This window comes from Heterodontus francisci, chromosome 48 (assembly GCF_036365525.1).
Source record: "Heterodontus francisci isolate sHetFra1 chromosome 48, sHetFra1.hap1, whole genome shotgun sequence".
NCBI lineage: Eukaryota > Metazoa > Chordata > Chondrichthyes > Heterodontiformes > Heterodontidae > Heterodontus > Heterodontus francisci.
In genome coordinates this window covers 3,760,121-3,899,351 of record NC_090418.1, presented here as the reverse complement: position 1 = coordinate 3,899,351, position 139,231 = coordinate 3,760,121, and the positions used below count along the sequence as shown (strand labels likewise).

Here is a 139,231-nt window from a genome sequence, read left to right as displayed (position 1 = left end):
TGCAATGAGTGAGTGAGTGAGCATCTCCCTGCCTGCAGTGAGTGAGTGAGTGAGCATCTCCCTGCCTGCAGTGAGTGAGTGAGTGAGTGAACATCTCCCTGCCTGCAGTGAGTGAGTGAGTGAGCATCTCCCTGCCTGCAGTGAGTGAGTGAGTGAGCATCTCCCTGCCTGCAATGAGTGAGTGAGTGAGTATCTCCCTGCCTGCAATGAGTGAGTGAGGATCTCCCTGCCTGCAGTGAGTGAGTGAGTGAGTGAGCATCTCCCTGCCTGCAATGAGTGAGTGAGTGAGTGAGCATCTCCCTGCCTGCAATGAGTGAGTGAGCATCTCCCTGCCTGCAGTGAGTGAGTGAGTGAGCATCTCCCTGCCTGCAGTGAGTGAGTGAGTGAGTGAGCATCTCCCTGCCTGCAATGATTGAGTGAGTGAGTGAGCATCTCCCTGCCTGCAATGAGTGAGTGAGTGAATGAGCATCTCCCTGCCTGCAGTGAGTGAGTGAGCATCTCCCTGCCTGCTATGAGTGAGTGAGTGAGCATCTCCCTGCCTGCAGTGAGTGAGTGAGTGAGCTCCTCCCTGCCTGCAATGAGTGAGTGAGTGAGTGAGCATCACCCTGCCTGCAGTGAGTGAGTGAGTGAGCATCTCCCTGCCTGCAAAGAGTGAGTGAGTGAGTGAGCATCTCCCTGCCTGCAATGAGTGAGTGAGCATCTCCCTGCCTGCTATGAGTGAGTGAGTGAGCATCTCCCTGCCTGCAGTGAGTAGGTGAGTGAGCATCTCCCTGCCTGCAATGAGTGAGTGAGTGAATGAGTGAGCATCTCCCTGCCTGCGATGAGTGAGTGAGTGAGCATCTCCCTGCCTGCAATGGGTGAGTGAGTGAGTGAGCATCTCCCTGCCTGCAATGAGTGAGTGAGTGAGCATCTCCCTGCCTGCAGTGAGTGAGTGAGTGAGTGAGCATCTCCCTGCCTGCAATGAGTGAGTGAGTGAGTGAGCATCTCCCTGCCTGCAATGAGTGAGTGAGTGAGCATCTCCCTGCCTGCAGTGAGTGAGTGAGTGAGTGAGTGAGCATTTCCCTGCCTGCAATGAGTGAGTGAGTGAGTGAGTGAGTGAGTGAGTATCTCCCTACCTGCAGTGAGTGAGTGAGTATCTCCCTGCCTGCAGTGAGTGAGTGAGTGAGTATCTCCCTGCCTGTAGTGAGTGAGTGAGTGAGCATCTCCCTGCCTGCAGTGAGTGAGTGAGTGAGTGAGTGAGTATCTCCCTGCCTGCAATGAGTGAGTGAGTGAGTATCTCCCTGCCTGCAATGAGTGAGTGAGTGAGCACCTCCCTGCCTGCAATGAGTGAGTGAGTGAGTGAGCATCTCCCTGCCTGCAGTGAGTGAGTGAGTGACAATCTCCCTGCCTGCAGTGAGTGAGTGAGTGAGCATCTCCCTGCCTGCAGTGAGTGAGTGAGTGAGTGAGCATCTCCCTGCCTGCAGTGAGTGAGTGAGTGAGCATCTCCCTGCCTGCAGTGAGTGCGTGAGTGAGCATCTCCCTGCCTGCAATGAGTGAGTGAGTGAGCATCTCCCTGCCTGCAGTGAGTGAGTGAGTGAGTGAGCATCTCCAAGCCTGCAGTGAGTGAGTGAGTGAGCATCTCCCTGCCTGCAATGAGTGAGTGAGTGAGCATCTCCCTGCCTGCAATGAGTGAGTGAGTGAGCATCTCCCTGCCTGAAATGAGTGAGTGAGTGAGCATCTCCCTGCCTGCAGTGAGTGAGTGAGTGAGCATCTCCCTGCCTGCAGCGAGTGAGTGAGTGAGTGAGCATCTCCCTGCCTGCAGTGAGTGAGTGAGTGAGCATCTCCCTGCCTGCAATGAGTGAGTGAGTGAGCATCTCCCTGCCTGCAATGAGTGAGTGAGTGAGCATCTCCCTGCCTGAAATGAGTGAGTGAGTGAGCATCTCCCTGCCTGCAATGAGTGAGTGAGCATCTCCCTGCCTGCAATGAGTGAGTGAGTGAGTGAGCATCTCCCTGCCTGCAATGAGTGAGTGAGTGAGCATCTCCCTGCCTGCATTGAGTGAGTGAGTGAGCATCTCCCTGCCTGCAGTGAGTGAGTGAGTGAGTGAACATCTCCCTGCCTGCAGTGAGTGAGTGAGTGAGCATCTCCCTGCCTGCAATGAGTGAGTGAGTGAGTGAGCATCTCCCTGCCTGCAATGAGTGAGTGAGTATCTCCCTGCCTGCAATGAGTGAGTGAGGATCTCCCTGCCTGCAGTGAGTGAGTGAGTGAGTGAGCATCTCCCTGCCTGCAATGAGTGAGTGAGTGAGTGAGCATCTCCCTGCCTGCAATGAGTGAGTGAGCATCTCCCTGCCTGCAGTGAGTGAGTGAGTGAGCATCTCCCTGCCTGCAGTGAGTGAGTGAGTGAGTGAGCATCTCCCTGCCTGCAATGAGTGAGTGAGTGAATGAGCATCTCCCTGCCTGCAGTGAGTGAGTGAGTGAGTGAGCATCACCCTGCCTGCAATGAGTGAGCATCTCCCTGCCTGCAGTGAGTGAGTGAGTGAGTGAGTATCTCCCTGCCTGCAATGAGTGAGTGAGTGAGTATCTCCCTGCCTGCAATGAGTGAGTGAGTGAGCATCTCCCTGTCTCCAGTGAGTGAGTGAGTATCTCCCTGCCTGCAATGAGTGAGTGAGTGAGTAACTCCCTGCCTGCAATGAGTGAGTGAGTGAGCATGTCCCTGCCTGCAGTGAGTGAGTCAGTATCTCCCTGCCTGCAGTGAGTGAGTGAGTGAGTATCTCCCTGCCTGCAGTGAGTGAGTGAGCATTTCCCTGCCTGCAATGAGTGAATGAGTGAGCATGTCCCTGCCTGCAATGAGTGAGTGAGTGAGTGAGTATCTCCCTGCCTGCAGTGAGTGAGTGAGTATCTCCCTGCCTGCAGTGAGTGAGTGAGTATCTCCCTGCCTGCAGTGAGTGAGTGAGTGAGCATCTCCCTGCCTGCAGTGAGTGAGTGAGTGAGTGAGTGAGTATCTCCCTGCCTGCAATGAGTGAGTGAGTGAGTATCTCCCTGCCTGCAATGAGTGAGTGAGTGAGCACCTCCCTGCCTGCAATGAGTGAGTGAGTGAGTGAGCATCTCCCTGCCTGCAGTGAGTGAGTGAGTGAGTGAGCATCTCCCTGCCTGCAGTGAGTGAGTGAGTGAGTGAGCATCTCCCTGCCTGCAGTGAGTGAGTGAGTGAGCATCTCCCTGCCTGTAGTGAGTGAGTGAGTGAGCATCTCCCTGCCTGCAGTGAGTGAGTGAGTGAGCATCTCCCTGCCTGCAGTGAGTGCGTGAGCGAGCATCTCCCTGCCTGCAGTGAGTGAGTGAGTGAGTGAGCATCTCCCTGCCTGCAGTGAGTGAGTGAGTGAGCATCTCCCTGCCTGCAATGAGTGAGTGAGTGAGCATCTCCCTGCCTGCAGTGAGTGAGTGAGTGAGCATCTCCCTGCCTGCAATGAGTGAGTGAGTGAGCATCTCCCTGCCTGCAATGAGTGAGCATCTCCCTGCCTGCAATGAGTGAGTGAGTGAGCATCTCCCTGCCTGCAGTGAGTGAGTGAGTGAGTATCTCCCTGCCTGCAGCGAGTGAGTGAGTGCGTGAGCATCTCCCTGCCTGCAGTGAGTGAGTGAGTGAGTGAGCATCTCCCTGCCTGCAGTGAGTGAGTGAGTGAGTGAGCATCTCCCTGCCTGCAGTGAGTGAGTGAGTGAGCATCTCCCTGCCTGCAGTAGGTGAGTCAGTGAGTGAGCATCTCCCTGCCTGCAGTGAGTGAGTGAGTGAGCATCTCCCTGCCTGCAATGAGTGAGTGAGCATCTCCCTGCCTGCAATGAGTGAGTGAGTGAGTATCTCCCTGCCTGCAATGAGTGAGTGAGCATCTCCCTGCCTGCAATGATTGAGTGAGTGAGTGAGCATCTACCTGCCTGCAGTGAGTGAGTGAGTATCTCCCTGCCTGCAATGAGTGAGTGAGTGAGTATCTCCCTGCCTGCAATGAGTGAGTGAGCATCTCCCTGCCTGCAATGATTGAGTGAGTGAGTGAGCATCTACCTGCCTGCAATGAGTGAGTGAGTGAGTATCTCCCTGCCTGCAATGAGTGAGTGAGCATCTCCCTGCCTGCAGTGAGTGAGTGAGTGAGCATCTCCCTGCCTGCAATGAGTGAGTGAGTTAGTGAGCATCTCCCTGCCTGCAATGAGTGAGTGAGCATCTCCCTGCCTGCAGTGAGTGAGTGAGTGAGTGAGCATCTCCCTGCCTGCAGTGAGTGAGTGAGTGAGTGAGCATCTCCATGCCTGCAATGAGTGAGTGAGTGAGTGAGCATCTCCCTGCCTGCAATGAGTGAGTGAGTGAGTGAGCATCTCCCTGCCTGCAGTGAGTGAGTGAGTGAGTGAGCATCTCCCTGCCTGCAGTGAGTGAGTGAGTGAGCATCTCCCTGCCTGCAATGAGTGAGTGAGTGAGCATCTCCCTGCCTGCAGTGAGTGAGTGAGTGAGCATCTCCCTGCCTGCATCGAGTGAGTGAGTGAGCATCTCCCTGCCTGCAATGAGTGAGTGAGTGAGCATCTCCCTGCCTGCAATGAGTGAGTGAGTGAGCATCTCCCTGCCTGCAGTGAGTGAGTGAGTGAGCATCTCCCTGCCTGCAATGAGTGAGTGAGTGAGCATCTCCCTGCCTGCAGTGAGTGAGTGAGTGAGTATCTCCCTGCCTGCAGCGAGTGAGTGAGTGCGTGAGCGTCTCCCTGCCAGCAGTGAGTGAGTGAGTGAGTGAGCATCTCCCTGCCTGCAATGAGTGAGTGAGTGAGCATCTCCCTGCCTGCAATGAGTGAGTGAGTGAGCATCTCCCTGCCTGCAGCGAGTGAGTGAGCATCTCCCTGCCTGCAGTGAGTGAGTGAGTGAGTGAGCATCTCCCTGCCTGCAGTGAGTGAGTGAGTGAGCATCTCCCTGCCTGCAATGAGTGAGTGAGTGAGCATCTCCCTGCCTGCAGTGAGTGAGTGAGTGAGCATCTCCCTGCCTGCAGCGAGTGAGTGAGCATCTCCCTGCCTGCAGTGAGTGAGTGAGTGTGCATCTCCCTGCCTGCAGTGAGTGAGTGAGTGAGTATCTCCCTGCCTGAAATGAGTGAGTGAGTGAGCATCTCCCTGCCTGCAATGAGTGAATGAGTGAGCATCTCCCTGCCTGCAGTGAGTGAGTGAGCGAGCATCTCCCTGCCTGCAATGAGTGAGTGAGTGAGCATCTCCCTGCCTGAAATGAGTGAGTGAGTGAGCATCTCCCTGCCTGCAGTGAGTGAGTGAGTGAGCATCTCCCTGCCTGCAGTGAGTGAGTGAGTGAGTGAGCATCTCCCTGCCTGCAGTGAGTTAGTGAGTGAGCATCTCCCTGCCTGCAATGAGTGAGTGAGTGAGCATCTCCCTGCCTGCAATGAGTGAGTGAGTGAGCATCTCCCTGCCTGAAATGAGTGAGTGAGTGAGCATCTCCCTGCCTGCAATGAGTGAGTGAGCATCTCCCTGCCTGCAATGAGTGAGTGAGTGAGTGAGCATCTCCCTGCCTGCAATGAGTGAGTGAGTGAGCATCTCCCTGCCTGCAATGAGTGAGTGAGCATCTCCCTGCCTGCAATGAGTGAGTGAGTGAGCATCTCCCTGCCTGCAATGAGTGAGTGAGCATCTCCCTGCCTGCAATGAGTGAGTGAGTGAGCATCTCCCTGCCTGCAGTGAGTGAGTGAGTGAGCATCTCCCTGCCTGCAATGAGTGAGTGAGTGAGCATCTCCCTGCCTGCAGTGAGTGAGTGAGTGAGCATCTCCCTGCCTGCATCGAGTGAGTGAGTGAGCATCTCCCTGCCTGCAATGAGTGAGTGAGTGAGCATCTCCCTGCCTGCAATGAGTGAGTGAGTGAGCATCTCCCTGCCTGCAGTGAGTGAGTGAGTGAGCATCTCCCTGCCTGCAATGAGTGAGTGAGTGAGCATCTCCCTGCCTGCAGTGAGTGAGTGAGTGAGTATCTCCCTGCCTGCAGCGAGTGAGTGAGTGCGTGAGCGTCTCCCTGCCAGCAGTGAGTGAGTGAGTGAGTGAGCATCTCCCTGCCTGCAATGAGTGAGTGAGTGAGCATCTCCCTGCCTGCAATGAGTGAGTGAGTGAGCATCTCCCTGCCTGCAGCGAGTGAGTGAGCATCTCCCTGCCTGCAGTGAGTGAGTGAGTGAGTGAGCATCTCCCTGCCTGCAGTGAGTGAGTGAGTGAGCATCTCCCTGCCTGCAATGAGTGAGTGAGTGAGCATCTCCCTGCCTGCAGTGAGTGAGTGAGTGAGCATCTCCCTGCCTGCAGCGAGTGAGTGAGCATCTCCCTGCCTGCAGTGAGTGAGTGAGTGTGCATCTCCCTGCCTGCAGTGAGTGAGTGAGTGAGCATCTCCCTGCCTGAAATGAGTGAGTGAGTGAGCATCTCCCTGCCTGCAATGAGTGAATGAGTGAGCATCTCCCTGCCTGCAGTGAGTGAGTGAGTGAGCATCTCCCTGCCTGCAATGAGTGAGTGAGTTAGCATCTCCCTGCCTGAAATGAGTGAGTGAGTGAGCATCTCCCTGCCTGCAGTGAGTGAGTGAGTGAGCATCTCCCTGCCTGCAGTGAGTGAGTGAGTGAGTGAGCATCTCCCTGCCTGCAGTGAGTGAGTGAGTGAGCATCTCCCTGCCTGCAATGAGTGAGTGAGTGAGCATCTCCCTGCCTGCAATGAGTGAGTGAGTGAGCATCTCCCTGCCTGAAATGAGTGAGTGAGTGAGCATCTCCCTGCCTGCAATGAGTGAGTGAGCATCTCCCTGCCTGCAATGAGTGAGTGAGTGAGTGAGCATCTCCCTGCCTGCAATGAGTGAGTGAGTGAGCATCTCCCTGCCTGCAATGAGTGAGTGAGCATCTCCCTGCCTGCAATGAGTGAGTGAGTGAGCATCTCCCTGCCTGCAATGAGTGAGTGAGCATCTCCCTGCCTGCAGTGAGTGAGTGAGTGAGCATCTCCCTGCCTGCAATGAGTGAGTGAGTGAGTGAGCATCTCCCTGCCTGCAATGAGTGAGTGAGTGAGTATCTCCCTGCCTGCAATGAGTGAGTGAGCATCTCCCTGCCTGCAGTGAGTGAGTGAGTGAATGAGCATCTCCCTGCCTGCAATGAGTGAGTGAGTGAGTGAGCATCTCCCTGCCTGCAATGAATGAGTGAGCATCTCCCTGCCTGCAGTGAGTGAGTGAGTGAGCATCTCCCTGCCTGCAGTGAGTGAGTGAGTGAGTGAGCATCTCCCTGCCTGCAATGATTGAGTGAGTGAGTGAGCATCTCCCTGCCTGCAATGAGTGAGTGAGTGAGTGAGCATCTCCCTGCCTGCAATGAGTGAGTGAGCATCTCCCTGCCTGCTATGAGTGAGTGAGTGAGCATCTCCCTGCCTGCAGTGAGTGAGTGAGTGAGTGAGCATATCCCTGCCTGCAATGAGTGAGTGAGTGAGTGAGCATCTCCCTGCCTGCAATGAGTGAGTGAGCATCTCCCTGCCGGCTATGAGTGAGTGAGTGAGCATCTCCCTGCCTGCAGTGATTAGGTGAGTGAGCATCTCTCTGCATGCAATGAGTGAGTGAGTGAATGAGTGAGCATCTCCCTGCCTGCGATGAGTGAGTGAGTGAGCATCTCCCTGCCTGCAATGGGTGAGTGAGTGAGTGAGCATCTCCCTGCCTGCAATGAGTGAGTGAGTGAGCATCTCCCTGCCTGCAGTGAGTGAGTGAGTGAGCATCTCCCTGCCTGCAGTGAGTGAGTGAGTGAGCATCTCCCTGCCAGCAGTGAGTGAGTGAGTGAGTGAGCATCTCCCTGCCTGCAATGAGTGAGTGAGTGAACATCTCCCTTCCTGCAGTGAGTGAGTGAGTGAGCATCTCCCTGCCTGCAGCGAGTGAGTGAGCATCTCCCTGCCTGCAGTGAGTGAGTGAGTGAGTGAGCATCTCCCTGCCTGCAGTGAGTGAGTGAGTGAGCATCTCCCTGCCTGCAATGAGTGAGTGAGTGAGCATCTCCCTGCCTGCAGTGAGTGAGTGAGTGAGCATCTCCCTGCCTGCAATGAGTGAGTGAGTGAGCATCTCCCTGCCTGAAATGAGTGAGTGAGTGAGCATCTCCCTGCCTGCAGTGAGTGAGTGAGTGAGCATCTCCCTGCCTGCAGTGAGTGAGTGAGTGAGCATCTCCCTGCCTGCAATGAGTGAGTGAGTGAGCATCTCCCTGCCTGCAATGAGTGAGTGAGTGAGCATCTCCCTGCCTGCAATGAGTGAGTGAGTGAGCATCTCCCTGCCTGCAATGAGTGAGTGAGCATCTCCCTGCCTGCAATGAGTGAGTGAGTGAGTGAGCATCTCCCTGCCTGCAATGAGTGAGTGAGTGAGCATCTCCCTGCCTGCAATGAGTGAGTGAGCATCTCCCTGCCTGCAATGAGTGAGTGAGTGAGCATCTCCCTGCCTGCAATGAGTGAGTGAGCATCTCCCTGCCTGCAGTGAGTGAGTGAGTGAGCATCTCCCTGCCTGCAATGAGTGAGTGAGTGAGTGAGCATCTCCCTGCCTGCAATGAGTGAGTGAGTGAGTATCTCCCTGCCTGCAATGAGTGAGTGAGCATCTCCCTGCCTGCAGTGAGTGAGTGAGTGAATGAGCATCTCCCTGCCTGCAATGAGTGAGTGAGTGAGTGAGCATCTCCCTGCCTGCAATGAATGAGTGAGCATCTCCCTGCCTGCAGTGAGTGAGTGAGTGAGCATCTCCCTGCCTGCAGTGAGTGAGTGAGTGAGTGAGCATCTCCCTGCCTGCAATGATTGAGTGAGTGAGTGAGCATCTCCCTGCCTGCAATGAGTGAGTGAGTGAGTGAGCATCTCCCTGCCTGCAATGAGTGAGTGAGCATCTCCCTGCCTGCTATGAGTGAGTGAGTGAGCATCTCCCTGCCTGCAGTGAGTGAGTGAGTGAGTGAGCATCTCCCTGCCTGCAATGAGTGAGTGAGTGAGTGAGCATCTCCCTGCCTGCAATGAGTGAGTGAGTGAGCATCTCCCTGCCTGCAGTGATTAGGTGAGTGAGCATCTCCCTGCATGCAATGAGTGAGTGAGTGAATGAGTGAGCATCTCCCTGCCTGCGATGAGTGAGTGAGTGAGCATCTCCCTGCCTGCAATGGGTGAGTGAGTGAGTGAGCATCTCCCTGCCTGCAATGAGTGAGTGAGTGAGCATCTCCCTGCCTGCAGTGAGTGAGTGAGTGAGTGAGCATCTCCCTGCCTGCAGTGAGTGAGTGAGTGAGCATCTCCCTGCCTGCAGTGAGTGAGTGAGTGAGCATCTCCCTGCCAGCAGTGAGTGAGTGAGTGAGTGAGCATCTCCCTGCCTGCAATGAGTGAGTGAGTGAGCATCTCCCTGCCTGCAGTGAGTGAGTGAGTGAGCATCTCCCTGCCTGCAGCGAGTGAGTGAGCATCTCCCTGCCTGCAGTGAGTGAGTGAGTGAGTGAGCATCTCCCTGCCTGCAGTGAGTGAGTGAGTGAGCATCTCCCTGCCTGCAATGAGTGAGTGAGTGAGCATCTCCCTGCCTGCAGCGAGTGAGTGAGCATCTCCCTGCCTGCAGTGAGTGAGTGAGTGTGCATCTCCCTGCCTGCAGTGAGTGAGTGAGTGAGCATCTCCCTGCCTGAAATGAATGAGTGAGTGAGCATCTCCCTGCCTGCAATGAGTGAATGAGTGAGCATCTCCCTGCCTGCAGTGAGTGAGTGAGTGAGCATCTCCCTGCCTGCAATGAGTGAGTGAGTGAGCATCTCCCTGCCTGAAATGAGTGAGTGAGTGAGCATCTCCCTGCCTGCAGTGAGTGAGTGAGTGAGCATCTCCCTGTCTGCAGTGAGTGAGTGAGTGAGTGAGCATCTCCCTGCCTGCAGTGAGTGAGTGAGTGAGCATCTCCCTGCCTGCAATGAGTGAGTGAGTGAGCATCTCCCTGCCTGCAATGAGTGAGTGAGTGAGCATCTCCCTGCCTGAAATGAGTGAGTGAGTGAGCATCTCCCTGCCTGCAATGAGTGAGTGAGCATCTCCCTGCCTGCAATGAGTGAGTGAGTGAGTGAGCATCTCCCTGCCTGCAATGAGTGAGTGAGTGAGCATCTCCCTGCCTGCAGTGAGTGAGTGAGTGAGCATCTCCCTGCCTGCAGTGAGTGAGTGAGTGAGTGAACATCTCCCTGCCTGCAGTGAGTGAGTGAGTGAGCATCTCCCTGCCTGCAGTGAGTGAGTGAGTGAGCATCTCCCTGCCTGCAATGAGTGAGTGAGCATCTCCCTGCCTGCAGTGAGTGAGTGAGTGAGCATCTCCCTGCCTGCAATGAGTGAGTGAGTGAGTGAGCATCTCCCTGCCTGCAATGAGTGAGTGAGTGAGTGAGCATCTCCCTGCCTGCAATGAGTGAGTGAGTGAGTATCTCCCTGCCTGCAATGAGTGAGTGAGCATCTCCCTGCCTGCAGTGAGTGAGTGAGTGAGTGAGCATCTCCCTGCCTGCAATGAGTGAGTGAGTGAGTGAGCATCTCCCTGCCTGCAATGAGTGAGTGAGCATCTCCCTGCCTGCAGTGAGTGAGCATCTCCCTGCCTGCAGTGAGTGAGTGAGTGAGCATCTCCCTGCCTGCAATGATTGAGTGATTGAGTGAGTGAGTGAGCATCTCCCTGCCTGCAATGAGTGAGTGAGTGAGTGAGTGAGCATCTCCCTGCCTGCAATGAGTGAGTGAGCATCTCCCTGCCTGCTATGAGTGAGTGAGTGAGCATCTCCCTGCCTGCAGTGAGTGAGTGAGTGAGTGAGCATCTCCCTGCCTGCAATGAGTGAGTGAGTGAGTGAGCATCTCCCTGCCTGCAATGAGTGAGTGAGCATCTCCCTGCCTGCTATGAGTGAGAGAGTGAGCATCTGCCTGCCTGCAGTGAGTAGGTGAGTGAGCATCTCCCTGCCTGCAATGAGTGAGTGAGTGAATGAGTGAGCATCTCCCTGCCTGCGATGAGTGAGTGAGTGAGCATCTCCCTGCCTGCAGTGGGTGAGTGAGTGAGTGAGCATCTCCCTGCCTGCAATGAGTGAGTGAGTGAGCATCTCCCTGCCTGCAGTGAGTGAGTGAGTGAGCATCTCCCTGCCTGCAGTGAGTGAGTGAGTGAGTGAGCATCTCCCTGCCTGCAATGAGTGAGTGAGTGAGCATCTCCCTGCCTGCAGTGAGTGAGTGAGTGAGCATCTCCCTGCCTGCAGTGAGTGAGTGAGTGAGTGAGCATATCCCTGCCTGCAATGAGTGAGTGAGTGAGTGAGCATCTCCCTGCCTGCAATGAGTGAGTGAGCATCTCCCTGCCGGCTATGAGTGAGTGAGTGAGCATCTCCCTGCCTGCAGTGATTAGGTGAGTGAGCATCTCCCTGCATGCAATGAGTGAGTGAGTGAATGAGTGAGCATCTCCCTGCCTGCGATGAGTGAGTGAGTGAGCATCTCCCTGCCTGCAATGGGTGAGTGAGTGAGTGAGCATCTCCCTGCCTGCAATGAGTGAGTGAGTGAGCATCTCCCTGCCTGCAGTGAGTGAGTGAGTGAGCATCTCCCTGCCTGCAGTGAGTGAGTGAGTGAGCATCTCCCTGCCAGCAGTGAGTGAGTGAGTGAGTGAGCATCTCCCTGCCTGCAATGAGTGAGTGAGTGAACATCTCCCTTCCTGCAGTGAGTGAGTGAGTGAGCATCTCCCTGCCTGCAGCGAGTGAGTGAGCATCTCCCTGCCTGCAGTGAGTGAGTGAGTGAGTGAGCATCTCCCTGCCTGCAGTGAGTGAGTGAGTGAGCATCTCCCTGCCTGCAATGAGTGAGTGAGTGAGCATCTCCCTGCCTGCAGTGAGTGAGTGAGTGAGCATCTCCCTGCCTGCAATGAGTGAGTGAGTGAGCATCTCCCTGCCTGAAATGAGTGAGTGAGTGAGCATCTCCCTGCCTGCAGTGAGTGAGTGAGTGAGCATCTCCCTGCCTGCAGTGAGTGAGTGAGTGAGCATCTCCCTGCCTGCAATGAGTGAGTGAGTGAGCATCTCCCTGCCTGCAATGAGTGAGTGAGTGAGCATCTCCCTGCCTGCAATGAGTGAGTGAGTGAGCATCTCCCTGCCTGCAATGAGTGAGTGAGCATCTCCCTGCCTGCAATGAGTGAGTGAGTGAGTGAGCATCTCCCTGCCTGCAATGAGTGAGTGAGTGAGCATCTCCCTGCCTGCAATGAGTGAGTGAGCATCTCCCTGCCTGCAATGAGTGAGTGAGTGAGCATCTCCCTGCCTGCAATGAGTGAGTGAGCATCTCCCTGCCTGCAGTGAGTGAGTGAGTGAGCATCTCCCTGCCTGCAATGAGTGAGTGAGTGAGTGAGCATCTCCCTGCCTGCAATGAGTGAGTGAGTGAGTATCTCCCTGCCTGCAATGAGTGAGTGAGCATCTCCCTGCCTGCAGTGAGTGAGTGAGTGAATGAGCATCTCCCTGCCTGCAATGAGTGAGTGAGTGAGTGAGCATCTCCCTGCCTGCAATGAATGAGTGAGCATCTCCCTGCCTGCAGTGAGTGAGTGAGTGAGCATCTCCCTGCCTGCAGTGAGTGAGTGAGTGAGTGAGCATCTCCCTGCCTGCAATGATTGAGTGAGTGAGTGAGCATCTCCCTGCCTGCAATGAGTGAGTGAGTGAGTGAGCATCTCCCTGCCTGCAATGAGTGAGTGAGCATCTCCCTGCCTGCTATGAGTGAGTGAGTGAGCATCTCCCTGCCTGCAGTGAGTGAGTGAGTGAGTGAGCATCTCCCTGCCTGCAATGAGTGAGTGAGTGAGTGAGCATCTCCCTGCCTGCAATGAGTGAGTGAGTGAGCATCTCCCTGCCTGCAGTGATTAGGTGAGTGAGCATCTCCCTGCATGCAATGAGTGAGTGAGTGAATGAGTGAGCATCTCCCTGCCTGCGATGAGTGAGTGAGTGAGCATCTCCCTGCCTGCAATGGGTGAGTGAGTGAGTGAGCATCTCCCTGCCTGCAATGAGTGAGTGAGTGAGCATCTCCCTGCCTGCAGTGAGTGAGTGAGTGAGTGAGCATCTCCCTGCCTGCAGTGAGTGAGTGAGTGAGCATCTCCCTGCCTGCAGTGAGTGAGTGAGTGAGCATCTCCCTGCCAGCAGTGAGTGAGTGAGTGAGTGAGCATCTCCCTGCCTGCAATGAGTGAGTGAGTGAGCATCTCCCTGCCTGCAGTGAGTGAGTGAGTGAGCATCTCCCTGCCTGCAGCGAGTGAGTGAGCATCTCCCTGCCTGCAGTGAGTGAGTGAGTGAGTGAGCATCTCCCTGCCTGCAGTGAGTGAGTGAGTGAGCATCTCCCTGCCTGCAATGAGTGAGTGAGTGAGCATCTCCCTGCCTGCAGCGAGTGAGTGAGCATCTCCCTGCCTGCAGTGAGTGAGTGAGTGTGCATCTCCCTGCCTGCAGTGAGTGAGTGAGTGAGCATCTCCCTGCCTGAAATGAATGAGTGAGTGAGCATCTCCCTGCCTGCAATGAGTGAATGAGTGAGCATCTCCCTGCCTGCAGTGAGTGAGTGAGTGAGCATCTCCCTGCCTGCAATGAGTGAGTGAGTGAGCATCTCCCTGCCTGAAATGAGTGAGTGAGTGAGCATCTCCCTGCCTGCAGTGAGTGAGTGAGTGAGCATCTCCCTGTCTGCAGTGAGTGAGTGAGTGAGTGAGCATCTCCCTGCCTGCAGTGAGTGAGTGAGTGAGCATCTCCCTGCCTGCAATGAGTGAGTGAGTGAGCATCTCCCTGCCTGCAATGAGTGAGTGAGTGAGCATCTCCCTGCCTGAAATGAGTGAGTGAGTGAGCATCTCCCTGCCTGCAATGAGTGAGTGAGCATCTCCCTGCCTGCAATGAGTGAGTGAGTGAGTGAGCATCTCCCTGCCTGCAATGAGTGAGTGAGTGAGCATCTCCCTGCCTGCAGTGAGTGAGTGAGTGAGCATCTCCCTGCCTGCAGTGAGTGAGTGAGTGAGTGAACATCTCCCTGCCTGCAGTGAGTGAGTGAGTGACCATCTCCCTGCCTGCAGTGAGTGAGTGAGTGAGCATCTCCCTGCCTGCAATGAGTGAGTGAGCATCTCCCTGCCTGCAGTGAGTGAGTGAGTGAGCATCTCCCTGCCTGCAATGAGTGAGTGAGTGAGTGAGCATCTCCCTGCCTGCAATGAGTGAGTGAGTGAGTGAGCATCTCCCTGCCTGCAATGAGTGAGTGAGTGAGTATCTCCCTGCCTGCAATGAGTGAGTGAGCATCTCCCTGCCTGCAGTGAGTGAGTGAGTGAGTGAGCATCTCCCTGCCTGCAATGAGTGAGTGAGTGAGTGAGCATCTCCCTGCCTGCAATGAGTGAGTGAGCATCTCCCTGCCTGCAGTGAGTGAGCATCTCCCTGCCTGCAGTGAGTGAGTGAGTGAGCATCTCCCTGCCTGCAATGATTGAGTGATTGAGTGAGTGAGTGAGCATCTCCCTGCCTGCAATGAGTGAGTGAGTGAGTGAGTGAGCATCTCCCTGCCTGCAATGAGTGAGTGAGCATCTCCCTGCCTGCTATGAGTGAGTGAGTGAGCATCTCCCTGCCTGCAGTGAGTGAGTGAGTGAGTGAGCATCTCCCTGCCTGCAATGAGTGAGTGAGTGAGTGAGCATCTCCCTGCCTGCAATGAGTGAGTGAGCATCTCCCTGCCTGCTATGAGTGAGAGAGTGAGCATCTGCCTGCCTGCAGTGAGTAGGTGAGTGAGCATCTCCCTGCCTGCAATGAGTGAGTGAGTGAATGAGTGAGCATCTCCCTGCCTGCGATGAGTGAGTGAGTGAGCATCTCCCTGCCTGCAGTGGGTGAGTGAGTGAGTGAGCATCTCCCTGCCTGCAATGAGTGAGTGAGTGAGCATCTCCCTGCCTGCAGTGAGTGAGTGAGTGAGCATCTCCCTGCCTGCAGTGAGTGAGTGAGTGAGTGAGCATCTCCCTGCCTGCAATGAGTGAGTGAGTGAGCATCTCCCTGCCTGCAGTGAGTGAGTGAGTGAGTGAGCATCACCCTGCCTGCAATGAGTGAGTGAACATCTCCCTGCCTGCAATGAGTGAGTGAGTGAGCATCTCCCTGCCTGCAATGAGTGAGTGAGCATCTCCCTGCCTGCAGTGAGTGAGTGAGCATCACCCTGCCTGCAATGAGTGAGCATCTCCCTGCCTGCAGTGAGTGAGTGAGTGAGTGAGCATCTCCCTGTCTGCAGTGAGTGAGTGAGTGAGTGAGCATCTCCCTGCCTGCAGTGAGTGAGTGAGTGAGCATCTCCCTGCCTGCAATGAGTGAGTGAGTGAGCATCTCCCTGCCTGCAATGAGTGAGTGAGTGAGCATCTCCCTGCCTGAAATGAGTGAGTGAGTGAGCATCTCCCTGCCTGCAATGAGTGAGTGAGCATCTCCCTGCCTGCAATGAGTGAGTGAGTGAGTGAGCATCTCCCTGCCTGCAATGAGTGAGTGAGTGAGCATCTCCCTGCCTGCAGTGAGTGAGTGAGTGAGCATCTCCCTGCCTGCAGTGAGTGAGTGAGTGAGTGAACATCTCCCTGCCTGCAGTGAGTGAGTGAGTGAGCATCTCCCTGCCTGCAGTGAGTGAGTGAGTGAGCATCTCCCTGCCTGCAATGAGTGAGTGAGCATCTCCCTGCCTGCAGTGAGTGAGTGAGTGAGCATCTCCCTGCCTGCAATGAGTGAGTGAGTGAGTGAGCATCTCCCTGCCTGCAATGAGTGAGTGAGTGAGTGAGCATCTCCCTGCCTGCAATGAGTGAGTGAGTGAGTATCTCCCTGCCTGCAATGAGTGAGTGAGCATCTCCCTGCCTGCAGTGAGTGAGTGAGTGAGTGAGCATCTCCCTGCCTGCAATGAGTGAGTGAGTGAGTGAGCATCTCCCTGCCTGCAATGAGTGAGTGAGCATCTCCCTGCCTGCAGTGAGTGAGCATCTCCCTGCCTGCAGTGAGTGAGTGAGTGAGCATCTCCCTGCCTGCAATGATTGAGTGATTGAGTGAGTGAGTGAGCATCTCCCTGCCTGCAATGAGTGAGTGAGTGAGTGAGTGAGCATCTCCCTGCCTGCAATGAGTGAGTGAGCATCTCCCTGCCTGCTATGAGTGAGTGAGTGAGCTTCTCCCTGCCTGCAGTGAGTGAGTGAGTGAGTGAGCATCTCCCTGCCTGCAATGAGTGAGTGAGTGAGTGAGCATCTCCCTGCCTGCAATGAGTGAGTGAGCATCTCCCTGCCTGCTATGAGTGAGTGAGTGAGCATCTGCCTGCCTGCAGTGAGTAGGTGAGTGAGCATCTCCCTGCCTGCAATGAGTGAGTGAGTGAATGAGTGAGCATCTCCCTGCCTGCGATGAGTGAGTGAGTGAGCATCTCCCTGCCTGCAATGGGTGAGTGAGTGAGTGAGCATCTCCCTGCCTGCAATGAGTGAGTGAGTGAGCATCTCCCTGCCTGCAGTGAGTGAGTGAGTGAGTGAGCATCTCCCTGCCTGCAATGAGTGAGTGAGTGAGCATCTCCCTGCCTGCAGTGAGTGAGTGAGTGAGTGAGCATCACCCTGCCTGCAATGAGTGAGTGAACATCTCCCTGCCTGCAATGAGTGAGTGAGTGAGCATCTCCCTGCCTGCAATGAGTGAGTGAGCATCTCCCTGCCTGCAGTGAGTGAGTGAGCATCACCCTGCCTGCAATGAGTGAGCATCTCCCTGCCTGCAGTGAGTGAGTGAGTGAGTGAGTATCTCCCTGCCTGCAATGAGTGAGTGAGTGAGTATCTCCCTGCCTGCAATGAGTGAGTGAGTGAGCATCTCCCTGCCTCCAGTGAGTGAGTGAGCATCTCCCTGCCTGCAGTGAGTGAGTGAGTGAGTGAGCATCACCCTGACTGCAATGAGTGAGTGAGCATCTCCCTGCCTGCAGTGAGTGAGTGAGTGAGTGAGCATCACCCTGCCTGCAATGAGTGAGCATCTCCCTGCCTGCAGTGAGTGAGTGAGTGAGTGAGTATCTCCCTGCCTGCAATGAGTGAGTGAGTGAGTATCTCCCTGCCTGCAATGAGTGAGTGAGTGAGTGAGCATCTCCCTGCCTCCAGTGAGTGAGTGAGTATCTCCCTTCCTGCAATGAGTGAGTGAGTGAGTAACTCCCTGCCTGCAATGAGTGAGTGAGTGAGCATGTCCCTGCCTGCAGTGAGTGAGTGAGTGAGTATCTCCCTGCCTGCAGTGAGTGAGTGAGTGAGCATTTCCCTGCCTGCAATGAGTGAAAGAGTGAGCATGTCCCTGCCTGCAATGAGTGAGTGAGTGAGTGAGTATCTCCCTACCTGCAGTGAGTGAGTGAGCATCTCCCTGCCAGCAGTGAGTGAGTGAGTGAGCATCTCCCTGCCTGCAATGAGTGAGTGAGTGAGTGAGCATCTCCCTGCCTGCAATGAGTGAGTGAGTGAGTATCTCCCTGCCTGCAATGAGTGAGTGAGTGAGTGAGCATCTCCCTGCCTGCAATGAGTGAGTGAGTGAGCATCTCCCTGCCTGCAGTGAGTGAGTGAGTGAGCATCTCCCTGCCTGCAGTGAGTGAGTGAGTGAGTGAGCATCTCCCTGCCTGCAATGAGTGAGTGAGTGAGCATCTCCCTGCCTGCAGTGAGTGAGTGAGTGAGTGAGCATCACCCTGCCTGCAATGAGTGAGTGAACATCTCCCTGCCTGCAATGAGTGAGTGAGTGAGCATCTCCCTGCCTGCAATGAGTGAGTGAGTGAGTGAGCATCACCCTGCCTGCAATGAGTGAGCATCTCCCTGCCTGCAATGAGTGAGTGAGTGAGCATCTCCCTGCCTGCAATGAGTGAGTGAGTGAGTGAGCATCACCCTGCCTGCAATGAGTGAGTGAACATCTCCCTGCCTGCAATGAGTGAGTGAGTGAGCATCTCCCTGCCTGCAATGAGTGAGTGAGTGAGTGAGCATCACCCTGCCTGCAATGAGTGAGTGAACATCTCCCTGCCTGCAATGAGTGAGTGAGTGAGCATCTCCCTGCCTGCAATGAGTGAGTGAGTGAGTGAACATCTCCCTGCCTGCAATGAGTGAGTGAGTGAGCATCTCCCTGCCTGCAGTGAGTGAGTGAGTGAGTGAGTATCTCCCTGCCTGCAATGAGTGAGTGAGTGAGTATCTCCCTGCCTGCAATGAGTGAGTGAGTGAGCATCTCCCTGCCTGCAGTGAGTGAGTGAGTGAGTGAGCATCACCCTGCCTGCAATGAGTGAGTGAGCATCTCCCTGCCTGCAGTGAGTGAGTGAGTGAGTGAGCATCACCCTGCCTGCAATGAGTGAGCATCTCCCTGCCTGCAGTGAGTGAGTGAGTGAGTGAGTATCTCCCTGCCTGCAATGAGTGAGTGAGTGAGTGAGTATCTCCCTGCCTGCAATGAGTGAGTGAGTGAGTGAGCATCTCCCTGCCTCCAGTGAGTGAGTGAGTATCTCCCTTCCTGCAATGAGTGAGTGAGTGAGTAACTCCCTGCCTGCAATGAGTGAGTGAGTGAGCATGTCCCTGCCTGCAGTGAGTGAGTGAGTGAGTATCCCCCTGCCTGCAGTGAGTGAGTGAGTGAGCATTTCCCTGCCTGCAATGAGTGAAAGAGTGAGCATGTCCCTGCCTGCAATGAGTGAGTGAGTGAGTGAGTATCTCCCTACCTGCAGTGAGTGAGTGAGTATCTCCCTGCCTGCAGTGAGTGAGTGAGTGAGTATCTCCCTGCCTGTAGTGAGTGAGTGAGTATTCCCTGCCTGCAGTGAGTGAGTGAGTGCTTATCTCCCTGCCTGTAGTGAGTGAGTGAGCATCTCCCTGCCTGCAGTGAGTGAGTGAGTGAGCATCTCCCTGCCTGCAGTGAGTGAGTGAGTGAGCATCTCCCTGCCTGCAATGATTGAGTGATTGAGTGATTGAGTGAGTGAGTGAGCATCTCCCTGCCTGCAATGAGTGAGTGAGTGAGTGAGCATCTCCCTGCCTGCAATGAGTGAGTGAGCATCTCCCTGCCTGCTATGAGTGAGTGAGTGAGCATCTCCCTGCCTGCAGTGAGTGAGTGAGTGAGTGAGCATCTCCCTGCCTGCAATGAGTGAGTGAGTGAGTGAGCATCTCCCTGCCTGCAATGAGTGAGTGAGCATCTCCCTGCCTGCTATGAGTGAGTGAGTGAGCATCTCCCTGCCTGCAGTGAGTAGGTGAGTGAGCATCTCCCTGCCTGCAATGAGTGAGTGAGTGAATGAGTGAGCATCTCCCTGCCTGCGATGAGTGAGTGAGTGAGCATCTCCCTGCCTGCAATGGGTGAGTGAGTGAGTGAGTGAGCATCTCCCTGCCTGCAATGAGTGAGTGAGTGAGCATCTCCCTGCCTGCAGTGAGTGAGTGAGTGAGCATCTCCCTGCCTGCAATGAGTGAGTGAGTGAGCATCTCCCTGCCTGCAGTGAGTGAGTGAGTGAGCATCTCCCTGCCAGCAGTGAGTGAGTGAGTGAGCATCTCCCTGCCTGCAGTGAGTGAGTGAGTGAGCATCTCCCTGCCAGCAGTGAGTGAGTGAGTGAGTGAGCATCTCTCTGCCAGCAGTGAGTGAGTGAGTGAGTGAGCATCTCCCTGCCTGCAATGAGTGAGTGAGTGAGCATCTCCCTGCCTGCAATCAGTGAGTGAGTGAGCATCTCCCTGCCTGCAATGAGTGAGTGAGTGAGTGAGCATCTCCCTGCCTGCAATGAGTGAGTGAGTGAGCATCTCCCTGCCTGCAGTGAGTGAGTGAGTGAGCATCTCCCTGCCTGCAGTGAGTGAGTGAGTGAGTGAGCATCTCCCTGCCTGCAATGAGTTAGTGAGTGAGCATCTCCCTGCCTGCAGTGAGTGAGTGAGTGAGTGAGCATCACCCTGCCTGCAATGAGTGAGTGAACATCTCCCTGCCTGCAATGAGTGAGTGAGTGAGTGAGCATCACCCTGCCTGCAATGAGTGAGCATCTCCCTGCCTGCAGTGTGAGTGAGTGAGTGAGTATCTCCCTGCCTGCAATGAGTGAGTGAGTGAGTATCTCCCTGCCTGCAATGAGTGAGTGAGTGAGCATCTCCCTGCCTCCAGTGAGTGAGTGAGCATCTCCCTGCCTGCAGTGAGTGAGTGAGTGAGTGAGCATCACCCTGCCTGCAATGAGTGAGTGAGCATCTCCCTGCCTGCAGTGAGTGAGTGAGTGAGTGAGCATCACCCTGCCTGCAATGAGTGAGCATCTCCCTGCCTGCAGTGAGTGAGTGAGTGAGTGAGTATCTCCCTGCCTGCAATGAGTGAGTGAGTGAGTATCTCCCTGCCTGCAATGAGTGAGTGAGTGAGCATCTCCCTGCCTCCAGTGAGTGAGTGAGTATCTCCCTGCCTGCAATGAGTGAGTGAGTGAGTAACTGCCTGCCTGCAATGAGTGAGTGAGTGAGCATGTCCCTGCCTGCAGTGAGTGAGTGAGTATCTCCCTGCCTGCAGTGAGTGAGTGAGTGAGTATCTCCCTGCCTGCAGTGAGTGAGTGAGTGAGCATTTCCCTGCCTGCAATGAGTGAAAGAGTGAGCATGTCCCTGCCTGCAATGAGTGAGTGAGTGAGTGAGTATCTCCCTACCTGCAGTGAGTGAGTGAGTATCTCCCTGCCTGCAGTGAGTGAGTGAGTGAGTATCTCCCTGCCTGTAGTGAGTGAGTGAGTATCTCCCTGCCTGCAGTGAGTGAGTGAGTGAGTATCTCCCTGCTTGTAGTGAGTGAGTGAGTATCTCCCTACCTGCAGTGAGTGAGTGAGTATCTCCCTGCCTGCAGTGAGTGAGTGAGTGAGTGAGCATCTACCTGCCTGCAGTGAGTGAGTGAGTGAGTGAGTGAGCATCTCCCTGCCTGCAGTGAGTGAGTGAGTGAGTGAGCATTTCCCTGCCTGCAATGAGTGAATGAGTGAGCATGTCCCTGCCTGCAATGAGTGAGTGAGTGAGTGAGTATCTCCCTACCTGCAGTGAGTGAGTGAGTATCTCCCTGCCTGCAGTGAGTGAGTGAGTGAGTGAGTGAGTATCTCCCTGCATGCAATGAGTGAGTGAGTGAGTATCTCCCTGCCTGCAATGAGTGAGTGAGTGAGCACCTCCCTGCCTGCAATGAGTGAGTGAGTGAGTGAGCATCTCCCTGCCTGCAGTGAGTGAGTGAGTGACAATCTCCCTGCCTGCAGTGAGTGAGTGAGTGAGCATCTCCCTGCCTGCAGTGAGTGAGTGAGTGAGTGAGCATCTCCCTGCCTGCAGTGAGTGAGTGAGTGAGCATCTCCCTGCCTGCAGTGAGTGAGTGAGTGAGCATCTCCCTGCCTGCAATGAGTGAGTGAGTGAGCATCTCCCTGCCAGCAGTGAGTGAGTGAGTGAGCATCTCCCTGCCTGCAATGAGTGAGTGAGTGAGCATCCCTGCCTGCAGTGAGTGAGTGAGTGAGTGAGCATCTCCCTGCCTGCAGTGAGTGAGTGAGTGAGCATCTCCCTGCCTGCAATGAGTGAGTGAGTGAGCATCTCCCTGCCTGCAATGAGTGAGTGAGTGAGCATCTCCCTGCCTGAAATGAGTGAGTGAGTGAGCATCTCCCTGCCTGCAATGAGTGAGTGAGCATCTCCCTGCCTGCAGTGAGTGAGTGAGTGAGCATCTCCCTGCCTGCAGTGAGTGAGTGAGTGAGCATCTCCCTGCCTGCAATGAGTGAGTGAGTGAGTGAGCATCTCCCTGCCTGCAATGAGTGAGTGAGTGAGTATCTCCCTGCCTGCAATGAGTGAGTGAGGATCTCCCTGCCTGCAGTGAGTGAGTGAGTGAGCATCTCCCTGCCTGCTATGAGTGAGTGAGTGAGCATCTCCCTGCCTGCAGTGAGTGAGTGAGTGAGTGAGCATCTCCCTGCCTGCAATGAGTGAGTGAGTGAGTGAGCATCTCCCTGCCTGCAATGAGTGAGTGAGCATCTCCCTGCCTGCTATGAGTGAGTGAGTGAGCATCTCCCTGCCTGCAGTGAGTAGGTGAGTGAGCATCTCCCTGCCTGCAATGAGTGAGTGAGTGAATGAGTGAGCATCTCCCTGCCTGCGATGAGTGAGTGAGTGAGCATCTCCCTGCCTGCAATGGGTGAGTGAGTGAGTGAGTGAGCATCTCCCTGCCTGCAATGAGTGAGTGAGTGAGCATCTCCCTGCCTGCAGTGAGTGAGTGAGTGAGCATCTCCCTGCCTGCAATGAGTGAGTGAGTGAGCATCTCCCTGCCTGCAGTGAGTGAGTGAGTGAGCATCTCCCTGCCAGCAGTGAGTGAGTGAGCATCTCCCTGCCTGCAGTGAGTGAGTGAGTGAGCATCTCCCTGCCAGCAGTGAGTGAGTGAGTGAGTGAGCATCTCTCTGCCAGCAGTGAGTGAGTGAGTGAGTGAGCATCTCCCTGCCTGCAATGAGTGAGTGAGTGAGCATCTCCCTGCCTGCAATCAGTGAGTGAGTGAGCATCTCCCTGCCTGCAATGAGTGAGTGAGTGAGTGAGCATCTCCCTGCCTGCAATGAGTGAGTGAGTGAGCATCTCCCTGCCTGCAGTGAGTGAGTGAGTGAGCATCTCCCTGCCTGCAGTGAGTGAGTGAGTGAGTGAGCATCTCCCTGCCTGCAATGAGTTAGTGAGTGAGCATCTCCCTGCCTGCAGTGAGTGAGTGAGTGAGTGAGCATCACCCTGCCTGCAATGAGTGAGTGAACATCTCCCTGCCTGCAATGAGTGAGTGAGTGAGTGAGCATCACCCTGCCTGCAATGAGTGAGCATCTCCCTGCCTGCAGTGAGTGAGTGAGTGAGTGAGTATCTCCCTGCCTGCAATGAGTGAGTGAGTGAGTATCTCCCTGCCTGCAATGAGTGAGTGAGTGAGCATCTCCCTGCCTCCAGTGAGTGAGTGAGCATCTCCCTGCCTGCAGTGAGTGAGTGAGTGAGTGAGCATCACCCTGCCTGCAATGAGTGAGTGAGCATCTCCCTGCCTGCAGTGAGTGAGTGAGTGTTTGAGCATCAACCTGCCTGCAATGAGTGAGCATCTCCCTGCCTGCAGTGAGTGAGTGAGTGAGTGAGTATCTCCCTGCCTGCAATGAGTGAGTGAGTGAGTATCTCCCTGCCTGCAATGAGTGAGTGAGTGAGCATCTCCCTGCCTCCAGTGAGTGAGTGAGTATCTCCCTGCCTGCAATGAGTGAGTGAGTGAGTAACTGCCTGCCTGCAATGAGTGAGTGAGTGAGCATGTCCCTGCCTGCAGTGAGTGAGTGAGTATCTCCCTGCCTGCAGTGAGTGAGTGAGTGAGTATCTCCCTGCCTGCAGTGAGTGAGTGAGTGAGCATTTCCCTGCCTGCAATGAGTGAAAGAGTGAGCATGTCCCTGCCTGCAATGAGTGAGTGAGTGAGTGAGTATCTCCCTACCTGCAGTGAGTGAGTGAGTATCTCCCTGCCTGCAGTGAGTGAGTGAGTGAGTATCTCCCTGCCTGTAGTGAGTGAGTGAGTATCTCCCTGCCTGCAGTGAGTGAGTGAGTGAGTATCTCCCTGCCTGTAGTGAGTGAGTGAGTATCTCCCTACCTGCAGTGAGTGAGTGAGTATCTCCCTGCCTGCAGTGAGTGAGTGAGTGAGCATCTACCTGCCTGCAGTGAGTGAGTGAGTGAGTGAGTGAGCATCTCCCTGCCTGCAGTGAGTGAGTGAGTGAGTGAGCATTTCCCTGCCTGCAATGAGTGAATGAGTGAGCATGTCCCTGCCTGCAATGAGTGAGTGAGTGAGTGAGTATCTCCCTACCTGCAGTGAGTGAGTGAGTATCTCCCTGCCTGCAGTGAGTGAGTGAGTGAGTGAGTGAGTATCTCCCTGCATGCAATGAGTGAGTGAGTGAGTATCTCCCTGCCTGCAATGAGTGAGTGAGTGAGCACCTCCCTGCCTGCAATGAGTGAGTGAGTGAGTGAGCATCTCCCTGCCTGCAGTGAGTGAGTGAGTGACAATCTCCCTGCCTGCAGTGAGTGAGTGAGTGAGCATCTCCCTGCCTGCAGTGAGTGAGTGAGTGAGTGAGCATCTCCCTGCCTGCAGTGAGTGAGTGAGTGAGCATCTCCCTGCCTGCAGTGAGTGAGTGAGTGAGCATCTCCCTGCCTGCAATGAGTGAGTGAGTGAGCATCTCCCTGCCAGCAGTGAGTGAGTGAGTGAGTGAGCATCTCCCTGCCTGCAATGAGTGAGTGAGTGAGCATCCCTGCCTGCAGTGAGTGAGTGAGTGAGTGAGCATCTCCCTGCCTGCAGTGAGTGAGTGAGTGAGCATCTCCCTGCCTGCAATGAGTGAGTGAGTGAGCATCTCCCTGCCTGCAATGAGTGAGTGAGTGAGCATCTCCCTGCCTGAAATGAGTGAGTGAGTGAGCATCTCCCTGCCTGCAATGAGTGAGTGAGCATCTCCCTGCCTGCAGTGAGTGAGTGAGTGAGCATCTCCCTGCCTGCAGTGAGTGAGTGAGTGAGCATCTCCCTGCCTGCAATGAGTGAGTGAGTGAGTGAGCATCTCCCTGCCTGCAATGAGTGAGTGAGTGAGTATCTCCCTGCCTGCAATGAGTGAGTGAGGATCTCCCTGCCTGCAGTGAGTGAGTGAGTGAGTGAGCATCTCCCTGCCTGCAATGAGTGAGTGAGTGAGCATCTCCCTGCCTGCAATGAGTGAGTGAGCATCTCCCTGCCTGCAGTGAGTGAGTGAGTGAGCATCTCCCTGCCTGCAGTGAGTGAGTGAGTGAGTGAGCATCTCCCTGCCTGCAATGATTGAGTGAGTGAGTGAGCATCTCCCTGCCTGCAATGAGTGAGTGAGTGAATGAGCATCTCCCTGCCTGCAGTGAGTGAGTGAGCATCTCCCTGCCTGCTATGAGTGAGTGAGTGAGCATCTCCCTGCCTGCAGTGAGTGAGTGAGTGAGCTCCTCCCTGCCTGCAATGAGTGAGTGAGTGAGTGAGCATCACCCTGCCTGCAGTGAGTGAGTGAGCATCTCCCTGCCTGCAATGAGTGAGTGAGTGAGTGAGCATCTCCCTGCCTGCTATGAGTGAGTGAGCATCTCCCTGCCTGCTATGAGTGAGTGAGTGAGCATCTCCCTGCCTGCAGTGAGTAGGTGAGTGAGCATCTCCCTGCCTGCAATGAGTGAGTGAGTGAATGAGTGAGCATCTCCCTGCCTGCGATGAGTGAGTGAGTGAGCATCTCCCTGCCTGCAATGGGTGAGTGAGTGAGTGAGCATCTCCCTGCCTGCAATGAGTGAGTGAGTGAGCATCTCCCTGCCTGCAGTGAGTGAGTGAGTGAGTGAGCACCTCCCTGCCTGCAATGAGTGAGTGAGTGAGTGAGCATCTCCCTGCCTGCAGTGAGTGAGTGAGTGAGCATCTCCCTGCCAGCAGTGAGTGAGTGAGTGAGTGAGCATCTCCCTGCCTGCAATGAGTGAGTGAGTGAGTGAGCATCTCCCTGCCTGCAATGAGTGAGTGAGTGAGCATCTCCCTGCCTGCAGTGAGTGAGTGAGTGAGCATCTCCCTGCCTGCAATGAGTGAGTGAGTGAGCATCTCCCTGCCTGCAGTGAGTGAGTGAGTGAGTGAGCATCACCCTGCCTGCAATGAGTGAGAGAGCATCTCCCTGCCTGCAATGAGTGAGTGAGTGAGCATCTCCCTGCCTGCAGTGAGTGAGTGAGTGAGTGAGCATCACCCTGCCTGCAGTGAGTGAGTGAGTGAGTGAGTGAGCATCACCCTGCCTGCAATGAGTGAGCATCTCCCTGCCTGCAGTGAGTGAGTGAGTGAGTGAGTATCTCCCTGCCTGCAATGAGTGAGTGAGTGAGTATCTCCCTGCCTGCAATGAGTGAGTGAGTGAGTAACTCCCTGCCTGCAATGAGTGAGTGAGTGAGCATGTCCCTGCCTGCAGTGAGTGAGTCAGTATCTCCCTGCCTGCAGTGAGTGAGTGAGTGAGTATCTCCCTGCCTGCAGTGAGTGAGTGAGTGAGCATTTCCCTGCCTGCAATGAGTGAATGAGTGAGCATGTCCCTGCCTGCAATGAGTGAGTGAGTGAGTGAGTATCTCCCTACCTGCAGTGAGTGAGTGAGTATCTCCCTGCCTGCAGTGAGTGAGTGAGTGAGTATCTCCCTGCCTGCAGTGAGTGAGTGAGTGAGCATCTCCCTGCCTGCAGTGAGTGAGTGAGTGAGTGAGTGAGCATCTCCCTGCCTGCAGTGAGTGAGTGAGTGAGTGAGCATTTCCCTGCCTGCAATGTGTGAATGAGTGAGCATGTCCCTGCCTGCAATGAGTGAGTGAGTGAGTGAGTATCTCCCTACCTGCAGTGAGTGAGTGAGTATCTCCCTGCCTGCAGTGAGTGAGTGAGTGAGTATCTCCCTGCCTGCAGTGAGTGAGTGAGTGAGCATCTCCCTGCCTGCAGTGAGTGAGTGAGTGAGTGAGTGAGTATCTCCCTGCCTTCAATGAGTGAGTGAGTGAGTATCTCCCTGCCTGCAATGAGTGAGTGAGTGAGCACCTCCCTGCCTGCAATGAGTGAGTGAGTGAGTGAGCATCTCCCTGCCTGCAGTGAGTGAGTGAGTGACAATCTCCCTGCCTGCAGTGAGTGAGTGAGTGAGCATCTCCCTGCCTGCAGTGAGTGAGTGAGTGAGTGAGCATCTCCCTGCCTGCAGTGAGTGAGTGAGTGAGCATCTCCCTGCCTGTAGTGAGTGAGTGAGTGAGCATCTCCCTGCCTGCAGTGAGTGAGTGAGTGACCATCTCCCTGCCTGCAGTGAGTGCGTGAGCGAGCATCTCCCTGCCTGCAATGAGTGAGTGAGTGAGCATCTCCCTGCCTGCAGTGAGTGAGTGAGTGAGTGAGCATCTCCCTGCCTGCAGTGAGTGAGTGAGTGAGCATCTCCCTGCCTGCAGTGAGTGAGTGAGTGAGTGAGCATCTCCCTGCCTGCAGTGAGTGAGTGAGTGAGCATCTCCCTGCCTGCAATGAGTGAGTGAGTGAGCATCTCCCTGCCTGCAGTGAGTGAGTGAGTGAGTGAGCATCTCCCTGCCTGCAGTGAGTGAGTGAGTGAGCATCTCCCTGCCTGCAATGAGTGAGTGAGTGAGCATCTCCCTGCCTGCAGTGAGTGAGTGAGTGAGCATCTCCCTGCCTGCAATGAGTGAGTGAGTGAGCATCTCCCTGCCTGCAATGAGTGAGTGAGTGAGCATCTCCCTGCCTGCAATGAGTGAGTGAGTGAGCATCTCCCTGCCTGCAGTGAGTGAGTGAGTGAGTATCTCCCTGCCTGCAGCGAGTGAGTGAGTGCGTGAGCATCTCCCTGCCTGCAGTGAGTGAGTGAGTGAGTGAGCATCTCCCTGCCTGCAGTGAGTGAGTGAGTGAGTGAGCATCTCCCTGCCTGCAGTGAGTGAGTGAGTGAGCATCTCCCTGCCTGCATTAGGTGAGTCAGTGAGTGAGCATCTCCCTGCCTGCAGTGAGTGAGTGAGTGAGCATCTCCCTGCCTGCAGTGAGTGAGTGAGTGAGTGAGCATCACCCTGCCTGCAATGAGTGAGTGAGCATCTCCCTGCCTGCAATGAGTGAGTGAGTGAGCATCTCCCTGCCTGCAGTGAGTGAGTGAGTGAGTGAGCATCACCCTGCCTGCAGTGAGTGAGAGAGTGAGTGAGTGAGCATCACCCTGCCTGCAATGAGTGAGCATCTCCCTGCCTGCAGTGAGTGAGTGAGTGAGTGAGTATCTCCCTGCCTGCAATGAGTGAGTGAGTGAGTATCTCCCTGCCTGCAATGAGTGAGTGAGTGAGTAACTCCCTGCCTGCAATGAGTGAGTGAGTGAGCATGTCCCTGCCTGCAGTGAGTGAGTCAGTATCTCCCTGCCTGCAGTGAGTGAGTGAGTGAGTATCTCCCTGCCCGCAGTGAGTGAGTGAGTGAGCATTTCCCTGCCTGCAATGAGTGAATGAGTGAGCATGTCCCTGCCTGCAATGAGTGAGTGAGTGAGTGAGTATCTCCCTACCTGCAGTGAGTGAGTGAGTATCTCCCTGCCTGCAGTGAGTGAGTGAGTGAGTATCTCCCTGCCTGCAGTGAGTGAGTGAGTGAGCATCTCCCTGCCTGCAGTGAGTGAGTGAGTGAGTGAGTGAGCATCTCCCTGCCTGCAGCGAGTGAGTGAGTGAGTGAGTGAGCATTTCCCTGCCTGCAATGAGTGAATGAGTGAGCATGTCCCTGCCTGCAATGAGTGAGTGAGTGAGTGAGTATCTCCCTACCTGCAGTGAGTGAGTGAGTATCTCCCTGCCTGCAGTGAGTGAGTGAGTGAGTATCTCCCTGCCTGCAGTGAGTGAGTGAGTGAGCATCTCCCTGCCTGCAGTGAGTGAGTGAGTGAGTGAGTGAGTATCTCCCTGCCTGCAATGAGTGAGTGAGTGAGTATCTCCCTGCCTGCAATGAGTGAGTGAGTGAGCACCTCCCTGCCTGCAATGAGTGAGTGAGTGAGTGAGCATCTCCCTGCCTGCAGTGAGTGAGTGAGTGACAATCTCCCTGCCTGCAGTGAGTGAGTGAGTGAGCATCTCCCTGCCTGCAGTGAGTGAGTGAGTGAGTGAGCATCTCCCTGCCTGCAGTGAGTGAGTGAGTGAGCATCTCCCTGCCTGTAGTGAGTGAGTGAGTGAGCATCTCCCTGCCTGCAGTGAGTGAGTGAGTGACCATCTCCCTGCCTGCAGTGAGTGCGTGAGCGAGCATCTCCCTGCCTGCAATGAGTGAGTGAGTGAGCATCTCCCTGCCTGCAGTGAGTGAGTGAGTGAGTGAGCATCTCCCTGCCTGCAGTGAGTGAGTGAGTGAGCATCTCCCTGCCTGCAGTGAGTGAGTGAGTGAGTGAGCATCTCCCTGCCTGCAGTGAGTGAGTGAGTGAGCATCTCCCTGCCTGCAATGAGTGAGTGAGTGAGCATCTCCCTGCCTGCAGTGAGTGAGTGAGTGAGTGAGCATCTCCCTGCCTGCAGTGAGTGAGTGAGTGAGCATCTCCCTGCCTGCAGTGAGTGAGTGAGTGAGCATCTCCCTGCCTGCAATGAGTGAGTGAGTGAGCATCTCCCTGCCTGCAATGAGTGAGTGAGTGAGCATCTCCCTGCCTGCAATGAGTGAGTGAGTGAGCATCTCCCTGCCTGCAATGAGTGAGTGAGTGAGCATCTCCCTGCCTGCAGTGAGTGAGTGAGTGAGTATCTCCCTGCCAGCAGCGAGTGAGTGAGTGCGTGAGCATCTCCCTGCCTGCAGTGAGTGAGTGAGTGAGTGAGCATCTCCCTGCCTGCAGTGAGTGAGTGAGTGAGTGAGCATCTCCCTGCCTGCAGTGAGTGAGTGAGTGAGCATCTCCCTGCCTGCATTAGGTGAGTCAGTGAGTGAGCATCTCCCTGCCTGCAGTGAGTGAGTGAGTGAGCATCTCCCTGCCTGCAATGAGTGAGTGAGCATCTCCCTGCCTGCAATGAGTGAGTGAGTGAGTATCTCCCTGCCTGCAATGAGTGAGTGAGCATCTCCCTGCCTGCAATGATTGAGTGAGTGAGTGAGCATCTACCTGCCTGCAATGAGTGAGTGAGTGAGTATCTCCCTGCCTGCAATGAGTGAGTGAGCATCTCCCTGCCTGCAGTGAGTGAGTGAGTGAGCATCTCCCTGCCTGCAATGAGTGAGTGAGTTAGTGAGCATCTCCCTGGCTGCAATGAGTGAGTGAGCATCTCCCTGCCTGCAGTGAGTGAGTGAGTGAGTGAGTGAGCATCTCCCTGCCTGCAGTGAGTGAGTGAGTGAGCATCTCCCTGCCTGCAATGAGTGAGTGAGTTAGTGAGCATCTCCCTGCCTGCAATGAGTGAGTGAGCATCTCCCTGCCTGCAGTGAGTGAGTGAGTGAGTGAGTGAGCATCTCCCTGCCTGCAGTGAGTGAGTGAGTGAGTGAGCATCTCCCTGCCTGCAATGAGTGAGTGAGTGAGTGAGCATCTCCCTGCCTGCAATGAGTGAGTGAGTGAGCATCTCCCTGCCTGCAGTGAGTGAGTGAGTGAGTGAGCATCTCCCTGCCTGCAGTGAGTGAGTGAGTGAGCATCTCCCTGCCTGCAATGAGTGAGTGAGTGAGCATCTCCCTGCCTGCAGCGAGTGAGTGAGTGAGCATCTCCCTGCCTGCATCGAGTGAGTGAGTGAGCATCTCCCTGCCTGCAATGAGTGAGTGAGTGAGCATTTCCCTGCCTGCAATGAGTGAGTGAGTGAGCATCTCCCTGCCTGCAGTGAGTGAGTGAGTGAGCATCTCCCTGCCTGCAATGAGTGAGTGAGTGAGCATCTCCCTGCCTGCAGTGAGTGAGTGAGTGAGTATCTCCCTGCCTGCAGCGAGTGAGTGAGTGCGTGAGCATCTCCCTGCCTGCAGTGAGTGAGTGAGTGAGTGAGCATCTCCCTGCCTGCAGTGAGTGAGTGAGTGAGTGAGTGAGTGAGCATCTCCCTGCCTGCAGTGAGTGAGTGAGTGAGCATCTCCCTGCCTGCAGTGAGTGAGTCAGTGAGTGAGCATCTCCCTGCCTGCAGTGAGTGAGTGAGTGAGCATCTCCCTGCCTGCAATGAGTGAGTGAGCATCTCCCTGCCTGCAGTGAGTGAGTGAGTGAGCATCTCCCTGCCTGCAATGAGTGAGTGAGTTAGTGAGCATCTCCCTGCCTGCAATGAGTGAGTGAGCATCTCCCTGCCTGCAGTGAGTGAGTGAGTGAGTGAGCATCTCCCTGCCTGCAATGAGTGAGTGAGTGAGTGAGCATCTCCCTGCCTGCAATGAGTGAGTGAGTGAGTGAGCATCTCCCTGCCTGCAATGAGTGAGTGAGTGAGTGAGCATCTCCCTGCCTGCAATGAGTGAGTGAGTGCGCATCTCCCTGCCTGCAATGAGTGAGTGAGCATCTCCCTGCCTGCAATGAGTGAGTGAGTGAGCATCTCCCTGCCTGCTATGAGTGAGTGAGTGAGTGAGCATCTCCCTGCCAGCAATGAGTGAGTGAGTGAGCATCTCCCTGCCTGCAATGAGTGAGTGAGTGAGCATCTCCCTGCCTGCAATGAGTGAGTGAGCATCTCCCTGCCTGCAGTGAGTGAGTGAGTGAGCATCTCCCTGCCTGCAGTGAGTGAGTGAGTGAGTGAGCATCTCCCTGCCTGCAATGAGTGAGTGAGTGAGTGAACATCTCCCTGCCTGCAATGAGTGAGTGAGCATCTCCCTGCCTGCTATGAGTGAGTGAGTGAGCATCTCCCTGCCTGCAGTGAGTGAGTGAGTGAGTGAGCATCTCCCTGCCTGCAATGAGTGAGTGAGTGAGTGAGCATCTCCCTGCCTGCGATGAGTGAGTGAGTGAGCATCTCCCTGCCTGCAATGAGTGAGTGAGTGAGTGAGCATCTCCCTGCCTGCAATGAGTGAGTGTGTCAGCATCTCCCTGCCTGCAGTGAGTGAGTGAGTGAGTGAGTGAGCATCTCCCTGCCTGCAGTGAGTGAGTGAGTGAGCATCTCCCTGCCAGCAGTGAGTGAGTGAGTGAGTGAGCATCTCCCTGCCTGCAATGAGTGAGTGAGTGAGTGAGCATCACCCTGCCTGCAATGAGTGAGTGAGTGAGCATCTCCCTGCCTGCAGTGAGTGAGTGAGTGAGCATATCCCTGCCTGCAGTGAGTGAGTGAGCATCTCCCTGCCTGCAATGAGTGAGTGAGTGAGTGAGCATCTCCCTGCCTGCAATGAGTGAGTGAGTGAGTGAGCATCTCCCTGCCTGCAATGAGTGAGTGAGCATCTCCCTGCCTGCAATGAGTGAGTGAGTGAGCAACACCCTGCCTGCAATGAGTGAGTGAGTGAGTGAGCATCTCCCTGCCTGCAGTGAGTGAGTGAGTGAGTGAGCATCTCCCTGCCTGCAATGAGTGAGTGAGTGAGTATCTCCCTGCCTGCAATGAGTGAGTGAGTGAGCATCTCCCTGCCTGCAGTGAGTGAGTGAGTGAGTGAGCATCTACCTGCCTGCAGTGAGTGAGTGAGTGAGCATCTCCCTGCCTGCAATGAGTGAGTGAGTGAGCATCTCCCTGCCTGCAATGAGTGAGTGAGTGAGCATCTCCCTGCCTGCAGTGAGTGAGTGAGTGAGCATCTCCCTGCCTGCATCGAGTGAGTGAGTGAGCATCTCCCTGCCTGCAATGAGTGAGTGAGTGAGCATCTCCCTGCCTGCAGTGAGTGAGTGAGTGAGTATCTCCCTGCCTGCAGCGAGTGAGTGAGTGAGTGAGCATCTCCCTGCCTGCAGTGAGTGAGTGAGTGAGTGAGCATCTCCCTGCCTGCAGTGAGTGAGTCAGTGAGCATCTCCCTGCCTGCAGTGAGTGAGTCAGTGAGTGAGCATCTCCCTGCCTGCAGTGAGTGAGTGAGTGAGCATCTCCCTGCCTGCAATGAGTGAGTGAGTGAGTATCTCCCTGCCTGCAATGAGTGAGTGAGTGAGCATCTCCCTGCCTGCAATGAGTGAGTGAGTGAGTATCTCCCTGCCTGCAGTGAGTGAGTGAGTGAGTGAGCATCTCCCTGCCTGCAATGAGTGAGTGAGTGAGTGAGCATCTCCCTGCCTGCAATGAGTGAGTGAGTGAGCATCTCCCTGCCTGCAATGAGTGAGTGAGTGAGTGAGCATCTCCCTGCCTGCAATGAGTGAGTGAGTGAGTGAGTGAGTGAGTGAGCATCTCCCTGCCTGCAATGAGTGAGTGAGTGAGCATCTCCCTGCCTGCAATGAGTGAGTGAGTCAGCATCTCCCTGCCTGCAGTGAGTGAGTGAGTGAGTGAGCATTTCCCTGCCTGCAGTGAGTGAGTGAGTGAGTGAGCATCTCCCTGCCTGCAATGAGTGAGTGAGTGAGTGAGCATCTCCATGCCTGCAATGAGTGAGTGAATGAGCATCTCCCTGCCTGCAATGAGTGAGTGAGTGAGCATCTCCCTGCCTGCAGTGAGTGAGTGAGTGAGCATCTCCCTGCCTGCAATGAGTGAGTGAGTGAGTGAGCATCTCCCTGCCTGCAATGAGTGAGTGAGTGAGCATCTCCCTGCCTGCATTGAGTGAGTGAGCATCTCCCTGCCTGCAGTGAGTGAGTGAGTGAGCATCTCCCTGCCTGCAATGAGTGAGTGAGTGAGTGAGCATCTCCCTGCCTGCAATGAGTGAGTGAGTGAGCATCTCCCTGCCTGCAATGAGTGAGTGAGTGAGCATCTCCCTGCCTGCAATGAGTGAGTGAGTGAGTATCTCCCTGCCTGCAGTGAGTGAGTGAGTGAGTGAACATCTCCCTGCCTGCAATGAGTGAGTGAGTGAGTGAGCATCTCCCTGCCTGCAATGAGTGAGTGAGTGAGCATCTCCCTGCCTGCAATGAGTGAGTGAGTGAGTGAGCATCTCCCTGCCTGCAATGAGTGAGTGAGTGAGTGAGTGAGCGTCTCCCTGCCTGCAATGAGTGAGTGAGTGAGCATCTCCCTGCCTGCAATGAGTGAGTGAGTGAGCATCTACCTGCCTGCAGTGAGTGAGTGAGTGAGTGAGCATCTCCCTGCCTGCAGTGAGTGAGTGAGTGAGTGAGCATCTCCCTGCCTGCAGTGAGTGAGTGAGTGAGTGAACATCTCCCTGCCTGCAATGAGTGAGTGAATGAGCATCTCCCTGCCTGCAATGAGTGAGTGAATGAGCATCTCCCTGCCTGCAATGAGTGAGTGAGTGAGCATCTCCCTGCCTGCAGTGAGTGAGTGAGTGAGCATCTCCCTGCCTGCAGTGAGTGAGTGAGTGAGTGAGCATCTCCCTGCCTGCAATGAGTGAGTGAGTGAGTGAGCATCTCCCTGCCTGCAATGAGTGAGTGAGTGAGCATCTCCCTGCCTGCATTGAGTGAGTGAGCATCTCCCTGCCTGCAGTGAGTGAGTGAGTGAGCATCTCCCTGCCTGCAGTGAGTGAGTGAGCATTTCCCTGCCTGCAGTGAGTGAGTGAGTGAGTGAGCATCTCCCTGCCAGCAATGAGTGAGTGAGTGAGTGAGCATCTCCCTGCCTGCAATGAGTGAGTGAATGAGCATCTCCCTGCCTGCAATGAGTGAGTGAGTGAGCATCTCCCTGCCTGCAGTGAGTGAGTGAGTGAGTGAGCATCTCCCTGCCTGCAATGAGTGAGTGAGTGAGTGAGCATCTCCCTGCCTGCAATGAGTGAGTGAGTGAGCATCTCCCTGCCTGCAATGAGTGAGTGAGTGAGCATCTCCCTGCCTGCATTGAGTAAGTGAGCATCTCCCTGCCTGCAGTGAGTGAGTGAGTGAGCATCTCCCTGCCTGCAATGAGTGAGTGAGTGAGCATCTCCCTGCCTGCAATGAGTGAGTGAGTGAGTATCTCCCTGCCTGCAATGAGTGAGTGAGTGAGTGAGCATCTCCCTGCCTGCAATGAGTGAGTGAGTGAGTATCTCCCTGCCTGCAGTGAGTGAGTGAGTGAGTGAGCATCTCCCTGCCTGCAATGAGTGAGTGAGTGAGCATCTCCCTGCCTGCAATGAGTGAGTGAGTGAGCATCTCCCTGCCTGCAATGAGTGAGTGAGTGAGTGAGCATCTACCTGCCTGCAATGAGTGAGTGAGTGAGTGAGTGAGCGTCTCCCTGCCTGCAATGAGTGAGTGAGTGAGCATCTCCCTGCCTGCAGTGAGTGAGTGAGTGAGTGAGCATCTCCCTGCCTGCAGTGAGTGAGTGAGTGAGTGAGCATCTCCCTGCCTGCAGTGAGTGAGTGAGTGAGTGAACATCTCCCTGCCTGCAATGAGTGAGTGAGTGAGCATCTCCCTGCCTGCAATGAGTGAGTGAATGAGCATCTCCCTGCCTGCAATGAGTGAGTGAGTGAGCATCTCCCTGCCTGCAGTGAGTGAGTGAGTGAGTGAGCATCTCCCTGCCTGCAGTGAGTGAGTGAGTGAGTGAGCATCTCCCTGCCTGCAATGAGTGAGTGAGTGAGCATCTCCCTGCCTGCAGTGAGTGAGTGAGTGAGCATCTCCCTGCCTGCAATGAGTGAGTGAGTGAGCATCTCCCTACCTGCAATGAGTGAGTGAGTGAGCATCTCCCTGCCTGCAATGAGTGAGTGAATGAGCATCTCCCTGCCTGCAGTGAGTGAGTGAGTGAGTATCTCCCTGCCTGCAGCGAGTGAGTGAGTGCGTGAGCATCTCCCTGCCTGCAGTGAGTGAGTGAGTGAGTGAGCATCTCCCTGCCTGCAGTGAGTGAGTGAGTGAGTGAGAATCTCCCTGCCTGCAGTGAGTGAGTGAGTGAGCATCTCCCTGCCTGCAATGAGTGAGTGAGTGAGTATCTCCCTGCCTGCAGTGAGTGAGTGAGTGAGTGAGCATCTCCCTGCCTGCAATGAGTGAGTGAGTGAGTGAGCATCTCCCTGCCTGCAATGAGTGAGTGAGTGAGCATCTCCCTGCCTGCAATGAGTGAGTGAGTGAGTGAGCATCTCCCTGCCTGCAATGAGTGAGTGAGTGAGTGAGTGAGCGTCTCCCTGCCTGCAATGAGTGAGTGAGTGAGCATCTCCCTGCCTGCAGTGAGTGAGTGAGTGAGTGAGCATCTCCCTGCCTGCAGTGAGTGAGTGAGTGAGTGAGCATCTCCCTGCCTGCAGTGAGTGAGTGAGTGAGTGAACATCTCCCTGCCTGCAATGAGTGAGTGAGTGAGCATCTCCCTGCCTGCAATGAGTGAGTGAATGAGCATCTCCCTGCCTGCAATGAGTGAGTGAGTGAGCATCTCCCTGCCTGCAGTGAGTGAGTGAGTGAGTGAGCATCTCCCTGCCTGCAGTGAGTGAGTGAGTGAGTGAGCATCTCCCTGCCTGCAATGAGTGAGTGAGTGAGCATCTCCCTGCCTGCAGTGAGTGAGTGAGTGAGCATCTCCCTGCCTGCAATGAGTGAGTGAGTGAGCATCTCCCTGCCTGCAATGAGTGAGTGAGTGAGCATCTCCCTGCCTGCAATGAGTGAGTGAGTGAGCATCTCCCTGCCTGCAATGAGTGAGTGAGTGAGCATCTCCCTGCCTGCAGTGAGTGAGTGAGTGAGTATCTCCCTGCCTGCAGCGAGTGAGTGAGTGCGTGAGCATCTCCCTGCCTGCAGTGAGTGAGTGAGTGAGTGAGCATCTCCCTGCCTGCAGTGAGTGAGTGAGTGAGTGAGAATCTCCCTGCCTGCAGTGAGTGAGTGAGTGAGCATCTCCCTGCCTGCATTAGGTGAGTCAGTGAGTGAGCATCTCCCTGCCTGCAGTGAGTGAGTGAGTGAGCATCTCCCTGCCTGCAATGAGTGAGTGAGCATCTCCCTGCCTGCAATGAGTGAGTGAGTGAGTATCTCCCTGCCTGCAATGAGTGAGTGAGCATCTCCCTGCCTGCAATGATTGAGTGAGTGAGTGAGCATCTACCTGCCTGCAATGAGTGAGTGAGTGAGTATCTCCCTGCCTGCAATGAGTGAGTGAGCATCTCCCTGCCTGCAGTGAGTGAGTGAGTGAGCATCTCCCTGCCTGCAATGAGTGAGTGAGTTAGTGAGCTTCTCCCTGCCTGCAATGAGTGAGTGAGCATCTCCCTGCCTGCAGTGAGTGAGTGAGTGAGTGAGTGAGCATCTCCCTGCCTGCAGTGAGTGAGTGAGTGAGTGAGCATCTCCCTGCCTGCAATGAGTGAGTGAGTGAGTGAGCATCTCCCTGCCTGCAATGAGTGAGTGAGTGAGCATCTCCCTGCCTGCAATGAGTGAGTGAGCATCTCCCTGCCTGCAATGAGTGAGTGAGTGAGCATCTCCCTGCCTGCTATGAGTGAGTGAGTGAGTGAGCATCTCCCTGCCAGCAATGAGTGAGTGAGTGAGCATCTCCCTGCCTGCAATGAGTGAGTGAGCATCTCCCTGCCTGCAATGAGTGAGTGAGTGAGCATCTCCCTGCCTGCAATGAGTGAGTGAGCATCTCCCTGCCTGCAGTGAGTGAGTGAGTGAGCATCTCCCTGCCTGCAGTGAGTGAGTGAGTGAGTGAGCATCTCCCTGCCTGCAATGAGTGAGTGAGTGAGTGAACATCTCCCTGCCTGCAATGAGTGAGTGAGCATCTCCCTGCCTGCTATGAGTGAGTGAGTGAGCATCTCCCTGCCTGCAGTGAGTGAGTGAGTGAGCATCTCCCTGCCTGCAATGAGTGAGTGAGTGAGTGAGTGAGCATCTCCCTGCCTGCGATGAGTGAGTGAGTGAGCATCTCCCTGCCTGCAATGAGTGAGTGAGTGAGTGAGCATCTCCCTGCCTGCAATGAGTGAGTGAGTGAGCATCTCCCTGCCTGCAGTGAGTGAGTGAGTGAGTGAGTGAGCATCTCCCTGCCTGCAGTGAGTGAGTGAGTGAGCATCTCCCTGCCAGCAGTGAGTGAGTGAGTGAGTGAGCATCTCCCTGCCTGCAATGAGTGAGTGAGTGAGTGAGTGAGCATCACCCTGCCTGCAATGAGTGAGTGAGTGAGCATCTCCCTGCCTGCAGTGAGTGAGTGAGTGAGCATCTCCCTGCCTGCAGTGAGTGAGTGAGCATCTCCCTGCCTGCAATGAGTGAGTGAGTGAGTGAGCATCTCCCTGCCTGCAATGAGTGAGTGAGTGAGTGAGCATCTCCCTGCCTGCAATGAGTGAGTGAGCATCTCCCTGCCTGCAATGAGTGAGTGAGTGAGCAACACCCTGCCTGCAATGAGTGAGTGAGTGAGCATCTCCCTGCCTGCAGTGAGTGAGTGAGTGAGCATCTCCCTGCCTGCAATGAGTGAGTGAGTGAGTATCTCCCTGCCTGCAATGAGTGAGTGAGTGAGCATCTCCCTGCCTGCAGTGAGTGAGTGAGTGAGTGAGCATCTACCTGCCTGCAGTGAGTGAGTGAGTGAGCATCTCCCTGCCTGCAATGAGTGAGTGAGTGAGCATCTCCCTGCCTGCAATGAGTGAGTGAGTGAGCATCTCCCTGCCTGCAGTGAGTGAGTGAGTGAGCATCTCCCTGCCTGCATCGAGTGAGTGAGTGAGCATCTCCCTGCCTGCAATGAGTGAGTGAGTGAGCATCTCCCTGCCTGCAGTGAGTGAGTGAGTGAGTATCTCCCTGCCTGCAGCGAGTGAGTGAGTGAGTGAGCATCTCCCTGCCTGCAGTGAGTGAGTGAGTGAGCATCTCCCTGCCTGCAGTGAGTGAGTCAGTGAGCATCTCCCTGCCTGCAGTGAGTGAGTCAGTGAGTGAGCATCTCCCTGCATGCAGTGAGTGAGTGAGTGAGCATCTCCCTGCCTGCAATGAGTGAGTGAGTGAGTATCTCCCTGCCTGCAATGAGTGAGTGAGTGAGCATCTCCCTGCCTGCAATGAGTGAGTGAGTGAGTATCTCCCTGCCTGCAGTGAGTGAGTGAGTGAGTGAGCATCTCCCTGCCTGCAATGAGTGAGTGAGTGAGTGAGCATCTCCCTGCCTGCAATGAGTGAGTGAGTGAGCATCTCCCTGCCTGCAATGAGTGAGTGAGTGAGTGAGCATCTCCCTGCCTGCAATGAGTGAGTGAGTGAGTGAGCATCTCCCTGCCTGCAATGAGTGAGTGAGTGAGCATCTCCCTGCCTGCAATGAGTGAGTGAGTCAGCATCTCCCTGCCTGCAGTGAGTGAGTGAGTGAGTGAGCATTTCCCTGCCTGCAGTGAGTGAGTGAGTGAGTGAGCATCTCCCTGCCTGCAATGAGTGAGTGAGTGAGTGAGCATCTCCCTGCCTGCAATGAGTGAGTGAATGAGCATCTCCCTGCCTGCAATGAGTGAGTGAGTGAGCATCTCCCTGCCTGCAGTGAGTGAGTGAGTGAGCATCTCCCTGCCTGCAATGAGTGAGTGAGTGAGTGAGCATCTCCCTGCCTGCAATGAGTGAGTGAGTGAGCATCTCCCTGCCTGCATTGAGTGAGTGAGCATCTCCCTGCCTGCAGTGAGTGAGTGAGTGAGCATCTCCCTGCCTGCAATGACTGAGTGAGTGAGTGAGCATCTCCCTGCCTGCAATGAGTGAGTGAGTGAGTATCTCCCTGCCTGCAATGAGTGAGTGAGTGAGCATCTCCCTGCCTGCAATGAGTGAGTGAGTGAGTATCTCCCTGCCTGCAGTGAGTGAGTGAGTGAGTGAGCATCTCCCTGCCTGCAATGAGTGAGTGAGTGAGTGAGCATCTCCCTGCCTGCAATGAGTGAGTGAGTGAGCATCTCCCTGCCTGCAATGAGTGAGTGAGTGAGTGAGCATCTCCCTGCCTGCAATGAGTGAGTGAGTGAGTGAGTGAGCGTCTCCCTGCCTGCAATGAGTGAGTGAGTGAGCATCTCCCTGCCTGCAGTGAGTGAGTGAGTGAGCATCTCCCTGCCTGCATCGAGTGAGTGAGTGAGCATCTCCCTGCCTGCAATGAGTGAGTGAGTGAGCATCTCCCTGCCTGCAGTGAGTGAGTGAGTGAGTATCTCCCTGCCTGCAGCGAGTGAGTGAGTGAGTGAGCATCTCCCTGCCTGCAGTGAGTGAGTGAGTGAGTGAGCATCTCCCTGCCTGCAGTGAGTGAGTCAGTGAGCATCTCCCTGCCTGCAGTGAGTGAGTCAGTGAGTGAGCATCTCCCTGCCTGCAGTGAGTGAGTGAGTGAGCATCTCCCTGCCTGCAATGAGTGAGTGAGTGAGTATCTCCCTGCCTGCAATGAGTGAGTGAGTGAGCATCTCCCTGCCTGCAATGAGTGAGTGAGTGAGTATCTCCCTGCCTGCAGTGAGTGAGTGAGTGAGTGAGCATCTCCCTGCCTGCAATGAGTGAGTGAGTGAGTGAGCATCTCCCTGCCTGCAATGAGTGAGTGAGTGAGCATCTCCCTGCCTGCAATGAGTGAGTGAGTGAGTGAGCATCTCCCTGCCTGCAATGAGTGAGTGAGTGAGTGAGTGAGTGAGTGAGCATCTCCCTGCCTGCAATGAGTGAGTGAGTGAGCATCTCCCTGCCTGCAATGAGTGAGTGAGTCAGCATCTCCCTGCCTGCAGTGAGTGAGTGAGTGAGTGAGCATTTCCCTGCCTGCAGTGAGTGAGTGAGTGAGTGAGCATCTCCCTGCCTGCAATGAGTGAGTGAGTGAGTGAGCATCTCCATGCCTGCAATGAGTGAGTGAATGAGCATCTCCCTGCCTGCAATGAGTGAGTGAGTGAGCATCTCCCTGCCTGCAGTGAGTGAGTGAGTGAGCATCTCCCTGCCTGCAATGAGTGAGTGAGTGAGTGAGCATCTCCCTGCCTGCAATGAGTGAGTGAGTGAGCATCTCCCTGCCTGCATTGAGTGAGTGAGCATCTCCCTGCCTGCAGTGAGTGAGTGAGTGAGCATCTCCCTGCCTGCAATGAGTGAGTGAGTGAGTGAGCATCTCCCTGCCTGCAATGAGTGAGTGAGTGAGTATCTCCCTGCCTGCAATGAGTGAGTGAGTGAGCATCTCCCTGCCTGCAATGAGTGAGTGAGTGAGTATCTCCCTGCCTGCAGTGAGTGAGTGAGTGAGTGAACATCTCCCTGCCTGCAATGAGTGAGTGAGTGAGTGAGCATCTCCCTGCCTGCAATGAGTGAGTGAGTGAGCATCTCCCTGCCTGCAATGAGTGAGTGAGTGAGTGAGCATCTCCCTGCCTGCAATGAGTGAGTGAGTGAGTGAGTGAGCGTCTCCCTGCCTGCAATGAGTGAGTGAGTGAGCATCTCCCTGCCTGCAATGAGTGAGTGAGTGAGCATCTACCTGCCTGCAGTGAGTGAGTGAGTGAGTGAGCATCTCCCTGCCTGCAGTGAGTGAGTGAGTGAGTGAGCATCTCCCTGCCTGCAGTGAGTGAGTGAGTGAGTGAACATCTCCCTGCCTGCAATGAGTGAGTGAATGAGCATCTCCCTGCCTGCAATGAGTGAGTGAATGAGCATCTCCCTGCCTGCAATGAGTGAGTGAGTGAGCATCTCCCTGCCTGCAGTGAGTGAGTGAGTGAGCATCTCCCTGCCTGCAGCGAGTGAGTGAGTGCGTGAGCATCTCCCTGCCTGCAGTGAGTGAGTGAGTGAGTGAGCATCTCCCTGCCTGCAGTGAGTGAGTGAGTGAGTGAGTGAGTGAGCATCTCCCTGCCTGCAGTGAGTGAGTGAGTGAGCATCTCCCTGCCTGCAGTGAGTGAGTCAGTGAGTGAGCATCTCCCTGCCTGCAGTGAGTGAGTGAGTGAGCATCTCCCTGCCTGCAATGAGTGAGTGAGCATCTCCCTGCCTGCAGTGAGTGAGTGAGTGAGCATCTCCCTGCCTGCAATGAGTGAGTGAGTTAGTGAGCATCTCCCTGCCTGCAATGAGTGAGTGAGCATCTCCCTGCCTGCAGTGAGTGAGTGAGTGAGTGAGCATCTCCCTGCCTGCAATGAGTGAGTGAGTGAGTGAGCATCTCCCTGCCTGCAATGAGTGAGTGAGTGAGTGAGCATCTCCCTGCCTGCAATGAGTGAGTGAGTGAGTGAGCATCTCCCTGCCTGCAATGAGTGAGTGAGTGAGCATCTCCCTGCCTGCAATGAGTGAGTGAGCATCTCCCTGCCTGCAATGAGTGAGTGAGTGAGCATCTCCCTGCCTGCTATGAGTGAGTGAGTGAGTGAGCATCTCCCTGCCAGCAATGAGTGAGTGAGTGAGCATCTCCCTGCCTGCAATGAGTGAGTGAGTGAGCATCTCCCTGCCTGCAATGAGTGAGTGAGCATCTCCCTGCCTGCAGTGAGTGAGTGAGTGAGCATCTCCCTGCCTGCAGTGAGTGAGTGAGTGAGTGAGCATCTCCCTGCCTGCAATGAGTGAGTGAGTGAGTGAACATCTCCCTGCCTGCAATGAGTGAGTGAGCATCTCCCTGCCTGCTATGAGTGAGTGAGTGAGCATCTCCCTGCCTGCAGTGAGTGAGTGAGTGAGTGAGCATCTCCCTGCCTGCAATGAGTGAGTGAGTGAGTGAGCATCTCCCTGCCTGCGATGAGTGAGTGAGTGAGCATCTCCCTGCCTGCAATGAGTGAGTGAGTGAGTGAGCATCTCCCTGCCTGCAATGAGTGAGTGTGTCAGCATCTCCCTGCCTGCAGTGAGTGAGTGAGTGAGTGAGTGAGCATCTCCCTGCCTGCAGTGAGTGAGTGAGTGAGCATCTCCCTGCCAGCAGTGAGTGAGTGAGTGAGTGAGCATCTCCCTGCCTGCAATGAGTGAGTGAGTGAGTGAGCATCACCCTGCCTGCAATGAGTGAGTGAGTGAGCATCTCCCTGCCTGCAGTGAGTGAGTGAGTGAGCATATCCCTGCCTGCAGTGAGTGAGTGAGCATCTCCCTGCCTGCAATGAGTGAGTGAGTGAGTGAGCATCTCCCTGCCTGCAATGAGTGAGTGAGTGAGTGAGCATCTCCCTGCCTGCAATGAGTGAGTGAGCATCTCCCTGCCTGCAATGAGTGAGTGAGTGAGCAACACCCTGCCTGCAATGAGTGAGTGAGTGAGTGAGCATCTCCCTGCCTGCAGTGAGTGAGTGAGTGAGTGAGCATCTCCCTGCCTGCAATGAGTGAGTGAGTGAGTATCTCCCTGCCTGCAATGAGTGAGTGAGTGAGCATCTCCCTGCCTGCAGTGAGTGAGTGAGTGAGTGAGCATCTACCTGCCTGCAGTGAGTGAGTGAGTGAGCATCTCCCTGCCTGCAATGAGTGAGTGAGTGAGCATCTCCCTGCCTGCAATGAGTGAGTGAGTGAGCATCTCCCTGCCTGCAGTGAGTGAGTGAGTGAGCATCTCCCTGCCTGCATCGAGTGAGTGAGTGAGCATCTCCCTGCCTGCAATGAGTGAGTGAGTGAGCATCTCCCTGCCTGCAGTGAGTGAGTGAGTGAGTATCTCCCTGCCTGCAGCGAGTGAGTGAGTGAGTGAGCATCTCCCTGCCTGCAGTGAGTGAGTGAGTGAGTGAGCATCTCCCTGCCTGCAGTGAGTGAGTCAGTGAGCATCTCCCTGCCTGCAGTGAGTGAGTCAGTGAGTGAGCATCTCCCTGCCTGCAGTGAGTGAGTGAGTGAGCATCTCCCTGCCTGCAATGAGTGAGTGAGTGAGTATCTCCCTGCCTGCAATGAGTGAGTGAGTGAGCATCTCCCTGCCTGCAATGAGTGAGTGAGTGAGTATCTCCCTGCCTGCAGTGAGTGAGTGAGTGAGTGAGCATCTCCCTGCCTGCAATGAGTGAGTGAGTGAGTGAGCATCTCCCTGCCTGCAATGAGTGAGTGAGTGAGCATCTCCCTGCCTGCAATGAGTGAGTGAGTGAGTGAGCATCTCCCTGCCTGCAATGAGTGAGTGAGTGAGTGAGTGAGTGAGTGAGCATCTCCCTGCCTGCAATGAGTGAGTGAGTGAGCATCTCCCTGCCTGCAATGAGTGAGTGAGTCAGCATCTCCCTGCCTGCAGTGAGTGAGTGAGTGAGTGAGCATTTCCCTGCCTGCAGTGAGTGAGTGAGTGAGTGAGCATCTCCCTGCCTGCAATGAGTGAGTGAGTGAGTGAGCATCTCCATGCCTGCAATGAGTGAGTGAATGAGCATCTCCCTGCCTGCAATGAGTGAGTGAGTGAGCATCTCCCTGCCTGCAGTGAGTGAGTGAGTGAGCATCTCCCTGCCTGCAATGAGTGAGTGAGTGAGTGAGCATCTCCCTGCCTGCAATGAGTGAGTGAGTGAGCATCTCCCTGCCTGCATTGAGTGAGTGAGCATCTCCCTGCCTGCAGTGAGTGAGTGAGTGAGCATCTCCCTGCCTGCAATGAGTGAGTGAGTGAGTGAGCATCTCCCTGCCTGCAATGAGTGAGTGAGTGAGCATCTCCCTGCCTGCAATGAGTGAGTGAGTGAGCATCTCCCTGCCTGCAATGAGTGAGTGAGTGAGTATCTCCCTGCCTGCAGTGAGTGAGTGAGTGAGTGAACATCTCCCTGCCTGCAATGAGTGAGTGAGTGAGTGAGCATCTCCCTGCCTGCAATGAGTGAGTGAGTGAGCATCTCCCTGCCTGCAATGAGTGAGTGAGTGAGTGAGCATCTCCCTGCCTGCAATGAGTGAGTGAGTGAGTGAGTGAGCGTCTCCCTGCCTGCAATGAGTGAGTGAGTGAGCATCTCCCTGCCTGCAATGAGTGAGTGAGTGAGCATCTACCTGCCTGCAGTGAGTGAGTGAGTGAGTGAGCATCTCCCTGCCTGCAGTGAGTGAGTGAGTGAGTGAGCATCTCCCTGCCTGCAGTGAGTGAGTGAGTGAGTGAACATCTCCCTGCCTGCAATGAGTGAGTGAATGAGCATCTCCCTGCCTGCAATGAGTGAGTGAATGAGCATCTCCCTGCCTGCAATGAGTGAGTGAGTGAGCATCTCCCTGCCTGCAGTGAGTGAGTGAGTGAGCATCTCCCTGCCTGCAGTGAGTGAGTGAGTGAGTGAGCATCTCCCTGCCTGCAATGAGTGAGTGAGTGAGTGAGCATCTCCCTGCCTGCAATGAGTGAGTGAGTGAGCATCTCCCTGCCTGCATTGAGTGAGTGAGCATCTCCCTGCCTGCAGTGAGTGAGTGAGTGAGCATCTCCCTGCCTGCAGTGAGTGAGTGAGCATTTCCCTGCCTGCAGTGAGTGAGTGAGTGAGTGAGCATCTCCCTGCCAGCAATGAGTGAGTGAGTGAGTGAGCATCTCCCTGCCTGCAATGAGTGAGTGAATGAGCATCTCCCTGCCTGCAATGAGTGAGTGAGTGAGCATCTCCCTGCCTGCAGTGAGTGAGTGAGTGAGTGAGCATCTCCCTGCCTGCAATGAGTGAGTGAGTGAGTGAGCATCTCCCTGCCTGCAATGAGTGAGTGAGTGAGCATCTCCCTGCCTGCAATGAGTGAGTGAGTGAGCATCTCCCTGCCTGCATTGAGTAAGTGAGCATCTCCCTGCCTGCAGTGAGTGAGTGAGTGAGCATCTCCCTGCCTGCAATGAGTGAGTGAGTGAGCATCTCCCTGCCTGCAATGAGTGAGTGAGTGAGTATCTCCCTGCCTGCAATGAGTGAGTGAGTGAGTGAGCATCTCCCTGCCTGCAATGAGTGAGTGAGTGAGTATCTCCCTGCCTGCAGTGAGTGAGTGAGTGAGTGAGCATCTCCCTGCCTGCAATGAGTGAGTGAGTGAGCATCTCCCTGCCTGCAATGAGTGAGTGAGTGAGCATCTCCCTGCCTGCAATGAGTGAGTGAGTGAGTGAGCATCTACCTGCCTGCAATGAGTGAGTGAGTGAGTGAGTGAGCGTCTCCCTGCCTGCAATGAGTGAGTGAGTGAGCATCTCCCTGCCTGCAGTGAGTGAGTGAGTGAGTGAGCATCTCCCTGCCTGCAGTGAGTGAGTGAGTGAGTGAGCATCTCCCTGCCTGCAGTGAGTGAGTGAGTGAGTGAACATCTCCCTGCCTGCAATGAGTGAGTGAGTGAGCATCTCCCTGCCTGCAATGAGTGAGTGAATGAGCATCTCCCTGCCTGCAATGAGTGAGTGAGTGAGCATCTCCCTGCCTGCAGTGAGTGAGTGAGTGAGTGAGCATCTCCCTGCCTGCAGTGAGTGAGTGAGTGAGTGAGCATCTCCCTGCCTGCAATGAGTGAGTGAGTGAGCATCTCCCTGCCTGCAGTGAGTGAGTGAGTGAGCATCTCCCTGCCTGCAATGAGTGAGTGAGTGAGCATCTCCCTACCTGCAATGAGTGAGTGAGTGAGCATCTCCCTGCCTGCAATGAGTGAGTGAATGAGCATCTCCCTGCCTGCAGTGAGTGAGTGAGTGAGTATCTCCCTGCCTGCAGCGAGTGAGTGAGTGCGTGAGCATCTCCCTGCCTGCAGTGAGTGAGTGAGTGAGTGAGCATCTCCCTGCCTGCAGTGAGTGAGTGAGTGAGTGAGAATCTCCCTGCCTGCAGTGAGTGAGTGAGTGAGCATCTCCCTGCCTGCAATGAGTGAGTGAGTGAGTATCTCCCTGCCTGCAGTGAGTGAGTGAGTGAGTGAGCATCTCCCTGCCTGCAATGAGTGAGTGAGTGAGTGAGCATCTCCCTGCCTGCAATGAGTGAGTGAGTGAGCATCTCCCTGCCTGCAATGAGTGAGTGAGTGAGTGAGCATCTCCCTGCCTGCAATGAGTGAGTGAGTGAGTGAGTGAGCGTCTCCCTGCCTGCAATGAGTGAGTGAGTGAGCATCTCCCTGCCTGCAGTGAGTGAGTGAGTGAGTGAGCATCTCCCTGCCTGCAGTGAGTGAGTGAGTGAGTGAGCATCTCCCTGCCTGCAGTGAGTGAGTGAGTGAGTGAACATCTCCCTGCCTGCAATGAGTGAGTGAGTGAGCATCTCCCTGCCTGCAATGAGTGAGTGAATGAGCATCTCCCTGCCTGCAATGAGTGAGTGAGTGAGCATCTCCCTGCCTGCAGTGAGTGAGTGAGTGAGTGAGCATCTCCCTGCCTGCAGTGAGTGAGTGAGTGAGTGAGCATCTCCCTGCCTGCAATGAGTGAGTGAGTGAGCATCTCCCTGCCTGCAGTGAGTGAGTGAGTGAGCATCTCCCTGCCTGCAATGAGTGAGTGAGTGAGCATCTCCCTGCCTGCAATGAGTGAGTGAGTGAGCATCTCCCTGCCTGCAATGAGTGAGTGAGTGAGCATCTCCCTGCCTGCAATGAGTGAGTGAGTGAGCATCTCCCTGCCTGCAGTGAGTGAGTGAGTGAGTATCTCCCTGCCTGCAGCGAGTGAGTGAGTGCGTGAGCATCTCCCTGCCTGCAGTGAGTGAGTGAGTGAGTGAGCATCTCCCTGCCTGCAGTGAGTGAGTGAGTGAGTGAGAATCTCCCTGCCTGCAGTGAGTGAGTGAGTGAGCATCTCCCTGCCTGCATTAGGTGAGTCAGTGAGTGAGCATCTCCCTGCCTGCAGTGAGTGAGTGAGTGAGCATCTCCCTGCCTGCAATGAGTGAGTGAGCATCTCCCTGCCTGCAATGAGTGAGTGAGTGAGTATCTCCCTGCCTGCAATGAGTGAGTGAGCATCTCCCTGCCTGCAATGATTGAGTGAGTGAGTGAGCATCTACCTGCCTGCAATGAGTGAGTGAGTGAGTATCTCCCTGCCTGCAATGAGTGAGTGAGCATCTCCCTGCCTGCAGTGAGTGAGTGAGTGAGCATCTCCCTGCCTGCAATGAGTGAGTGAGTTAGTGAGCATCTCCCTGCCTGCAATGAGTGAGTGAGCATCTCCCTGCCTGCAGTGAGTGAGTGAGTGAGTGAGTGAGCATCTCCCTGCCTGCAGTGAGTGAGTGAGTGAGTGAGCATCTCCCTGCCTGCAATGAGTGAGTGAGTGAGTGAGCATCTCCCTGCCTGCAATGAGTGAGTGAGTGAGCATCTCCCTGCCTGCAATGAGTGAGTGAGCATCTCCCTGCCTGCAATGAGTGAGTGAGTGAGCATCTCCCTGCCTGCTATGAGTGAGTGAGTGAGTGAGCATCTCCCTGCCAGCAATGAGTGAGTGAGTGAGCATCTCCCTGCCTGCAATGAGTGAGTGAGCATCTCCCTGCCTGCAATGAGTGAGTGAGTGAGCATCTCCCTGCCTGCAATGAGTGAGTGAGCATCTCCCTGCCTGCAGTGAGTGAGTGAGTGAGCATCTCCCTGCCTGCAGTGAGTGAGTGAGTGAGTGAGCATCTCCCTGCCTGCAATGAGTGAGTGAGTGAGTGAACATCTCCCTGCCTGCAATGAGTGAGTGAGCATCTCCCTGCCTGCTATGAGTGAGTGAGTGAGCATCTCCCTGCCTGCAGTGAGTGAGTGAGTGAGCATCTCCCTGCCTGCAATGAGTGAGTGAGTGAGTGAGTGAGCATCTCCCTGCCTGCGATGAGTGAGTGAGTGAGCATCTCCCTGCCTGCAATGAGTGAGTGAGTGAGTGAGCATCTCCCTGCCTGCAATGAGTGAGTGAGTGAGCATCTCCCTGCCTGCAGTGAGTGAGTGAGTGAGTGAGTGAGCATCTCCCTGCCTGCAGTGAGTGAGTGAGTGAGCATCTCCCTGCCAGCAGTGAGTGAGTGAGTGAGTGAGCATCTCCCTGCCTGCAATGAGTGAGTGAGTGAGTGAGTGAGCATCACCCTGCCTGCAATGAGTGAGTGAGTGAGCATCTCCCTGCCTGCAGTGAGTGAGTGAGTGAGCATCTCCCTGCCTGCAGTGAGTGAGTGAGCATCTCCCTGCCTGCAATGAGTGAGTGAGTGAGTGAGCATCTCCCTGCCTGCAATGAGTGAGTGAGTGAGTGAGCATCTCCCTGCCTGCAATGAGTGAGTGAGCATCTCCCTGCCTGCAATGAGTGAGTGAGTGAGCAACACCCTGCCTGCAATGAGTGAGTGAGTGAGCATCTCCCTGCCTGCAGTGAGTGAGTGAGTGAGCATCTCCCTGCCTGCAATGAGTGAGTGAGTGAGTATCTCCCTGCCTGCAATGAGTGAGTGAGTGAGCATCTCCCTGCCTGCAGTGAGTGAGTGAGTGAGTGAGCATCTACCTGCCTGCAGTGAGTGAGTGAGTGAGCATCTCCCTGCCTGCAATGAGTGAGTGAGTGAGCATCTCCCTGCCTGCAATGAGTGAGTGAGTGAGCATCTCCCTGCCTGCAGTGAGTGAGTGAGTGAGCATCTCCCTGCCTGCATCGAGTGAGTGAGTGAGCATCTCCCTGCCTGCAATGAGTGAGTGAGTGAGCATCTCCCTGCCTGCAGTGAGTGAGTGAGTGAGTATCTCCCTGCCTGCAGCGAGTGAGTGAGTGAGTGAGCATCTCCCTGCCTGCAGTGAGTGAGTGAGTGAGCATCTCCCTGCCTGCAGTGAGTGAGTCAGTGAGCATCTCCCTGCCTGCAGTGAGTGAGTCAGTGAGTGAGCATCTCCCTGCATGCAGTGAGTGAGTGAGTGAGCATCTCCCTGCCTGCAATGAGTGAGTGAGTGAGTATCTCCCTGCCTGCAATGAGTGAGTGAGTGAGCATCTCCCTGCCTGCAATGAGTGAGTGAGTGAGTATCTCCCTGCCTGCAGTGAGTGAGTGAGTGAGTGAGCATCTCCCTGCCTGCAATGAGTGAGTGAGTGAGTGAGCATCTCCCTGCCTGCAATGAGTGAGTGAGTGAGCATCTCCCTGCCTGCAATGAGTGAGTGAGTGAGTGAGCATCTCCCTGCCTGCAATGAGTGAGTGAGTGAGTGAGCATCTCCCTGCCTGCAATGAGTGAGTGAGTGAGCATCTCCCTGCCTGCAATGAGTGAGTGAGTCAGCATCTCCCTGCCTGCAGTGAGTGAGTGAGTGAGTGAGCATTTCCCTGCCTGCAGTGAGTGAGTGAGTGAGTGAGCATCTCCCTGCCTGCAATGAGTGAGTGAGTGAGTGAGCATCTCCCTGCCTGCAATGAGTGAGTGAATGAGCATCTCCCTGCCTGCAATGAGTGAGTGAGTGAGCATCTCCCTGCCTGCAGTGAGTGAGTGAGTGAGCATCTCCCTGCCTGCAATGAGTGAGTGAGTGAGTGAGCATCTCCCTGCCTGCAATGAGTGAGTGAGTGAGCATCTCCCTGCCTGCATTGAGTGAGTGAGCATCTCCCTGCCTGCAGTGAGTGAGTGAGTGAGCATCTCCCTGCCTGCAATGACTGAGTGAGTGAGTGAGCATCTCCCTGCCTGCAATGAGTGAGTGAGTGAGTATCTCCCTGCCTGCAATGAGTGAGTGAGTGAGCATCTCCCTGCCTGCAATGAGTGAGTGAGTGAGTATCTCCCTGCCTGCAGTGAGTGAGTGAGTGAGTGAGCATCTCCCTGCCTGCAATGAGTGAGTGAGTGAGTGAGCATCTCCCTGCCTGCAATGAGTGAGTGAGTGAGCATCTCCCTGCCTGCAATGAGTGAGTGAGTGAGTGAGCATCTCCCTGCCTGCAATGAGTGAGTGAGTGAGTGAGTGAGCGTCTCCCTGCCTGCAATGAGTGAGTGAGTGAGCATCTCCCTGCCTGCAGTGAGTGAGTGAGTGAGCATCTCCCTGCCTGCATCGAGTGAGTGAGTGAGCATCTCCCTGCCTGCAATGAGTGAGTGAGTGAGCATCTCCCTGCCTGCAGTGAGTGAGTGAGTGAGTATCTCCCTGCCTGCAGCGAGTGAGTGAGTGAGTGAGCATCTCCCTGCCTGCAGTGAGTGAGTGAGTGAGTGAGCATCTCCCTGCCTGCAGTGAGTGAGTCAGTGAGCATCTCCCTGCCTGCAGTGAGTGAGTCAGTGAGTGAGCATCTCCCTGCCTGCAGTGAGTGAGTGAGTGAGCATCTCCCTGCCTGCAATGAGTGAGTGAGTGAGTATCTCCCTGCCTGCAATGAGTGAGTGAGTGAGCATCTCCCTGCCTGCAATGAGTGAGTGAGTGAGTATCTCCCTGCCTGCAGTGAGTGAGTGAGTGAGTGAGCATCTCCCTGCCTGCAATGAGTGAGTGAGTGAGTGAGCATCTCCCTGCCTGCAATGAGTGAGTGAGTGAGCATCTCCCTGCCTGCAATGAGTGAGTGAGTGAGTGAGCATCTCCCTGCCTGCAATGAGTGAGTGAGTGAGTGAGTGAGTGAGTGAGCATCTCCCTGCCTGCAATGAGTGAGTGAGTGAGCATCTCCCTGCCTGCAATGAGTGAGTGAGTCAGCATCTCCCTGCCTGCAGTGAGTGAGTGAGTGAGTGAGCATTTCCCTGCCTGCAGTGAGTGAGTGAGTGAGTGAGCATCTCCCTGCCTGCAATGAGTGAGTGAGTGAGTGAGCATCTCCATGCCTGCAATGAGTGAGTGAATGAGCATCTCCCTGCCTGCAATGAGTGAGTGAGTGAGCATCTCCCTGCCTGCAGTGAGTGAGTGAGTGAGCATCTCCCTGCCTGCAATGAGTGAGTGAGTGAGCATCTCCCTGCCTGCATTGAGTGAGTGAGCATCTCCCTGCCTGCAGTGAGTGAGTGAGTGAGCATCTCCCTGCCTGCAATGAGTGAGTGAGTGAGTGAGCATCTCCCTGCCTGCAATGAGTGAGTGAGTGAGTATCTCCCTGCCTGCAATGAGTGAGTGAGTGAGCATCTCCCTGCCTGCAATGAGTGAGTGAGTGAGTATCTCCCTGCCTGCAGTGAGTGAGTGAGTGAGTGAACATCTCCCTGCCTGCAATGAGTGAGTGAGTGAGTGAGCATCTCCCTGCCTGCAATGAGTGAGTGAGTGAGCATCTCCCTGCCTGCAATGAGTGAGTGAGTGAGTGAGCATCTCCCTGCCTGCAATGAGTGAGTGAGTGAGTGAGTGAGCGTCTCCCTGCCTGCAATGAGTGAGTGAGTGAGCATCTCCCTGCCTGCAATGAGTGAGTGAGTGAGCATCTACCTGCCTGCAGTGAGTGAGTGAGTGAGTGAGCATCTCCCTGCCTGCAGTGAGTGAGTGAGTGAGTGAGCATCTCCCTGCCTGCAGTGAGTGAGTGAGTGAGTGAACATCTCCCTGCCTGCAATGAGTGAGTGAATGAGCATCTCCCTGCCTGCAATGAGTGAGTGAATGAGCATCTCCCTGCCTGCAATGAGTGAGTGAGTGAGCATCTCCCTGCCTGCAGTGAGTGAGTGAGTGAGCATCTCCCTGCCTGCAGCGAGTGAGTGAGTGAGTGAGCATCTCCCTGCCTGCAATGAGTGAGTGAGTGAGTGAGCATCTCCCTGCCTGCAGTGAGTGAGTGAGTGAGCATCTCCCTGCCTGCATTGAGTGAGTGAGCATCTCCCTGCCTGCAGTGAGTGAGTGAGTGAGCATCTCCCTGCCTGCAGTGAGTGAGTGAGCATTTCCCTGCCTGCAGTGAGTGAGTGAGTGAGTGAGCATCTCCCTGCCAGCAATGAGTGAGTGAGTGAGTGAGCATCTCCCTGCCTGCAATGAGTGAGTGAATGAGCATCTCCCTGCCTGCAATGAGTGAGTGAGTGAGCATCTCCCTGCCTGCAGTGAGTGAGTGAGTGAGTGAGCATCTCCCTGCCTGCAATGAGTGAGTGAGTGAGTGAGCATCTCCCTGCCTGCAATGAGTGAGTGAGTGAGCATCTCCCTGCCTGCAATGAGTGAGTGAGTGAGCATCTCCCTGCCTGCATTGAGTAAGTGAGCATCTCCCTGCCTGCAGTGAGTGAGTGAGTGAGCATCTCCCTGCCTGCAATGAGTGAGTGAGTGAGCATCTCCCTGCCTGCAATGAGTGAGTGAGTGAGTATCTCCCTGCCTGCAATGAGTGAGTGAGTGAGTGAGCATCTCCCTGCCTGCAATGAGTGAGTGAGTGAGTATCTCCCTGCCTGCAGTGAGTGAGTGAGTGAGTGAGCATCTCCCTGCCTGCAATGAGTGAGTGAGTGAGCATCTCCCTGCCTGCAATGAGTGAGTGAGTGAGCATCTCCCTGCCTGCAATGAGTGAGTGAGTGAGTGAGCATCTACCTGCCTGCAATGAGTGAGTGAGTGAGTGAGTGAGCGTCTCCCTGCCTGCAATGAGTGAGTGAGTGAGCATCTCCCTGCCTGCAGTGAGTGAGTGAGTGAGTGAGCATCTCCCTGCCTGCAGTGAGTGAGTGAGTGAGTGAGCATCTCCCTGCCTGCAGTGAGTGAGTGAGTGAGTGAACATCTCCCTGCCTGCAATGAGTGAGTGAGTGAGCATCTCCCTGCCTGCAATGAGTGAGTGAATGAGCATCTCCCTGCCTGCAATGAGTGAGTGAGTGAGCATCTCCCTGCCTGCAGTGAGTGAGTGAGTGAGTGAGCATCTCCCTGCCTGCAGTGAGTGAGTGAGTGAGTGAGCATCTCCCTGCCTGCAATGAGTGAGTGAGTGAGCATCTCCCTGCCTGCAGTGAGTGAGTGAGTGAGCATCTCCCTGCCTGCAATGAGTGAGTGAGTGAGCATCTCCCTACCTGCAATGAGTGAGTGAGTGAGCATCTCCCTGCCTGCAATGAGTGAGTGAATGAGCATCTCCCTGCCTGCAGTGAGTGAGTGAGTGAGTATCTCCCTGCCTGCAGCGAGTGAGTGAGTGCGTGAGCATCTCCCTGCCTGCAGTGAGTGAGTGAGTGAGTGAGAATCTCCCTGCCTGCAGTGAGTGAGTGAGTGAGCATCTCCCTGCCTGCAATGAGTGAGTGAGTGAGTATCTCCCTGCCTGCAGTGAGTGAGTGAGTGAGTGAGCATCTCCCTGCCTGCAATGAGTGAGTGAGTGAGTGAGCATCTCCCTGCCTGCAATGAGTGAGTGAGTGAGCATCTCCCTGCCTGCAATGAGTGAGTGAGTGAGTGAGCATCTCCCTGCCTGCAATGAGTGAGTGAGTGAGTGAGTGAGCGTCTCCCTGCCTGCAATGAGTGAGTGAGTGAGCATCTCCCTGCCTGCAGTGAGTGAGTGAGTGAGTGAGCATCTCCCTGCCTGCAGTGAGTGAGTGAGTGAGTGAGCATCTCCCTGCCTGCAGTGAGTGAGTGAGTGAGTGAACATCTCCCTGCCTGCAATGAGTGAGTGAGTGAGCATCTCCCTGCCTGCAATGAGTGAGTGAATGAGCATCTCCCTGCCTGCAATGAGTGAGTGAGTGAGCATCTCCCTGCCTGCAGTGAGTGAGTGAGTGAGTGAGCATCTCCCTGCCTGCAGTGAGTGAGTGAGTGAGTGAGCATCTCCCTGCCTGCAATGAGTGAGTGAGTGAGCATCTCCCTGCCTGCAGTGAGTGAGTGAGTGAGCATCTCCCTGCCTGCAATGAGTGAGTGAGTGAGCATCTCCCTGCCTGCAATGAGTGAGTGAGTGAGCATCTCCCTGCCTGCAATGAGTGAGTGAGTGAGCATCTCCCTGCCTGCAATGAGTGAGTGAGTGAGCATCTCCCTGCCTGCAGTGAGTGAGTGAGTGAGTATCTCCCTGCCTGCAGCGAGTGAGTGAGTGCGTGAGCATCTCCCTGCCTGCAGTGAGTGAGTGAGTGAGTGAGCATCTCCCTGCCTGCAGTGAGTGAGTGAGTGAGTGAGAATCTCCCTGCCTGCAGTGAGTGAGTGAGTGAGCATCTCCCTGCCTGCATTAGGTGAGTCAGTGAGTGAGCATCTCCCTGCCTGCAGTGAGTGAGTGAGTGAGCATCTCCCTGCCTGCAATGAGTGAGTGAGCATCTCCCTGCCTGCAATGAGTGAGTGAGTGAGTATCTCCCTGCCTGCAATGAGTGAGTGAGCATCTCCCTGCCTGCAATGATTGAGTGAGTGAGTGAGCATCTACCTGCCTGCAATGAGTGAGTGAGTGAGTATCTCCCTGCCTGCAATGAGTGAGTGAGCATCTCCCTGCCTGCAGTGAGTGAGTGAGTGAGCATCTCCCTGCCTGCAATGAGTGAGTGAGTTAGTGAGCATCTCCCTGCCTGCAATGAGTGAGTGAGCATCTCCCTGCCTGCAGTGAGTGAGTGAGTGAGTGAGTGAGCATCTCCCTGCCTGCAGTGAGTGAGTGAGTGAGTGAGCATCTCCCTGCCTGCAATGAGTGAGTGAGTGAGTGAGCATCTCCCTGCCTGCAATGAGTGAGTGAGTGAGCATCTCCCTGCCTGCAATGAGTGAGTGAGCATCTCCCTGCCTGCAATGAGTGAGTGAGTGAGCATCTCCCTGCCTGCTATGAGTGAGTGAGTGAGTGAGCATCTCCCTGCCAGCAATGAGTGAGTGAGTGAGCATCTCCCTGCCTGCAATGAGTGAGTGAGCATCTCCCTGCCTGCAATGAGTGAGTGAGTGAGCATCTCCCTGCCTGCAATGAGTGAGTGAGCATCTCCCTGCCTGCAGTGAGTGAGTGAGTGAGCATCTCCCTGCCTGCAGTGAGTGAGTGAGTGAGTGAGCATCTCCCTGCCTGCAATGAGTGAGTGAGTGAGTGAACATCTCCCTGCCTGCAATGAGTGAGTGAGCATCTCCCTGCCTGCTATGAGTGAGTGAGTGAGCATCTCCCTGCCTGCAGTGAGTGAGTGAGTGAGCATCTCCCTGCCTGCAATGAGTGAGTGAGTGAGTGAGTGAGCATCTCCCTGCCTGCGATGAGTGAGTGAGTGAGCATCTCCCTGCCTGCAATGAGTGAGTGAGTGAGTGAGCATCTCCCTGCCTGCAATGAGTGAGTGAGTGAGCATCTCCCTGCCTGCAGTGAGTGAGTGAGTGAGTGAGTGAGCATCTCCCTGCCTGCAGTGAGTGAGTGAGTGAGCATCTCCCTGCCAGCAGTGAGTGAGTGAGTGAGTGAGCATCTCCCTGCCTGCAATGAGTGAGTGAGTGAGTGAGTGAGCATCACCCTGCCTGCAATGAGTGAGTGAGTGAGCATCTCCCTGCCTGCAGTGAGTGAGTGAGTGAGCATCTCCCTGCCTGCAGTGAGTGAGTGAGCATCTCCCTGCCTGCAATGAGTGAGTGAGTGAGTGAGCATCTCCCTGCCTGCAATGAGTGAGTGAGTGAGTGAGCATCTCCCTGCCTGCAATGAGTGAGTGAGCATCTCCCTGCCTGCAATGAGTGAGTGAGTGAGCAACACCCTGCCTGCAATGAGTGAGTGAGTGAGCATCTCCCTGCCTGCAGTGAGTGAGTGAGTGAGCATCTCCCTGCCTGCAATGAGTGAGTGAGTGAGTATCTCCCTGCCTGCAATGAGTGAGTGAGTGAGCATCTCCCTGCCTGCAGTGAGTGAGTGAGTGAGTGAGCATCTACCTGCCTGCAGTGAGTGAGTGAGTGAGCATCTCCCTGCCTGCAATGAGTGAGTGAGTGAGCATCTCCCTGCCTGCAATGAGTGAGTGAGTGAGCATCTCCCTGCCTGCAGTGAGTGAGTGAGTGAGCATCTCCCTGCCTGCATCGAGTGAGTGAGTGAGCATCTCCCTGCCTGCAATGAGTGAGTGAGTGAGCATCTCCCTGCCTGCAGTGAGTGAGTGAGTGAGTATCTCCCTGCCTGCAGCGAGTGAGTGAGTGAGTGAGCATCTCCCTGCCTGCAGTGAGTGAGTGAGTGAGCATCTCCCTGCCTGCAGTGAGTGAGTCAGTGAGCATCTCCCTGCCTGCAGTGAGTGAGTCAGTGAGTGAGCATCTCCCTGCATGCAGTGAGTGAGTGAGTGAGCATCTCCCTGCCTGCAATGAGTGAGTGAGTGAGTATCTCCCTGCCTGCAATGAGTGAGTGAGTGAGCATCTCCCTGCCTGCAATGAGTGAGTGAGTGAGTATCTCCCTGCCTGCAGTGAGTGAGTGAGTGAGTGAGCATCTCCCTGCCTGCAATGAGTGAGTGAGTGAGTGAGCATCTCCCTGCCTGCAATGAGTGAGTGAGTGAGCATCTCCCTGCCTGCAATGAGTGAGTGAGTGAGTGAGCATCTCCCTGCCTGCAATGAGTGAGTGAGTGAGTGAGCATCTCCCTGCCTGCAATGAGTGAGTGAGTGAGCATCTCCCTGCCTGCAATGAGTGAGTGAGTCAGCATCTCCCTGCCTGCAGTGAGTGAGTGAGTGAGTGAGCATTTCCCTGCCTGCAGTGAGTGAGTGAGTGAGTGAGCATCTCCCTGCCTGCAATGAGTGAGTGAGTGAGTGAGCATCTCCCTGCCTGCAATGAGTGAGTGAATGAGCATCTCCCTGCCTGCAATGAGTGAGTGAGTGAGCATCTCCCTGCCTGCAGTGAGTGAGTGAGTGAGCATCTCCCTGCCTGCAATGAGTGAGTGAGTGAGTGAGCATCTCCCTGCCTGCAATGAGTGAGTGAGTGAGCATCTCCCTGCCTGCATTGAGTGAGTGAGCATCTCCCTGCCTGCAGTGAGTGAGTGAGTGAGCATCTCCCTGCCTGCAATGACTGAGTGAGTGAGTGAGCATCTCCCTGCCTGCAATGAGTGAGTGAGTGAGTATCTCCCTGCCTGCAATGAGTGAGTGAGTGAGCATCTCCCTGCCTGCAATGAGTGAGTGAGTGAGTATCTCCCTGCCTGCAGTGAGTGAGTGAGTGAGTGAGCATCTCCCTGCCTGCAATGAGTGAGTGAGTGAGTGAGCATCTCCCTGCCTGCAATGAGTGAGTGAGTGAGCATCTCCCTGCCTGCAATGAGTGAGTGAGTGAGTGAGCATCTCCCTGCCTGCAATGAGTGAGTGAGTGAGTGAGTGAGCGTCTCCCTGCCTGCAATGAGTGAGTGAGTGAGCATCTCCCTGCCTGCAGTGAGTGAGTGAGTGAGTGAGCATCTCCCTGCCTGCAGTGAGTGAGTGAGTGAGTGAACATCTCCCTGCCTGCAATGAGTGAGTGAGTGAGTGAGCATCTCCCTGCCTGCAATGAGTGAGTGAATGAGCATCTCCCTGCCTGCAATGAGTGAGTGAGTGAGCATCTCCCTGCCTGCAGTGAGTGAGTGAGTGAGTGAGCATCTCCCTGCCTGCATTGAGTGAGTGAGCATCTCCCTGCCTGCAGTGAGTGAGTGAGTGAGCATCTCCCTGCCTGCAATGACTGAGTGAGTGAGTGAGCATCTCCCTGCCTGCAATGAGTGAGTGAGTGAGTATCTCCCTGCCTGCAATGAGTGAGTGAGTGAGCATCTCCCTGCCTGCAATGAGTGAGTGAGTGAGTATCTCCCTGCCTGCAGTGAGTGAGTGAGTGAGTGAGCATCTCCCTGCCTGCAATGAGTGAGTGAGTGAGTGAGCATCTCCCTGCCTGCAATGAGTGAGTGAGTGAGCATCTCCCTGCCTGCAATGAGTGAGTGAGTGAGTGAGCATCTCCCTGCCTGCAATGAGTGAGTGAGTGAGTGAGTGAGCGTCTCCCTGCCTGCAATGAGTGAGTGAGTGAGCATCTCCCTGCCTGCAGTGAGTGAGTGAGTGAGTGAGCATCTCCCTGCCTGCAGTGAGTGAGTGAGTGAGTGAACATCTCCCTGCCTGCAATGAGTGAGTGAGTGAGTGAGCATCTCCCTGCCTGCAATGAGTGAGTGAATGAGCATCTCCCTGCCTGCAATGAGTGAGTGAGTGAGCATCTCCCTGCCTGCAGTGAGTGAGTGAGTGAGTGAGCATCTCCCTGCCTGCAGTGAGTGAGTGAGTGAGCATCTCCCTGCCTGCAATGAGTGAGTGAGTGAGCATCTCCCTGCCTGCATTGAGTGAGTGAGTGAGTGAGCATCTCCCTGCCTGCAATGAGTTAGTGAGTGAGCATCTCCCTGCCTGCAATGAGTGAGTGAGTGAGTGAGCATCTCCCTGCCTGCAATGAGTGAGTGAGTGAGCATCTCCCTGCCTGCATTGAGTGAGTGAGTGAGTGAGCATCTCCCTGCCTGCAATGAGTTAGTGAGTGAGCATCTCCCTGCCTGCAATGAGTGAGTGAGTGAGTGAGCATCTCCCTGCCTGCAATGAGTGAGTGAGTGAGTGAGCATCTCCCTGCCTGCAGTGAGTGAGTGAGTGAGCATCTCCCTGCCTGCAATGAGTGAGTGAGTGAGCATCTCTCTGCCTGCAATGAGTGAGTGAGTGAGTGAGCATCTCTCTGCCTGCAATGAGTGAGTGATTATCTCTTTGCTTGCAGCGGCTGCACTCGCTGTTTTGAAGTCGGTGCGGTTTGGGCTGCGAGAGGATCCGTCAGGCCCATAGGCCCCGCCCACAGGGTGAAGCCTAGAGACACAGGCATCGGGAGAGAGTCTGGAGGCCGGGGAGCGGCGAGAGAGAGGACCCGGGGAGCGGAAACAGCGAGAGCCCGGGGAGCGGACATAGAGATAAAACCCGGCCCAGGGAGAGGATCAAGGCCACAGCCTGGGAGCCGGATAAATCCTTATACTTCAGTAACTAATCACTGAACCACTGGAACTGATCAAACTACTGGAACTGATCAAACTACTGGAACTGATCATTAAACTACTGGAACTGATCGTTAAACTTCAGTAACTAATCACTAAACCACTGGAACTGATCAAACTACTGGAACTGATCATTAAACTACTGGAACTGATCAAACTACTGGAACTGATCATTAAACTACTGGAACTGATTGTTAAACTTCAGTAACTAATCACTAAACCACTGGAACTGATCATTAAACTACCGGAACTGATCAAACTACTGGAACTGATCATTAAACTACTGGAACTGATCATTAAACTACCGGAACTGATCATTAAACTTCAGTAACTAATCACTAAACTACTGGAACTGATCATTAAACTACCGGAACTGATCAAACTACTGGAACTGATCATTAAACTACCGGAACTGATCAAACTACTGGAACTGATCATTAAACTACTGGAACTGATCGTTAAACTTCAGTAACTAATCACTAAACCACTGGAACTGATCATTAAACTACCGGAACTGATCAAACTACTGGAACTGATCATTAAACTACCGGAACTGATCAAACTACTGGAACTGATCATTAAACTACTGGAACTGATCGTTAAACTTCAGTAACTAATCACTAAACTACTGGAACTTGTCAAACTACTGGAACTGATCATTTAAACTATAGGAATTAATCATTAAACTACTGGAATTACTTAAACTACAGTAACTAATCAATAAACTGCTGGAACAGATCATTAAACTAGTTGAACTGATTGAATGACAGCAACTAATCTGTAATCCTGAGTAATTGAACAAGGATAACTGATCATTAAACTACTAGAATTGATCAAACTGCAGTAACTAATCTGTAAACTGCAGTAGCTGATCATTAAATGACAGTAACTGTTGAGCAAGTAATCAATAATCTACAGTTTATTGAAACACAGGAACCAGCATAAGTAGTGAAGCTAACTAATACATTGTAGTAAATAATCGAGCTGCAGTATCTAATTGAAATGTAGTAATAAATGAAGAAATTACATACTAACCTCTAACTCAGACTGAACAGTGATAATTTAACTACACACTAACTTACCTGGTAAAGCCATACTGTGAAATACGGTAAACAAAACGATTGACTGAGTCACAAATTGGACCAGGGTTTCAGTATTCATCTGTTGGGCAGCCGAGTGCCCTGGACAGAGTGACCTAACTGCGAGATCCAGGGGAGAAGCGAGTTCCTGTGAAACTGGGATGAGGTAACTGAGCAACCTGGAGCCAAGAGTCCAATCTGACACGCTGTGAAACTACAGTGTGCAGTGAGCACTGAAGGTCCTGCCGATTTGGTGACAGTCACCGGGACTTGATGGAGAACGGGTGACCGGGAAGAAGATGGAAGATGAGGAGACGGGACTGAATCGAGTCCAAGATGGTAAGAATTAGAATGTAAATTTGTAACAATGTTTGCGGAGAATTATCGGTGGATAAACTTCGCACTCCTCAGATTTATTGCAGTTTTTGTTAACGCAGTATTCGCCCTTTGTCAACAATAACATGTATTTATGTCGCTCTTTTGACATAGTAAAATATCCCAAGGTGCTTCACAGGAGTGTTATCAAACAAAATTTGATACCGAGCCACATAAGATGTTAGGGACAGGCGACCAAAAGCTTGTTCAAAGAGGGAGGTTTTAAGACGCGTCTTAAAGGAGGAGGGAGAGGTTTAGGGAGGGAATTCCAGAGCTTAGGGCCCCAGGCAGCTGAAGGCACGGCCGCCAATGGTGGAGCGATTAAAATCGGGGGATGGTCAAGAGGCCAGAATTGGAGGAGCGCAGAGATCTTGGAAATGCCATAGCATACAAGGGCTACGGGCCAAATGCTGGAAAATGGGATTAGAATAGATAGGTGCTTGATGGCCGGTACAGACATGATGGGCCGAAGGGCCTGTTTCTGTGCTGTATGACTGACAAAAGAGGTTGTGGAGGCTGGAAGAGATTACAGAGATAGGGAGAGGGCGAAGGCCATGAAAGGATTTGAAAATGAGGATGACAATTTTCAAATCTCCCCTGACTCTTGGGCAGCTGTTCTCCAGCACTGCTCGCACTGTCAGCCTCTTCCTATGTGATCTTGGATCATCAGTGGCAGCAGGATATTCCCACATGGGTTGATCAGAAGTGAAGCCAGTCTTGTACACATGCACACAGATATAGCTCAGTCCTGCACCTGGAAACACCTTTTACTGTCATTGGAGAAGCCCGAGTCTGAGTTTGTTCCTAATTCCATTCCTATGCTCTCTCTTGTAGTGTGCCAGAAATTCCGAATCCTCGAAGATCAGACAGTCGCTCATGGGCTACAGGAACATGAGAGTGAGTTTCTGTGTGTATATGCATGTTTATGAGTCTGTATATGTACATGTCTCTGTGTTTATGTCTGTATCTTTGTGCGAGTGTTTGTGTGTTTGTTCATGCGTGTGTGTGTCCGCCCGTGTCCGTGCCGGTGTCTGTATATGCGTGTGCTCGGTGATTTCATTACCCATCTCACTTCCTGTTGCAGTTCAGCAGCACCTTGCTGCTAACAAGCTGAAGACCCAGCGAGTTCGCCAGAACCTGCAAGTGGCGAGGAAACTGCAGGAAGAGGAGGATGAGAGGAACAGGCAGTTCACCCAGAGGCTGCGCAAACAAATGTGAGGCTTGGGGTAGTGGTGGGTGGGACAGACTACTGCTCACTGCTGTTTCTGGCTAGGGTGGGAAGGGGCTCAAACTGCACACAGCACTAATCCGGAGGAGCGGAGGCTGCACATTCCAGATCTTGAGTTCACACCGGATTTTTTTCTTCAGAAATCGGTGTTTCCCCCTGCATTGGTTTTCTGCCCTCTTCAGCCTCAACCTTGTTTACTCATTTTCGTTCCATGTTTTTGATATTGTTATCGATTGGCTACTCCAACGCACTCCAGGCCAGTCTCCCAACTTTCATCCTCCATAAACTTCAGCTCGTCCAAAACTCTGCTGCCCCGTGTCCTAACTCACACCGAGTCCCGTTCACCCATTATCCCCTGTGCTTGCTGTCCTACTGTGGCTCCCAGTCCAGCAACATCTCAATTTTAAAATTCTGAACCTTGTTTTCCAATCCCTCCCCCGTTCCCTCGCCCCTCCCTATCTCTGTAACCTCCTCCAGCCCTACGACCCTCCAAGATCTCTGCGCTCCTCTAATTCTGGCCTCTTGAGTATCCCCAGTTTTAATCACTGCATCATTGGTGACCGTGCCTTCAGCTGCCTGGGCCCTTAGCTCTGGAATTCCCTCCCTAAACCTCTCCGCCTCTCTCTCTCTCCCCTCCTTTAAGATGCTCTTTAAAGCTGACCATTTTGACCAAGCTATTGGTCACCTGTCCTGAATATCTCCTTATGTGGCTTGGGGTCAATTTTGTTTGATTACGCTCCTTGGGACATTTTACTAGATTTAAAGATGCTATGTAAATGCAAGGTGGTGTTGTCATAATTCACAGTCTGGGTATTGATTGGAGGGGAGAGCCACAAACAGCATCAAATGCCTCTGGACCAAGTGGCTGAATCTTCCTGTATGAGCTTTGACAGTGAGGCACAGCAGGGTATTCGACCACGTAGGGAATCACAGCGGGCATCCATTAAATGGAATCTGGAGATGACCTCTCCCCAGCCCTAATTCCGAGTGTCAGTGAGAGAGGTGGTGAGCTCAGTCATCGGAAAAGCAACACTGCCCTTCGGAGAGGGGCACCCACACTGATGTTCCCTATCGGAGTTTGGTGCAGTGTCTTCTCGGCCTCGGTTTTAACCTGTTTCTGCTTCTCTGGCAGTGAGGGCATGGAGCGGGATTATGCTTGGAAGATCCAAGAGGAGCTTGACCAGGAAGAGGACAAAAGACATCGGCAGCCCAAGTACAGAGAGGTAAGATTGTTACTGAGCATTTAACATCGGTAGCTGGAGGTCATAGTGTGGAAAGACTTGCATTTCTATAGCGCCCATCACAACTTCAGGAAATCCCAAAGTGCTTAACAGCCAGTGAAATACTTATTTGAAGTGTAGTCACTGCTGTAATGTAGAAAACGCAGCAGCCAATTTGTGCACAGCAAGATCCCACAAACAGCAATGTGATAAAGGCCTGATAATTTGTTTTAGTGATGTTGGCTGAGGGATAAATATTGGCCCCAGGACACTGGGGAGAACTCCCCCCTGCTCTTCTGGCCATAATGGCCATGGGATCTTTCGCATTTCCCTGAGAGCAGATGGGGCCTCGCTTTGATGTCTCATCTGAAAGACAGCACCTCCAACAGTACAGTACTCCCTCAGTACTGATCCTGGGACAGTGTGGCGCTCCCTCAATACTGACCCTCTAATGGTGTGGCGCTCCCTTAGTGCTGATACTGGCAGTGCGAGTCTGGATTTTGTGCTCAGTTCTCTGGAGTGGGAATTAAACCTTCAGACGCAGAGGCAAGACAGTGGTACCCACTGCACCATGGCTGACAATGAGGGTAACAATGGGGTAGCTCAGTGGGTAACTGCAGCATCAGGAAGGTCCCCAGGGTTCACCCTGGCCAATGCTGTGTTTGGCAATCTACCTCTGTGGCAGTCTGTGCAACAACCAGCCTCAACCCTGGGGAATGAGGATCAGCCAGGGTTCCTGCTCCTGATCACTGTCCAGTGAACCCTGGGTTAGAGAGGGTTCCTGCTGCTGATCACTGTCCAGTGAACCCTGGGTTAGAGAGGGTTCCTGCTCCTGATCACTGTCCAGTGAGCCCTGGGTTAGAGAGGGTTCCTGCTCCTGATCACTGTCCAGTGAACCCTGGGTTAGAGAGGGTTCCTGCTCCTGATCACTGTCCAGTGAACCCTGGGTTAGAGAGGGTTCCTGATCACTGTCCAGTGAGCCCTGGGTTAGAGAGGGTTCCTGCTCCTGATCACTGTCCAGTGAGCCCTGGGTTAGAGAGGGTTCCTGCTCCTGATCACTGTCCAGTGAACCCTGGGTTAGAGAGTGTTCCTGCTCACCCTGAGGGTTTCAGTCCTGGGTGGGATGTAAGGGGTTTCAGTCTATAAGAGTATTTGAATCCCCTCTGTCTGTTCTTGTTTTATTTGCAGGCGAGTAGCAGGTCAGGACGGTTTGTGAGGGAGAGGAGACAACGTCACAAGGAGCACGAGGAGAGGAAGGAGCGTGCAATGGGGCAGAATGATGAAGGTAGCTAACCTGTCAGGGTGACCCTGGGGGCTTCTGTTTCTCTGACTCTTCCTGTCCCGTTACCCACCCGCCTGCTGCTCGGCTATTTTAATCCATTTTCGGGTCTCCTCCTGCCGGTGCTCCTTGGGTCAGTCACAAGAGAGGCCCTAAATTCTGCCCCTCTAGAAATGAACCCCAGTGCTCGGTCTGCCTATTTCTCATGGCCTTGTTGACCTGTGTCGTTACTTTTGATGATTTGCATACGAATTAGGAGCAGGAGTAGGCCATTCGGCCCCCCGGGCCTACTCCGCCATTCTGTAAGATCATGACTGATCTGTTTGTGGACTGAACTCCACTTTCCTGCCCACTCCCGATACTCTTTGACTCCCTTGTTTGTCAAGAATCTGTCTCCCTCTGCCTTAAAAACATTCATTGACCCTGTCTCCACCGCACTCCAGGGAAGAGAGTTCCACAGACTCACGACCCTCTGAGAAAAAAAATTCTCCTCATCTCTGTCTTAAATGGGAGACCCCTTATTTTTAAACTGTGCCCCTTAGTTTTAGTCTCTCCCATATGGGAAAACTTCCTTTCAACAAGTACCCTGTCAAGTGTTTCAAAAAGATCACCTCTCATCCTTCTAAACTCCAATGAATACAGACCTAATCTGTCCAACCTTTCCTCATAAGATAACCCTCTCATCCAAGTAATCAGTCGAGTGAACCTTCTCTGAACTGCTTCCAATGCAGTGATATCGTTTCTTAAGTAAGGAGACCAAAACTGTGCACATTCTGTTCGTTTAATGTTTTTGCAAACTCATTTCTGCTTTCGCTTTGGTTGATGTTCACTCTTTTCTTCCTGCCTTCAGTTTCACTGGATCCTTGGATTTTTCCAGCACAGCAAGAAATTTGCTACGGTCAACCCCGGTCCCGCAAGCCCTATGTCGGGAGAGAGATGGAGGAGGGTGCTGGATGGGGCGAGAGCAGGAGAGAGGGAGGCCATCGCTGTGACAGCAGTGGATCGGAACTTGGAGCTGGAGAGGCCATCAGCAATGGGTCTGGTCACGTCAAACAGCTGCCCACAGAGCAACTAGGCAGGCCCCAGTCTCCAGCTCCCGGCTTCTATCATGTTAAACAGACACAAGGGACGAAGCAGACCTGCATGGAAGGTATTCCTCACACTTTACGTACAAGGTCAAAACCCCAACTCGAGAGGCACAGAACTCGGCCTGAAGGGACCCAGGAAGCAGTAATTGGCAAAGGAAGAGATGGTTGGAAGCAGGAATGTCGATCGGATTGGAGTTATACTGAGGGCAGTGAGTACCCAGTGTCAAAGCCAGTGATCGCTGGCGGCAGTCCGCACCTTCACATTGAGGACGGATTTGATTCCTCCAGAGCTGTCCCCAGTAACCATCCAGTATTTACCAACGGAGAGGGTCTCCATCGCTCCCGGCAGATCGCGTCTGATTCGGAGTCGCACTCGAAGCGTAATAAACGCAAACGGGACGCTCAGGGATTCCGGTCCAGGGCCAGATCGGAGGGCAGTTACCGGCCAGTCCGAATCAGACAGAACAGCAAAGGAGTGTCTCAGCTGTACCTGCAGTGTAAAAATCACCAGGAGACCAGACACAAACACAGAGGGCAAGGGGATCCCAGGTCAATGGGAGAGCCCCAAATAGATCATCGCAGCCAATTGGATATTAAGCAAAGAGCCAATCATCTCCACTATCCACTGGATCCTACAGAGAGGCTGAAACAGGAGGATAGACAAAAGGAAGAGAATGGGCATTATCCATTGGCTGTTAAAGAGAGGGAGAAACAAGCCCATCACCCATTGGCTGTTGGTAAAAAGCAAGCTCGTCAATCATTGGCTGTCAATCAGAAGCATGCCCATCGCCCATTGGTTGTTGGTGATAAGCCCACTCATTACCCTCCGCGCACCAAGGTGAAAGAAAAACAAGTCCATTTTTTATTGGATCCTGAAAAGAGGATAAAGCCTACCCATTGGCCAGGGACGAGCAAGGGAAAGCAAGTCCAACATCCATTGGACCTGAAGGGAAAGGAAGTTCATTCCCCAACGGCCGCCAAGCAGAAGCGCGTCCATTTCCCATTGACTGTTGAAGAGAAGGAAAAGCATGTCCAAATCCCATTGGTTGTCAAGGAAAAGGATGTTCAAACCCCATTGGCTAGCAAAGAGAGGAAAAAGCTAGCTCATTCCCCATTGGCTGTCAAAGGAAATCCCATCCAGTACCGAATGGGCAACAAAGACACGGAAGCGATTATTGATTACCTATTGGATAAACGGAAAGAAAATGATTTGCCATCTCAAAAATACCTCAACAAATTGCCACCTGCTTTCAGAGGGAACTGCTCTTCAGAGCAGGGCAGAGGCAAACCTGTGGAAGCCAGGTCTGAGAAAACAAGGTTGTCATCATCCCCAGCAGCTGGTGACACTCAAGAGAACCACACATCGCCATGGCGACTGCACGCAGAGAAAGATTCCGTCAGGAATCCAAGCAGCAATTGGCCCAATGCATCCCCTGGTCACAGGGGCGGCTTGCACTGGAGAGATGAGCTGTCACAGGGGGCTACGAATGGACCAAAGGTGAAGAGATATGCCATTTTTACAGTTTAGAGATCTAAGCTTACAGTGTGTGCAATGGAAGGACAGCATCGAGCCCCTCCTGATCAGCTGCAATATGGGTCAGACAAAGGGCAGAACTGCCTTAGTGGTGTGGAAATGCCACTGGTTTAATCTGGCGGTGGGGATCTCTCTCCATGGTGACCTAGCGGTGGGGATGACTCTCCATGGTGATCTGGCAGTGGGGATAGCTCTCCATGGTGATCTGGCGGTGGGGATCGCTCTCCATGGTGATCTGGTGGTGGGGATCGCTCTCCATGGTGATCTACCGGTGGGGATCGCTCTCACTAGGTGATCTACCGGTGGGGATCGCTCTCCATGGTGATCTGGCGGTGGGGATGACTCTCCATGGTGATCTGGCAGTGGGGATAGCTCTCCATGGTGATCTGGCGGTGGGGATCGCTCTCCATGGTGATCTGGTGGTGGGGATCGCTCTCCATGGTGATCTACCGGTGGGGATCGCTCTCCATGGTGATCTAGCGGTGGGGATCGCTCTCCATGGTGATCTAGCGGTGGGGATCGCTCTCCGTGGTGATCTAGCGGTGGGGATCGCTCTCCGTGGTGATCTAGCGGTGGGGATCGTTGTCCATGGTGATCTGGTGGTGGGGATCGCTCTCCATGGTGATCTACCGGTGGGGATCGCTCTCCATGGTGATCTACCGGTGGGGATCGCTCTCCATGGTGATCTACCGGTGGGGATCGCTCTCCATGGTGATCTACCGGTGGGGATCGCTCTCCATGGTGATCTACCGGTGGTGATCGCTCTCCATGGTGATCTAGCGTTGGGGATCGCTCTCCATGGTGATCTACCAGTGGGGATCGCTCTCCGTGGTGATCTAGCGGTGGGGATCGCTCTCCGTGGTGATCTGGCGGTGGGGATCGCTCTCCATGGTGATCTGGCAGTAGGGATAGCTCTCCATGGTGATCTGGCGGTGGGGATCGCTCTCCATGGTGATCTGGCGGTGGGGTTCGTTGTCCATGGTGATCTGGTGGTGGGATCACTCTCCATGGTGATCTAGCGGTGGGGATCACTCTCCATGGTGATCTAGCGGTGGGGATCACTCTCCATGGTGATCTGGCGGTGGGGATCGTTGTCCATGGTGATCTGGTGGTGGGATCATTCTCCATGGTGATCTGGCGGTGGGGATCGCTCTCCATGGTGAACTGATGGGATCTATCTCCATGGTGTTCTGGCAGTGGGGATCTGGTTGTGGGGTTCTTGCCATGGTGATCTGGCGATCTAGCAGTGGGATGTCTCCTTGGTGATCGGGTGTTGGGGATTTACCTCCATGGTGATCTGGTGGTGGGATCACTCCATGGTGATCTGGTAATGGTGATCTACCCACGGTGATCTGGCAGTGGGGATCACTCCATGGTGATCTGGCAGCAGGGATCTCTGATGATCCCTGGTTAGAGAGGCTGCTGCATTTGGGACGGTTGGTGGAAAGTGAAAGGATTTTACCGGTCACAGAATGTTTTGTTTTGTTTTGTAAAGGAAGTTGGCCGCAGGAAGGGGCTGAGCAGCCAGCAGAGGGAACCTCACTGGGTCAGAGCCCACGTGGACAGTATCGGGGACAGATCAGGAAGAAGCAAAGCTGACCACAGTCAAACACGCTCCCCATCAAAGGAACAGGAGAACAAGCCCCGTGCAGGTATGAGACCGGGCACGGGACTGGACACAGATATGGGACTGGGTACGGAACACAGTTACGGGACTGGGCACGAGTGCGGGACTGGGTGCAGGTTCGGGACTTGGAGGCAGATATGGGACTGGGTGCGGGATGGGGTGTGGGACTGGGCGCGGCTATGGGACTGGAAGCGGGTACAGGACTGGGTGCGGGACTGGGCGCGGGTACAAGACTGCGCAAGGAATGGACATGGGTCCAGTTTCAGCTCCTCAGTCTGTTCCTTTGTTCTTGTGTCTTTGTATTTAACAGGGAAACAGAGAGCTTCAGAAACCAGAAGAAATTCTCCCAATGGCGGGTCAATGACCCCAAGGAATGGAGTCACTGTACCCTCATGGTGCAGCGATGAGACACTGAAAGGCCTCCAAGCGATGGAACTGAGAGTGAGTAAGGCCCAAACTGGAGGGAGGGTCAAACCCGAGGCAGTGCACCACATATCCTCGAATCGCCATTCTTCATTATTCTCCACTCCCTGTCCACAACACCGTCTCTCTCTCTCCGTCCCTCCGTCTCTCTCTCTCTCTCCGTCCCTCCGTCTCTCTCTCTCTCCGTCCCTCCGTCTCTCTCCCTCCCTCCCTCTGGCGCGCTCTCCCTCCCTCCCTCTGGCGCGCTCTCCCTCCCTCTGGCGCGCTCTCCCTCCCTCTGGCGCGCTCTCCCTCCCTCTGGCGCGCTCTCCCTCCCTCTGGCGCGCTCTCCCTCCCTTTGGCGCGCTCTCCCTCCCTCTGGCGCGCTCTCCCTCCCTCCCTCTGGCGCGCTCTCCCTCCCTCCCTCTGGCGCACTCTCCCTCCCTCCCTCCCTCTGGCGTGCTCTCCCTCCCTCCCTCTGGCGTGCTCTCTCTCCCTCCCTCCCTCTGGCGTGCTCTCTCTCCCTCCCTCTCTCTGGCGCGCTCTCTCTCCCTCCCTCCCTCTGGCGCGCTCTCTCTCCCTCCCTCCCTCTGGCGCGCTCTCCCTCCCTCCCTCTGGCGCGCTCTCCCTCCCTCCCTCCGGTGGGCGCTCCCTCCCTCCCTCTGTCTCTCTCTCTCTGTCCCCCACCCCCTCCGTTTCCCTCTCTCTCTCTCCCCACCCTCTCTCTCTCTCTCTCCCCACCCTCTCTCTCTCTCTCTCCCCACCCTCTCTCTCTGTGTCCCCTCCCCTTCCTTTCTCTCTCTGTCTCTCTGTCTCCCCCTCTCTTGCTGTTCCCCCCCCCCCCGTCCCCTGCTGTCCTCATCTGTTTCTATGTCTCTGTCTCTCTTGTCATTTCTCTCCCCATCACACTCTTGCTCTGTCTCTCTGTCTCTGTCTCTCTTTCTCAGTCTCTCTATTTGTCTCTCCCACCCTCTCTCTCTCACTCCCCCGTCCCCTACCTGTCTTCATTTCTCTCTCCACTCTGTTGCCCACCAATCTGTCTTGCTGTCTATGCCTGTCTAGCTCTCATTCATTGACCCATGTGGAGCTGCCTCTCCCTCTCACCGTATAGGCTGTACCTGATACCTCTTGCTGCAGTGTACATGAATGTAAATGAGCCCCCATTGGGCAGTGGTAGGAGTCTAACAGTTGGCCTCAGTGCTGCTGAATTTACAAGAAGTAAATTGAGCCAAGGCCCTTGCTCCGTCCCTGATCCATTGACTGCTGCTCGTGTCAGAATCTGCTGAGGACGGGATTGGGCTTGGCTGTGATGCCCTTCATGGTCGAATAGTCATCAACTACCCACTCCCTGGGCTGAAAAACTGGATATCAAGCAACATGGGGCCTGTACTGGAGGGCCTTGAAAAATGAAAGATTTTTCTGGATTTACCTCTTTCTCATTCCTCTTCTTTGCAGAAAGCTCGGCTCCGAAAGGCAGTGGCAGAAGAAAAGGTGACCCAGGTAGTGCGGGATGAGGTGAGGGCTCACGTGCACTATTCGGGTGAATGTTTTCGAGGGGTGTTTGCTGGACCAATATCTGTGCCCGATGGGAGCTGGAATTTCAGTTCGAGTCCGGGATGCTTCAAATAGGCAACGCGGGATAAACACTCCCCTGATACCTCACTGCACAACAGAGTGCAAAGAGCCCCCATGATTCTTCTCATCCATTTACTGAGGCAGTTTTTCCTTGTAGCAGTTGGAAGTGGGGCTACAATCAGTTTCTACGATTGATAACGGTCACCTCCTGATCACTGACCAATTACTGCAGGAAAAGGCCCAGAACCCGAGTGGGCTTAAATGTGATGTCCTCCATAGCAGGACAGCTGCAGATTTTGTCTGTCCTGGTGGATGTATCTGAACTGGCCACTCGGACTCTTGGACCCATTGTAAACTGTACCCCAGTGAGAGTCAGTGTGTGTGGAACTGTACCCCAGTGAGAGTCAGTGTGTGTGTGGAACTGTACCCCAGTGAGAGTCAGTGTGTGTGTGGAACTGTACCCCAGTGAGAGTCAGTGTGTGTGTGGAACTGTACCCCAGTGAGAGTCAGTGTGTGTGGAACTGTACCCCAGTGAGAGTCAGTGTGTGTGGAACTGTACCCCAGTGAGAGTCAGTGTGTGTGGAACTGTATCCCAGTGAGAGTCAGTGTGTGTGGAACTGTACCCCAGTGAGAGTCAGTGTGTGGGGAAATGTACCCCAGTGAGAGTCACTGCGTGTGGAACTGTACCCCAGTGAGAGTCAGTGCATGTGGAACTGTACCCCAGTGAGAGTCACTGCGTGTGGAACTGTACCCCAGTGAGTGTGTGGAACTGTACTGCTTTGAAGAAAAATATGACGAGCGAAGAAATGTTGGAGGAGAGAGGGAACGTTTTAAATTAAATTAGAGCGATTGCTTTTATCATTGGATATCCTCAGCCGTTGCATAAATGCTTGACACCCAAGAAATTATTTCTGAAATGCTGCCATGGCAGTAAATGCAGCAGCCAATTTGCACAAAGGAAGCTCCCAGAAATATAAAATAAGTTGGCTCCGCTGTGTTGCTTGAGAGTTCGGAACAGGAAGGAATCTCTGTCACAGGGTAATTTTAATGAGGTGGGGTCAGGCTGAGTGAGCACTGACTGAAAGCTGCGAATCTTCTCTGTCTGCAAATCCAGGAATTCGCCCTGAACCTGTTGAGGAAGGAGATGATGGCACTGAGAATGAGTGAAGGACGAACGCAGCCCTGTCAATCTCAGACAGGAGAGGATTCCCCGGGCAGTCAGAACAAGGAGTCTCCCAGGGGATGCAGTCCCTCCTCGGTGAATGTGGACTGGGTGAGTGACCTTTAATTCTCTTCTATTTTTCAACCAATTTCATTAGTTCAGTGATCTGTTCTTTAAACTTGGAATCACAGAATTGTTACTGCACAGAAGGAGGCCATTTGGCCGATCGTGTCCGCACTGGCTCTTCGAATGAGCAATTCACTCAGTTCCATTCCCCTGCCTTCACCCTGTAACCCTGCACATTCTTCCTTTTCACACAACAGTCTAATTCCTTTTGAAAGTCTCGATTGACCCTGCTTCCACCACATTCTCAGGCAGCGCAATCCAGACCTTAACCACTCACTGCGTGAAAATGTTTTTCCTCGTGTCACTTTTGCTTCTCTTACCAATTATTTTAAATCTGTGCTCTCTCATTCTCGATCCTTTCACGACGGGGGACAGTTTCTCTCGATCCACTCTGTCCAGACCCCTCATAATTTTGAATACCTCTATCAAATCACCTCTCAGCCTTCTCTTCTCCAAAGAAAACAGTCCCAACTTCTCCAATCTATCTTCAGAACTGAAATTCCTCGTCCCTGGAACCATTCTCATGAATCTTTTCTGTACTCTCTCCACTGCCTTCGCATCTTTCCGAAAGTGCGGTGCCCAGAACTGGACGCAGTACTCCAGCTGAGGATGAACTCGTGTCTTATACAAGTTCAACATATCTTCCTTGCTCTTGTACTCTACGCCCCTATTAATAAAGCATTAATACTGTATGCTTTATTAACTGTTCTCTCACCCTGCCCTGCCATCTTCAATGACTTATGCACATTTTCAGCCAGGTCTCTCTGCTCCTGCACCCGCTTTAGAATTGTACCCATTAGTTGACATTGTCTCCACACATTCTTCAAACCAAATGAATCATCTCCCCTGAAGACACTGACTCTCACTGGGGTACAGCTCCACACACACTGACTCTCACTGGGGTACAGTTCCACACAAACTGACTCTCACTGGGGTATGGTTCCACACACACTGACTCTCACTGGGGTGCAGTTCCACACACACTGACTCTCACTGGGGTGCAGTTCCACACACACTGACTCTCACTGGGGTACAGTTCCACACACACTGACTCTCACTGGGGTACAGTTCCACACACACTGACTCTCACTGGGGTACAGTTCCACACAAACTGACTCTCACTGGGGTACAGTTCCACACAAACTGACTCTCACTGGGGTACAGTTCCACACAAACTGACTCTCACTGGGGTACGGTTCCACACACACTGACTCTCACTGGGGTACAGCTCCACACACACTGACTCTCACTGGGGTACAGTTCCACACACACTGACTCTCACTGGGGTACAGTTCCACACGCACTGACTCTCACTGGGGAAGTGTAATTGATGCCATTTTTTCTGTGTTTATGACCCTCCCTCTGCTACAAACACAGGATGAAGAAATGAAAGTGCCAAAGCTGGCTTACTTCTAAGATTATCTCAGAATTAGCCGCGACAAGCCTCGAACAAGGACAGCCTGCTCCAGTGAGTACCAGGCCCAGCTGTCACTGGCCTTGGCATAATCACCTTACTTTTAGATTAATTCGAAACCCAAGTTAAATGGCTGAGTGCCGGGCACAGGGGAAGGGCCTGGTCCCACATGGCAGTGACACCAGGGGAAGGGCCCGGTCCTACATGGCAGCGACACCAGGGGAAGGGCCCGGTCCCACATGGCAGCGACACCAGGGGGAAGGGCCTGGTCCCACAGGGAGGGGACACCAGAGGAAGGGCCCAGTCCCACAGGGCGGCGACACCAGGGGACGGGCCCGGTCCCGCAGGGCGGCGACACCAGGGGAAGGGCCCTGTCCCGCAGGGCGGGGACACCAGGGGAAGGGCCTGGTCCCACAGGGACGGGACACCAGGGGAAGGGCCCGGTCCCGCAGGGCGGGGACACCAGGGGACGGGCCCGGTCCCGCAGGGCGGGGACACCAGGGAAGGGCCCGGTCCCGCAGGGCGGGGACACCAGGGGAAGGGCCCAGTCCTACAGGGCGGGGACATTAGGGGAAGGGCCCGGTCCTACAGGGCGGGGACATTAGGGGAAGGGCCCGATCCTACAGGGCGGGGACATTAGGGTAAGGGCCCGGTCCCACAGGGCGGGGACACCAGGGTAAGGGCCCGGTCACACAGGCGGGGACACCGGGGGAACTGCCCGGTCAGACAGGGCGGGCACACCAGGGGAAGGGCCCAGTCCCACAGGGCAGGGACATCAGGGAAAGGGCCTGGTCCCACAGGGCGGCGACACCAGGGGAAGGGCCCTGTCCCGCAGGGCGGGGACACCAGGGGAAGGGCCTGGTCCCACAGGGCGGGGACACCAGGGGAAGGGCCCGGTCCCGCAGGGCGGGGACACCAGGGGAAGGGCCCGGTCCCGCAGGGCGGGGACACCAGGGGACGGGCCCGGTCCCGCAGGGCGGGGACACCAGGGGATGGGCCCGGTCCCGCAGGGCGGCGACACCAGGGGAAGGGCCTGGTCCCACAGGGACGGGACACCGGGGGAAGGGCCCGGTCCCGCAGGGCGGGGACACCAGGGGACGGCCCGGTCCCGCAGGGCGGGGACACCAGGGGAAGGGCCCGGTCCCGCAGGGCGGGGACACCAGGGGAAGGGCCCGGTCCCGCAGGGCGGGGACACCAGGGGAAGGGCCCGGTCCCGCAGCGTGAGGACACCAGGGGAAGGGCCTGGTCCCACAAGGTGAGGACACCTCTGGTTATCACTCTGGGCCTTCCTGCTCATTGGTCTTGCCCAATGTGGTACTGAGCCAATCAGCAGTGAAATTAGGAAACATTTCTGCACACAAAAGGTGTAGAAGTTTGGAACACTCTTCTGCAAACGGCAGTTGATGTAGGATTAATTGTTAATTTTTACTGAGATTGATAGATTATTGTTAACTAATGGTATTAAGGGACATGGGGCAAAGAACAAACAACAGTACAGCACAGGAACAGGCCATTCGGCCCTCCAAGCCTGCCGAAACTAACGCCTTCTGCACTTCCGGGGCCCATATCCCTCCATTCCCTTCCTATTCATATATTTGTCAAGATGTCTCTTAAACGTCGCTATCGTATCTGCTTCCACCACCTCCCCTGGCAGCAAGTTCCAGGCACTCACCACCCTCTGTGTAAAAAACTTACCTCGCACATCCCCTCTAAACTTTGCCCTCACACCTTAAACCTATGTCTCCTAGTAACTGACTCTTCCACACTGGGAAAAAGCTTCTGACTATCCACTCTGTCCATGCCGCTTATAACTTTGTAAACCTCTATCATGTCGCCCCTCCACCTCCGTCGTTCAGTGAAAACAATCCGAGTTTTTCCAACCTCTCCTCATAGCTAATGCCCTCCAGACCAGGCAACATCCTGGTAAACCTCCTCTGTACCCTCTCCAAAGCCTCCATGTCCTTCTGGTAGTGTGGCGACCAGAATTGCACGCATATTCTAAGTGTGGCCTAACTAAAGTTCTGTACAGCTGCAACATGACTTGCCAATTTTTATACTGTATGCCCCGACCGATGAAGGCAAGCATGACGTATGCCTTCTTGACTACCTTATCCACCTGTGTTGCCACTTTCAGTGACCTGTGGACCTGTACGCCCAGATCTCTCTGCCTGTCAATACTCCTAAGGGTTCTGCCATTTACTGTATACCTCCCACCTGCATTAGACCTTCCAAAATGCATAACTCACATTTGTCCGGATAAAACTCCATCTGCCATTTCTCCGCCCAAGTCTCCAACCGATCTATATCCTGCTGTATCCTCTGACAATCCTCATCATTATCCGCAACTCCACCAACCTTTGTGTCGTCCGCAAACTTACTAATCAGACCAACTACATTTTCCTCCAAATCATTTATATATACTACAAACAGCAAAGGTCCCAGCCCTGATCCATGCGGAACACCACTAGTCACATCCCTCCATTCAGAAAAACACCCATCCACTGCTACCCTCTGTCTTCTATGACCGAGCCAGTTCTGTATCCATCTTGCAGCTCACCTCTGATCCTGTGTGACTTCACCTTTTGCACCAGTCTGCCATGTGGGACCTTGTCAAAGGCTTTACTAAAGTCCATATAGACAACATCCACTGCCCTTCCTTCATCAATATCTTCGTCACTTCCTCAAAAAACTCAATCAAATTAGTAAGACACGACCTCCCCTTCACAAAACCATGCTGTCTCTCGCTAATAAGTTTGTTTGTTTCCAAATGGGAGTAAATCCTGTCCCGAAGAATCCTCTCTAATAGGCAGGAGTTTGGTCGCAGATCAGCCATTGAATGGTGGAGCAGGCTCGAGGGGCTGAATGGCCTCCTGTTCCTATGTTTGCCCCCGGCCGTGGCAATGACTGCTGTGTTATGTTTCACTGACAGATGTCAGAGCGACTGAGACCGCAATACAGAGAGAAGGCGATCAGGTGCGTGACTCAACAAACTCTCCCAGGAACAAGGGCCTGCAGAAAGTTCAGGCAGCGAGTTTTCCAGCGACAATATTTTGTACTAATATTTTTTATTGATATATTTATTTGTTAAGCTATAAGACTGTGTACATTATCAGAGGTTGTATATTTTCCTTTTGAAGAATTAAATTAATGTATTGCACTACACTTGTTAAAGGACGGATGGGGTGGGAATGGCGTTGTAAATAAATCTCTCAGATTTCTCAATCACAGTCTGTTGGCATTGTTGCTTCCTGAATCGGTTTAGTAACAAACCAAGGTCTGTGGCCGATGAGGCCTGAAGATCTTCCTGGGGGTTTCAGCTGCTGGAGGTGCTAGGCAAATCAGCCCAGATTCCCACTGCCCAGTGAGTCTCTGCTGGAAAGTGCGGGCATGATGTCTGCGGAACCCGTACCCCAGTGAGAGTCACCATCTTCAGCACAGGACCAGGGTTGGGGGGTAGGTGCAGGGGTATATTGGTGAGGAAAGCCCAGTGACTTAATGCCCCTTTTCCATGATTCATTCCCCTCCTGATGTCCCTGGTCATACAGCCATGACCCCACTGCATAACAGGCAAAGAAAAAATCAGCTGGATTTCCAGTACCTCCTTGGGGAAGTGTTGGGGTGTGTCTGTGTACGTGTGTATTTGCGTGTAGGCACATGCGTTTGGGTGTATGTTTCTGTGGGTAAGTGTTATGTTTTTATGTTGAACCTGTCTTTTCCCTTTTTAGAGACTGATAAACCTGCCTTGTATTTTCAGCATTTTCTGCTTTAATGTCAGATTACCTTCTGATAATGGGTAAATATGGCTATGGGGAGAGAGCAGGGCAGTGGGATTAGTTTGGATTTGATACAGGGCTATGGGGAGAGAGCAGGGCAGTGGGATTAGTTTGGATTTGATACAGGGCTATGGGGAGAGAGCAGGGCAGTGGGATTAGTTTGGATTTGATACAGGGTTATGGGGAGAGAGCAGGGCAATGGGATTAGTTTGGATTTGATACAGGGTTATGGGGAGAGAGCAGGGCAGTGGGATTAGTTTGGATTTGATACAGGGCTATGGGGAGAGAGCAGGGCAATGGGATTAGTTTGGATTTGATACAGGGTTATGGGGAGAGAGCAGGGCAGTGGGATTAGTTTGGATTTGATACAGGGCTATGGGGAGAGAGCAGGGCAGTGGGATTAGTTTGGATTTGATACAGGGTTATGGGGAGAGAGCAGGGCAATGGGATTCGTTTGAGATTGATACAGGGCCATGGGGAGAGAGCAGGGCAATGGGATTAGTTTGGATTTGATACAGGGCTATGGGGAGAGAGCAGGGCAATGGGATTCGTTTGAGATTGATACAGGGCCATGGGGAGAGAGCAGGGCAATGGGATTAGTTTGGATTTGATACAGGGCTATGGGGAGAGAGCAGGGCAGTGGGATTAGTTTGGATTTGATACAGGGTTATGGGGAGAGAGCAGGGCAATGGGATTCGTTTGAGATTGATACAGGGCCATGGGGAGAGAGCAGGGCAATGGGATTAGTTTGGATTTGATACAGGGCTATGGGGAGAGAGCAGGGCAGTGGGATTAGTTTGGATTTGATACAGGGCTATGGGGAGAGAGCAGGGCAGTGGGATTAGTTTGGATTTGATACAGGGTTATGGGGAGAGAGCAGGGCAGTGGGATTAGTTTGGATTTGATACAGGGCTATGGGGAGAGAGAAGGGCAGTGGGATTAGTTTGAGATTGATACAGGGCCATGGGGAGAGAGCAGGGCAATGGGATTAGTTTGGATTTGATACAGGGCTATGGGGAGAGAGCGGGGCAGTGGGATTAGTTTGAGATTGATACAGGGCTATGGGGAGAGAGCAGGGCAGTGGGATTAGTTTGAGATTGATACAGGGCCATGGGGAGAGAGCAGGGCAATGGGATTAGTTTGGATTTGATACAGGGCTATGGGGAGAGAGCAGGGCAGTGGGATTAGTTTGGATTTGATACAGGGTTATGGGGAGAGAGCAGGGCAATGGGATTAGTTTGGATTTGATACAGGGCTATGGGGAGAGAGCGGGGCAGTGGGATTAGTTTGGGATTGATATAGGGCTTTGGGGAGAGAGCGGGGCAGTGGGATTAGTTTGGGATTGATATAGGGCTTTGCGGAGAGAGCGGGGCAGTGGGATTAGTTTGGGATTGATATAGGGCTATGGGGAGAGAGCGGGGCAGTGGGATTAGTTTGGGATTGATATAGGGCTTTGGGGAGAGAGCGGGGCAGTGGGATTAGTTTGGGATTGATATAGGGCTATGGGGAGAGAGCGGGGCAGTGGGATTAGTTTGGGATTGATATAGGGCTTTGGGGAGAGAGCGGGGCAGTGGGATTAGTTTGGGATTGATATAGGGCTTTGCGGAGAGAGCGGGGCAGTGGGATTAGTTTGGGATTGATACAGGGCTATGGGGAGAGAGCGGGGCAGTGGGATTAGTTTGGGATTGATATAGGGCTTTGCGGAGAGAGCGGGGCAGTGGGATTAGTTTGGGATTGATATAGGGCTTTGGGGAGAGAGCAGGGCAGTGGGATTAGTTTGGGATTGATCTAGGGCTTTGGGGAGAGAGCGGGGCAGTGGGATTAGTTTGGGATTGATACAGGGCTTTGCGGAGAGAGCGGGGCAGTGGGATTAGTTTGGGATTGATACAGGGCTTTGCGGAGAGAGCGGGGCAGTGGGATTAGTTTGGGATTGATACAGGGCTATGGGGAGAGAGCGGGGCAGTGGGATTAGTTTGGGATTGATATAGGGCTTTGCGGAGAGAGCGGGGCAGTGGGATTAGTTTGGGATTGGGATTGTGGGAACGAGAGAGACTCACGGTTGGTGTGTTGCCTCCCAGGTGCCAGGGTACGTGATGTCTCCGATCGTGTTTTTGGGATCCTTAAGGGGGAGGGGGAGCACCCCCAAGTCGTGGTCCACATAGGCACCAACGACATAGGTAGGAAGAGAGATGGGGATTTAAGGCAGAAATTCAGGGAGCTAGGGTGGAAGCTTAGAGCGAGAACAACCAGAGTTGTTATCTCTGGGTTGTTGCCTGTGCCACGTGCTAGCGAAGAGAGGAATAGGGAGAGAGAGGAGTTGAACACGTGGCTGCAGGGATGGTGTAGGAGGGAGGGTTTTGGTTTCCTGGATAATTGGGGCTCTTTCTGGGGTAGGTGGGACCTCTACAAACAGGATTGTCTTCACCTGAACCAGAGGGGTACCAATATCCTGGGGGGGAGATTTGTTAGTGCTCTTCGGGGGGGTTTAAACTAAATCAGCAGGGGAATGGGAACCTAAATTGCAGTGCCAGTGTACAGGCTGTTGAGAGTAGTGAGGTAGGGGATAAGGTTACAGGGACGCAAGAGGGCACTGGCAAGCAAGAACTTGGTTTAAAGTGTGTCTACTTCAACGCCAGGAGCATCCGGAATAAGGTGGGTGAGCTTGCAGCATGGGTTTTGGTTTAAAGTGTGTCTACTTCAACGCCAGGAGCATCCGGAATAAGGTGGGTGAGCTTGCAGCATGGGTTGGTACCTGGGATCCTGATGTTGTGGCCATTTCGGAGACATGGGTAGAGCAGGGGCAGGAATGGATGTTGCAGGTTCCGGGATTTAGATGTTTCAGAAAGAACAGAGAAGAGGGTAAAAGAGGGGGGGGTGTGGCATTGTTAATCAAGGAAAGTATTACAGCGGCAGAAAGGACGTTTGAGGACTCGTCTACTGAGGTAGTATGGGCCGAGGTTAGAAACAGGAGAGGAGAGGTCACCCTGTTGGGAGTTTTCTATAGACCTCCGAATAGTTCCAGAGATGTAGAGGAAAGGATAGCGAAGATGATTCTCGACAGGAGCGAGAGTAACAGGGTAGTGGTTATGGGGGACTTTAACTTTCCAAATATTGACTGGAAATACTATAGTTCGAGTACTTTAGATGGGTCTGTTTTTGTCCAGTGTGTGCAGGAGGGTTTTCTGACACAGTATGTGGACAGGCCAACCAGGGGCGATGCCACATTGGATTTGGTACTGGGTAATGAACCCGGCCAGGTGTTCGATTTAGATGTAGGTGAGCACTTTGGCGATAGTGATCACAATTCGGTTAGGTTTACCTTAGCGATGGGCAGGGACAGGTATATACCGCAGGGCAAGAATTATAGCTGGGGGAAAGGAAATTATGACGCGATTAGGCAAGATTTAGGATGTGTAGGATGGGGAAGGAAACTGCAGGGGATGGGCACAAACGAAATGTGGAGCTTATTCAAGGAGCAGCTAATGCGTGTCCTTGATAAGTATGTACCTGTCAGGCAGGGAGGAAGTTGTCGAGCAAGGGAGCCGTGGTTTACTCAAGAAGTTGAAGCGCTTGTCAAGAGGAAGAGGGCGGCTTATGTTAGGATGAGACGTGAAGGCTCAGTTAGGGCGCTTGAGAGTTACAAGCTAGCCAGGAAGGATCTAAAGGGAGGGCTAAGAAGAGCAAGGAGAGGACACGAGAAGTCATTGGCGGATAGGATCAAAGAAAACCCTAAGGCTTTCTATAGGTATATCAGGAATAAACGAATGATAAGAGTTAGAACAGGGCCAATCAAGGATAGTAGTGGGAAGTTGTGTGCGGAATCAGAGGAGATAGGGGAAGCGTTAAATGAATATTTTTCGTCAGTATTTACAGTAGAGAAAGAAAATGTTGCCGAGGAGATTACTGAGATACAGCCTACTAGGCTAGATGGGATTGAGATTCACAAGGAGGAGGTGTTAGCAATTTTGGAAAGAGTGAAAATAGATAAGTCCCCTGGGCCAGATGGGATTTATCCTAGGATTCTCTGGGAAGCCAGGGAGGAGATTGCAGAGCCGTTGTTGTTGATCTTCAAGTCGTCATTGTCGACAGGAGTAGTGCCGGAGGACTGGAGGATAGCAAATGTTGTCCCCTTGTTCAAGAAGGGGAGTAGAGACAGCCCTGGTAATTATAGACCTGTGAGCCTTACTTCGGTTGTGGGTAAAATGTTGGAAAAGGTTATAAGAGACAGGATTTATAATCATCTTGAAAAGAATAAGTTCATTTGCGATAGTCAGCACGGTTTTGTGAAAGGTAGGTCGTGCCTCACAAACCTTATTGAGTTTTTCGAGAAGGTGACCAAACAGGTGGATGAGGGTAAAGCCGTGGATGTGGTGTATATGGATTTCAGTAAGGCGTTTGATAAGGTTCCCCACGGTAGGCTATTGCAGAAAATACGCAAGTATGGGGTTGAAGGTGATTTAGAGCTTTGGATCAGAAATTGGCTAGCTGAAAGAAGACAGAGGGTGGTGGTTGATGGCAAATGTTCATCCTGGAGTTTAGTTACTAGTGGTGTACCGCAAGGTTCTGTTTTGGGGCCACTGCTGTTTGTCATTTTTATAAACGACCTGGATGAGGGTGTAGAAGGGTGGGTTAGTAAATTTGCGGATGACACGAAGGTCGGTGGAGTTGTGGATAGTGTCGAAGGGTGTTGTAGGGTACAGAGGGACATAGATAGGCTGCAGAGCTGGGCTGAGAGATGGCAAATGGAGTTTAATGCGGAGAAGTGTGAGGTGATTCACTTTGGAAGGAGTAACAGCAATGCAGAGTACTGGGCTAATGGGAAGATTCTTGGTAGTGTAGATGAGCAGAGAGATCTTGGTATCCAGGTACATAAATCCCTGAAAGTTGCTACCCAGGTTAATAGGGCTGTTAAGAAGGCATATGGTGTGTTAGCCTTTATTAGTAGGGGGATCGAGTTTCAGAGCCACGGGGTCATGATGCAGCTGTACAAAACTCTGGTGAGGCCGCACCTGGAGTATTGCGTGCAGTTCTGGTCACCGCATTATAGGAAGGATGTCGAAGCTTTGGAAAGGGTGCAGAGGAGATTTACTAGGATGTTGCCTGGTATGGAAGGAAGGTCTTACGAGGAAAGGCTGAGGGACTTGGGGTTGTTTTCGTTAGAGAGAAGGAGGAGGAGAGGTGACTTAATAGAGACATACAAGATAATCAGAGGGTTAGATAGGGTGGATAGTGAGAGTCTTTTTCCTCGGATGAGGATGGCAAACACGAGGGGACATAGCTTTAAGTTGAGGGGTGAAAGATATAGGACAGATGTCAGAGGTAGTTTCTTTACGCAGAGAGTAGTAGGGGCGTGGAACGCCCTGCCTGCAACAGTAGTAGACTCGCCAACTTTAAGGGCATTTAAGTGGTCATTGGATAGACATATGGATGTAAATGGAATAGTGTAGGTCAGATGATCGGCGCAACATCGAGGGCCGAAGGGCCTGTACTGCGCTGTAATATTCTAATTCTAATTCTAATAGGGCTTTGGGGAGAGAGCGGGGCAGTGGGATTAGTTTGGGATTGATATAGGGCTATGGGGAGAGAGCGGGGCAGTGGGATTAGTTTGGGATTGATACAGGGCTTTGCGGAGAGAGCGGGGCAGTGGGATTAGTTTGGGATTGATATAGGGCTATGGGGAGAGAGCAGGGCAGTGGGATTAGTTTGGGATTGATACAGGGCTTTGGGGAGAGCGGGGCAGTGGGATTAGTTTGGGATTGATACAGGGCTTTGGGGAGAGAGCGGGGCAGTGGGATTAGTTTGGGATTGATACAGGGCTTTGCGGAGAGAGCGGGGCAGTGGGATTAGTTTGGGATTGATATAGGGCTTTGGGGAGAGAGCAGGGCAGTGGGATTAGTTTGGGATTGATCTAGGGCTTTGGGGAGAGAGCGGGGCAGTGGGATTAGTTTGGGATTGATATAGGGCTTTGGGGAGAGAGCGGGGCAGTGGGATTAGTTTGGGATTGATATAGGGCTATGGGGAGAGAGCGGGGCAGTGGAATTAGTTTGGGATTGATATAGGGCCATGGGGAGAGAGCAGGGCAGTGGGATTAGTTTGGGATTGATACAGGGCTTTGCGGAGAGAGCGGGGCAGTGGGATTAGTTTGGGATTGATATAGGGCTATGGGGAGAGAGCGGGGCAGTGGGATTAGTTTGGGATTGATATAGGGCTATGGGGAGAGAGCAGGGCATTGGGATTAGTTTGGGATTGATACAGGGCTATGGGGAGAGAGCAGGGCAGTGGGATTAGTTTGGATTTGATACAGGGCTATGGGGAGAGAGCAGGGCAGTGGGATTAGTTTGGATTTGATACAGGGCTATGGGGAGAGAGCAGGGCAGTGGGATTAGTTTGAGATTGATACAGGGCCATGGGGAGAGAGCGGGGCAGTGGGATTAGTTTGAGATTGATACAGGGCCATGGGGAGAGAGCGGGGCAGTGGGATTAGTTTGGATTTGATACAGGGCTATGGGGAGAGAGCAGGGCAGTGGGATTAGTTTGAGATAGATACAGGGCTATGGGAGACAGCAGGGCAGTGGGATTAGTTTGGATTTGATACAGGGCTATGGGGAGAGAGCAGGGCAGTGGGATTAGTTTGGATTTGATACAGGGCTATGGGGAGAGAGCAGGGCAATGGGATTAGTTTGGATTTGATACAGGGCTAAGGGGAGAGAGCAGGGCAGTGGGATTAGTTTGGATTTGATACAGGGCTATGGGGAGAGAGCAGGGCAATGGGATTAGTTTGGATTTGATACAGGGTTATGGGGAGAGAGCAGGGCAGTGGGATTAGTTTGGGATTGATATAGGGCTTTGGGGAGAGAGCAGGGCAGTGGGATTAGTTTGGGATTGATACAGGGCTATGGGGAGAGAGTGGACAGTGGGATTAGTTTGGGATTGATACAGGGCTTTGGGGAGAGAGCAGGGCAGTGGGATTAGTTTGGGATTGATACAAGGCTATGGGGAGAGAGCAGGGCAGTGGGATTAGTTTGGGATTGATATCGGGCTTTGGGGAGAGAGCAGGGCAGTGGGATTAGTTTGAGATTGATACAGGGCCATGGGGTGAGAGCAGGGCAGTGGGATTAGTTTGGGATTGATACAGGGCTATGGGGAGAGAGTGGACAGTGGGATTAGTTTGGGATTGATACAGGGCTATGGGGAGAGAGCAGGGCAGTGGGATTAGTTTGGGATTGATATCGGGCTTTGGGGAGAGAGCAGGGCAGTGGGATTAGTTTGGGATTGATACAGGGCTTTGGGGAGTGGGCAGGGCAGTGGGATTAGTTTGGGATTGATATAGGGCTTTGGGGAGAGAGCAGGGCAGTGGAATTAGTTTGGGATTGATATAGGGCTTTGGGGAGAGAGCAGGGCAGTGGGATTAGTTTGGGATTGATATAGGGCTATGGGGAGATAGCAGGGCAGTGGGATTAGTTTGGGATTGATATAGGGCTATGGGGAGAGAGCAGGGCAATGGGATTAGTTTGGGATTGATATAGGGCTATGGGGAGAGAGCAGGGCAATGGGATTAGTTTGGGATTGATACAGGGCTTTGGGGAGAGAGCGGGGCAGTGGGATTAGTTTGGGATTGATACAGGGCTTTGGGGAGAGAGCGGGGCAGTGGGATTAGTTTGGGATTGATATAGGGCTATGGGGAGATAGCAGGGCAGTGGGATTAGTTTGGGATTGATATAGGGCTATGGGGAGAGAGCAGGGCAATGGGATTAGTTTGGGATTGATATAGGGCTATGGGGAGAGAGCAGGGCAATGGGATTAGTTTGGGATTGATATAGGGCTATGGGGAGAGAGCAGGGCAATGGGATTAGTTTGGGATTGATACAGGGCTTTGGGGAGAGAGCGGGGCAGTGGGATTAGTTTGGGATTGATACAGGGCTTTGGGGAGAGAGCGGGGCAGTGGGATTAGTTTGGGATTGATACAGGGCTTTGCGGAGAGAGCGGGACAGTGGGATTAGTTTGGGATTGATATAGGGCTTTGGGGAGAGAGCAGGGCAGTGGGATTAGTTTGGGATTGATACAGGGCTTTGCGGAGAGAGCGGGGCAGTGGGATTAGTTTGGGATTGATATAGGGCTTTGGGGAGAGAGCGGGGCAGTGGGATTAGTTTGGGATTGATATAGGGCTTTGGGGAGAGAGCAGGGCAGTGGGATTAGTTTGGGATTGATATAGGGCTTTGGGGAGAGAGCAGGGCAGTGGGATTAGTTTGGGATTGATATAGGGCTTTGGGGAGAGAGCGGGGCAGTGGGATTAGTTTGGGATTGATATAGGGCTATGGGGAGAGAGCGGGGCAGTGGAATTAGTTTGGGATTGATATCGGGCTATGGGGAGAGAGCGGGGCAGTGGGATTAGTTTGGGATTGATATAGGGCGATGGGGAGAGAGCAGGGCAGTGGGATTAGTTTGGGATTGATACAGGGTTTTGCGGAGAGAGCGGGGCAGTGGGATTAGTTTGGGATTGATATAGGGCTATGGGGAGAGAGCAGGGCAGTGGGATTAGTTTGGGATTGATACAGGGCTTTGCGGAGAGAGCGGGGCAGTGGGATTAGTTTGGGATTGATCTAGGGCTTTGGGGAGAGAGCGGGGCAGTGGGATTAGTTTGGGATTGATACAGGGCTTTGGGGAGAGAGCGGGGCAGTGGGATTAGTTTGGGATTGATATAGGGCTATGGGGAGAGAGCAGGGCAGTGGGATTAGTTTGGGATTGATATAGGGCATTGCGGAGAGAGCAGGGCAGTGGGATTAGTTTGGGATTGATACAGGGCATTGCGGAGAGAGCGGGGCAGTGGGATTAGTTTGGGATTGATATAGGGCATTGCGGAGAGAGCGGGGCAGTGGGATTAGTTTGGGATTGATATAGGGCTATGGGGAGAGAGCAGGGCAGTGGGATTAGTTTGGGATTGATACAGGGCTATGGGGAGAGAGCAGGGCAGTGGGATTAGTGCTGTTGGAATCGTTGGCTGGGATTTTCTATCCAGTTTTTGATTGCCGAGCCGAGGTACAGTAAGCCCATGTTTCTATCCCTGGTTGGTGGTGGGTTCATTTCCTTTGGTTGTGATTGGTTAGAAATCCTGTGTAAGATTCTTAAACAGTTATTCCACCTCATTCTTTAAATTTGGAGAATTTACAGAGGTTGACAGACACTAATCACTTCTGCTCCGTTTACAAATGGTAAGACATTCTCTGCGAAAGAGTGATGGTGCGGTGGAAACAGATTGGATCATTGTCACGTGGCTGTTTGTGGGATCTTGCTGTGCGCATATTGGCTGGTGCGTTTCCCACATGATAACAGTGACTACACTTCAAAAGTACAGTATTAGGTGTAAATGCTTTGGGACATCCCGAGGTTGTGAAAGGTACTATAGAAATGCAAGGACCTTTTCTTTTGAGAGTGGAGTTCAGAGGTGTGTGTTTCCTGATAGCTTGCACTGTAGAATTTATTTAGATTGGGGACTGTGTTTATTCCCCTGTGTTTCTCAGCTTGATGCAGTCAGGAGGTACAAAGATTGCTGCTTTAGATGGACTGAGGCAGATTCCCAAGGGGCACCGACAGACATTGTCTCCTTGTCTGATCCTGCTCGCTCCCCACCAGAGGTCTGAGCTGCATGTGAGGCTGGCAGATTTACTGATCCATCAGCTGATCCCCTTGCGTTAAGTCTGTGACTGCAGTTAAAACGTACGTCTTGGACCAAATTTTTAGTCCTAATGCCTCCTTTTATGGCCCTGTGTCAGTGTCTGATAATGCTCCTGTGATGTGCCTTGGAACAGTACTAAGTTGCAGGTACTATATAACTGCAAGTCCTTGTTTTTAACCTCTGCTCTATTGAAGAGTCCCAGTTTCTGTAAGTCTGTCCGTATAATTAAAGCCTCTCAATTCTGCTGATCTGATCCCTGCACTCTTTAATATTCACTGTCTGCAGAAGTAACCACTGTGCTCCAGATGTGCTCCAATTCCTTCACAATTATACAGTCCTTGTCATTGCATATTAAAGCCCTCCATTCATCCCCATGCGAGCATTGCTGTGGTTTACCACATCATCTGAAAGACTTACTTCCTCGGAATCGTTCCCATCCCTGAGATTTTCTTCCCCATCACTGCAAGAAAGAGAGGAACTTGCTGAGACGTTTCTGAGCTGGGTTTCAAAGCAGCTGCAATAAGAACAGACACTGCCAGGGAGCACTCAGCTTGCCAGGCGGCATCTGTGGAGAGAGAAGCAGAGTTGTGGGGGTGGAGTAATTTTAAACTTCACTGGCCCATTGGTGAACTGACAGGATTGGGTGTAATGCTGGTTTAACACCCTCCCTGAACCTGCTCTCTGTTGAAGTTAGTGGGGGGCGATAGCGGGCGGGGTTTTAAACTGGCATTCCACCCAATCCCGTGAGATTCGTGGCCGGTGAGTTTTAAAGTGACCCCAACACTTCAGTTCAATGACTTTTCATCTGGTAAAGGTCACCGACATGAAACGTCAACTCTATTTCTCTCGCTCTCCACAGATGTCGCCTGATATGCTGAGCGCTTCCGGCATTCCCTGGTTTTATTTCAATTTTCCAGCATTTTCCTTTATATTAAGCTTCGCTTAGTCTGGTAAAATGGACATCAGTTCTGGCTGTCGGCCCGTCCGGAGTGAGTCTGGGGCAGTCTGAATCCAAGTTCTAGGGGCTCGTACCTCCTGCACAAGACAGAGCCCATTTGGCACTATTTGACGGTCTCGCCCAGGTAGGTCTCAGTATGGGAGGGATTCGGACCTGAGGCACACTGTTGAGGCAGAATGTCTTGTGTTGCACCCAAGTCTTGGCACTAGGCACCTGATGGCACTAATCATCTTTGTCCAGAGAGTGGTGAGAATGTGGGACTCGCTACCACAGGGAGTGGTTGAGCTGAATAGTATTGATGCATTGAAGGGGAAGCTGGATAAGCACGTGAAGGGGAAAGGAATAGAAGGATATGCTGATAGGGTGAGATGAAATAGGGTGGGAGGAATAAAAACAAGAAATGCTGGAAATACTCAGCATCTGTGGAGAGAGAAGCAGATTTAACGTTTCAGGTCAGAACTGTTCTGAAGAAGGGTCACTGGCCTGAAACATTAACTCTGCTTCTCTCTCCACAGATGCTGCCAGACCTGCTGAGTATTTCCAGCATTTCTTGTTTTTATTTCAGATTTCCAGCAGCCGCAGTATTTTGCTTTTATATTAGCGTGGGAGGAAGCTGTGTGGAGCATAAACACTGGTTTGGGGCAGTTGGGCCTGCTTTTGTGCTGTAAATACAATGTAATTGTGCAAGTCTTTCAAAGGGCCAGCACAGGTACGAGGGGCTGAATGGCTGCAACAATCCGAGGTCCCTGATTAATATGCAGGAATCCTCCTGACGTCACAATAAAGGGTTCCTCCCGCTGCCTCCTCCGGGCGAGGGTGACGTCAGACGGCGCCGGGAGAAAAGTTGGCTGGGCACGCAGGCGCGCTGGAGGGGAAGGGTGGTTTGAGGGGCGCGCAGGCGCAAGAAAAAAATGTGGTGGTGGTTGTTGAGGGGCGCGCAGTCGCGCTGGGGGGAGGGGGTGGGGGGGGTTGGTTGGTTGAGGGGCGCGCAGTCGCGCTGGGGGGAGGGGGTTGGGGGGGTTGGTTGGTTGAGGGGCGCGCTCGAGCCGGAGGAGCAGCAGCCGGAGCTCGAGCCCCGGCCGCCATCGCCATGGCCGAGACCAAGATCATTTACCACATGGACGAAGAGGAGACGCCGTACCTGGTGAAGCTGCAGCTGCCGGCCGACAGGGTGACGCTGGCCGACTTCAAGCTGGTGCTCAACAAGCCCAACTACAAATTTTTCTTCAAATCCATGGACCAGGACTTCGGGTAAGGAGCAGGCCCCGAGGCCTGGAGGCTGAGGGGAGGGAGAGATGATCCTCGACCCTCCGCACCCCAGACCCCCCCCCCCCCCCCCCACCCCACACCCCACACAATCGGGCTCCTCCACAGGCCCCCCTACCCCTCCCTCTCGCCATTCCCCAGGTTACAACCCCCTCCCAATCGGACTCTCCCTCCCTCCCTTCCCCCCCCCCAGGCAGCCCCCAGCCCGGGCTCTCTCTCTCTCCACCCCCCCCCCTCCCTTGTTTGTGTGTGTGTCTCTCTCTCCCCTTCCCTTCTCCTCCATTTTGAAATTCCTCACTCCGTCCCGCTGGGATTTTGAAGGAAAGTTTCCAGATTTTCCATTTTCTTTCCCCTTTTCGCACCCTGGAGATTTGCTTTCCCCTCCTCTCCCTGAGTTTGGGGGGCCCAGGATGTGAAGGGCATGATGGTGGTGGTGAAGGGATCTCCAGGCTCTGGGACCCTGGGATTTTTTTTTTGTGTGTGTGTGTTTTTCTCTTTTGACTCTTTTGCTGTTGCCAGCAATCTGAAAGTGTTTAAACTCCAGAGTGAGCGAATCCCATCCTAACAGTGCAAATCTGGATCTACTTAAATCCCCTCCCTTGGAAACTTTGGATCTCCCCCTTCCCGTTATCCTGGGGATGTTATTGAATCCTACTTTAACCCCTTTGAGCTGGGGAAAATCAATACATTTTTTAGTGCTTTGGGTTGAATTTGATGTATCCTGGGGAAAGGGGTGGGAATATGTCCCAATTCCCTGTTTCCTATTTTAATTTTTCCATCTTGCTGACAAATTGCATTCCCCTGTTTTGTAGTTTTCTCTTGGAATCTGGAGGGTGTTTCTGTCTGGAATTGTGGCTGTCCTTTACTGGTGGTAGGAGTGTCCATGGATCTGTTTTGTCTCCAAGATCTGCTTTTTTTCCTCTCTCTTTCTCTCTCTCGCTCTGTTCTTCCCCACCCCCCGTTCCTGCCACAATTTAGAGCTGCAAATGTGCCCGTTCTCTCTCAATACTTCTGTCATCCCCTGTTTTCTTCCCTCTGACTGTACCCACCCCTCCCCAGAAAGAATCAGGTTCTGTAAAACTGTTCTGCAGAGGTTTTGCTTTGTGTCTAACCAGAGTAAGTGGATTGAATCTGAGAAAATGGCAGAAAGGAATCTGTTTATTTCTTCTGTCTCTGCGAAGCTTTATTGAAACCTGGCCAAAAGGAGTCTTGCAACTAGGCTGTGTGGGTTTCCTGAATTTTAACAAGCTTGTACAATCTGAACCAGGCACCTGGGAATCCAGTGGGTTCACTTTCCAGTGGGCTCGTTGTCTCAGTATGGTGCAGACCGTCCTCCATTGTTACTCAGTCATATATAAGGCTGTTGTTGGAGACGGAATTTTACTTTCCTGCAGCTTTGGTGGTGGTAGGTGGGGGGGGGGGATCACTAATTTCCTTGTTTTTCCCATCCCCTCCATGGGACTCAACAGTAGGTAAACATTCCCCATTCACACAGAGGTTGCTGGGTTGGAAGGGGGTAATTAGTTTGCGCTGTCACATGCTTGTATGGTATAAATTGAGTTTAAAAATAATTTCCAACACATGACTGATCTGGTTGCTTGCTGGAGTTGGAACATATCAGTTTTCTAAGTTTTTCTTTTTGAAATTGCTCCACGTCATGCTGTAATTAGTCAGGTTAATGGACTTTTTTTTGTAACGGAAGCAAATCGGTGATATTTAGAGTCACAACAGTTGGGATTTACAATTGGGTTTTGGCCGAACCGCAAAGTGGCACTTGTGTTTTTAATTTTTTAACGAACATATGAATTAGGAGCAGGAGTAGGCCACTCGGCCCTTTGAGCCTGCTCCGCCATTCAATAAGTTCATGGCTGAACTGATTACTCCACATTTCCACCTACCCCCAATAACCTTTCACCCCCTTGCTTATCAAGAATCTATCTACCTCTGCCTTAAAAATATTCAAAGACTCTGCTTCCACTGTCTTTTGATAGAGAATTCCAAAGACTCATGACCCTCTGAGAGAGAGAATTTCTCCTGATCTCTGTCTTAAATGGGGGACCCCTTATTTTTAAACAGTGACCCCTAGTTCTAGCTTCTCCCACAGGGGGAAACACCTTTCCACATCCACCCTGTCAAGACTCCTCCAGATCTTATGTTTCAATCAAAACCTTCTTTACATGGGGTGGTGTTTGGAGCTGCTCATCGAGTCCTCAGTTGAGATTCCTCACACTGATCTGTGCCATCATGAGGAAACTCTGCATTTTCCTGCAGGGAAAGGGGAGAAATTGTAGAGAGAGTCACCTGATACTAGTTTTGGGTACTCCTGCAATCAGGATCTGAAGCGTAGTTGGGAGAAACCTGAGAGTAGATCATTTTCTTTGCTTTTCTACACAGGCAAAGGATGTTGGAATTGCTGCTTGCAAGGTAATAATTTTAAGCTTATGCAGGGCATGCGGTATTGTGGCATAAACATGGTACAGGAGCATTAACAGTTCAAGCGTACAGTGCACCCAGTAGCTGAACATATGAACCAGCATCTGGTGTTCCAGTTTGCCGATTGAGTGGATTAAGGAAAATGTTTCCAGGCCGTCTTAAAGCAAAAGTTGGATGTTCCGCCCTGCTTTTATGAAGAGAGGTTGCAGCTTTTCTTGCTCCTCTGGGATGTCCTTACAACCGAACATTATAGATAATTTTTCACACTTTTCCTTGCCATACTGTTCCTCATCTTCTCAAAGCCTGTTTGGAATTTGTAATATTGAGATTGACTGGGGAGACTAAAGAACCTGCATTTAGCCAGTGCCTTCACATTCTCAAGATGCCCCAAAGCACTAGACTACAATACTTCTGTTTGAGGGTGCTGCTGGTAACATTCCTGCAGAATGTAAGGATTATGAGAACGAAATGATATTTAGCTCACTGAGCTGATTCTGTTTGTGCCTTGGAGCTGCTGGAAGCCTCTTTTCCCTGTTCCCCACAAATTGTCACGGAACCACTTGGTCACCATCTTGTCTTTCAATTGGCACTTTATTTAGTGAACTTTTGTGTTTGGAGTGAGGGAAGTTAATGATCAGATCAGTGTTTTCCCACTTTTAGTGCCCCTTGTTAAGCACTCCTAAGTAGTATGGGGTAAAAACAGAAAATGCTGGAAATACTCAGCAGGTCTGGCGGCATCTGTGTAGAAAGAAAGAGTTAACGTTTCAGGTCTGTGACTTTTCATCAGAGAGGTTCTGATGAAAGGTTATTGACCTGAAACACTAACCCTGTTTCTCTCCACAGATGCTGCCAGACCTGCTGAGCACTTCCAGCATGCTTTTTAATTTCAGATTTCCAGCAGTTACAGTATTTTGTTCTTGTAGGTCATGAGAGGTGCTGGCCAGGTACAGAGAAAAGCCAAATATGAATGTGGCAAACATACCAGTCTGGAAAAGAACATTGTAGTCCATCTGACTACAGCACATTTTACACTGTCACAGCTTGTATTCTCAGGTACACATTGAGTGGAGAGTAAAGATTCTTCTGCTATGGCACACCAAAGTGTTAATACAGATCTGAGGAGAACATCCCAAAGAACACCAGCCACTCTGTGGACTGAAAGATCGACAGGGTTCAATCTTTAGTAATTCTGTGCTGTTGGCCTACAATCACTAAGTGCCTGGTTAAAATTGTCTGAAACTCATTTCACATGGGGCCCATATAGTTATGAGAGAGGGGAGACTTTCATTCTACTAGTCTAGATTGGGAGTGAGCTCAACTCCCAGAACTGAAAATATGGTGCTCTAATCTACTGCATGCACTGGTCTGCCTACTTTTGATAGATCTCCCCATTTCCCCTTTGATAAAGACAGAACTCGTGTCCCCAGTGCTGATTGGCAAAGTAATCAGAAGTTTCTCCCATGCTGTTTAGCGAGACTGTAGCTTCAACTCGGGGGTTAGTGTGAGTGTAGTGCCAGCTTGGGGGGGTTAGCATGAGTGTCGTGCCAACTTGGGGGGGGGGGGGGTTAGCGAGAGGGTGGCGCCAACTTGGGGGGGGGGGGGTAATGAGAGGGTAGCATCAACTTGGGGGGGGGTAGCAAGAGGGTAGCGCCAACTCGGGTTAGCGAGAGGGAAATGCCAACTCGAGAGGGTAGCGCCAACTCGGGGGGGGGGGGTTAGCGAGAGGGTGGCGCCTACTCGGTGGGGGGGTGGGTTAGCGAGAAGGTGGCGCCAACTCGGGGGTTAGCAAAGTAGTTTTGGAAATGTGTGATGAAGAGCTGTGAATTGACTAAGTGAGGAGAAGTAATTAACCAGTGAGTGTAATACACTGTCTCCATTAACTGGTGTATTCAAGGTTTGGAATAACAAAATGGATTTGGATGAAGAGACCAGTTAAGTTCATTTGATCCCATCCTGTCCTTCCAGAATTCTATCCCTACTGTCTCCCATTTCAGCACTCTATTTCTTGCAATCCAGTGTCCTGGCCTCACCCATCTTTTTGCCGGTTAACTTTTCAGTTGGTGATCATCCTTTGTGTAATTAATTATTTCCTAATGTTCTAAATTTGCATTTCATTTTACTGTCTTGTATTCGAAGTTGTCTCAGGTTTTCATTTCACTATTCCTTCACGTATCCGATTCCTTATACACTCTCCTTTTGAAATGTCTTTGTGAGGCTGATGCGATCTAAGCTTATCTTTTCCATGCTGCTCTCCCTTCTAACACCAGAGATCAGCTGTGATGCCTTCTTGTGTTCTGCTTTTAGACCTGGATATGTTCCTTATGTCAAGGTGACCAGCACAGCACATAAAGAAAGAGCTTGCATTTCTATAGTGTCATTTGCTACTTCAGGACATCCTAAAGTGTTTACAGCCATTGAATTACTTTTTGAAGTGTAGTCACTGTTGTAATATAGGAAACGTGACAGCTAGTTTGTGCAGACAGCAATGTGACAATGATCAAATAATCTACTTTAGTCATGTTGGTTGAGGGATTAATATAGGCCCAGGACACCGGGGAGTAAAGGCCTGCTACCCAACCCGAACCCGATGGGACCCGACGACATCTGTCGGGTTCGGGTCGGGTTGTGCTTCTGGGTCCGGTATTCAGGCTCGGGTCGGGCCGGATGCGCTCTATCACAGGTAAGTGGCTCCACTGTTAATGTAATTTTTTGACCAGAAAGGTGGTTTTGTTATTTTAAGCTTGTGTACATCAGCAAGAAAGTGAAAAACAGAAGGTAAGTTAACTGATGGTCGGGCGCGGGAAAAAATGGAGGGGCTCAGGTTGGATGTGGTTCTGTTGGGCTCGGGTCAGGTTTCTTTTTGCAGACCCGAGCAGGCCTTTACCGGGGAGAACTCCCCTGTTCTTCTTTGAGTAGTTCCATGGAATCTTTTTCGTCCACCTGGGAGCTCAGTTTAAATCTAAGCCAAAAGACAACACCTCCAAATATGCAGTGTTCCCTCAGCACTGAACTGTGTGTCAGCGAGATTATGCAATCAGGTCCCTGGAGTAGGACTGTACTCTCAGCATTCTGACTTAGACCGAGCTATGGTTGGGACTAGGATAGAATAATTGGATCTCGTTCTGGGGTTTTCTCTTCTGTGTAGCTTAGTACTTCGGCAAGTGGAGTATTTATTGGGTGGTCAGTGACCAGCAAAATCTTGACCTGTCTCTGGTGGGTTATCTCGTGCCTGTGTCTCAGCCTTTGCTCGATGTTTACTGCACTGACTGTGTCTGAGCCTGATTTTTACTGGGTTGCGTCCTGTGTTGCTGAGCCTCAGTTGTTGACTGGCTGAGTTGGTCAGGATAAGCACAACCGTGCTAAAGCTGAGATGGTGGGATTTGGCTGTTGCCAATGCCAGTTAAATGCCCTGAATTAACTTATACTGGTATAATTTGTCTCTCCTCTTGACTATTCTGCTGCAAGTAGAATCATACAACTCCGAAGGAGGCCATTCAGCCATCATGCCTGTGCCAGCTTTTTGAAAGAGCTATCCAATTAGCTCCACTCCCCGATCTTTCAACATGGCCCTGCAGATTTCTCCTTTTCAAGTACTTCTACAGTTCCCTCTTGAAAGTTACTATTGAATCTGTTTCCACCGCCCTTTCAGGCAGTGCATTCCAGATCACCACAACTCACCGTAAATTTTTTTATCTCCTCTCTCCTTGTTTTTTTGCCAATTAACTTAAATCTGCTTGCTTGATGTGCAACACTTGAGATATGTTTTCAGTTTGCAACACTACAAAATCTGAGTTTCTGATTCTTGATGTAAGCCTCTACTTCCCCACTTAACCCACAAATTTCTGCTTTCGGGTCAGAGATGAGTTTCCGTGTACCGCAGCTGACACTTTCGTCTCCACGGCCCAGTGCAGCCTACTAATAGATTTGAAATGATTGTTTCTCGTTCACACTTTGTGTTTTGTGCTTCTTTGTTTTTATTATTGAAATTCAAACCAGATAGATTGGACTGTGCTTGGGCCAGGGATCTGTGGGGAAGAAAGGAATGGGTATGAAGATGGTGTGTACAGTGACAGACCTGTATCCACCAGTACTGTACCCCAGTGTTATGCGGTCGACAGACCCATGCCCACCGGTATCGTACCCCAGTATATATATTCGTATGGCTGGGGAAGCAGTTATAGTTCGATGTCAAGGTTAACAATCCATTCAACGGCGTTTGCTGCTGCAATGTGAATGGTTTTGATGCCACCAGAATTGGACCTCACTGGGCAAGAGTTCGATATGTGGGTGATGGTCTGACTTGGATGGCCATAGCCACAATTTGAGCTGGTCCTCATGTTCCACATGTGTAACGAGTGACCACATCTTCCCTGGCCCGTCCTCAAGCTGTTGAAGTTTGTCCAGATTTTCTGTAGGAGGTTGAAACTTGGGATTTCACTCGCGTCAGTTACCAGTTTCCAGTTGGTGATGTTAACCAGGAGGTGTACCATTGAGGGGTGAGGCTGTCATCAGTTTGTAGGGTGTTGTGTGTGTTCCAGTAGGGGCTAGGAGATTTCAGGTAAGTGTCTGGGGTTCTTTTGAGGTCTTGTATCGGTGTGCTTCGTTAGCCGTCAGCTCGTAATGTTCTTTGAGGAGAATATTTTCCCTTTTGACATCAGGAGGTTTAATGTGTGCTAGCACAAAAAGACACTCGAGCTGTGTTGGTCTCAACATTCCAGAAATAAATTTCATGATTTCCTGGAGATGGATACCTACCACGATTGTGTGGAGGCTTCTGAACCAGGTTGAGTAGCAGTACTCTGCTGTTGGGTAGACTAGGGTGAGTGAAGCAGTGTGTAGTATGTTGGCTGTGCTGGTGGTACCCGCCAGTTTCCTTACGAGATTCACTCTCGTCTTGACCTTTGGCTTTGGTGTTCTGGAGATGTTTCCGGTTGGTCAAGGTACGGTCAAGAGTGATGTCAAGGTATTTTGGCATTGGGTTGTGGCTGAGTGGTCGGTCGCAGAACTGGACGTGAAATTTTTCCCTGCTCTTCGAGTTGTTCCAGTGGAAGGCTGAAACAACAGTCTTGGAGGCATTTGGTCAAAGTCTCCGTTTTCTGAAGTAGGCTTCCAGAGAACATAGATCTTCAGTGCGTGTTTTCTCAATGTCCTGAATTCTTTAGCCTGGAAAGCCAGAGGCAAGTTGTCAGCATATATGACTTCGTGGGAGGGAGGTCACTGGTATATATGAGGGACGGTGCAAGAGCAGATCCCTGTGGGAGCCTGTTGGTTATACGTGGATGGTTGATTGGATCTCCACAGTGCACACGGAATTGTTGGTTTCTGATGATGCAATTGATTTGTTTTCGTACAGCAGATGATTTTGGAGAGTTTCAGCAGCATGCCTGTATGCCACACTGTCATAGACACAGGAGAAGTTAACAAAAGTGGTCCTGTCTTCAGGCCTTTCTGAAAACTGACCTCAATATGTGAGGTCAGTGTCCGGATCTGCTCAGAGCAGTTGCGTCCTGTGTGAAAACCTGCATGTTGTGGGGGCACCACTGCTTCCAGTTTGTTTAGCAGGAGGCGTTCCAGGATCTTGTATGTTATTGAGAGCAGGGTGATGGGGCGGTAGCTGTGTGGGTAGTCGAGTGGTTTCCCTGGCTTGGCAATGGCCACTATCTTAGATTGGCACCAGGTGTTTGGGATGGTGCCTGTACTATGGATATTGGTAATCAGCTTTGCTGCCACTGCTTTCCCTGTGATCCGATGTCCTTCAGGAATTCTAGGTAAATCCCATCAATTCTTGCTGCTTTGCCTGGCTTGGAACTGGCAGGGCGCAGTCCACTTCCTGTTGTGTGTAAGGGCTTGAGAAGTCTGTCTGTCCTGGAACAGTCTTGAGAGACTGTGTCAGAGCTGCTTTTACCATCCGCTTATCGATCCTGCTGACTGGTATCTTTGAGTTTATTCGAAGATGTGAAGCAACGGCAACAGTGTTGACTCTGGGTGCTGGTGTGGTTGTTGCTCGGCTGCTTCCAGGCAGCGCAGGAGTTTCCACGCCTTTCAGCTTGAGCGTGTGATGTCAATGTTCTCCGTTTTTTCCTGCCATCTTGTGAGCCGTCCTTCATCGAGGGACATGGTGTGCTGTTGTCGCGTTGTGGTCCTCGTTTTCCCTGTATTCTTCCAGGAGCTGTTCATTTTCTGGGGTCCAACAAGGGATGAAGGTTTTTCTGAATCCCCGGGAACAAATTTGGTGGCTTCCAGTTTGAGAAGTCGAGTGAAGTGATTGTAGTTTTCAGGGAGGGTGTAGTTTCCATTTAATGGTGGTTTCTAGGATTCCCAGTTGTCCTTTTGCAGATTTCAGTGTGATTTTGGCTTTGAATTTATGGATGATAGTTCAACTCCGATGTGGGTGAGGCTTGGGTTGTGTACCCCAGTGTTATACAGTGACAGACCTGTCCCCACCAGTACTGTACCCCATTGTTATACGGTGACAAACCTGTACCCCATTGTTATACGGTGACAAACCTGTACCCACCAGCACTGTACCCCAGTGTTATACAGTGACAGACCTGTACCCATCAGTACTGAACCCCAGTGTTATACAGTGACAGACCTGTCCCCACCAGTACTGTACCCCATTGTTATACGGTGACAAACCTGTACCCCATTGTTATACGGTGACAAACCTGTACCCACCAGCACTGTACCCCAGTGTTATACAGTGACAGACCTGTACCCATCAGTACTGAACCCCAGTGTTATACAGTGACAGACCTGTCCCCACCAGTACTGAACCCCAGTGTTATACAGTGACAGACCTGTACCCACCAGTACTGAACCCCATTGTTATACGGTGACAAACCTGTACCCCATTGTTATACGGTGACAAACCTGTCCCCACCAGCACTGTACCCCAGTGTTATACAGTGACAGACCTGTACCCATCAGTACTGAACCCCAGTGTTATACAGTGACAGACCTGTCCCCACCAGTACTGTACCCCAGTGTTATACAGTGACAGACCTGTACCCATCAGTACTGTACCCCAGTGTTATACAGTGACAGACCTGTACCCATCAGTACTGAACCCCAGTGTTATACAGTGACAGACCTGTACCCATCAGTACTGTACCCCAGTGTTATACGGTGACAAACCTGTACCCACCAGCACTGTACCCCAGTGTTATACAGTGACAGACCTGTACCCATCAGTACTGAACCCCAGTGTTATACAGTGACAGACCTGTACCCATCAGTACTGAACCCCAGTGTTATACAGTGACAGACCTGTACCCATCAGTACTGAACCCCAGTGTTATACAGTGACAGACCTGTACCCATCAGTACTGAACCCCAGTGTTATACAGTGACAGACCTGTACCCATCAGTACTGAACCCCAGTGTTATACAGTGACAGACCTGTACCCATCAGTACTGTACCCCAGTGTTATACAGTGACAGACCTGTCCCCACCAGTACTGTACCCCATTGTTATACGGTGACAAACCTGTACCCCATTGTTATACGGTGACAAACCTGTACCCACCAGCACTGTACCCCAGTGTTATACAGTGACAGACCTGTACCCATCAGTACTGAACCCCAGTGTTATACAGTGACAGACCTGTCCCCACCAGTACTGAACCCCAGTGTTATACAGTGACAGACCTGTACCCATCAGTACTGAACCCCAGTGTTATACAGTGACAGACCTGTCCCCACCAGTACTGTACCCCATTGTTATACGGTGACAAACCTGTACCCCATTGTTATACGGTGACAAACCTGTACCCACCAGCACTGTACCCCAGTGTTGTACAGTGACAGACCTGTACCCATCACTACTGAACCCCAGTGTTATACAGTGACAGACCTGTCCCCACCAGTACTGTACCCCATTGTTATACGGTGACAAACCTGTACCCCATTGTTATACGGTGACAGACCTGTCCCCACCAGCACTGTACCCCAGTGTTATACAGTGACAGACCTGTACCCATCAGTACTGAACCCCAGTGTTATACAGTGACAGACCTGTACCCATCAGTACTGAACCCCAGTGTTATACAGTGACAGACCTGTACCCATCAGTACTGTACCCCAGTGTTATACAGTGACAGACCTGTACCCATCAGTACTGAACCCCAGTGTTATACAGTGACAGACCTGTCCCCACCAGTACTGAACCCCAGTGTTATACAGTGACAGACCTGTACCCATCAGTACTGAACCCCAGTGTTATACAGTGACAGACCTGTACCCATCAGTACTGTACCCCAGTGTTATACAGTGACAGACCTGTACCCATCAGTACTGAACCCCAGTGTTATACAGTGACAGACCTGTACCCATCAGTACTGAACCCCAGTGTTATACAGTGACAGACCTGTACCCATCAGTACTGTACCCCAGTGTTATACAGTGACAGACCTGTACCCATCAGTACTGAACCCCAGTGTTATACAGTGACAGACCTGTCCCCACCAGTACTGTACCCCATTGTTATACGGTGACAGACCTGTCCCCACCAGTACTGTACCCCATTGTTATACGGTGACAGACCTGTCCCCACCAGTACTGTACCCCATTGTTATACGGTGACAAACCTGTACCCCATTGTTATACGGTGACAAACCTGTCCCCACCAGCACTGTACCCCAGTGTTATACAGTGACAGACCTGTACCCATCAGTACTGAACCCCAGTGTTATACAGTGACAGACCTGTACCCATCAGTACTGTACCCCAGTGTTATACAGTGACAGACCTGTACCCATCAGTACTGAACCCCAGTGTTATACAGTGACAGACCTGTACCCATCAGTACTGTACCCCAGTGTTATACGGTGACAAACCTGTACCCACCAGCACTGTACCCCAGTGTTATACAGTGACAGACCTGTACCCATCAGTACTGAACCCCAGTGTTATACAGTGACAGACCTGTACCCATCAGTACTGAACCCCAGTGTTATACAGTGACAGACCTGTACCCATCAGTACTGAACCCCAGTGTTATACAGTGACAGACCTGTACCCATCAGTACTGTACCCCAGTGTTATACAGTGACAGACCTGTACCCATCAGTACTGAACCCCAGTGTTATACAGTGACAGACATGTACCCATCAGTACTGTACCCCAGTGTTATACAGTGACAGACCTGTACCCATCAGTACTGAACCCCAGTGTTATACAGTGACAGACCTGTACCCATCAGTACTGAACCCCAGTGTTATACAGTGACAGACCTGTACCCACCAGCACTGTACCCCAGTGTTATACAGTGACAGACCTGTACCCATCAGTACTGAACCCCAGTGTTATACAGTGACAGACCTGTACCCATCAGTACTGAACCCCAGTGTTATACAGTGACAGACCTGTCCCCACCAGTACTGAACCCCAGTGTTATACAGTGACAGACCTGTCCCCACCAGTACTGAACCCCAGTGTTATACAGTGACAGACCTGTACCCATCAGTACTGAACCCCAGTGTTATACAGTGACAGACCTGTACCCATCAGTACTGAACCCCAGTGTTATACAGTGACAGACCTGTCCCCACCAGTACTGTACCCCATTGTTATACGGTGACAAACCTGTACCCCATTGTTATACGGTGACAAACCTGTCCCCACCAGTACTGAACCCCAGTGTTATACAGTGACAGACCTGTACCCATCAGTACTGAACCCCAGTGTTATACAGTGACAGACCTGTACCCATCAGTACTGTACCCCAGTGTTATACAGTGACAGACCTGTACCCATCAGTACTGAACCCCAGTGTTATACAGTGACAATTCCAGGTCCAACAATTGTTATTAAAGGCTGGCAACCCGACCCGAACCTGACGGGACCCGACAACGTGTGTCGTGTTTGGGTCAGGTCGCACTTCCGGGTCTGGCATTTGGGCTCGGGCTGGGTCGGACACACTCTATCGCAACCTCAGGTAAGTAGCTCCAATGTTAATTTACTTTATGGGCTTGAAAGGTGGTTTTGCTACAGTTATTTTAAGCTTGTGCAGATAAGCAGCAAAGTGAAAATCGGAAGGTAGGTTAACTGATGGTCGGGTGTGGGGAAAAAATGGAAGGACTCTGGTCGGGTTCAGGGTCGGATGTGGTTCTGTCGGGCTCGGGTCGGGTTTCATTTGCAGACCTGAGCCGGCCTTTAATTGTCATTGACTTGGACCCACTATTATGTTAACTTCGTGTTACATAGCTGAAAATGCTCTTTCCAGGCACAACAACAGCCTATATTTATAATGCACCTTTAAAATAATAAAACATCCCAAAGCGCTTCACAGGAGCGTTATATAGTAAACTTTGACACTGAACCACAATAGGCGATATTTGGGTCGATGGTCAAATATTTGGTCAAAGAAGTAGGTTTTAAGGAGCGTCTTAAAGGAGGGTAGAGAGGCGGAGAGGTTTAGGGAGGGAATTCCAGAGCTTAGGGCCCAGGTAGCTCAAGGCCCGGCTGTCAATGGTGCAACAATTAAAATTGGGGATGCAGAAGAGGCCGGAATTGAATGGGTGCAGAGATCTGTGTTTAGGGCTAGAGGAGGTTACAGAGATAGAGATGGGCAAGGACATGGAAGGACTTGAAAATAAGGATAAGAATTTTAAAATCGAGGTGTTGCTTGACCTGGAGCCAATGTCAGTCATTGAGCACAGGGGTGATTGGAGAATGGGACTTGGCGCGAGTAAGAGTTTTTGTTGAGCTCAAGTTTACGGAGGATAGAATGTGGGAGGCTGGCCAGAAGTGCTTTGGAATAGTCAAGTCTTGAAGTAGTAAAAGCATTCATGAGGGTTTCAGCAGCAGATGAGCTGAGCTGAGGTGGGGTGGAGTCGCATGATATAGAGATGGGAATAGGCAGTCTAAGTGGTGTTCAGATGTGATTGGAAACTTATCTCGGTCAAATATGACGTGTTGTGAACAGCCTGAGGCACAACCCAAGTTTGGAAGGATAGCATCAATACGTTTACCACTATATTCTATCACTGTTTAGGTAGCCATGGTATGAAACTTTCACATGCATCTTTTGTAATTTACTGAAATGAATGGACAATATCTGCAGTGTGACTGAAAGTTTCAGGCTCTCACCATTACACCTTATTAAACTAATAACACTCCATGCAACGCTGATGAGCTTAGCGGGATTGGGGGAGGGGGTGGGGGGGGGTGATTGTGACTATTTCCTCGTTTCTGGGTCAGTCCTTCATGTTCCTTTTGGCTAACTGATTAGCTGGGCTGATTGAAATTGAATATTAAGCAGCTTGTTCAAGTATTGTGCTGTTCTTGATGAATAGACCTCCTTCAGAGCCCACGGCTGTTTGTTTGAAAAGGAGTTGGGAGCCTATCCACAAACTGGAATTTTTCCTCTGTTAATTAAACACTAACTGTACCCTCCAATTAATGGCCCCTGACTACCTTGCACATTCCGCCTTATCAGTGCAGAAAAGGAATGGGTTTGAATGCCTCCGCTTTGTATTATGAGCTGCTGAATAATACGTCTGCTGATGTGTAGTAAGTATCTGAACAGATGAGCCCCTGGGTGAGTACATTGCATTAGACACTCGTGTAACTGTTTCTTTGTTTTGGCTTTGTGCTCAGTTAGGCAACCTGGTTTGTAAAACCCTTAAATCTTCAAAGTGCTGAGGATGAGAGATGTCGGAATGGAGTTCAGTCTGAGTCAACTTTATCCCTTCACTCGAGCACTGCAGCCTCACAGCTCCAGGGACCCGGGTTCAGTTCTGGGTACTGCCTGTGTGGAGTTTGCAAGTTCTCCCTGTGACCGCGTGGGTTTCCAGTTTCCTCCCACAGCCAGACTTGCAGGTTGATAGGTAAATTGGCCATTGTAAATTGCCCCTAGTGTAGCTAGGCGGTAGGAGAATTGAGGGAAGGTGGGGATGTGGTAGGGAATATGGGATTAATGTAGGTTGCCTCACAGCGACTGAAACAAGACGGAAGGCAGCAGTTACGGGTTATAAGTCCAGATAAATTGGCGTAGAAACTGGGCGCCACGGGTTGCCTTTGTCGGTGGGAGAGGTCATTGCACCTCACTGGACAGCTACCGCCCGCCTCAAACCGGGCAGCCCCCGGTCAATAAGGTTCTGTCCCGCCACAGTCTGCCTGCTTCAATGGGTGCTTGGAGCTCAGGGTCATTGCCCGAAAGGTGGACTGATACACCGCACCAAACAACATGAAAAAAGGAAAGAAGGTACCAGCCCTTCGCTTTGCAAGCTGGAACGTCAGAACTATGTGTCCTGGCCTGTCGGAAGACCTTACACAAATCAACGATTCTCGGAAGACCGCCATCATTAACAACGAGCTCAGTAGACTCAATGTGGACATTGCAGCACTTCAGGAGACTCGCCTCCCCGCGAGTGGCTCTCTAGCAGAGCAAGACTACACCTTCTTCTGGCAGGGCAGGGATCCTGAAGAACCAAGACAGCATGGAGTGGGCTTCGCCATCAGAAACTCCTTGCTCAGCATGATAGAGCCTCCCTCAAATGGCTCGGAACGCATACTGTCCATCCGACTGCTCACCACCTCTGGTCCAGTACACCTACTCAGCATCTATGCTCCAACAGTCTGTTCCGCACCTGAAGCTAAAGACCAGTTCTATGAACAACTCCATAACATCATTAGCAGCATCCCCAACACCGAACACCTATTCCTGCTGGGAGACTTTAATGCCAGGGTTGGGGCCGACCATGACTCATGGCCCTCCTGCCTTGGGCGCTATGGCGTTGGAAGGATGAATGAGAACGGGCAGAGACTGCTTGAGTTGTGTACCTATCATAACCTCTGCATCACCAACTCGTTCTTTCACACTAAACCCTGTCACCAGGTTTCATGGAGGCACCCAAGATCACGTCGTTGGCACCAGCTAGACCTCATTGTCACAAGGCGAGCCGCCTTAAACAGTGTTCAAATCACACGCAGCTTCCACAGTGCGGACTGCGACACCGACCACTGGTGTGCAGCAAGGTTAGACTCAGACCAAAGAAGTTGCATCATTCCAAGCAGAAGGGCCACCCGCGCATCAACACGAGCAGAATTTCTCACCCACAGCTGTTACAAAAATTTCTAAATTCACTTGTAACAGCCCTTCAAAACACTCCCACAGGGGATGCTGAGACCAAGTGGGCCCACATCAGAGACGCCATCTATGAGTCAGCTTTGACCACCTACGGCAAAAGTGCGAAGAGAAATGCAGACTGGTTTCAATCTCATAATGAAGAGCTGGAACCTGTCATAGCCGCTAAGCGCATTGCACTTTTGAACTACAAGAAAGCCCCCAGCGATTTAACACCCGCAGCACTTAAAGCAGCCAGAAGTACTGCACAAAGAACAGCTAGGCGTTGCGCAAACGACTACTGGCAACACCTATGCAGTCATATTCAGCTGGCCTCAGACACCGGAAACATCAGAGGAATGTATGATGGCATGAAGAGAGCTCTTGGGCCAACCATCAAGAAGATCACCCCCCTCAAATCTAAATCGGGGGACATAATCACTGACCAACGCAAACAGATGGACCGCTGGGTTGAGCACTACCTAGAACTGTACTCCAGGGAGAATGCTGTCACTGAGACTGCCCTCAATGCAGCCCAGCCTCTACCAGTCATGGATGAGCTGGACATACAGCCAACCAAATCGGAACTCAGTGATGCCATTGATTCCCTAGCCAGCGGAAAAGCCCCTGGGAAGGACAGCATTACCCCTGAAATAATCAAGAGTGCCAAGCCTGCTATACTCTCAGCACTACATGAACTGCTATGCCTGTGCTGGGACGAGGGAGCAGTACCCCAGGACATGCGCGATGCCAACATCATCACCCTCTATAAAAACAAAGGTGACCGCGGTGACTGCAACAACTACCGTGGAATCTCCCTGCTCAGCATAGTGGGGAAAGTCTTTGCTCGAGTCGCTCTGAACAGGCTCCAGAAGCTGGCCGAGCGCGTCTACCCTGAGGCACAGTGTGGCTTTCGTGCAGAGAGATCGACTATTGACATGCTGTTCTCCCTTCGTCAGATACAGGAGAAATGCCGTGAACAACAGATGCCCCTCTACATTGCTTTCATTGATCTCACCAAAGCCTTTGACCTCGTCAGCAGACGTGGTCTCTTCAGACTACTAGAAAAGATCGGATGTCCACCAAAGCTACTAAGTATCATCACCTCATTCCATGACAATATGAAAGGCACAATTCAACATGGTGGCTCCTCATCAGAGCCCTTTCCTATCCTGAGTGGTGTGAAACAGGGCTGTGTTCTCGCACCCACACTTTTTGGGATTTTCTTCTCCCTGCTGCTTTCACATGCGTTCAAATCCTCTGAAGAAGGAATTTTCCTCCACACAAGATCAGGGGGCAGGTTGTTCAACCTTGCCCGTCTAAGAGCGAAGTCCAAAGTACGGAAAGTCCTCATCAGAGAACTCCTCTTTGCTGACGATGCTGCTTTAACATCTCACACTGAAGAATGCCTGCAGAGTCTCATCGACAGGTTTGCGTCTGCCTGCAATGAATTTGGCCTAACCATCAGCCTCAAGAAAACGAACATCATGGGGCAGGATGTCAGAAATGCTCCATCCATCAATATTGGCGACCACGCTCTGGAAGTGGTTCAAGAGTTCACCTACCTAGGCTCAACTATCACCAGTAACCTGTCTCTAGATGCAGAAATCAACAAGCGCATGGGTAAGGCTTCCACTGCTATGTTCAGACTGGCCAAGAGAGTGTGGGAAAATGGCGCACTGACACGGAACACAAAAGTCCGAGTGTATCAGGCCTGTGTCCTCAGTACCTTGCTCTACGGCAGCGAGGCCTGGACAACGTATGCCAGCCAAGAGCGACGTCTCAATTCATTCCATCTTCGCTGCCTTCGGAGAATACTTGGCATCAGGTGGCAGGACTATATCTCCAACACAGAAGTCCTTGAAGCGGCCAACATTCCCAGCTTATACACACTACTGAGTCAGCGGCGCTTGAGATGGCTTGGCCATGTGAGCCGCATGGAAGATGGCAGGATCCCCAAAGACACATTGTACAGCGAGCTCGCCACTGGTATCAGACCCACCGGCCGTCCATGTCTCCGTTATAAAGACGTCTGCAAACGCGACATGAAATCGTGTGACATTGATCACAAGTCGTGGGAGTCAGTTGCCAGCATTCGCCAGAGCTGGCGGGCAGCCATAAAGACAGGGCTAAATTGTGGCGAGTCGAAGAGACTTAGTAGTTGGCAGGAAAAAAGACAGAGGCGCAAGGGGAGAGCCAACTGTGCAACAGCCCCAACAAACAAATTTCTCTGCAGCACCTGTGGAAGAGCCTGTCACTCCAGAATTGGCCTTTATAGCCACTCCAGGCGCTGCTTCACAAACCACTGACCACCTGCAGGCGCGTATCCATTGTCTCTCGAGATAAGGAGGCCCAAAAGAAGTATAAATGGGTGGTTGATGGTCGGCACAGACTCAGTGGGCCAAAGGGCCTGTTCCAGTGCTGTATCTTTCTATGACTCTATGACTAGTAACAAATTTCTTGTTCTGCACCCTTTTTCCCCTTCCTTTCTCAATAGTACTGGTGTGTGGTCCATGCACACTGGTAAACCTTTGATAGCTTGACTGAACGATCATTCTGCAATATGTGAGGCCAGAGGGTGAAAGCTGGCAGGCTCTTTGACAATGAAAACCCAGCGTTTATGTTCCAGCTGTAGTTTACTGGTTGTTGATCAAGCAGAAACCCTGCCTGACTGTTCTTCTTAGCCCTTGGGCGCTGAGGCTAATTGTAGCCTTCGCTTCTGATACTTGGCTGAGGTGAACTAAGTCAGTACAGGCAGGGATTGTACCTGCAACCTTCTGACCTCTACAATTTCAGGTAGGATCAGGGGGTGGTACGAAAAGAATCTTGCTCGTAGCTTTATCTGTGGCGAAAGAAAAACCCAGTCCCGTTTTGGGATTGCATCTACAGTGGGAGGGTTAACAATAGCAGTTTGCGTTTATATAGTGCTTTTTAACATAAAGCATTTCACAGATTGGTATAAGAGTATAGACATTGAACCAGGAAGAAAGATTAGGAGAGGTGACCAATAGCTTGGTTAAAGAGGTAGATTTTGAGAAGGTTTTTAAAGGTGGTTTGGAGACTGGGAGGAGGACAGAGATGTCTGTGAGCTCCCCCACCAGTGGTGGCGTAAAGATTGGTAGTGTGTAGGATGGACAGAGGTTGTAGCCAGGTTCCAAAGATTGGGTGGGATGAGGCCTTGGAAATGCTTAAGACCAGGATTTTAAATATAATGTGTTAGCAGGTGGAAAGCCAATGTAGATCAGAGAGGATTTGAGTGCTGAGCCTGCAGGACATGGTGTGGGAGAAATACATGCAACAGTAAGGGACAAATGGGTGTGGATGGAGAATGGGAGAGCGACACGGCAATGACTTCCCAAATCAACAACATCCCTGAAGAGCCAATTAGTCTTGAATTTTCTTCTCCTCTGTGGCTTAAGTGGGGGTGCAGTTGATATGGGGACAGGTGCTGGAGAATTGTGGGAATATCCTTGACTGACGGCAACCAGTGATGTGCTTTGTGGGAGCCCCAACACTTGGGCTGTCAGCTGTTGCCAAGTCCAAAACCAGATAGGGGCAGGAATCCCAGTTGGCGTTCAGGTGCTTCCTTTACAAGTTCATTGAAAGAGCTGATGCCCCTACATTGTAAGACATTAAATTAAATGTATTAGCAAAACACATGGCTCTTTTACATTGATGACAGTGGTTGTTAACACACACAGTTCCTGAAGCTCGGGTCGCACACAGCTGGCTGCAAGTTGAATGTATCAGTACAGGTGACAACTCTTACCAATGTGCGGTACCCCTCAAGCTCGTTATCGAAGATCCGTTAATGGTGCTTTTACTCTACTAAGTGCAACAAATAGTAATTCAACACTTCTTCTTTCCACCCCAGAGTTAATATAAACAGTCCTATTTACACAGTTGTAATAGTGGAATGCAGCCAGATAATTCTGAATCTGCTGTCAGATTCAACGCTGCTGCTCCTTCGATGCAGGAAACCAGCTCAGTGCTGAAAATGAGTGCAATGTGTGTTCCAAAGGAGCATAACTTTGGATGCTGTCCTTGGTGGAGAATAAACACCTTTTGTTTCATTTTTATTTTGGCATGGGGTCTCTTGTTCCTAGCCAGCTAATTATTTTTAGGCCATTTTAATGCGGAGTTATGACTCCTGCAGCTATGCAGATAGTTTACTGCTGCCCAGGTGGGCTGCTTGCGCAGTCCGCCACCAACAGGCAATGGAGAATGTCTGTAGTCTGTGATTGGAAATGGAGCAGACTGCCGAATCAAGGTTGCTCTCAAAATCAGATTAAAATTAAAACCCTTAATGTTGCCTCTGAGTCAGAAGGTTGTGGGTTTGAGTCCCACTTACAGGGACTAGATCCCAAAATCTAGGCTGGCACTCCAGTGTAGTACCGAAGGAGTGCAGCACTGTCAGGTGCCAACTGTCAAGTGAGGCGTTAAACCGAGGCCCCCTCTGTCCATGGCACCGAAGAGCAATGGGGCTCTGACAGGTGTCTTGGCCCGTATTTATCCCTCAATCAATATCACTGAAACAGTTTATCTGGTCATTATCACACTGCTGTCTGTGGGAGTTTGCAAATTAGCAGCTGCATTTCCTAGATTACAATAGTGACTATACTTCAAAAAGTACTTCATTAGCTGCAAAGCACTTTGGGCCATCCTGAGGCACTGTAGAAATGCAAGTCTTTAATGTAAAAGTGAGTGGTTAAGGCTAGGAAAGCAATGATATAATTATGGCTGAAATTCTGTTGAAGTGTTCACTCATGGATTCCCCTTGTTTCCTCCTGGAAAACTATTTTTTTGCCCTTGTACCTGCCAACCCTGAGCTAACAGCATTTCATTCTGATTTTTGTTTGATTTTCAGTGTTGTAAAGGAAGAGATCTCTGATGACAATGCAAAGCTGCCCTGTTTCAATGGGAGAGTCGTATCCTGGGTAAGAAGCCTTCTCTGTGGGGGTCGTAGCCTTGCGCTGTTTATCTAAAATGTGTTGACACTGGGCTTTCAGTTTTGGAACCTTGAGGCCAGATACGCAGGGGTGAGGGTGGTAATTAATCAATCTGTCTGCCAGAGTGGGTATGAAAGGATGTGTACCCCATTACACTGTAAGGGAAGTGGATGGTGTTTGGGATTATGCATTGCCTCTTCACCTCTGAGATTGTTGTTTTGTGGTACTCCATTCTGAGAGCAGACAGTGTTTGACCCAAAAAATATCTTGATGGTAGTTGATGGTGAAATGAATTAATTTCTACTTAATATTGACACTGTTTTGAGTTGCAAACCCGTGTGCAAAATGTGCTTGGCAGCAGACACTCTTGGTTTAGTTAGTTAATGTTTTGGACAAAGAGTGTAGCCCCTTCATCTTTATCTAAGCAGTGAAAGTTCCTCGCAGATAAAATAATCTAAATTCTTGAAGTGCAGAGTTGAGAAGATAGTTGTTAGACTATTAGCTTCAGTCCTGAGTCATTCAATATGTTTTGTGACTGTACAATGATTCCTTTCTCAACCCATAATGGCTCAACTGGTGAAAGGCAGTGAGTTACAGGCCAGGAACGACCTAGTTTGCTCTGTCGCAATCTCAAGTGGCGCAATATGGCCAAGATCTGGGGCGGAGGGGATGTTGACCAAAGTTCCTGCTGCCAACAGTTTGCTGGAATTTTGTGGGTGTGGGCATTGGCTGGGATCAGCAAGTTACTCGGCTGTCATGCAGTCTGCTTCTCGACGCGATGGAGGAGCCTGCCAACAGTAACTGCGAAGGCTCTTGTATGAGGCACGGGCACATTGTGGTGGGGGGAGGGGGGCAGTGGTCGGAGGATGGGAGGTTATGTTGCTGTTGAACTTTATTTGTGAAGAAACTACTCCTGTGAGCGTGGTGAGACTTGACAAGATTGAAAAAAGATGCAGCTTGTGGGAGTTATACCAGCGAGGCCCTCTCTTTATTAGCTGTCTTGACAGACTGCCTGTCGGAGGACACATTACAGTCTTTGCAGGGTTAAATCAGCAGGGTCCTTTATTAGTTGTCCTGGCTGAGTGCCTATGGAGTTGTTTCCTTCAGGATGCTAATTAAGGAAACAATCATTTCTCTGATGGGAAACAGCTGTTGTAGAATCAAAAGTTTAGATGGTGCTTTGGAATTGCCATGTATTGTAATGTTTTAAACCGGTAGAGTTATTACAGGAAGCTGTTTCATCAGAATCTTATTGTACACTGCTCACTGTGGGATCGCTTTTAATCTGTGTTAATTTATTGAAAGGCTGAGAGCTTGAATGTCAAGTTGGAAGGGGCACAGTTGATCCCTGACGCTTTCTGCAGGCTGAGCCTGGTGGACATTTGGTGCTTTCGACACACCAGGCCTGCCTGCATCAGTCAAATGTTTTTCTAAATGGAAAGTCAAGTGCAAGTGAGGGAGAGTCTGATGTGGAGGTGGAGTGCATGTTGTTGCCCTCTCCGGCATGTGCAGAGGAGGCACCATTCATTGCACTAACCAGTACATTTGGTGAAGGCCTTTCCATTGTCCAGATTTTAATATATTTTCTCTTTCATTTTTCTCTCAAAATTGTGGGCTTCCATTTATGCCTTCTGCACCCTGCTCATCTGAACCTAGTTGGTGCATGTTGAGCAAGCTGTTTGGTCACATGGACAGACTGTTGCAGCTATGCTCAATCCTGATGTTCATACACAAGCATTAGCCAGTATTGATGGGGTGAAGTTGGTCACAGGACAATATTCAGCCTTGCTGACTTCTTCCCTTCTGTAGCCCAGCACTGTGACCAGTTGTAATGACAGTTGTACTGGTCGAGATCAGCTAACCCTACATGGATTCAGAGTCTATCCTGAACCTCTGTGACTTGAGTCAGTACCACGTTAAGCAAGGGAAAGAATTTTCCCTTTGCAGTTTAAGCAGAAAGCTACTATGTTGAATGATCTTAATTCTTGTGCAGGTTGTAAGTATTGTTTGAATGGATCCTTATTGCCTTCCTGCCTGTGCTCATTGTTTACAGTTCTATACTTGTTTTTTTCTCTCTCGTAGTTGGTGTCTGCTGAAGGTTCACAGTCAGAACCAGCACCTCACCCAGTTAGCAGTGTGGCAGATGTGCCCCCTCCGATAGAACGGACGGGTGGAATCGGAGACTCGAGACCTCCGTCCTTCCAGTGAGTGATATCACCAGTTTATTAACTCTGTCACTGAGATAGGTTGCTAGTGTCTATTGTGAATGGAGGAATTGGAGAAGGAAACTCTGTTAGAATATTTGATATATCTATAAGACTAAAAGTAATATTTAAAAAGGTAGCATCCAGGGATTGCGGGTGGGGAGGGGTGGTGGGAGAGCAGCAGTAAGAAGATGCAGTGAGACGCCGATTATTCACCTCTTGAAATTCCATCCAACCTAATGGGATGAAGGTCTGTGTTGTCTGTTGAGGGTCTTGGGTGAAGTGGGTTTGATGCATTCTCAACCCTTGGGCTTGTAGCGTTAAACTGCCCCAGTTTGGCATTAAATTAACAATCTCACTCAGAGGCTGACATGGCAAGTGGCAGACTGGTGTTTTTGAGATGGGTGGGGGGGGATGGTGTGGGAAAGTGTTAGATGTGCTTTAGGGCTGGTAGTAAGTGGCTGAAATGGAAACTGTTCCATTCCCCAAACCTAACACCTTACCCATTATCACAAAAAAAGGCTAAGTTAGTTAAGCTTATAATTTCAGAGTTATTGCCTTTTTCACTTGTGCAAATTAAACAGTTTTATACATTGTATATTTTGCCCACTGTCCCAAAATTATATTCCCAAGTCTTGCTTACATTAGCTTGTCTCTATAATCATCTGTTATGAATGCTGGCTGGCATGTTACCTGCAGCGTCCTGTACAGATAGTGTTGGGAAAGGGTGCATTGCGTTTAACCATGTTATTTTCTAACAAGTATGTAAACATGGGCTAATGTGAGTGTTTCTAGAACTGGAACCAGAGGTGATCGCCCAAGCTTGCCAGCAGAGTCACTCTGAGTGTCACATAGTATTCAGTAGTTTTACAGGGAGGCTTAATTTAGGGGGGGAAAGCGCATAATTATCTGTTCCAATAACTTCAACAAAGGAAGCATAGGATTAACACTCACTCCTCCCTCATAAAATTCAAAAGATTTCTGAGAGACTGGGGGCCTGTGGGGGAGTTTTTAAAACCTGTTAGGAGTTTCGGAGGGCCTGAAGGACTTGATCTGTGATTTTTGAGAGACAAATTTCTGCTTGCTCTGCAGTATTGTCACTAGGATTTCAGTGTTGTTTTGTCCATTTCAATTGCAAAAAAAGCACTCTGTGTTATATAGATTTTGCCAGATTGGGTCATGTATGGAGAAAGTATTTTGAGCAGTGTAAGAATAGCTTGCAATACTGGTCTGTCACTGGTGATGGGATCGGTTTGATGAGTTAAGACTGTCACTGGAGCAGTACACCTACACGTTTTGTCCGTCCAATTGGGTTGCAAATCTAGTAATGAGACCCAAGATTGGCACTGGAACCAGGCAGCTTTAGAACCTATTGCTGTGGGTCTGACTAATAAGACAGACGAAACAGTGTTAGCTTGGAGCACTCAAATTCCAGAGAGTGAGGTGTCACTCAGTTGTTTTAATGTAGATGAATGGGCATGATGAATACTCTCATTGCCCTCTTCAGGTAGGCAGTGCAACACAATGTGATTCATTGCTTCCTTCTGCAGATCACCTAGACCTGAAGGTGAGGAAAATGCTTTATAAGGAAAGCTTTGTACAATGGGGAAGTCATAGATTACTCTAAGCATGTAGCTTTATCTTTATAGCTGTTGTAAGAACAGTTAGGTGTTTGTTATTAAAGGGAAGGTTTTGTTTTAAAGGTTGCATCTTTTAGCTACAGTTTGTGTATCTCATTCTTGTGCAATTCCCCTGAAAGGGGTGTGAATGTTTTCCCTACATCTTGCAGTGCAAATGTGACAGGGAGTCGGGAGAATCTGGACAATGAGACAGAGACAGAATCTGTGGTCTTGTCGCGGAGAGAGAAACCTCGACGCAGAGAGAGTATGGAACATGGTGAGAGCAAAGAGGGGGAAACCTGAGGGGATGCTGTAACTTAGGTTGGCATTGAGAGATTGGTTATGCACACAAATATTTGTATTTGTAACAGCGAACTTTTTGAAATTTCTAAGAATCTGAATATGTATGGTGTTACTCTGTTGCTTTCTAGCCTGTTTAATATTGTCAGAGCTGCCTGGAATAGATAACCGCACCAGAACAGTGACTTTGGTGACTGAACAAAATGCGCTGTGTTGCATGGAGCCTTAAAGGTTCAAGCACCAGTCTGTAGTGATTTAGGGTTTATAATTTTCCACATAATTCCTGTTTGTGGGAATAGGGAAAAGCATCCAGTACTCCTGCTCCTGATCACCAACACCTGCTGTAAAGTTTGCACGTCAAGTGTGCATGTGTAGTTACAGCACAATTGCACGTGGCTGTCATGGCAGTTAAGTGATGTGTTCTGTGCTGTTCTAGGTCCCAGAATTAATGGACACCCTAAGATGGAACGCCATCTTGCTGGCTACGAGAGCTCATCCACAATCCTGAGCAGCGAGCTAGAAACAACCAGTTTCTGCGATTCAGATGAGGATGATGCAGCTAGCAGGTATTCCTCTCAGATGTCATGACAATTTCTTTCATTCTGGTTCACAAAGCTCCCTTCAGGTCCTAAGCAGAGTGCAAGAAAAAAATTTATCCTCTGAGAGGCAATGTGTCTCTTGCCTTCTGTTTCGTTGTGTGTGGCGCTTTCTTGCTGCCTCCTTCTCTTAACTGGTTTCTCTCCATTTTATCAATACTGCTCTTGTCACTGCTTGAATGACCTTTCCTAAATTTATCCTCCTAATCTTCAAACACGCTGTCATAACAGCTGCTGCTTCTTCTTGCATCCTCACTGAAATTTAAGAGCCACAGAGTCTCCTGAACTCGCTCTTTTCCAGATTGCAAACTAGTGAAACTTCTTGGCTCACAGTTTTTCCCAGACTCCTACAATCTGTAGGCTTTCAAAAACCAAACATCACCTTATTCACCATTAGCCTGATCTACCTTATCTCTTCCTCTGTTCTCAGCCTTGGTATTGTCTTTCATTGGCTCCCATTCTTCCTGATCTCCTTTCAAGTCTGGCTGCATCCAAGCAAACGGTGTACAGGTTCCTACTGATCCAAGTGCAGGGGGTGGTTCATCGCTGGTGCGTCTGTGAGCCCTCGGTTCTGTGGCGTTGGGACTTTTACTGATCAACCTGCTTGAAAACAGTTCCCAGCCCAGCAGTGCAAGTCCGCTCAGACCCAGAGGTGTTGGGAACCTGGTAGGTAGATGGAGTTAAGATGCAGAGCAGCCATGATCGAATTGATTGGCAGAATAGGCTCATGGGGTTAAACAGTGTCCTCCAGTTTCTGTGGTGCAATGTCAGCACAGCTGATAACAGTAATACTAGATCTTCAAATCAGTGCACGTTTCCATTGGGAACGCCAGCTTCGCCGGAAGGTATGTGGCGCCAGTGGAGTTGTGTAAGGCAAGGTGAAGCACAGTGTGATTAGTAGACTGGATTGGCTGCTCCTGGTCCCAAAATCTGTATGATCTGGTTGGCAACAGCACTGCCTGCTGTGGTACTAAGCCATGTGGTCCAGAATATTTCCAGGCCCGACTCCCAGTCTGTGCTGAGCTACCTGATCTTGGCTGGGACGGCAGTTTGGAGCACTGCAGTTGTCCTTAGTCCACAGCACTGCTGAGGCTGAGGAAAAGGTGACCTTCGTTCCCTCTTCTGATTGCTATCCAGGGCATTGTGTGGGAACAGCATCGGGCTTTGCCATTCGGCCCTTGTTCACTAGCCTTCTGCTGCGCACTGAGCTCATTAATGAAGATTAGCAATTTTCTGGGGGGGCGGTGGGGGGTGCAGTGAAGCGGCCAGGTTTCCAGGGAACTGTAGCCCAGCAAGAACCATGTTTCAGACACAGCCAGTTTGAGTGAGAGTGGGTGGAGAGAAGGAATGGGACGTGTGCTGCAGGATCCGAGGAACTTCTTGAAAAACAAAAACCACTTCACTTCACAGCAAGCTCACTGCTGCAGACAGTGAGCGCGCCAAGTGGGCAAATAACATTGAGTTTCATTCAGGTTTTATTTGACCCTTTTTTTTTCTCCCCCCTAGATTCAGCAGCTCCACCGAGCAAAGCAACTCTTCCCGGATCCTGAAGCGTCACCGCCGCAGACGGAAGCAGCGCCCCCCGCGGCTCGAGCGAGTAAGAGTTGACTTTGTTGTTGAGGCCTTTTTTTGGTGTCTTTTCAATTGCACCAAATAAGTGTAAATGAGTGAGGCTGGACAGCCTTTAAAACTTCTTCCGAAGAAACCTATAGCTCCCACCTTGCCAAATTTTGGAATTATAAGTCTGTTTAATGACCTGGGTTTTTGCCTCTGCTCCTTCACCTCCCAAATCAACCCATTGCAGATGTTCTTCACTCAGTGTGAAGTGCCTCCTGACACAGACTCATATGGCACAGGAGGCTCTTTGAAACAGCGATCCAATTAGTCTTGCTCCCATAGCCCTGCAAATTTTTTCCCTTCAAGTATTTACCCAATGCCTTTTGAAAGGTAGGGTAGTGAAAGTAGATTCAATACTTAAAGGCAGCGTGTTCCAGATCACAACCTCTCGCTGCATAAATAAAATTCTCCTCATCTCCCCACTCCCTTGATGTTTTGCTAATTATCTTAAATCTGTGTCCTCTGGTTTCTGACCCTCCTGTCACTGGAAACAGTGTCTCCCTATCTACTCTGTCAAAACCCTTCATCATTTTGGACAGCTTCATTAAATCTCATGATTTAAACATCAGCCCCGAACTCGCCCTTTGATCAGATTGTAACTCTTTCCCCTTGCCAGTATTCCCTTCAAGCCGCAAGGGTGCGTGGTCGCACAGCCATCAGGACCAAACCACACAGGTCGCTGACCAGCAACGTTCCCCTTAAGATGTGCGGCTCTTGGCAATCTTAAAGGGAATGCGCAGTGCAACAGTCTGGCTGCACGACCCATGTGGTATGGTCCTGATTGCTGCGCGACCACGCACCCTTGCGGCTTGAAGGGAATATTGGCAAGGGGAAACAGTTACAATCTGGTCGTCGGGGCTGATCAAATAGAAATTAGAGGGAGCATTGCTCCTTGTCCTGCGGTTATGCTATGACATGAATAGCACCCAAAGGGATCTACTTTGATACGTCACTATACGGTGCTCTCGTATTCACCTCCTTTCAAGGCTTAAGATTTCATTATTTTTAATCTTTCGCAGCTCAGTCCTCTGAAACTAGGGTTCAGGCCGTCCTCTGCACCTTTCCCAGGCTTTGCGTGTTTTCCTGGTACCTAAACAATAATTTTGCAGCAAACGAATAGTATCGAATGTGAAACTAATATTGTTCAGTTGGTAACGCTGCTCATGTTTGATGGTGTTGGATACTGTCAATTTGTTTACTTGTAGTGTGTGGGATTCTCATAAGATGTATTCCAAACCTGTGCTGGCCTTAGAGTGGATGCAGCAAAGGGTTCACTAGATTGGATGAGACGACTGTCCTATGAGGAGAGATTGAGTGGAATGGGCTTATATTCTCTGAGCTTTAGAAGAATGAGAGGTGATCTTATTGAAACATGTAAAATTCTTCGATGTCTTGACTGGGTAGATGCTGAGAAACTGTTTTCTTCTGGCTGCAGAGTCCATAACTAGGTGATAGTCTCAGTATAAGGGGTAGGCCATTTAAGACCGAGCTCAGGAGAAATCTCTTCACTCAGAGGGTTTCTCAAGACTGAGGTCGACAGATTTTTGGACACGAAGGGAATCGAGGGATATGGGAATAGTGTGGGAAGGTGGAGTTGAGGTAGAAGATCAGTCACAGTCGTATAGAATGGCAGAGCAGGCTTGAAGGGCGTATGACCACCTTCTGCCCCTACTTACTTTGTTTCTGCGTTCTTATACTAGGCCATTGGGATGGGAGCAAGAGGTGAGTGAGGGGGAAGCGGGTATGGTAAAATTATAAACAAGTTGTTCTTGACGGAGTGGGGAAAACTGGTGAGTGGGAACTCTGGGCCACTTTGCTTTCCTTTGACCAAACAATTGAGTAGTAGCATTTGTAGCTTGTTTGTCCTCCTTTCCACCCACCACTCTTTCTCCACCCTCCCCCCCCCCCCCCCCCTCCACCCAAATCCACATCCTCCCTGGGCCGGGGAAGGGTATATTCATAGGAGACTAAAAGAGGCTGGTGATTCCAGATCCTGGCCACTGTCCAGTGATTCTGGACGTCAGATAAGAACAGGATTGGGGTTGGCTGTGATGCATCTCACTATCAAATAGCTGTGGTAATGCTGCCACTTTGAGGTATCAGAGGGCTCGTGAGTACATTCCAGCAAAAGTTGGCATCTTCAGAGGAAGATATTTGGGGAGTTAGGGATGAGGGGCTGTCAGTTTATTTTACCCTATCTCTGACTCGGCTTTTCTGTTTTTAAACCCATGTAGGCCTCCTCGTTCAGCAGCGTCACTGACTCAACAATGTCGCTGAACATCATCACAGTCACATTGAACATGGGTAAGTGAGTATCTTTGTGCTCTGGAATGCTGATGGTGAATACTGTACCCACTGTGCTCGAGTATCTCTGTTTTGTCACAGGGTCTGTATGCTGTGTGAACCAGCTGACTCCAGCTCATGCAGCACAGAATGGGTCGTTTGGCTCGTGTGTGGCACACAGAACTGAATGTGTGTCAGCTGTGGCTCTGGTAGCACCTGAGCACAAAATCTAGGCTGATACTTCCAGTGCCAGTACTGAGGGAGTACTGCACAGTTGGAGCTGCCATCTTTCAGATGAGACATTAAACTGAGGCTCCCTAGGATGTAAAAGATCCCTTGTCATGATTGGAAGAAGAGCTGGGTAGGTCACCCCAGTGTTGTGGTCAGTATTTACCCATGAACCAACATCATTAAAACAGATGATTATCACATGGCTGTTTGTGGGGCCTCGCTGTGTGCAAATTGGCTGCTGCTTTTCCTATATTACAACAGTGACTACACCTCAAGAGTACTTCATTGGCTATGAAGCCCTTTGGGATGACCTGAGGTAGTGAATGGTGCTATAGAAATGAAGGCTGTTCCTTTCTAAAACAAAAATAATTAAAGGCAACAATTGCAGATGTTCATTTCAAACCCCAGCAAATGCCCCGATCATCAAAAAAAATTCAATTTTCTCCAACTCTAGAAAAGTACAACTTTCTGGGCATCAGTATTGTTGGCCAGAGTAACGAGCGAGGGGACGGTGGGATTTACATTGGGTCGATAATGAAAGGTGGAGCAGTAGCAGCGGATGGAAGGATCGAACCTGGCGACATGTTGTTGCAGGTAAGTGGAAACAGCCACACGTTATGGTCTCTCAGATCTCCAAACAATGAAGCCAGAGGCTGAGCTGACATTCTGTCATGTTAGAAATGTGGGTATATTGTACATGAAGGTGTTACCATGAGAGGGGGAACAATCAGAAGTCATTGTAATTAAGCTTTAGTTCCCCGCACAATTACCTCCTGGAGTTGCTGACTCGTAACTGCAGTAGAGATACCACGGGCACCAGTAGCCATCTGTGTACCTTACCCCAGGTAAGGCCATCCGTCGTGTATTGGTGGTTAGGGCTGCATCACAGTCGATCACTGTCGACATCCATAAATGTGCACCTTATCTTCCAGCAGGGATCTCTGAATAGCAATGAGGAGGGGGAATGCTGGCTGTTTCGTTTTTACCTCTTCCACTGAGATCAATTGCTGTCTACCCACAACTCTCAATTGTGTCCCCTCCACTGCCAGATTGGAGACTGTAAAGGGAACCTTTGGGTCAGAATAGCTCAGTACCACATTGGACAGTGCGTTTAACCAATTTAGCCAATTCTAATTCCATACCCGCAGTTAATATTGAAAGGTCTGTATTGTAGTCGTGAAGTTTCGGTACTTGGTTGTTATGGTCATGGGTCTGTTATGTCCACATGTGAGTACTTGAATTGGATGGATCTTGCGCCACTCACTACAGGTCCTTCTGCCCCCTTAAGGTGAATGATATCAACTTTGAGAACATGAGCAATGATGATGCTGTGCGGGTTCTGAGGGAGATCGTACACAAGCCTGGGTAAGTGACAATACTACCTGACCTTGTTGAATCTTCTGCTATCCCAACCCTTACTAAGAGAGAGGCTAGTTGCTCACACATTTTCACATGTGGATTGTGGCAATTGTACTTAGTAGCCTTGGAGAAGGTGCAGTGCAGATTTATCAGAATGATACCAGGTCTAAAAGGGTTAAATTACGATGACAGATTCAGTATAGGCTTGTATTCATTTGTATAGAAGATTAAAGGATGATCTAATTTTTAAGGTGATTAAAGGAGTTGATAGTTTCTCTCTATCAAGCCTATTTCCTCTGGTGGGGGGCAATCCAGAACTAGGGAGCAGAACCTTAAAATTAGAGTCAGGCCATTCAGGGGTGATGTCAGGAAGCACTTCTTCACACAAAGGGGAGTGGAAATCTGCAACACTCTCTCCCAAAAAGCTGTTGAGCCTGGGGGTCAGTTGAAAATTTGATAGATTTTTGTTGGGTAAGGGGATTCAGGGTCACAGAACCAAGGCGTGCAGATGGAGTTAAGATGCAGCTCAGCCATGATCTAATTGAATGGCGGAACAAACTTGAGAGGCTGAATGGCCTCCTCCTGTTCCTACGTACTGAACATCCACTCTCATCCAGTGTTAGTACAAAATGGTGATAAGTAATGAGTGAGAGCGGACAGACATTTTAACTCCTAGCTATGTGACTTGCTTACTGCGCAGAAGTGTTGTATAAGTAAAAAGAATTGTGAAAACTCCGATCCGGGGGTTATTCACCAGTTATTTCCAAGTAGGTAGCTGGACCCAAGCCTTCCCTATTTTTGTATTTCTGTTCCCTCTTTTTGGTAAAGTACCTGGTCTTTGCTTGATGCTCCCCCTACTGGTTTAGCCGCAGGGACCTCCAGACCACATCTTGTGACATCCCAAAGGGTATCGCATAAATCAGTTATTTGCAAAAGCCCACAATCATGAATAAACAAATAACTAGTGTTTTTTCTTTAGGTGAAGTAGCTGAGGGAGGATTGTTGACCAAGCCAGTGGGGATTTTCCTGCCCTTTAGTGGAATTAGTGACTGCCCCATTAACCATTGGAGCAAGCATTGGGCGGCGCAGTGGTTAGCACCGCAGCCTCACAGCTCCAGCAACCCGGGTTCAATTCTGGGTACTGCCTGTGTGGAGTTTGCCAGTTCTCCCTGTGTCTGCGTGGGTTTCCTCCGGGTGCTCCGGTTTCCTCCCACATGCCAAAAGACTTGCAGGTTGATAGGTAAATTGGCTATTATAAATTGCTCCTAGTATAGGTAGGTGATAGGGAAATATAGGGACAGGTGGGGATGTGGTAGGAACATGGAATTAGTGTAGGATTAGTATAAATGGGTGGTTGATGGTCGGCACAGACTCGGTGGGCGGAAGGGCCTGTTTCAGTGCTGTATTTCTAACTAACTAACTAAAAAAGAAGGTCTTTGTTTAAACATTCCAAAGAACTTGAAAAAAAAATTCAAGGAAGGCATTTGGCCTAAACTCAAAGACATGCAGAGAAATTGATGGAGCTAGATCTGTTCACATCAGGGGTAGTGGATGTGGGGGTGATAATGTACCCCAAGGGAGCACGGTGCAAGTTTTTAAAATCTTTATGGGGGTGGGAGACATTTTGTTGAAGCAGTTGGAGAGTTGGGTATATGGGAGTCCAGAATTAGGGGCCATAAATAGACAGTCACTAATAAATTCAATAGGAAATTCATGAGAAACTTCTTCACCCAAAGAGTGGTGAGAATGTGGAACTTGTTACCACAGGGAGTGGGTGAGGTGAATAACAGATGTATTTAAGGGGATGCTGGATAAAAACGTGAGGGAGAAAGGAATAGAAGGATATGGTGATAGGGTGAGATGAAGAGCGGTGGGAGGAGACTCGTGGAGCATAAACACCAGCATGGAGCAGATGGGCTGAATGGCCTGTTTCTGTGCTGGAAATTCTATGCCACAACCATGGGAGCTTCAGGGCTGTCTTATCACATTTAAGACTTAATTTGCAAAAGAAGCCATCTGTTACTCAGCACGGTGAATGTGAACATGATTGAGACAGTCAGTAAAGAAACTGATCAATCCCAGCTTCATTGTGTTAAATAATATTTACCCTAGCTCTAGTCTCCCCCACAAGTGGAAACATCATCTCTACATCTACCCTGTCAAAGCCTTTCATAATCTAAAGACCTCTCTCAGGTTACTCCTCAGCCTTCTCTTTTCCAAAGAAAAGTGTCCCAACCTGTTCAGTCCTTCCTGATAGGTATAAACTCTCAGTTCTGGTATCAATCTAGTAAATCTTTTTTGAACCTTCTCCAGTGTTTCTACATCCTTTTTATAATATGGAGAGCTGAACTGTGCTCCCAAGTGTGGTCTAACCAAGGTTCTATACAAGTTTCACAAACTTGTCTGCTTTTCAATTCTAACCCTCTAGCAATGAACCCCAATGTTCTGTTCCTGTTTTTTTTTGTGGCCTTATTAATCTGTGCTGCAACTTTGATTTGTGTTCCTCTACCTCATTTAGACACTTATTTGCCAATAAGAGAATCTTCAATCTCAAAAGGAGGCAAATGAGATACTAAGTGAAAACGACTATGCTAAGATTCATCTTGGGCACTATTTCAGGTTAAACTATGACAGTAGAAGAAGGAGAGAGACAAACTGGTGGGGGTGGGGTGTGGAGGAGAAGTGGGAAGAATGTCAGCAGCACTTCACAGACCCTGTCAATGTTTGGAATTTCCTCTGATTAGGGCAGTGGGGGAGAATAAGTCTGGAGTCACTCAAGGCAGTTAGACGCTGTAATTGGGGCGTTCACCTTTTTGTGGAAAGGTGAGCTGGGTGGGCCAAATGAGCTCCTTCTTCTGCAGTGACTGGGATGGAGGGAGGGGTGATTCATCCTTAGCCCCAACCATGAGGAAGATGAACCTCTTTGAAGCAAGTCTTGCACCTGGATCACAATGGCTGCACAGCCTTTTCTTTTCCCCTTCCCAAAGTGCTCTGTGATGCTTTTTCCCTCATTGTAGAGCTTCTGTACTTTGTTTGACATTAACCTGCATCTTTTTCCTGTTTTAAGGCCGATCATTTTAACAGTTGCCAAGTGCTGGGACCCATCGCCTCAGGGTTATTTCACTTTGCCCAGAAGTAAGTATCATGCCAGCTATGTGAAGACTTAACTTTCTGCTGCATTTAAAAGCAGAATGTTCTGTGCTGCAAATAAATTTTTATTGACTTGTGTGCGTTGATTTTTCAATGCCTCAAGCTCATATATTTTAGTGACTTTGACTGTCAGCTTCAGATGTTTCCAGGGCAGGTTTATCATGGATTACATACAGAGTAAAGCTCCCTCTACACTACCCCATCAAACACACCCAGGACAGGTACAGCACAAGGGGTTAGATACAGAGAAAAGCTCCCTCTACACAGTCCCCATCAAACACACCCAGGGCAGGTACAGCACGGGGATTAGATACAGAGTAAAGCTCCATCCCCACTGAGACTAATTGTATTGCTGTTCCAAAGAGCATGTACGATGGGCTGAATGGCCTGCTTCTGTGTTGTATGATTCTATCTGGTGACCCCTGCTGGAAAGTGAATGTTTGTGAACTTTGGATGACGACAAAATCTGGGGCACTTGACACCACTCCCCTCTTCCCAGCGTTTGACTATCTTGTGGGATTAGGGCTCACACAGGAAGATGATTACTTGGACGATGTATTGCATTGCACTTGGTGCAAATGGACCCATAGTCCAGCACAAGCCACTGCTGTCAGGAAAGGAGAAGGCAAATGAGAATGAAAATTATAATGAAAGGAATTTAATTGTGAAGAGTGTTGAAGTGCGTTGTCAATTTATGTTTAGTCGTTGCATCCCTTGGTGAGTTACTATGTTATTCTCTTCCTGTTTTTTTTTGTTGTCTTTCTCCTCTACAGATGTTCCGCACTCACTGATGAGATTCTCTGTGCCTCTTTCTGTAGATGAGCCAATAAGGCCAATTGATCCCGCCGCATGGGTTTCTCATTCTGTTGCGTTGACTGGGGCATATCCAGCTTATGGTGCCAGTTCATCCATGAGCACCATCACTTCGAGCAGCTCAATTACCGAAACAGAGCGTAAGTGACTCCCTTTGGATGGCTCAGCCGTATTGGACAAGGGAAGTTAAACCCTATAGATACCTTTTGGGTTAATATCTGTCCCAGTTAGGTGACGTAGCACTGTGAAACTTTGATACGAGTGGGAGCCAGATTTAAGTATCTTAGCAAACTTCACCTGTGGAATGTGGGTCACTCGTTGCCTCCTGGTAGGAGCATGCACTGCTTAGCCAAGCCAGCGAACTGGATACACAGGTTACAGATCCTCAAATAGCCAGTGTTTAACCAGCTAAAATAGTGCTGCTCTTACAGAGCACTGGTAAGCTTCCTTCTGCTTGTCCAGGTAGGATAACCCTACCATTAAGGTATTGGTTTGCAGCCATTTCTGAAGCTGAATGGGGGGGGAAATTCCACCCCGAGTGACCCATTGACTGCTCCATGTACTCGTTTTTGATGCCGTGCTGTCGAGCCGTGTCCAGAGTACTGTCAATCTTCCTCATTTAGGTGTCAGACTGCTGAGTATGACTCAGGGGATTGACTTGGTTCTAAACTATTGACAGCTATGTCATTTTGGGGGCAACCCTGTCCCCCAAAGAGACTGCACCGCCTCCTCCCCTTCCAGTCCACCAGGATAATAGATATTATGGTACCCAGCGGGAAGTGCCATAAAAAGGAAAGAAAAGGAAGACCTGCATTTAAATAGCGCTTTTCACAATCACCGGACATCTCAAAGTGCTTTACAGGCAATGAAGTACTTTTTGAAGTGTGGTCACTTGTAGGAAATGCAGCAGCCAATTTGTGCACAGCAAGCTCCCACAAACAGCAGTGTGATACTGACCAGATAATCTGTTTTTGTGATGTTGGTTATGGGATATTGGCCAGGACAGCAGGGGGAATGCCCCTGTTCTTCAAAATAGTGCTGTGGTATCTTTTACACCATCTGAGGGGAGAGACGGAGGCCTTGGTTTCATGTCTCATCCGAAAGATGGCACCTCTGACAGTGCAACGCTCCCTCAGTACTGCACTGGAGTATCAGACTTGATTTTTGTGCTCATGCTCTGGGGTGGGACTTGAACCCAGAACCTTTTAACTGAGAGGTGAGAGTGCTACCCACTGAGCCACAGCTGGAGTGGCGGAACAAAACTTCACACCTCCAGGTGTTCTGTTTCTGATCTTGGCGTGGTAACAAGGGACAACTTGCCTCCACCTATTGTGGTGCCTCTGTCCCTGGTTAGTGGGCTGTTAACAGGGCCTGAGAACTGGTCATGGGCGTGCCAGTCATGTTACAGACCTAAAGATGAACAGCAAGAATAAATGGAGAGAACGAATATTCTGTTTGTGTTGAGCCAGTAACCTCTGTCCTGATCTGTGACAATGCTGATGCTGTAATCGGTTTATAATATCTTTCTCCAGGGTTTGATGACTTTAACTTATCGATCCACACGGACATGATGTCTGTTGCTAAGGCGATGGCTTCCCCAGAATCTGGTCTTGAAGTTCGAGACAGAATGTGGTTGAAAATTACAATCCCCAATGCATTCTTAGGTAGGTTGTTAATCAGACTTGTGTTACCCAACATCCAGATTATTTACACTTCCAAGCTCACAAGTGTAAAATAAGCACAGTAAAGGTGTTCACTGCAAACGTGTGCAGAGTTCTTTCTTCATTAAGATGAAGATACTTAATGTGTAACCATAGTGTTCCAGTGCAGGATAAAGGTCATTTATAGTCTAGCTGTATGAGGCTTCTACTTGTTGGAGAGAAGGGTTATTTACTACATAGCTACAAAGTTACTGTTCCAGGGTTAGGATTACTCACTAACTGTACAGAGTCACTGTTTATTCTCTTCAGCGTTAGCACTACTGTGTAACTCCCTTGGGGAGATATCTATACACTGACTAGTGTGTCTCAGTCCTCTCTCTGAGAGTCCCTTACCTAAGACTGTCTGCCATTCTTGTTTGTGATGATACCTGTTCCAGTTGCCTCTGACCAAACTTTCTTTGCCTGCAGACTCGCTGTTGTAGATGTGATTCAACTAAACCTTGTGTTGCTCGCAGGCTCTGACGTCGTGGATTGGCTGTACCACCACATTGAGGGCTTCCAGGATCGCAGAGAGGCGAGGAAATATGCAAGTAATCTGCTGAAAGCTGGCTTCATCCGTCACACAGTCAACAAAATAACCTTTTCTGAGCAGTGTTACTACATCTTCGGGGATTTCAGTGGCTGCGAAAATTGTGAGTGTGTGAGAGTGGAGCCTGTGTCTAACCTTGGGCAGTGAGGTTTCAAGGAGAGCATTTCAGAAAAATATTTTCCTGTTAAATGGGGTGGAAGTCATGCTACTTGTTAGACCACTTCTGGAGTGCTGACCTCACACAGGATATATTGACCTTGGAGCGGATGCAGCACAGATTGACCAGAATGACACCGGGGCTAAAAGGCTTAAATTGCAAGGACAGGTTTGCACAGACTAGGCTTGTATTCCCTCGAGTATAGAAGATTAAGGGGTGATCTAATTGAGGTGTTTAATATGATTAAAGAATTTAATCTGGTCGATAGAGAGAAAATATTTCCTCTGGTGGGGTGAGTCCAGAACAAGGAAACATAACCTTAAAATTAGAGCAGGGGTGATGTCAGGATGCACCTCTTCACACAAGGGGAGATCTGTAACTCTCTCCACTCCCCCCAAAAAAACTGAGGCTGAGGGTCAATAAAAAAATTTCTAAACTGAGATGGATAGATTTTTCTTCACAACTGACAAATATTAGAAATGTAAAAGATTTTAGGCAAGTAAAGCGGGTGGTGGGGCAAGAGGTAACAAAAGAGAAGGTGCTGATAAGACAAGGTCACAGAGAATAACTGACCAGAAGGTCATGGAACAAAGGCAGATGGTATGTTAATGGTGTGTTGAAAGACAAAGCATTAGTACAGAGAGGGTGTGAGTAGACTGTAAAGCACAAAGCGCTGCAAACACAAACATTAAAAAAAAAAATTGGAAAAAGACAGTGGGTAGGCACAGTAGAAACAAACTAAACACTAAAAAAACTAAAATAAAATAACCAAACAAAAAAGAAAAACTAAACATAAAAAGGAAGGGGCCCCATCATGCTCTGAAATTATTGAACTCAATGTTCAGTCCGGCAGGCTGTAGCGTACCTAATCGGTAAATGAGATGCTGTTTCTTGAGCTTGCTTTCTTTTTTATTTGGTTATTTTGTTTTAGTGCGTTCATTTTGTTTCTACTGTGCCTACCTACTGTTTCTGTTTTTTTTTTAAAAATGTTAATGATTGAGGCAGTTGGGTGCTTTTCTGGAGGGAGAAGGAGTTGAGGTGGGTTATGGGGCTAAGATGAAATGGAGTGGAGTGACTGGACCAAATGGCCTTGCCATGATAATTCCTGTGCTGCTGATTTGACTGGATTTGCATTGAGTTGTTAACTGGTTCGTGTTTCTTTTCAAACTAGACTTGGCCAATCTCTCCTTGAACGACAATGATGGTTCAAGTGGCGCCTCGGACCAAGACACGCTGGCACCCCTTCCTCACCCAGGCACCACCCCATGGCCTATAATGCATTCCTTCCAGTATCCCTACCCGCCACCGCACCCATATTCCACACAGCCACCCAGCTACCATGAGTTAACCACCTATAGCTACGGAGGAGGTGGGAGTGCTGGCAGCCAGCACAGTGAAGGTGAGCAAAGGTTTCGTAGAAGCATATGGCCATTCAGCCCATCATGTCTGTGCCGGAAGGTTTAACTGGGTCAGAAATACTGAATGATTTTACCTGATTTTAGAGTTGGTGTTCCCACTGAATGGTAGTTTGGTGCTTGCGTGACGTGGTTTTCAAAGAGGACCTGCACAAAGTTGGGTAGGGAGGGTAAAGTGAGCAACAAGATTGAACCCAAAGGTAAGAGGGATGAACTGTGAGGAAAGATTTAGAGAAGCTTTCACTGTATTCTAAGAGGGGTGTCCAAATTAGGTCCATGGCTTTCAAAGCTGAGCAGCTGACCCATGAGACAGATCAACCCAGATCTGATGGAATAGGCTTGAGGGGCTGAATGGCCTCCCCCTGTTTCTATGAACTAAGTTGATTCAGTAATGTTTGCTGTTCATTGTCTTAACTTGTTTGAACTGCATGACCTGGAGGTTCGGATAGGGCTGGTCTCAGAACTGTGGTCTCTTTGCTGAATCGGAACATCAAGATGTGTTATCAATAACTTGAGGTACCTGGGAATTAAAGGGAATATGGATTTAAACTTTGTGTGGTACCCTTGTACAGCCCAAAAAGACAACAGGTTTGGAGGCCCCTAGTCAGAAGAGAAGGCAGATAAGTTGGGGGTGGCGGTCCTATTGAGGGATATAAAATATTCAGGCAGCCTCAATCAGGTCAGTAGGATGAGGGAAAAAATTGACGTGTGAATTTGAAACAATCTTCGAGAAAGATTCTTCACTCAAAGGATGATAAACAGAGAGCCTACCAGGTAAGGTAGGAATTGGACGTAGAGAAGGATGCTGGGCTGCCTGTGTTGGATTATTTGGACAAGCTCGTTTAAGTGGCTTTTTCTCATCCTTGACATTGTCTCTTTCTTGGGCTCATGCTAAAATGTTTCATGAGCTGCTTTTATATTGCTTCGGTCCCAACAGCTCCCAGTGCCTTGGGGTCTGTTGTTATTTGGAACTGTTGAAGACGCACCAGCACTGCTCTGAGTTCCAGCCTACACATGGTAGATGAACTCATTCACCCGCACCTGACCATGTTGCATTTGATTGGAGAGTGCTTGCTGGAGCATGTTCCATTCTAGGCATCAAACAATCCCAGATCAGGTGTAGCATGGTTAGGTGCGGGTTCTAGCTTTCATCTCTCACTGTCCAGAAAATGGACTTCGACCCGCACAAACCCAACAACTGCACTAATTTTATCCCACTTCTTGCACCAAACCTAGAATGATTTTGTAATTCTAGAACGCCTTTCACAACCTCAGGACATCCCAAAATACTTTTGAAGTGTAGTCACTGTAGGAGACGCTGCACTTTGTGCTCAAGTCTTTGGGGTGAGACTTGTACCCATGACATTCTGACCTGGAGGCGAGAGTGCTATCCACTGAGCCATGGCTGTCGTCGTCCTTCAGTGACTATGCCAAATAATGCTGAACTACTCCTAATTTATATGCTCTGCGCCTGTGCCCATAGAGGACTGATTTGAGACTGCCAAACTCAGTTCACATAGGATCCTTAAGGGACTTTTACTGTGCATCTAACCTGTGCCATACCTGACTTAGAAATACTCAGTGTTACCAATGGGTGCCAAGCAGAGTATTGCTAATTACGAGCGTCACTGACTGCACTTGTTTTTAGGTTAAAATTTACTCTTTCCATAAAAAAAATCTACACCCAAAAGACACTGCCATGTGACAGCACTGCAGATCGCAGTGGGTGGAGTCAATTGCAGTGATGCTCTTTTCTTTCATTCACAGGATGTGGGCATCACTGGCGAGAGCAGCATTTATTGCCCATCCCTAATTGTCCTTGAGAAGGTGGTGAACAACCCTATTGACATCTGAATGACTTGATAGGCCATTTCAGAGGGCATTTAATGGTCAACCACATTTCTGTGCGTCTGCGTGGCTGAAGAGCTGGTGTAGGCGGGAGGGCCTCAGCTACTTGGATCATTGGGATCTCTTCTGGTGCAGAGGTGACCTGTACAAGAGGGACGGGTTGCATCTGAACTGGAAGGGGACCAATATCCTTGCGGGGAGGTTTGCTAGTACTACTCGGGAGGGTTTAAACTAGTCTTGCGGGGGGGGGGGGGGGGTGGGACCAAAAGTAGTAGTCTCTCCGATGAGGTAGTTGAGGCAAATGTAGAGGTTAAAGCAAGCAAGTCCAGTAGGCAGGCCGGGCAGCGGCAGAACAGGGAGCATGGAAGGTCTGGTAGGCTAAACTGGATTTATTTTAATGCAAGAAGCCTTACAGGTAAGGCAGATGAACTCAGAGCATGGATCGGTACATGGGATTGTGATATTATAGCTATTACGGAAACGTGGTTGAGGGTTGGGCAGGACTGGCAGCTCAATGTTCCGGAGTACCGATGCTTCCAGCGTGACAGAGGTGGAGGTAAGAGAGGAGGGGGAGTTGCACTATTGATTAGGGAGGACATCACGGCAGTACTTAGAGAGGATATCCCGGGGGAATGTCCAGCGAGGCCATATGGGTAGAACTTAGAAATAAGAAAGGGGTGATCACTTTGATGGGATTATATTATAGGCCCCCCAATAGTCAGAGGGAAGTGGAGGAGCATATATGTAGGGAAATTACAGATAGATATAGGAATTATAGGGTTGTAATAGTAGGTGATTTTAACTTCCCTAATATTGATTGGGACTGCCTTAGTGCTAAGGGATCAGATGGGGAAGAATTTGTTAAGTGTGTCCAGGATAGTTTTCTAAAGCAGTATGTGGATGGTCCTCCTAGAGAAGGGGCTACACTCAACCTCCTCTTAGGAAATGAGGATGGGTAGGTGGTTGATGTGTCAGTGGGGGAGCACTTTGGGACCAGTGACCATAATTCTATTAGCTTCAAGATAGTTATGGAAAAGGGTAGGACTGGTCCTCAAGTTGAAGTCCTAAATTGGGGGAAGGCTAATTTCGATGGCATCAGACAGGAACTCTCAAAAGTTGAATGGGAGAGGCTGTTTACAGGTAAAGGGACGTCTGACAAGTGGGAGGCTTTTAAAAGTGAGATAGGAAGAGTTCAGGGCCAGCATGTTCCTGTTAGATGGAAGGGCAAGGTTGGCGAGTTGACGAGGGAACCTTGGTTGATGAGGGATATTGAGGGTCTGGTCAGGACAAAGAAGGAGGCATATGTCAGGTATAGGCAACTGGGATCAAGCGAGTCCCTTGGAGTATAGGGGATGTAGGACTACACTTAAGGAAATTAGGAGGGCGAAAAGAGGCCATGAGATTTCCCTGGCAGATAAGATAAAGGAGAATCCTAAAAGATTCTATAAGTATATTAAGAGTAAAAAGGTAGCTAGGGAGAGAGTAGGTCCCCTTAAGGATCAGTTTGGTAATCTATGTGTGAAGCCACGGGAAATGGGCAAGATCTTAAATTAATACTTCTCGTCTGTATTTACCGTGGAGTGGTCATGGAAGCTAGTGAGTTCAAGGGAGGGAACAGCGATATCCTGGAGCATATCAACATTACAAAGGAGGAGGTGTTGGAGGTTTTGAAGCGCATTAAGGTGGATGAATCCCCAGGGCCTGACCAGGTGTATCCTAGGATGCTAGGGGAAGCAAGGGAGCAGATTGCTGGGGCCCTGGCAGAGATTTTTGTATCATCGTTAGCCACGGGTGAGGTACTGGAAGACTGGAGGATAGCTAATGTTGTGCCTTTATTTAAGAAGGGCAGCAGGGATAAGCCAGGGAACTACAGGCCGGTGAGCCTTACATCAGTGGTGGGAAAGTTATTGGAAGGGATTCTGAGAGACAGGATTTATATGCATTTGGAAAGGCAAGGTCTGATTAGGGATAGTCAGCGTGGCTTTCTGCGTGGGAAATCATGCCTCACGAATTTGAGTGAGTTTTTCGAGGAGGTGACCAAGAGGATTGACGAGGGCAGGACAATGGATGTTGTCTACGTGGACTTTAGCAAGGCCTTTGACAAGGTCCCGCATGGTAGGCTGCTCCAGAAGGTTCAAACACATGGGATCCAGGGTGAGCTAGCCAATTGGGTACACAATTGGCTTGGTGATAGGAGGCAGAGGGTGGTAGTGGAGGGTTGTTTTTCAGATTGGAGGCCGGTTACCAGTGGTGTGCCGCAGGAATCAGTGTGGGCTCTCTGTTGTTTGTCATATATATTAATGACTTGGATGTGAATGTAGGGGGCATGATTAGTAAGTTTACAGATGACACCAAAATTGGTGGTATAGTGGACAGTGAAGAAGGTTGTCTAAGATTACTACAGGATATAGATAAACTGGGAAAGTGGGCAAGGGATTGGCAAATGGAATTTAACGCAGACAAGTGCGAAGTGATGCATTTTGGGAAGTTAAACCAGGGCAGGACATATACAGTGAATGGCAGGGCCCTGGGGAGTGTTGTTGAGCAGAGAGACCTTGAGGTGCAAGTACATAGTTCCCTGAAAGTGGCAACAAAGGTAGACAGGGTGGTGAAGAAGGCGTATGGCATGCTTGCCTTCATTGGCCGAGGCATTGAGTACAAGAGTTGGGACGTCATGTTACAGTTGTACATAACGTTGGTTAGGCCGCATTTGGAGTAGTGTGTGCAGTTCTGGTCACTGCACTACAGGAAAGACGTGATTAAGCTAGAGAGGGTGCAGAAAAGATTCACCAGGATGTTGCCTGGTTTGGAGGGCTTGAGTTATAAAGAGAGATTGGATAGGCTGGGTCTGTTTTCCCTGGAGCGAAGGAGGCTGAGAGGGGACATGATAAAAGTATATAAAATTATGAGAGGCATAGATAGGGTAGATAGCCAGAGTCTGTTTCCCATGGTAGGGGTAACTGAAACTAGTGGGCATAGATTTAAGGTGAAAGGGAGGAGGTTTAAAGGGGATCAAAGGGGTAAATTTTTCATACAAAGAATATTGGGTGTCTGGAATGAGCTGCCAGAGGAGGTGGTGGAGGCAGGAACAATAGCGACATTTAAGAGGCATCTAGACAGGTACTTGAATGAGCAAAGGCATAGAGGGATATGGAATTAATACAGGCAGGTGGGATTAGTACAGATGGGCATTATGGTTGGCGTGAACGCAGTGGGCCGAAGGGCCTGTTTCTATGCTGTACGACTCTATGACTCTCATATCGGCCAGACTGGGTAAGGACGGCAGATTTTGTTCCCTGGAGGACAGTAGTGAACCAGATGGGTTTTTTACAACAACGCAATAGTTCCATGGGTCACCATTACTGATACTACCTTTTTATTCCAGAATGAATTAATTCACTGAATTTAGATTCCTGAGCTGCCATGGTGGGATTTGAAATCTTGCTTCTGGGTTGTTAGTCCTGGCCTCTGGATTACTAGTCCAGTAATGTAACACTATGCTACCGTTCCTTTGTCTTTTCGTAATTTTTAAAATCAATCTTCACTCCTTTGCAGGAAGTCGAAGCAGTGGTTCAAATCGCAGTGAGAGTGAGAGGCGCACAGGCAAAGACAAAGACAGTAAAACTGTGGATTCCAAATCGGGGAGCGGCAGCGAGTCGGAATATTCCACACGGAGCAGCGTGCGCCGAGAGCATGCCGGGAGCGAGCGGTCAGCCCCCAACAGCGAGCACAGCCACCGGAGTCACCATCATTCGGTGATGGGCAGTGTGCGGTCCCACCATTCTGTCCATGCGTATGGACCACCAGGAGTCCCGCTGCAGTACAACCCTCTGATGGTGATGATGGTGCCCCAGCCACCATCGTCTGCCACCGTGCCACCAGGGGCACCGCCCGTCCGCGACCTTGGCTCTGTGCCCCCTGAGCTCACCGCCAGCCGCCAGTCCTTCCATATGGCCATGGGAAACCCCAGCGAGTTCTTTGTGGACGTCATGTGACTCGGACAGTAGTGCAGGACCCATCTTTTTTTGCACCGGTCGCAAAATCGAAGAAGGTGCAATTGAAGATCCCACACCAACTTCGTACACTGTAAATAACGTCACCTTTCATACCATGCTCCACATGGAGCCTACCGCAGTGAAACCCTGATTGAAGATGGCAAGTCTCTGGCTCACTTTTGCGGCAGTTGCTGACTCTGAGAACAAGAGTAGCCATCGCTGGAGCAGAAACCGAGACAAGTATTTTAAAATAAACTGCGTTTTAGTATAATTTAATTGAAGTACAATTAACAAGTGCAATTCTAGCCTTTCATTTCTCTTTTTTTTAAATATTATATACCAAGACCTAGTATTATCCTCCGCTGTAATCACAAGATGTCCCTGTCGAGTTTGTACTGCAAACTCCTCCGCGTCACCTGCAAAAAATTAAATGACTGCACATCGACTGCCCACTAAGCTCACCAGGATGCGTTTGAAATCGCAATCTTGTAGAGTATCTGGCTGCAGCCTTTTAAAGGGCAGTTAAGTTTGCCAGTCACCGGTGCCTTGCAGTGTAACTTAAGAGGAAAGTGGAAGGTCTGGCTTTATTTTTTTTCTAAATTGTAGAATAAAAGTAACACTGTTACATTATTGGAATGTTTTTGGAAGGACAGAAAATTGGTAATCAAGTTATTAGTGCGGTATTGCAATGATTTAGGAGTTTTTAAAAAAATAAAAATAAACTTTCAGTCTTGAATCTTTGCAGTAAACTTGACCTTGTCTCACTGAACTTTTCTATCCTGTTTCTGCAGCTATGGTCTCAATAGGACTTGACATAGAGAGCACATTACGCTTGGTCTCACTTCTTTCTGGAAGCTCACCAACAATTTGCATTTATATAGCGCCTTTAAGGTAGTAAAACATCCCAAGGCGCTTCACAGGAGCAATTATCAAACAAAACATGACACCGAGCCACATAAGGAGATATTAGGACAGGCGACCTAAAGCTTGATCCAAGAGGTAGGTTTTAAAGCACCTCTTAAAAGAAGAGAGACTGGTGGAGAGGTTTAGGGAGGGAATTCCTGAGGTTGGGGCCCAGACAGCTGAAGGCACGGCTGCCAGTGATGGAGCGATTAAAATTGGAGATATGCAAGAGGCCAGAATTGGAGGAGTGCAGAGATCACGGAGGGTTGTAAGACTGGAGGAGATTACTGAGATGGCGGGGGGTGTGGAGGTGGGTGGGGGCAAAGCCAAGGAGGATTTGAAACAAGCTTTGTTTCACTGTGGTAGATGGTGTGTGGTTCAGTGGGTTTATGATTTTTCGAGCCCTCCACCTCCTGTCCCTTTTCTCCTCTGAGGAGGAGGTGAAGGTCGATGGAGTTTCTTTCAGAACACCCCAGCATGTTGTATTGAGCAGTGATCAGGTGGATACGGAGAAACTTTCCGCTGGTGGGGGAATCCAGAACAAATGGTGCCCCAGTCTTAAAATTAGAGCTAGGCCATTCAGCAGCGAAATCAAGACAAAAAGCTTGTATTTCTGTAAATCACCTCTCGCAACCTCAGGATGTCCTAAAGTGTTATACGGCCAGTCAAGTACTTTTGAAGTGTAATCGCATTTGTAATGTAGGAAACACTTGTTTCACACACAAGGTAGTGGAAATCTGGAACTCTCTTCCCTCAAACAGCTGAATTATGGAGGTCAATTGACTGAGAGCCATAGATTTTTGTTGGCTAAGGGTATCGAGGGATATGGAGCAAAGGGGGGGGGGTCAATGGGATTGAGGCACAGACCAGATGTGACTGATTGAAGGGCAGAACAGGCTCCAAGTGCTGGTGCTGCAGTACCAGCTAGTGCTATATGAGTATTCTGCTATGGGGCATGTTCTAGTACCAGACTTGGCCCAATAACTTTAAACTGAGGCTTCATCTGCCTGTTTCAGTGGCTCAGGTGGATACTTGAAGGTTGGATAAAGATGACCAGGGAATTCTCCCAGCCACCCACCAATGAAACCCACCAGAAACAGTTAGTGATAAAAGGCTAATTCATTTTGTGAAACTCTTTGAGATATTTTGAAGTATTAACTGCAGATTTTTCCTTGTCCCATTTCTCTTCTCAGCCCCCTCCCCCCAGCTTGCTCCCGAATCTCCACCGATGCTGATCTGTCTCCCTGTGTCCGAGTAGTTTTCCTGGAGCTTTTCCAAACTATCGGCAGCATTGCCCCACAGTGATATCACTGTCCCTCGGTCAATTGGAGATGTTGAGTAATATCTGCTGAAGGTGAAATTTGCAGTCTTTGTGGAACTCGATTTAGCATGTTGCTATTTGCAGTGGAAATAATGTTTGTGGGGGGGGGGGTGGTGGTGGTGGTGGGGGCTGAGGCGTGAGAAACTATGTCAGACTGAACTATTTCTCTCACCCAGCAATAGAGTTCTGCTGCAGGTTTGGGGAAAGAACTTTGATATAAAAAGTATGTGAGCAATTGGATGAGTTTCCAGAGAGATTAGGTTGAGGGTTTAAGTGATATGGGGGGGAGGTTATGGTGGGGTGGAGGAACACAGCGAAATAAAGGTCAAGGGGGTCTGGTGAGCGAGCAGGTAGGTAGGCTTGACCTATGGGAATGACACTTGCGAGCTTACTTACAGTTAAAGCAGTTTTACAAACATACAAATTAGGAGCAGGAATAAGCCACTCGGCCCCTCGAACCTGCTGCACCATTCAACAAGATCATGACTGGTCTGATTGTAACCTGGACTCCACATTCCTGCCTACCCCCGAAAACCTTTCACCCCCTTGCTTATCAAGAATCAATTTGCCACTGCCTTAAAAATATTCAAAGACTCCGCTTCCACTGCTCTTGAGGAAGAGAGTTCCAAAGACTCAAGACCCTCTGAGAAAAAAAAAATTCTCCTCATCTCTGTCTTAAATGGATGACTCCTTTATTTTTAAACAGTGACCCCTGGTTCTAGATTCTCCCACAAGGGGAAACATCCTTTCAGCATCCACCCTGTCAAGATCCCTCAGGATCTTATATGTTTCAATCAAGTCGCCTCTTACTCTCCTAAACTCCAGCGGATACAAGCTTAGCCTGTCCAACTTCTCCTTGTAAGACAGCCCGCCCATTCCAGGTATTAGTCCAGTAAACCTTCTCTGAAATGCTTCCAGCGCATTTACATCCTTCCTTAAATACGGAGACCAGTACTGTACACAGTACTCCAGATGTGGTCTCACCAATGCCCTGTATAACTGAAGCATAACCTCCCTACTTTTGTATTCAATTCCCCTCCAATAAACGATAACATTCTATTAACTTTTCTAATTACTTGCTGTACCTGCATACATACCTTTTGCAATTCATGCACTAGAACACCCAGGTCCCTCTGCATCTCAGAGCTCTGCAATCTCTCACCATTTAAATAACACGCTTTGTTTTATTCTTCCTGCCAAAATGGACAATTTCACATTTTCTACATTATACTCCATTTGCCAGATCTTTGTCCACTCACAAACTACCTATACCCCTTTGTAGCCTCCTTATGTCCTCTTTACAACTTACTTTCCTACCTATCTTTGTGACATTAGCAAATTTAGCAACCATACCTTCGGCCCCTTCATCCAAGTCATTTATATAAATTGTAATTTTTTTTAAATTTCAAATCCCTCCCATTCGTGTGTTGGGACATTTTTTGGGTATGGGAAGAATTGGGCTTTCCAGTTGCTCCTTTTGGGGTCTTGGCTGAAGATTGAATTCTGGTTTGTGATCTTTTGAGAAAGAGAAAACGTGGAACGTTTTGGTTTCTCTGTACAGGAGACAGTGTTCTCTTTCTCCCTCCCCACCCCTCCCAAATTGGTACTCGTTAAAGGATAATAGATACATGGGGAGTTTGAGTGGAGGGTCAAGGGACCCACAGGGCAAGACAGCAGCAAAGTCAAAAAGAGCAGGCGAAATGAGGTAATTAGATAGAAGCCTTAATTTTTAGGAGGAAAAGGAGTTTGAGGGTCACAAGGAATGTGAGCTAGGATCAGGAGGATTAAGGATGATAACATTGAGGGAGGAGAGAAAGAGACTAAATGGTATAACAATCGCTTTAGGGTGCTGGAACTTGACCCAGGGATTTAGCAGCATTTGACCAGCATTTATTGCCCATCCTTAATTGCCCTTGAGAAGGTGATGGTGAGCCACCACCTGAACCGCTGCAGTCCATGTGGTGTAGGTGCACCCACAGTGCTGGTAGGGAGGGAGTTTCAGGTTTTTGACCCAGCAACTGATGTTGGGTGACACTTTGTTCCAAATTTGTGAACCCTGCTTTGTGTCCCCTGTTGTTCCCCACTTAGCATTTTAGAAATTGCACACGTCTGATCACTCATCTTGCCCTTTGTCATTGGGTTTTCAGTAATGGGTGATGATGAGCATGTGTCTTTGTTGCTGCAAGTGTGCAGGGAGGGGGAGTTGTGTCTCCCAGGTCTTGTGAGTTTAATTGACAAACTTGCATTTTTAAAATGCTTACAAGCTTCAAAGCTGCAGATCAGAAGCACCAGCTTTCTTGCCACTTTAATTGGAAGTGGCTGTTTTGAATCTGCAGCAATGGTTGATATCTAGCGTATGCATGTGTGTGTGTGGTGGGCAACACAGGCTCTGGTAGAGTATTTTGATCTGTATGAGTGATGAGTCAGTAGTGCAAGAATGCGAGGTAGTAAATTGAGTCACGATTAATGCCCATTGATATCAAGGTGGCCGTGGCCTTGTGACGACAAGATTATACTGTCATAATAATTAACTTTTTAATTCAAATTTAAATTAGTTGCAGGGAAAGAGCAGAAGAGTGGGACTAATTTAATAGCTGTTTCAAAGACCTGGCATATCACGATGGGCCAAATGGCAGCCACCTATGCTGTATGATTCTTAGTTGGGAGTGCTGCACTGTCGGAGATGCAGTCTATAGAAGAGACATTAAACCGAGGCCCCGTCTGAACTTTCGGTTGGACATCAAATATCCCAGAGCAGCAGGGGAATTCTTCCCAGTATCTTGGGGCCAATATTTGTCCCTCAACCAGCATCACTTGAAAGAATAAAATATTTTTTTTATATGGGATGTGAACGTCGCTAGCAAGGCCAGCATTTGTTGCCTATCCCTAATTGCCCTTGACAAATGAGTGGCTTGCTGGACCATTTCAGAGGGGCAGTTAAGAGTCACCCAATTGCTGTGGGTCTGGAGTCACCTGTAGGCATGACCAGGTAAGGACAGCAGATTTCCTTCCCCAAAAGACATCATTGAACCAGATGGGTTTTTACGACATTCGAGGATCGTTTCATGGCACCACTACCTTTCAATTCCAGATTTTTTTATTGATTAATTGAATTTAAATTCCACCAGCTGTCGTGGTGGGATCGGCTGTGCCCCCAGGGCTTTGGTCTGGGCCTCTGGATTACTAGTTCAGTGACATTACGACTACGCCACCGTCTTCCCCCTGGTTATTATCATATTGACTGTGTGAACTTGCCATGTGCAAGTTGGCTGCTGCATTTCCTATATTACAACAGTGACTGCATTTTGAAGAAAAAGATACTTAATTGGCTGTATAGTGCTTGGGGACATCTTGAGTCATGAAAGGTGCTCTCTCAATGCAAGGTCTATCTTTTCTGTCGGATGGTTTAATACTGGAGCATAGCACCACCAAATGGAATGATGAAGGTTTGCATACTTCCCCAGCCAAACAAAAAGCCCAGTTTCCCAAGGGGCTGAATGTTCCTCCTGTTCCTGTTGTCTATTCTGCTGGATCTCTCCAGAGTGTCCACTCTGGAGCAGGTACTTCTAACTCTCCTTTGCTGCCACTTGGGGCCCACCGGGAATCGTACAGAATTCCAAAATGTGGGAATGCTGTGCCAGTTTGTGAGGAGAGGAGTGGATGTGGCTGCCAAAGATGCTCATCCCTTTGACTCACAGTGTACGGAATCTGCTCCTTACTCCTTTGCCAAACAACTTTGTGAAGCTGTTTCCTTAATTGCCTAGTGATAGCCAACCAGGGCGGCTCATATAACATCCTGGCTGACTTGTTTCCAGTAAATGCTGATACGAAAGGGCCAACAGTCGTCAGCTATCAACCGTCTTACTTGTCCTGCTTATAGACTCAAAGATCAGTGCGAGTCTGTGTGCTATGTAGTATTACTGTCCGATTCAACACACCTTTGGTTTAAAGGGATATTTAGTGAAATTCACTGTCTTCTCTCTTTTCCCCCCCACCTCTCCTTTTCCTTGCCCAGGTCTTTGCTTCAGGCTCATTGCTAGGTGACGTTAGGAAATCGGGATCTTCAATAACTGAACAAAACAAAAGGGAACCTTGTAAACCAAACTATAGTATTACTCCCCATGTCAACAAAACAGTTTGTGCTTTGCTGGTCATGGAATGCACTGATTGTACACTGGCTGACACTGCACGCTGCCTTTCCAGGGTGCGGGCAATACTGCAGAAGCAACAGGCAGAGGGACACCCCATCTCGGGGCCCTGTCCATCCTGGGCCTGTAGGTGGACACCTTGGCCTGACCCAGGAGCAGACCTACCAGGTGGTCCTCCGACTTGCCTCTCAGCCCCCTCTGCCCCCCAGGACCGGGCAGCCAACTATCAGGAGCATGGGACTGAAGAGTCACAAATTGATGACCAGCACCCTAAAAATAACTGAGAGGCTGCAACCCCTCAATCCAACATGTATGTGATATGTGGACTCATCCAGGCAACAGAGGTTACAAGCAGCCTGGCAGGTTGTGGAATAACCTTTAACAGAACTAGTCCATGCCACGCTGTCCACCCAGACCCTCATAAGTGCAGGGACAGATTCCTCCATTGGGGGCCCCTGCCTTCGCTGGATGGTCAGTGGAACATCAGGGCATGTCCAGATGTCAATGGAATGCCAAGGCGTGTCCGGACAGAGGATGGGGCGCCAGACATGTCCATATGGTTGATGGAACACCATGGTGTGTCCGGGCAGGAGGATGGAACACTAGGTTGTGTCTGATAGGGGAATAAAATGCTGGGGTGTATCCAAACAGGGTTAGAATGTGGGGATGTATCCGGATGGGAGAC

The 139,231-nt window shown here is 50.9% G+C and overlaps 2 protein-coding genes across 4 annotated transcripts; both read left to right on the top strand.

Moving 5' to 3' along the window:
- The first annotated feature begins 57,919 nt into the window (after positions 1–57,919).
- Positions 57,920–75,556, top strand: LOC137357580 (trichohyalin-like). 2 transcript variants are annotated; one of them, XM_068024016.1, is made up of 12 exons: positions 57,920–59,525; positions 60,396–60,458; positions 60,646–60,775; positions 61,922–62,012; positions 63,198–63,294; positions 64,139–65,874; positions 67,406–67,562; positions 67,848–67,978; positions 69,395–69,454; positions 70,629–70,787; positions 72,180–72,270; positions 75,146–75,233. In XM_068024016.1, exons 1-11 carry the CDS (start codon positions 59,486–59,488, stop codon positions 72,216–72,218), a joined length of 2,703 nt encoding a protein of 900 aa, XP_067880117.1. In that variant the 5' UTR covers positions 57,920–59,485; the 3' UTR covers positions 72,219–72,270; positions 75,146–75,233. The 2 variants fall into 2 exon arrangements, with proteins under 2 accessions (XP_067880117.1, XP_067880116.1); XM_068024015.1 differs by lacking the exon at positions 72,180–72,270 and having other exon boundaries at positions 75,146–75,556.
- Positions 75,557–87,621: 12,065 nt separating this feature from the next.
- Positions 87,622–132,910, top strand: dvl2 (dishevelled segment polarity protein 2). 2 transcript variants are annotated; one of them, XM_068023740.1, is made up of 15 exons: positions 87,622–87,871; positions 108,256–108,325; positions 110,420–110,541; positions 112,331–112,437; positions 112,897–113,026; positions 114,563–114,653; positions 116,908–116,977; positions 117,642–117,781; positions 118,476–118,552; positions 121,614–121,681; positions 122,515–122,649; positions 124,042–124,173; positions 124,686–124,862; positions 126,088–126,315; positions 131,735–132,910. In XM_068023740.1, the coding sequence occupies exons 1-15, from the start codon at positions 87,711–87,713 to the stop codon at positions 132,172–132,174; spliced, it is 2,148 nt and encodes a 715-aa protein (XP_067879841.1). In that variant the 5' UTR covers positions 87,622–87,710; the 3' UTR covers positions 132,175–132,910. The 2 variants fall into 2 exon arrangements, with proteins under 2 accessions (XP_067879841.1, XP_067879840.1); XM_068023739.1 differs by having other exon boundaries at positions 122,470–122,649.
- The last annotated feature ends 6,321 nt before the right edge of the window (positions 132,911–139,231 follow it).

Bases quoted from the DNA above. Each gene is read 5' to 3' on its own strand.
- dvl2 (XM_068023739.1), top strand. From the start codon at position 87,711: ATGGCCGAGACCAAGATCATTTACCACATGGACGAAGAGGAGACGCCG. The intron at 110,542-112,330 runs GTGAGTGATATC...TACATCTTGCAG, and splicing joins TCGAGACCTCCGTCCTTCCA to TGCAAATGTGACAGGGAGTC. The intron at 112,438-112,896 runs GTGAGAGCAAAG...GTGCTGTTCTAG, and splicing joins CAGAGAGAGTATGGAACATG to GTCCCAGAATTAATGGACAC.
- LOC137357580 (XM_068024015.1), top strand. From the start codon at position 59,486: ATGGAAGATGAGGAGACGGGACTGAATCGAGTCCAAGATG. The intron at 62,013-63,197 runs GTAAGATTGTTA...TTTTATTTGCAG, and splicing joins GGCAGCCCAAGTACAGAGAG to GCGAGTAGCAGGTCAGGACG. The intron at 70,788-75,145 runs GTGAGTGACCTT...TTTCACTGACAG, and splicing joins CCTCGGTGAATGTGGACTGG to ATGTCAGAGCGACTGAGACC.